A 126,799-nucleotide genomic window follows, 5' to 3' on the forward strand; every position below is an offset into this window, starting at 1 on the left:
AGGCAAGAATCCTGGAGGGGGTTGCCAATCCCTTCTCCAGCAGATCTGCCCGACCCAGCGACTGAACCAAAGTCTCCTGCACTGCAGATTCTTTACTGTCTGAGCCACCAGGGAAGCCCTCTCCGAAGCTTGCTCGAATCTTTGACGCCCACCACTCCACTGAAAGTGCTTGCCAGCGTCATCCGTGATCTCCCTGCCTCTAAGTCCAATGGTCTGTTTCTAGCGGTCGCCTTCCTTAACTTCTCAGCAGCATCTGGCCTGTGCATTCTTTCCACCTCAATATGCTTTCTTCACTTTACTCCTAAGACAGCACATTCCACCGATCGGTTGTTCCCTCCAGTGTCCTTTGCTGAGTTTCCCTCTTCTTCCCAATTTTAAGAGAGCTCAGTCCCTGGTCATCTTCTCTTGTCTGCACACATTTTATGTTTTCTAGTGTCTTAGTTCAGGCAGCTGTAACAAACTACCTTGGATGGGGTGGCTTATAAATGACAGAAATATATGCTCTGGAGGTTCTGGGAGCTGGAAGCCTGAGACCGGGTGGCCAGCATGTCTGGGTCCTGGTGTGGACCTGCTTCTCAGCTGCAATGGCCGGCTTCTCGTTGTGCCCACCCATGGTGGAGATCAGAGCAGAGGGAAGCGAGGTGTCCAGGACTCTCATAAGGACACTAATCCCGTTCATGAGGGCTTCACCCTATGACTTCATCTCATCCTAATTATGGGGCTTGTTGGTCTAAGGGTATGGTTCTTGCAAGAATTGGGCTCATAAAATCGTCTCCCAAGGATATGAACTTGACTGTGTGACTAAGCACACATGGTGGATGAACCCTGAAAACGTGCTAAGTAAAATCCACGCGTGTGCGCAGTCATGTCTGACTATGATCCCATGGACTGTAGAGCCTGCCCGGCTCCTCTGCCCATGGGATTTCCCAGGCAAGAATACTGGAGTGGGTTGCCATTTTCTCCTCCAGGGGATCTTCCAACACAGGGATCCAACCCGTGTCTCCCACGTTTCCTGCAGTGGCGGGCGGATTCTTCATCCACTGAGCCACCTGGGAAGTAGAAGTAGTCAGACACAGAAGTCTACATCGTGCATGACTGCATTTACATTCTGAAACATTCGGAACAGGTAAATTCACGCAGACAGAGAGCAGACTGTTGGCTGCCAGGGGCTGGGGCGGGAGGAAGAGAATGACTGCTTGGCGGCTAAGGAGCTGGATTTGGGGATGATGAACACGTTTGGGAACCAGACAGAGGTGGTCACCAGACCACCGTGAACATAGTAAATGCCACCAAATTTTTCACTGTAAAATGACCAATTTTATGTTATATGAATTTTATTTCAATGAAAAAAAAAGTCTTTAAAAGAATTAAGGAGAGGACAAACATGGTAAAGGCCTCTGTGAACTGCAACCATCTGGTGACTGGGGTTCGGGCTCACTCTGATACCTACTGACTGTGAGGATGACAAGGCACTGCTGTGGGCCTCAGTTTCGCCACCTGTCAAAGGGGTCGCACTGCACCACCAGTTCTCAGAGCAGCCTGTGTGAAGTCACAAGGAGCCCTGCTTCTAAACGCACGGGCCACCCTGCAGATTCCAGTACGCCTGTGAGGCAATCGTGCCTCTTGCCACTGTGCTGAAAACACTTATTTCAGGGTTTGAATCCAACCCCCTTTCTAGAACTAAAGAGCACTGGCAGAGCTAAAGAGCACTGGCAGCCCACGATTCTAGTGCAGTCACCCATGATCGTTCATAAGATGCGTTTCAATTAGAGAAGACAATACCATAAACGAAGTGCATTTATTAGGAGGGTAAACACCACACCATCACAAGTGGGCACTCGGCAACTTCACAGGAAAAAGACACCTTGACAGAGTCCACAGGATTTTGCTTATACCACAGAAGGAGCTTTAAGGCAGATGAATTCGAGGCTACGAAAACTACATCTGTGATACAGGCACAACATTCAGAAATAAGTCAGGCTCCAAATGTCCCCATTCCCAACAAATCTCTGAACGAGTCGGTCAACAGCCACGGTCAGGGACTCAGACGCAGAGTCTCAAAAGCAATTCAATACAACACCAACGCAGAGGGGGTCGTCCTGAGACCTCCCAAATCTCGTGGATAACACTGACCCACGCTGCTGTCTGTGAGCCTCACATGCTTTTATTTCATACAAACTTGGATACCATCCTAGGAGAACAAATGCACATTAGGCGAGAGGAAAACAGGACTTAGAATCACATCCCACAAACAGGATTACAGAAAACAAGGGCCACACTCGGCTGTGCGGATGGACTGATGACTTTTCTGACAGACGGTGAAACGAAGCTTATAGAGATGCTGTGGTAAGCTCTGTCTTCCCCTCCGTGGTCACCACCTGGATTAGGCTTCCTGAGCTTGGTCGATTCTTCTCTGTGATCCAGTCATGGAAGGTTCTAGAACAAAAAGAAGAAAAGCTTTACATTCTAAAAGCAAAACTCTGGACACAGGCTTATCTTCACATCAGGGCCAAGCAGCAGCTTTAAAAAAGCCTCCAAGGCCTCATGGACACACACCCACGTCCCCAGTGACTCTAGGACTTCACTGACTGCAGTTCCCGAGTGGTTAGGATTTGCCAAGGTTTTCACTTGGCTATTTTCCTGCGTTGTTGGAATACAGTGATTTTATGTGATTAAAGACAGATTTTCATGAGTTCATCCTAAGAGACATGGGCACCAGTCTGGCATTCTGTGATGACCAGGAGGGATGGGAAAGGGGGAGGAGAGGGAGAGAGGGGATGATTCGCATTGTTGTTACGGCAGAAACCAACACAACATTGTAAAATTCTTTTTAATATATATTTAAATTAAAAAAACAGAATAAATGGAAAAAGAATTAGAAAAAAAGAGAGAGAGACATGGGGAGAATACTTTATACTTTGTTATATTACCTCCCAGAAAGTTAAAAAGAGAAAAAATTATTATTATTTTCTTAACAAACATTTATGGAGCATCCATGGCTGTGCCATGCAATGGAAAAAGATATTTAAAAAAACACAGTACTGCAATAAAACACATCCGGTGCCAGGATGGGGCATTTAATCACCAGCTCTGTGTGGGGAGGGGTGTGGGTTGCCTGGGGGAGTTGTGTTCGGTGTGTGTGTGTTTGTGTCAGTCACTCAGTCGTGTCCGACTCTTTGTGACCCCAATGGACGGCAGCCTGCCAGGCTCCTCTGTCCGTGGAATTCTCTAGGCAAGAATACTGGAGTGGGTTGCCGTTCCCTTCAACAGAGGATCTTCCCGAGCCAGGGAGGGAACCCAGATCTCCTGCATTGCAGGCAGATTCTTTACTGTCTGAACCACCAGGGAAGCCCTTTCACAATGTATGTGAATATAAAAACTCAAACTCTATACCTTCAATCTATATCATTGTCAGTTATATCTCAATAAAATCTAGCAGTTGCCAAAAAAAAAAAAAAAAACAAGGAAAGAAAAAGGGTACAAGGAATTATTAAGGTTTAATGATGCTGAAGCTGAAAGTCCAGTACTTTGGCCACCTCACGCGAAGAGTTGACTCATTGGAAAAGACTCGGATGCTGGGAGGGATTGGGGGCAGGAGGAGAAGGGGACGGCAGAGGATGAGATGGTTGGATGGCATCACTGACTCGATGGACATGAGTCTGGGTGAACTCCGGGAGTTGGTGATGGACAGGGAGGCCTGGCGTGCTGCGATTCATGGGATCACAAAGAGTAGGACACGACTGAGCTACTGAACTGAACTGAACTGAACAAGAGACTGATAATTTTTTTTTTTAATTTGGCCACACCATACCGCATGCGGGATCTTAGTACCCCTATCAGGAACTGAACCTGTGTCCCCTGCATTGGGAACACATAGTCTTAACCACTAGACTGCCAGGGAAGTCCCCTGGTCATTTTTAAAGCATTAACCCCTGCTGTTGAGAATACTGTCCGCTCTGACATCCCCCATCCCACAGGTGGGACTGTGGCCCCTCCTTCACTAGAAAGTCCTCAGGAGCTCCTGAGGTCTTTAGTGCCTATGAGAAACCTGCTGGACCAGAGCTGACCTTCAGCCGTCCAGTCATTCGAGCTGCCACCGCCCAGGGCTGAGTAGGTACAGGGAAGCTGTTGTTGCTGTTGCTCAGTCACTAAGTCGTGTCTGACGCTTTGTGACCCCACGGACTGTAGCCTGCTAGGCTCCTCTATCCATGGGGTTTTTCCAGGCAAGAATACTGGAATGGGTTGCTATGTCCTCCTCCAGAGGTTCTTCCTGACCCAGGGATTGAACTCCCATCTCCTGAGTCTCCTACATTGGCAGGCAGATTCTTTACCACCGAGCCACTTAAGAGGCCCCTGCTACAAGCATTTAATAAGACCAGGGTTATGAAGTCAAATGGCTTGGCACATAGGTGCTACGTAAGCGCTTGTTCCAAACATAAAAGTTGCAACTATCTCCCAATTCCATCTAAATAAAAGGCAACCTCAGACCAGAAGTACATCGCAAGCCTACAAACATCCCATATGAACACAGCCATCCAGGCAGCTCACCACTCACTCTGCTGGACAAGGTGGTCCCTGCTCCCTCATCATCGTCCCCAGGCGCAGCACAGCCCCCAGCCCCAGTGGGTGCTCAGCGAACATGTGCTCAACACCCCCTTAAATAGAGGGGTCTGAGGGAACTGAGATCCAGGTGAACACAAGCAAGCAGAAAGCGCATCCTCTCCTGACCTTCCAAAGCCACTCATATTCACAAAGGGCCTTGGGGGCCGAATATGATCTGGGGGACAAAGGACGCTTTTCTGAGGTTTGGCACTAATTCAGACACGTGGGCCCAGAGGTCTCACCCAGGTCAGCAGCTCACTCCATGCAGCTGTGCTTGTTAACAGAGAGAGCCAGTGTTCCAGGCGATGGGCTCACACAGCATTTCTGTGGGTCAGACATGGGCTGGGAGCCTGTCCCACTCTACGACGGCTTACCCTCCCAAAGGTCATCACGGACCCCCATTGTACAGACTGAGAGGCTGAGGCCTAGAGGAATTGAACCACTCCTGGTGGAGGCGGAGGCACCATTAACCCCTCCAGCCTGCGAGGTTCACACAGAGTTGCGAGATGCCCTTGGAGGTCAGGACCTCATGGAGCAGCGAGTTGATTGATAAGCCAGGAGAACACGGGCCTGTCCTTTCACCCGCAAGAGGGAGGCACGAGGGCTGTGAGCTGCTGAGTCAGTGACGTGACTTCGATACTCACTCGACCAGGAACTCCAAGGGCGTCCAGGAGCTGAAGTCGGCTTCGGGCATTGACTTCCTGTTCACCGGGGTGTCCAGGGTGACCCTGCAGAGCAGAGACAAGCCTGTCACGTGTGTGTCCCCACTCCCGGGAGACGATGGCACCAAGGGTGACCACGCCGACGTGGACAGACCACTCGAAGCTCACCAGGGAGGCTGGGAAGCTGCCCCCGGTCAGAGACCACAGCCCAGCCCAGCCCTGAGCCAGCAAGGCACTTTGGGTAAGAGCCACGTTTTGCCTTTTTCTAAAACAGTCTTTACTGCAGTAAACTCTTTTTCTGCCTGTGTCTCCATTCCCTCCCTAAAATGCAGCAGACTCATTTCTCAGGATTTTTTTAAGTGTAATAATAATATTTCTTTAAATATGGGGGGAAGACAGCCTCATCCTTCATTGTGTACTGTTTTCCAGGGAATCTTATGACTTTCAATAACAGAATACAGAATTCTGAAATGAATGACTTTCCCAGAACTTTCAGGCCTGGGAAATCACTCAGAATCATAGCCCTGGGACCAGGTCACAGAATCTCAGAATGAAAGGTGAGAGGACCGTCCAGAGCCCCAGCCCACCGACATCATCTTTCAGGACTAAAGCCGAGAGACAAGGTCTTTGGTCTGGAAATCCTTCCAGAAACATCTCCCAGAGTTCCCCAAATTCTCCCCAAATTCTCTTCCCACACCCACAGACCAAACAGGAGTCTTTCTTCCATGCTGACCTTAACATGACTTGAAAGACAGAGCTACAGATATTAAAATTAAATGTGTCCACTATTTCTTAATCAAGAGGGACACAAGGACAGAAAATGAGGAAGACGCAGGCCAGGAAGACCCATCCCATCAGCTAAGCAACCATCCGGGAAAGCCCAGATAATCCAAAAGCCAAACAAGTGTCGTCAGGGCCTTTGACGACTCTCAGGGGCTGAGGTGACAGCACGCGCTCATCCCTGGTGTGGAGTGACTCCAGGACCCACGTTAACCCTGGGTGGGGGTCAGATGTGGAGGGACCCCCAGCCACTTACGGGAGCAGGGCGACGGCTGCAGCCCCGGGCGGCAGGCCACTGCTCTTCCCGGCCAGGCTCTGGCAGAGCTGGTGAACCGCGGCCTTGGCCATGCCGTAGCCGATCATCCCTGGGAAACGGGGAGAAAACATTTCAGGGACCACTGGCCACCACTGGCACATCCAAAGGGCAGCACGCCAGGGTCCCAAGGAGGCTGGGAAGAGAGAACTAGGGACATCTTTGGAAACTGGGAAGGACATAACCTACTATTCACCTGGCATTTAATGGTTATCAGAGAAGCCACGAGGCTAATCCTAGTTCTATTGCTAAGGAAACGGAGGCTTGGACAGGCCCAGGCTCACACACAGACTCGTACCGAGGCCAGCGGAGAGATGAAAAGCCAGGCAAGGGTTCTGAACCCTTGAATCCATAACAGCTTGTGAGCAGCCAGCATTCACCGCTGGGTGCCCTGTGGGTTGGCACAGTGGTTTGAAGTACAGGCTTCAGGGTCAGGCTGCGCAGGTCCAAAGCCCAGCCCTTCCCATTCACCACTGCAGAAATCCTGGACAGCTTCTCAAGACCTTGCTAACCCTCAGTTTTCCCATCTGCAAAAATGGGGATAAAGTACTCAATTCTAGGCCCAGGACAGGGGAGCACCTCCATACATGTTGCCCATCATATTAACACAAGTGCTGTGCCCTGGGGTCCGGCTCCCATTATAGGACACCATTTGAATCATATGAGACTGCTTACACGTGGAATCTAAAACAGTACGGGGTTGGCCAAAAAGGGCCCTCAGGTTTTTCTGTAAAACGTTATGGAAAAACCCGAACGAACTCTTTGGCCAACCCAATACAAATAAACGTATTGACAACACAGAAATAGACACAGATGCAGAAAACAAACTTATGGTTATCAAGGGAGGGGGGTGGGAAATAGACACAGATGCAGAAAACAAACTTATGGTTCTCAAGGGAGGGAGGCGGGGTGGGGTACATTGGGAGACTGGGACTGACACGTACACGCCGCTCTATATGAAACAGAAGGGACAGGAGGAGCCACTGTACAGCACAGAGCACCGGACTCATGACTGTAATGGCCTACATGGGGACAGAATCGAAAAAGGAGTGGCTATATGTGTATATGCGTGTGTGTGTGTATATATATAACTGATTCACTGTGCTGTACAGCAGAAACTAACACACTGAAAATCAACTAGACTCCAAAAAAAGTAATTAAAAAATAAACCACACTATTTGAGCAATCGCAACATATGCGTATACTTGCTTCCCATGGACCTTCCTTTCCCCCACCAGTCAGTGAACGCTTGCTGATAGAAGCGAGGCATGTCTTTCTTTTTTTAACTGAAGTATAGTTGATCCATAATGTGTTAATTTCTGCTGTGCAGCAAAGTGATTCAGTTACACACACACACACAGACATATACATACACATACACACACACACATACACACACATACACACATACACACACACATACACACACAAACATACACACACACATACACACACATATATACACACACATACACACACATACACACACACATATATACACACACATACACACACATACATATACACACATATATACACATACACACACATACACACATATACACACACATACACACACACATATACACACACATACACACACACACATACACACACACATATACACACACATACACACACATACATATATACACACACATACACATACACACACATATACACACACTTACATATACACACACATACACACACACATACACACACACATATATACACACACACATACACACACACACATACACACACATACACACACACATACATACACACACATACACACACACATACACACACACACACATACATGGTGGTGGTTTACTCACTAAGTCATGGCCAACTCCAGTGGCCCCATGGGCTGTAGCCCACCAGGCTCCTCTGTCCATGGGATTTCCCAGGCAAGAATAGTAGAGTGGGTTGCCATTCTCTTATCCATGGATCTTCCCAACCCAAGCCTTGTACCCATGGTGCCTGCACTGCAGGTAGATTCTTTACCAACTGAGCCACCAGGGAAGCCCCATATATATACACACACACACACACACACATATGCATTCTTTTTTAATATCCTCTTCCATTAGGGTTTATTACAGGATATTGACTAGTTCCCTGTGTGATACAGAAGGATCCTGTTGCTTACTCAGTCTATACGTAACAGCTTATCAGGACAGGGCTCCATCTGTCCCACAGACACACGAGGTCTCTCTCGTCTCAGAAGCACCCCACAGCACCCAGCTGTAGATGCACTAAACGCAGCCATCACAGCAACAAAGAACATTGTTGGCTCATTGCTGCCAACGTCCCTCCGCCTTCAGAAAACCACTACTTCCAAAGGTCGGCCGCTCCCTAAAAACCCAGCAGGTCGGCTGTTTCAAGTACAACAGCTCAAGAGGCATCAGAGTCTGGTGGGAGGTGGGACTCACAGCCCAGAGGAGCAGCCAATCACTGAACCGCTTCCACAGTGACTCAAATTGCAAAAGAGGGTCAAGGTCTCAAAATTTTATTTAGAAGCACAAGAAGATTATTTCACCATGCCTGGTTTTCTTGGCTTAATTAGGGGCAGAAGGCCGACCATGGCATGAAGATCTAACAAACTCTGTAGCAATTAAAATAAACCAGTGGAAGGGTTGGGATGAGTTGGGAGGCTGGGATTGACATTGCATATACACTGCTGCTGCTGCTGCTGCTGCTGCTGCTAAGTCGCTTCAGTCGTGTCCGACTCTGTGCGACCCCATAGATGGCAGCCCACCAGGCTCCCCCGTCCCTGGGATTCTCCAGGCAAGAACACTGGAGTGTGTTGCCATTTCCTTCTCCAACGCATGAAAGTGAAAAGTGAAAGTGAAGTCCGTCAGTCGTGTCCGACTGTGTGACCCCATGGACTGCAGCCTGCCAGGCTTCTCCGCCCATGGGATTTTCCAGGCAAGAGTACTGGAGTGGGGTGCCATTGCCTTCTCTGTGTATACACTACTATGTATAAAATAGACAACTAATAGAGAACCCACCGTATAGCTCAGGGCTCCGTGGTGACCTAAATGGGAAGAAGATCCAAAAGAGGGGGATGTATGTGTACCTATAGCTGATTCACTTTGCTGTGCAGTGGCAACCAACACAACATTTTAAAGCAACTATACTCCAATAAAAACTATAACAAATAAATGAGTGAAAAATCACCACTCCAACAGCTTTAAACAAACCAGCGCATGAATTTCATCTGACTCTCTCTTCTCCCAGGACTCTCTCTTCATCCCATTCAAACAGCATGAAAGCAAGGAATCGGATGAGGGGACAACAAGCCAGGAGCAACGAGTAGCCCCAAAGGTTTAAGTCCACAGAATTTTGTACACTGCTGGTGAGGATCATGTGCAAAACATGGGGAAAGAACGCACTTCATCAAGAAGATAAATAAGGATAAAGTCATCAGTGTAGTCCCTAAAGACTGGTTTCTAAACACAGCACAGATCCTTAAATGGTACAGGAGAGAGATCACCATCTCTTGGATACCGTTTATCCTCCAGTGGACTGTCCCCAAATAAACAACCTTGGAAAGAGGAGCTGGGGGCGGGGGGTGGTTCTCAGCGTGTTTCCACATGAAAACCTTTTCATTTTTGAATACCTCTTCTTGGGTTTTCAAGGACTATTAAGCCTGTTCATCGCCTGCTTTCATAGACTTCCCCAGATTTTTCTGGAGTCTGAATAGAAGTGAAAAGATTTCATGACTCAAATAAATTTAAGAACGTCTAACTAAAGAGCTAAAAGAGGAACAAACTTATCAACATCTGAAGAAGTAACTGAGCAAAAAGAAAGCTGGAGTAAATAATAACAGTTCACATTTACCGCTGACTCTCTGCAATACCTGTCTTAAACCATTTACATCCATTAAGATGTGTGCAAGTCCCAACCACCATATAAAGGAGGTATTACTGTTTCTTCTCATTATACAAATGACAAAACTGAGGCTCAGAGAGGTTAAGTAATTAGCCAAATATCACACAGCGACCAAACGGCAAAACCACAATACGAAACCAACCTGTATAGTTCCAGATCCTATAGTCTTAACCAGTATCAGAAACTATAAGCAAAGAATGATACTAATAAACCAAAAGCAAGGCTAGAAAGCTGTTTTGTCCTTCAGAAAAATTAGTGTTTCAGTCCTAGGGTTTTCTCTTTTCAATGTCAAGCTATTACTCATTTCTGTATTTACTCTCTCGAGTCTCTGATTTTAACAAAAATCAGATCTCAGCCAGACTACCAATGAACATTTACACAGTGTTAATTATTGCAAGAGCCATGGATTTATAAGATCACTTTCTCTGTGAAACCTAATAAAATGAGTGGCAAAAAAATGATTAATTTGTAAAAGCCTCACAGTTCAGTTCACTACACAAAAACTCAAAAAGATGCTCAAGGTTTCACCACTTACTAAAGAGGTCCAAAAACACTCCCCTCTTTTTTTATAAGAGTTTAATTTAGGTAGTGGAGACAGTTCCTGGCTCCCTGAACTATGTTCCCCACTCCCTGCTTAAACCCCTTTATCCCAATCCAAAGGGAGAGTAAACTGTCCCCAACCCCTCACTAAATTCAGATGGTGAAGTCTTAACCATCCCCTGCCCGCACTTCAGTACAAGTGTTAGTCACTCAGTATTCGGAGAAGGCAATGGCACCCCACTCCAGAACTCCTGCCGGAGAAATCCCATGGACGGAGGAGCCTGGTAGGCTGCAGTCCATGGGGTCGCTCAGAGTTGGACAGGACTGAGTGACTTCACTTTCACTTTTCACTTTCATGCATTGGAGAAGGAAATGGCAACCCACTCCATGTTCTTGCCTGGAGGATCCCAGGGACGGGGGAGCCTGGTGGGCTGCCATCTATGGGGTCACACAGAGTCGGACACGACTAAAGTGACTTCGCAACTCAGTATTATCTGAATTCTCCAGGCAAGAACTGGAGTGGGTTGCCGTTCCCTTCGCCAGGGAATCTTCCCGATCCAGAGACTGAACCTGGGTCTCCTGCATTGCAGGTGGATTCTTTACCATCTGAGCTACCAGGGAAAAGCCCATATTAATGAGGTGAGAGTCACTGCAACACCACCCATTCCCTGGGTGGGTCCCAGACATACACACACGAGACAAGCCGGTGCCAGAGGACAGTGGTCCTTGGCCAGCATGACCGTGAGGACAATGCCTGTGAAAAGATGAGGGGCGCTGCCCCTAAAAAAATGTGGGCCTAACAGGGAGCAAAAGCCACCCAACTGCAAACAGCCCTGGAGAGTAAAGGGCTCTAATACTCCCCCTCCCACACTCAGCACCCCAGCGAGTGAGAAAGTGTGAGCGTTCCCATTTCACAGACGGGGTAACGGAGGCTCACCGGGCGTCCCGTCCAGGGCGGCCCTGGCCCCTGCCAAGGTCAGGAGGCCTCCTTCCTTGAGGTGCTTGGTGGCCAGGTGGCTGGAGATGGTGGATGTCCACACGCTCTGCTTCCACATCAGGTCACAGTTTTTAAAGAGCGCTGAGCAAAGAGACACACGAGGTCAGCATTCACAAGGAAGAAACTGAAGGGTGAGCTTGACCCCCAGCACCCAACACTCCAGGAAACCCCCATGGCCACTCTGGGTCTGCAGGGAGATCTAACACACACACACACACAGCCCAGGGCTTGTGCTCAGAGATGCAGGTTCAAATCCAGGCCACGTGATCACCCAAGCCTCAACCTCCTCACCTACAAACTGGTTAGTGTTAGTCACTCAGTCATGTCTGACTCTTTGGACCCCATGAACAGTAGCCCACCAGGCTCCTCTGTCCATGGGATTCTCCAGGCAAGAATACTGGAGTGGGGTGCCATTTCCTTCTCCAGGGGATCTTCCCAACACAGGGATTGAACCCAGGTCTCCTGCGTTGCAGGCAGATTCTTTACCATCTGAGCCACCAGGGAAGCCAAACTGGTAAACATCAACCAATAAATGAGGACTGCTAACAGATAGGTGGGACTGGCTTTAATTCAAACACTGCCCTACTTTATAAATGGCATTAGGGGACTCCCCCGGTGGTCCAGCGGTTAGAACTCCATGCTCTCACGGCCAAGGTCTGGGTTCGATCACTGGTCGGGGAACTAAGATCCCACAAGCCACGTGGTAAGGCCAAAAAAATAATTTTTAAAATTACAAAAATACATAAAGGACATCAGATTTTTAAGTAGAACCTATATGTCTAAGTCAAGTTTTATCTGTGATAAAAAGATCTCAGGGACTATGACGACATAAAGAGGGCTTCCATGGAGTGACAGTGTTCTATGGTTGAAAGTTTAATGCCAACTTTGAAGACTCTTTAAAAGAAAGCTGAAATAACAACCATCTCGCATTTGTTTTAACCCTCTGGCCTCGCCAGAGACGTGAGGAGGAACAACTGGTAAGGGAGGTCACATTACCAGCTGAATGACCATCCCTTTCCCCCCTCACAGGATACACAGAACCCAGTGCACCCGTGACCCAGAGACAGAGCCCTCCTGATACAGAAGGAGGGTCTGCAGTGGGTGATGACCAAGGCACTGCATTTCCCCGTTAAGAAGAACTAGGGGAGAAAAGGGTGGACCCACAATTATAACTTCCTGTTCCCAAAATACGCAAAAGGCCAACAGGTGTTCTGCCAAGCCGATCACGGACAAACTGACAATTTCACATTTAGGTGTGGTTCGCAGGGAAGGAGAAGGAAATGGCAACCCACGCCAGTATTCTTGCCTGGAGAATCCCACGGACACAGGAGGCTGGCGGGCTACAGTCCACGGGGTCGCCAAGAGTCGGACGTGACTGAGCACACACACGTGCATGCACACACAGAAAATCAATTCCTTTTTAAATCACTCCGGCTGATAAATGTAGAAGCAATGATAGAACTGGAAAACTCCCATTTTCCAAGCCCCAGTGGAGGGACTGATTATCAGTGGATGTTTACAGCCACTAGTTCTGGGGAATTTGGGTTTCTCAAGGTGTTTGGGAACAGGATACTCATACATGATGCCAAAGCACAATTGCAAATAGAAAAATGGACCTTATGATGGAGATCTATTGCCTTAAGCCTGACCCAGCATCAAAGTCGGCATCACTCTGGATGGACGGCGGAGCAGGCCGTGGGATACGATGAGGACTCACAGGGGTGCAGAGTGAAGCCCACATCACTCAGGAAGCATCCTCACCTCCAGAGTATTTAACCTGAATCTGAGCAACTCTCCAGACCTACCTTCCAGCTCACAGGAAACACCAGGGACAGAGGAACAAGGTAAATGATACCGTAAAGAAACGGTCTGACACATTCAGGGTGGGGGCATTCTACGTGGAAACTGCTTTGGACCTGCCAAGCCTATCACGGGAAAAAAAAAAAATTCTAGATTGAGAGACACAAACAGTAACACAATGCCGTACATAAACCCTGATTAGAATAAATCTAGGGGAAACAGCTATGGAATAGACTGAGGTAGGTGGAACATGGGCTGGTACTATTAATCTCACAGAATTACTGGTAACTGCCTTAGGTATGAGAATGGTATTACACTAACGCGAGAGAATGGCCTAATCCTTGGAGACACATACTGAAATACAGTCAAGTGTCAAAGCACTTTCAAATGATTAACGACAGCAGCAAAAATACACACACAGAGGACACGTGTGCGAGAAAGCACGAGAATGTGAGTATGGCAAACATTAACAAGGACTGAACCTCGACAGGGGCATAAAGGTGTGCACTGAATGGTTCTTTCATCTTTTCTGTATATTTGAAAATGTTCACGAGAAAAAAATAGCAAATAAACTCACAGCTTCAACAAAAGCTCAGTTGTGAACTTCTGAATGATCTCTCCATTCCATTCACTTTCCCAGATCCCAGTAACGAGCCCTGAAAGACTGCGGTGGGGACCATGCTGACTTCGTCCTGTCTCCTTTTTAATCTCAAGGCCCCTCTGCCCTAACTCCTCTGAGCGTCCTCGCGTGCTAAGTCACTTCAGTCGTGTCTGACTCCTTGCCCCCTGTGGACTGCACCCGCCAGGCTCCTCTGTCCATGGGATTCTCCAGGCAGGAGCACTGGAGTGGGTTGCCATTCCCTTCTCCAGGGGATCTTTGTGACCCAGGGATGGAACCCCAGCCTCCTGCAGCTCCTGCACTGCAGGTGGATTCTTTACTGCTGAGCCTCCAGGGAAGCCCCCTGACCCCTTTTATGGGAGGTTTTTTGCTTCCTCTGTAGAACAGGGTGTTGATCCCCACCTTACAGCAACTAGAAAGATTCTGGGCGGCAGACAGGAAAACGTCCGGCCTGGCACATAGGACAGGCCCGACCCGTGCACCTGGACAAAGAGCAGAGCAGGTGAAAGATTAACTCAGAAAAGGACTCACACTTGGACTTGGCATTGCCCCCGGCCCATCCTCCAGCCACACAAAGGATCGCGTCCACCTTCTCTGTGCCCAGGAGCTTCCCCACCTCAGCTGTCACCTGAAACAGAGGACCAGAGAAGACGCACAGGTGGTAGGTAAACCTCGACAGGCTGACGCCTGCCGTTGCTATAGTCACCTCCACTGACCTTTCACTTCTTTGTAAGTCAGCTCACAGTACCTGGCAATTAACACTTTGAAAATCAGGTGCAGGACCAATTTACAATGAACATTTTGGACAGTAAAGCCTGACTGCATTTCAGTGTGATTTTTATAAAGCAACCTAGAGTCTTCTGAATATTCTAAAGGGTGGAGACGTACACATTCCTGGGATAAAACAATAAATAAAGTAGGAAAAGTTTAAAAAAAAAATCACACACAAATTCATGAACCATTCCACATTTTTTAAAAAATCACCTAGGATTTCACTGCCTATAGCTAGATTTCTGGTATATTTCTTTCCAGAATTTCTTTGCCAATCACAGAATCATAATCTGAGATAATCAATTCTACTCTCCCTCCAATACAAACATCCCATTAACTGTAACTCCAAAAAAAAAAACCAAAGCCAAAAAGAAATTTTTTCCTTTAAAAAAAAAAGCAATAAAAAATAATTCACGGCAAAATGTTGGTAAGCAATGAATACATGGGGGTTCATTTTAATTCTCTACTTCTGTTTGATTAAAATGTTTAAGGTGTTAAAAACAAACACATGTCTTTTGTTATAGTTTATTAAAACAAAACCCTGAGTAGACACACAACCCTGGCCATCATGCATGAATCTTTTCCATATTTTCCTGGAATGGCTCAAAGGATCATACCCTGTCAACAACTTTGTTAAGATCAAGCTTCTAAAGAAGCAGCTTAACACAGGACAGTGGAATTCTCGCAGCAGTAACATTTCAGTCTCTGACGGCTTTCCCTAACAATTTCTGAGCCTCAGATCACTCTTTCAGGGGAACTGCCTGGCGGTCTGATGGTTAGGACTCCACGCTTCCACTGCAGGGGCATGAGTTCCATCCCTGGTTTGCGAACTAGGATCCCGCAAGCCACGGGGCATGGCCAGAAATAAATTATTCTTTCATAGAGACCGATTTGGCAATGAAAACCAATCTTTCCTCTCCTCTACATTCTATACCAAAATCTTTCAATTTAAGTAGATTCCTGACCATCCCTTGGCAAGTACCTGACATAACCCTGGTCTAGCTTTTGAGGTCTTCCTCCTGTTACCCCGGTTCCCTGGCTGCCTCCCCTTCATTTCTAAGCCACATCCCATTGCCAACAGCAAGATCTCATCTGCCAGCAGCTGCGTTATCTCCCCTGACCTCTGTACCCGCACACAATCTGTGCTCTACGTTTTAGGGAAGCACAATGCTCCTGCTTGATTCGTCTTTTTCTTTTCATTTACCACCTCTGTGTTCTATTTTTATAATAAAATTAAAATGAGGCATTTTAAAATTCCTCACCCTTAAATTCTTCCTTCTGCCTATCCAACAGTCTTCTATAGGTTTAGTTTTTTTCCCACTTCTTCATCTTCTGTCACTAGTGAATTTTCAGCCTAAGGGAGCCAATTTAAATATGCCTGCATGGGTGCTCATTCGTCGTGTCCAACTCATTGCGACCCCATGGACTATAGCCCGCCAGGCTCCTCTGTCCCTGGGATTCTCTAGGCAAGAGCACTGGAGTGGGTTGCCATGCCCTCCTCCAGCGAATCTTCCCACCCAGGGACTGAAGCTGCACCTCAAGTCTCCCGCACCGCACCGGCAGATGGGTTCTTTCCCATTAGCGCCACCTGGGAAGCCCTAATTTGCATGTCCTAAGGTTGGACTTCCTCTTCTAGAGCTTTAGATTCAAAACCTGGATGTCATGCTGTTTGTCCAGAAATTCCTGATTGAGCAACTAGGGGACGAGAAGGCGCAGGAGGGGTTAAAGATGTTAAAAGCTAAGCTTTTCCCAATCTTCATCCTAAAGATGCACCGTATAGTCAAGTCTTAGATGTGGACAATTTCACATCCGAAATGGGATGCAGACATCAGAGACCTGCAACTAGAGGAGCAAGAGAGACACTGGCTGCAGAGGACCATGGCTGCAGGAGCCGCAGCTGTCCACGCCCAGGGGCTCCCTCACATCTGGTTTAAGTTTTCATTGCTTTATTCACACGAAGCTATTCTGCTGAGAAGCAACTTTAACATGCAGTTAAGAGCACAGGCACCACCCCCTACCAGAGCCCAGGTTCAAATCCCGGCTCTGCTACCTACGACCTGTCTGAGCAAATACTTGGGGCTTCCATACCATTTCTAAAAGGGAGATACGATGAGACACTTGGTTTTGGGGTGTTAAAGAGATTAAGTGGCTTATTGCAAATAAGACACTTCTTACAATGTCTGACACACAACAAAGCCATACTGAGTTTTCCTGCTGCTGCTGCTAAGTCACTTCAGTCATGTCTGACTCTGTGCGACCCCACAGACGGTGGCCCACCAGGCTCCCCTGTCCCTGGGATTCTCCAGGCAAGAACACTGGAGTGGGTTGCCATTTCCTTCTCCAATGCGTGAAAGTGAAAATGAAAGTGAAGTAGCTCAGTCATATCCAACTCTTAGCAACCCCATGGACTGCAGCCTACCAGACTCCTCCATCCATGGGATTTTCCAGGCAAGAGTACTGGAGTGGGGTGCCATTGCCTTCTCCGAGTTTTCCTATTAAGTCCAATAAAACCAATAACATCATTAAGCACAGAAATCATTAGGAGGTTTCCTTGGACTGTGGGCTGCAGGGTTGGCATGAAGACCACAGATAGCACATCCTTCATGCAGCTGGTGGGAAGGGCTCTTCCAGAAATACAGATCTGCTTAAGAGCATCTCAGATACTTATACCAAGACATCCAACGAACTGTCAACAGTTCCTCCTTGGGGACACAGTCACAGGGAGAAAGAGGGATATTTCACAATTTATCTATATAGCTGTAGAGTTTTGCCTGACTTCTTTACAATACGCCTGGTCGGGAAGATTCCCCCGGAGAAGGGAGTGGCTAGCCACTCCAGTACACTTGCCTGGAGAATCCCATGGACAGAAGAGCCTGGTGGGCTACAACAGTCTACGGGGTCGCAAAGAGTCAGACGTGACTCGGAGACTAACATTGTCACTTTCACTTTATAATTGGAAACGACCTAGTTTGTTAGTATTCTTGCTTTTAGGGGGAGCTCCGCTTTCTGGAACGTATCTTCAATAAATAAGAGAGGGAGATGAAGATGTTCACCACAGTATTCTTAACATTAGTAAGTAAAAGAAGTTAGAGTAAAAAAAGAAAAATTGCAAAAAAAGTTTAAATGTACAAGCACAAACCAAAGAAACTGTGACCAATCCATACAAAGAAAAATTACAAGTTGACACAGAGGTGTTATTAAGTGATTTGAGAAAGAATTCAAGCTAAGTTAAATTGAAAAAAGAGAAGCTGACCATAGCTTATAAAATACGAATTTATCTCAACCTGTAAGACTTATAGTATGCAGAGGAAGCACAAGAAAATGGGCCAAAATGTGAACTAACTAGTGAGCTAACTAGACATGGATCATGGGCTACTTGTCTTTTTTTTTTTTTTTTTTCCCACTTTTTCCAAATTTCCCTCCATGAGCACAATGGCTCTCATAATTAGAGAGACACCTGAAAGACGGAAGGACACACCGCCCTGGAGCCCTCTCCCCAGGGCTCCCCACCCCACATGCAGTCCTTCCCTGGAATCACCTGGTCGGCCTGCTCCGTGAACGAGTCCGTCATTTTAACCACGACGTTGGCACTGGCCTCTTCGTTCTCCTGCACGTCGATGCTGGCAACCCACTGGAGGAAGGAGAAAACAGGTTTGGTCAAGAGGCAGTCAGGCATGACAGATTCATGCTGGAGTTGGAGACAGGTTAGAGGCTTAAGCGAAAACCCACTAGAGAAAGGACCTAGCAATTGACCTCTAGCATCCCTTGCAAGGCTTTCCGGCTTTGGCCAGCATACCCCTTCCTGATCCCCAGGCCAGTACACTGTACCTCCAAACACCTCTTCCCCTTCCACTCTCACCTCTGAAAGCTAAACCCTGCTGGTGCAGAGCTGCCCGAGACCAGGGATTTGCAAACCTTTCCTTAAAGAGCCAGAGGCTAAGTCTTTCAGGCTGTGAAGGCCATACGGCCTCTGCTGCAACTACTCAACTCTGCTATCACAGCTAGAGAGCAGCCACAGAAAACAGCCCAGCAATCGATGAAAGAGCCTGGCTGTGTGCTGAGAAGACATCAGTCACTGAATTATGAATTCTATATAATGTTCACATGTGGCTACTCTTCTTTGGATTTCTTTTCACTAATTAAAAATGGGGAACTCCTTTTTAGCTCTTGGGCTCTGTGATAACAGGCGCCAGGCAAGATCCAGCCCGTGGAGAACTGGAATTTTCCAACCCGTGTCCCAGGGCACGAAAGGATGACTATGGGCATGGATATCAGGTCAGAGTTTGAATCCTGGTTCTGCCATACAGCGACTCTCTCATCCACCCACTCGGCAGAGGTTCCTCCCATGCAAAATGTGGGCTGTCAGCAATCAACAGGGTTAGTGACAGAATTAAATGAAATGCAGGATGCTACGGTGGATGAGTGGCATCACAGACTCAATGGATAACGGTTTGAGCAAACTCTGGGAGATAGTGGAGGACAGAGGAGCCTGGCATGCCGCAGTCCATTGGGTCCCAGAGTAGGACACGACCGAGCGACTGAACAACATCGGCTGCTGACGCTTGGTGCTGACTCAGAAAGCTCCAGGGCCCTGCAGTCTGAAGGCCCCAGAGATAAACATCTCCCCTACAAGCTTTGAAGAACACAGCATCCATTCAAAACACTCACTGCTCTGTGTCACAGCGAGGAGGGTACTGAGACAAAGAAAGAGCTCCATCCCAGAGCCCCCAGAGCTCCCAGGAAGGAAGGGAGGGAAAGACAGAGCCACGGGTAGGTCAGCTCTCCAGATTGACCACGTGAAAGGACAGCCACCGTTCACCCCCCGCCCCCGCCCCGAGAGGAAGCACAGCCCCTGCACCTGTAACACACAGATACAGGAGCCCTGTATTTTTAATTGGAGGATAACTGCTTTACAATGTTGTGTTAGCTTCTGCTGCACAACAGCCTGAATCAGCTATTTGCTTTGTTTGTTCAGCTGCTCAGTTGTGTCCTACTCTTTGGAACCCCATGCACTGTGGCACCCCAGGCTTCCCTGTTCTTCACCAACTCTCGGAGCTTGCTCAAACTCGTGTCCACCTAGTCCTCTGTCGCCCCCTTCTCCTCCTGCCCTCAGTCTTTCCCAGCATCAGAGTCTTTTCTAATGAGTCAACTCTTCACATCAGGTGGCCACAGTATTGGAGCTTCAGCTTCAGCATCAGTCCTTCCAATGAATATTAGGATTGATTTCCTTTAGGATTAACTGGTTTGATCTCTAGGGATCTGTACCATTTTTCTAGATTCTCTATATACATGTTTTAACTCTGTATTAACGTTACTGGAAAGACTAAATGGAACTAAGACTATGGAGGGGCTCTGATGTGCAGGAGCTTAGTGCCTGGCCCTGGGCCGGCAGTCCTTAAATGTTCCATGGTCACCACCCACCCCTCCTGCAGACCTGGGAAGACATCTCAAGACAGGTAAATGGTGGGTATTCAGAACCCTTCGAAGCATATTCCTACACTAATACGAGATGAAAACCCTGGCTGCCTTTCTCCTTGGTCCCAGGCTGCTGCTGCTGCGGGCAAGTAAACCCCCAGTAAAGCTCCCGGAGCTACAGCGGGGGGTCTCTGAGCAAGAAGCCGCTGCAACTGAAGATACTGTGGGCGGAGTCTCCACCTGGAATTCGCGGGGCGGGCTAGGGGCAGAGGGCAGGGGGCAGGGTCCCTGGCTCGGTGACAAGCGCCCCTCCTACCCATGATGCCAAGTACTCCAAGTAGACTTTGCCAAACAAAAGGCATTTGCAAGCTTTCAAAATATCACATACAAGGGAAGCTAATGGAACAGGGATATATATCAATAGGGGGTTTCCCACGTGGCGCTCGTGATTTAAAAAAAAAAAACCATGCCAAAACAAGAGATGCGAGTTTGATCCCTGGGTCAGGAAGATCTCCTGGACAAGGAAATGACAACCCACTCCAGTATTCTTGCCTAGAGAAGAATTCCATGGACAGAAGAGCCTGGCGGGCTACAGTCCACTGGGTCGTAAAAAGTCGGACACGACTGAAGCAACTGAGCAGGTATATATCAATAACATATGTATATCAATAGTAGCTAACATTTAAATAGCTTTTACCAGCGTCAGGTAATTTACAACTTATGCGTAATGACACCGATTATTTAATCCTCATAACACCTCTAAGAAATAAATACAATTAGTACCCCCATTTTACAGATGGGGAAAGTGAGGCTCGCTAACATGAAGCGGTCAGTTCAGGGTCACAGGGCTAGTAACCCCAGTGGCCGTGAACAAGGCAGTGATTTCAGATCCTTCCCTCCCGTGACCTCTCCCTCCGGTTCTGGTCTGTCCTGAATCACGCCCGACACTCCGGACCGCGCAGAGGCCGGAGAGCAGAGCCCCCTGCGCCAGCCTCCCGGCAGAGCAAGGCCCTGCACCTCGGCCCGGGTGCGCACGCAGACGTGTCGACCTGTGCGAGCACCTGCGAGCACTCACGTCTCGGGGGGTTCAGCGGCCCCCAGCTCCCTTCCAGACCGCCCTGCATCGCGGCGCCCGAAGGCCCCTCCGCGCCAGCCCGCCGAATTACCCAGTTGCGGGCCCGGAAGGCCTGCACGCATCGCGAGCCCAGCGCGCCCCGGCCGCCGTACACCAGCACCCGGCGCGCCTCGCCCGCGGCCGCCGCCATCCCTCCGCCGCGTTCGGCTGCCGCTGCCGCCGCCGCCCGGATTGCGGACGCGGCGCCCCGCCCCGCCCCGCCCCGACCGCCCTCCGGGCCAAGAGGGACCCGCGCGGCGGCCGCGCCGCAGCCCAGCCCGCTGCTGCCGCCTAGCGCGCGCCACCCGCCAGAGCTCGGCCTGCCCCCGCCCCGAGCGCAGGAGGGCACTCTTTATTCAGTAACGCCCTGGCGTGACACCCACTGGGAAACGTGATCTCCAAGTGCTGTTTCATTTTCCTTTGCACAACAAGCCTGAGACAGGTTGTGTGTGTGTGCGTGAAGAGATCTCCAAGTGGTGTGTGTGTGTGTGTGTGTGAGAGAGAGAGAGACATGATCTCCAAGTGCTGTTTCATTTTACTTTGCACAACAAGCCCGTGACAGCTTGGGTGTGTGTGTGTTGTATGTGTGTTGCTCAGTCGTGTCCGACTGTTGGGATCCCATGGATTGTAGCCCACCAGGCTCCTCTGTCCATGGGATTATCCTGGCAAGAATACTGGAGTGGGTTGCCTTTTCCTACTCTAGGGTAAGAGGAGAAGGGAGTGACGGAGAATGAGATGGTTGGATGACATCACCCACTCAATGGACACGAGTTTGAGCAAACTCAGGGAGATAGTTAAGGACAGGGAAGCCTGGTGTGCTGCAGTTCACGGGGTCACAAAGAATCCGACATGGCTTAGAGACTGAAAAAAGAACAACTCTAGGGGATCTTCCCCACCTGGGGATCAAACCTGTGTCTTGTCTGTCTCCTGCATTAGCCGGTGGATTCTTTACCACTAGCGCCACCTGGGAAGCCCTGTTATATGAATTGTCGACTAAAAAATATTTTCACAACCTGAAATTAGTTATTTTATTTGGTGGTCAAGTTTAGGACTCAGAACCTGGGAGACAGCATCTCAGTAGCTCTGAGAAAACTGCTCCCAGGAAGCAGGAGGGAAAGTCAGGCTACATATAAGTTTGCAACAAAGGGAGCAGGCAATCTGAACATCAAAGATCAGGTATCAAGTTAAGGAACTTGGCTTTCTATGTCTGGGAAGAAGCAAGCCTCTGTACTCACTGAATTCATTCCTTTCATATGCACCTCAGCTATCTGGGGCCAATCCTGTTTCCTTATTCACCTTGCTTCTTGCACTCTCCCAGCTCCTCAGCAGTTGGGGCTGGGGGAAGCCTGGGGAGGAGCCGCTACATCGACTGGATGACATGGGTCACAATTAGTTTTGGGAGCCCTCATTCACCTTTGGAGGCCAGCAATCACTGATGGCTGCTTCATTCCTTGTTTATTGATATGGCAGGACATATTTTCATTTCACAGTATGTTGTTCATTACCAGAAAAAAAAATTGCTATGTCAAGGTCATTGTGATGAAGAAGCATTTCAAAGACCTGATCTCCAGCCCCAACTCAGACCTTCAGTTTCCTCAGGAAAGAAGTGTCTGGAAAGGCCCGTCCCCTGCCCCCCACAATGGGTTGCAGCACCAGCAGGGGTGAGCCTGGTTCCCTGAACTCCTGTTGGTTAACAATGCAACCCCCAGGACCCCCTCCAGAGATCTGAGACCAAAGGAGGAATTTCACTGGGCCATGTCAACCCCACTCTGCCCCCAAACCTATCTGAGTGGCTGTTGCCAGCCTCACGTGACATGAAGTTGACATTCGGCAATTGTCTAAAAATTAAAACTTTAAATGCACCGTGTAAGATAGAAATTAGGGAATATTGCATTCCTTGTGCCTGTAAGTGAAAAGGAAGTGACATACCTTCACTACTCTGTGCTCAGTCTTTCAGTCTTGTCCCACTCCTTGCGACTCCAGGGACTGTAGCCGCCCAGGCTCCTCTGTCCAAGGGATGCTCCAGGGAAGAATACTGGAGTGGGTTGCCATTTCCTCCTCCAGGGGATCTTCACTATCAGAAGAGACAAAGACCCCAGCAGGGTGATGGGAGATTATTTGCTAAAACATTAGAAAAACACTTTCCCATTCAGATGACATGACCTGTGAAGGATAAAGAGGGTGTGTGTGTGTGTGTGTACTTAAGTGTTGGGTCCAGGCTGCCCCAGCCATCTCAAAGCTGCAATTTTACCCACAGTGGATCCACCCAGTGATAAATTCAAGAATCATAAAAGCTTGCTTACGCATTTCAATTAAAAGGGTTGAGAACAGAGGTCATTTCATGGTGTTAATAACACTTCTAGGGGTTCTGACAGCAGTGACATTTCAGAGAAAGCAATGCCCAGGCACGCATCAAAGAGATCAACATCTGATACCACGCATTGTCGGCAACATTCAAAGGCTAGTCTTTCCATCTTTGTTTTCCTTCTACCGTTTGCATTTTGTGAGACTGCTTGTTGTCTCTTTAGACTCAGATCTACCTGATTTTGCCTGCTAATAGCTCCTTCGTCCTTAAGAGAGCCGCAGTAGGGTTATTCAAATACTCGAAATGAAGAACAGTTAAACTGTCTTCTGAAACCTTAGTCTAGTGGAAGATATAGGGTTACTTCCTGGGTAACACACTCCTCCACACTGCAGTCAGGTGAAGACGTCCCTGTAGACACTTCCCCTGTGGTTGTAGTAAACATGGGCTGTGGGGGCAGGTGCTGAGGGAGGACCAGGACACGCACCTGAACTCTTGAGCCGGCGTCTGGGAGAGCCAACCCTGAAGCAGTGGATCACCCAGTGTCTGGAAGATGCTGAGGACCCCGGGTGTTGCTGGGCCCCCTGGAGCATGACCTGCACTCAGCAGCATGCCTGGATGGTTCAAAAAGGCGTGGTACGGGCTGGCTTCTCTGCTCAGCTTCTCCTCCTTCATCCTGATCATCGTTGCCCTGGCACTGCCCCACTGGCTAAGTGGGAAAATCCTCTGTCAGACGGGAGTGGACCTCGTCAACGCCACGGATCCAGAGCTGGTCAAATTCATCGGAGACATTTACTACGGACTCTTCCGCGGTTGTAAGGTGCGGCAGTGCGGGCTGGGGGGCCGCCAGTCCCAGTTCACGAGTGAGTATACTGCGGCCGCAGAGCTGCTGTAGAACGCTTATTTGTAAATACTTGTATGGGGTGCGTGCACGCGCGCTCTGTCAGCCTGTCGAACTCTTTGCGACCCCATGGACTGTGGCCCACCCACCAGGTTCCTCTGCCCATGGGGTTTTCCAGGCAAGAATACTGGAGTAGGCTTGTGTCTAAATGCAGAATTGAAGAGCCGCTTCAGTCGAAGGCATGATGACAAAATCCACAGTAAGCCAAGGACTTACTCTTGTTCAGCATCAAGAAAAGATCTTTTTTTTTTTCTTTCTGCAGAGATTTGTAGATCTTTGTAGTTACCTCTATGAATAATCACTATTAATATACTGAGTGCTTACTTGTGTCAGACATTCTACAGAATGCTTTCCATGGCTTCTCTCTCTTAAGCCTTGTAACAAATTTATAAAGAAGGCATTGTTAACATTTCCATTTTGCAGAGGGTTACACACGGACACTCGGAGATTTCATTACCTAACTTGCATGAGGTCAACCAGCCAGGAAACAGTGTCAGACTTCAGATGCAGGCCATGCAACTGGGGTGCACTCAGCCAGTCTAGCCTGCAAGTGTAGACCAGCTGCTGAAATGAGACTTACACTTCTGTTTATATTAATATAAAAGTTTCAGAGTCTAAGAAAAAGCCAAAGAGCTCTACATCCGAGCACTGGAATCAGACTACCTGGGTTCAAAGCCCGAACCCATTGTTTCCTGGCAGGGAGAGCTCGGGCACAGCTGCTGTCTGTGAACTTGAGCAGGTACCGACCTGGCCAGGCGGACATCCAGGTCACGTCAGAGCCTCTCTGCGTGTAAACAGAGCAGGAATCCAAGCCCAGCGTATGAAGGGTCCTCTGGGAAGGAAAAGCCAACCCCAAAAGGCCAATATTCTGCATGTCTTCAGAATAAAACAGATTACCAGTAAGAACAGTAGCCTACAAATACATAAGTAACCCACATAATGGAAAAACAAGGGAATAAGGAATTTTATTCATTATTTGATTTCTATATGTCAGGATTTTAGTGGAGAAGGAAATGGCAACCCACTCCAGTACTCTTGCCTGGAAAATTCCATGGATGGAAGAGTCTGGTAGGCTACGGTCCATGGGGTCGCAAAGAGTCAGACACAAGTGAGCGACTTCACTTTCTTTCTTTAGCCAGAGTATCTTCTTAAACATATAAAGAGAGAAAACTGGAACCACTGACAAATAATACAAATTGGCTTCACTTATATACATGAAGGACATATATATACTAAAAATTGTTAGGTATAGCAATAAGAAAAATCTTGGGGAATATTTATATTTACCCAGAAATTAAACTGGACAAGGGATACTGAAAAAATAGCTAGGTCTTTTAAGAATATGAGGGGATAAAATATATCAGCAAATCTGATGGTGCTGTACAGTAGAAACTAACCACCACATTGTAAAGCAACTATACTCCCATAAAATGTAATAAAAAATTACATAGAAAGCTGAAAACACATTTAACATGAATAAATAAAAAAATATAACAAAGAAATAGGACAGGCTAAAAGGAAATGATGACAACTGTGTGCAGTACTCGGTTCTGAGCTGGGTCCATTTACTGTAAATGACGTCACTAGGATAATCGATGGAACTTGAACCGGGCATCAGGATTAAACACCAGTCATACACCAGTGTTGACCTAGTGATTTTCATAATTGTATCATGGTTGTCAAAGAGAATGCCCTTTTTGAGGAAACTGCCCCTGAAGTACCCAGGGTTGAAGGAGCAATGTACCCTCAAATGGTTCAGGGGAAAAAAAAAATTATTGGTAGCATTAAGGTTATTTCAAACCACTTATACAAAAAAAAAAAAGTGGGAGATGCACAATTTTTTAAACAGTTGTAGATAATTTGCAAAGTTTTTATTCTGTATTGGATATTCTCATCAGAAGTGAGTCTTGCTACCTTTAGTAAAAGGTGAAAGATTTATATGATTTGAAGAGAAAGCAGAGTATATTTCTACCTTTAGATGTACAGCTCCTAGAGCCAACATCATCTACCTGTGTGAGGTACCTAGGGGGTGCATCAAAGCCCACCACCCCCAATACGGAATCAGGATTTACCTACTACTATTCATAGAAATTTAAAAAAATCCTGCTCCTCGGGCCTGTGTGCAGATCAGGAGAATTGGGGGGTGGGTGTGAAAGTGCTTTGTAAACTGGAGTAGGAGGGTTTGGTTAGGTCTTGTAAGACAAACAGCCTCCATTCCCACCTTCAGAGGGGTCTCCCCTAGAGTCACCCAGGAAGGTCAGTTTCCAAATCAACCAGGGAGAAAAGCAAAGAGCTATATATACAGGATGACTTCCCAGCTAGTTCAGCAGTAAAGAATCTGCCTGCCGATGCAGGAGACTCAAGAGACCTCAGGTTCAATCCCTAGGTAGGGAAAATCCCCTGGAGAAGGAAATGGCAACCCACTGTAGTATTCTTCCTTGGGAAATCCTGTGGACAGAGGAGCCTGGTGGGCTACAGGCCATGAGGTTGCAAAGAGTTGGAACAACTGAGCGACTGAGCACATATATAAGCACTCACATATGCAGCACAATCATGATTAAGATCCTTGTTTATACCCAGACTTTCTGAAATAAAAGCAAAACAACCTAGCCATTTGAGTGGAAAGAAAGAGACAGATGCTTATTTAGCCACGTTCACATATTCACCCGTATTGTAGAGTATTTGTGGGCCTGATATTCGAGGAAAACAGGGATGAACTAAACAGAGGCGTGTCTGCCATTAGAAGCTTTCCATCCGGGAAAGAGAAAGGCAGTAAGTGATCCCTGAGCAGTGACACATGAGTGTTACAAGCTTCCTTCTTTGTTCATTTCCTTCATCCATTTCTGCACTGGAAAGGAGATCTTACTGATGCCCATCTAACTGATGAGGAAACTGAGGATCAGAGAAACCAATAAAGAAAATAATTTCTGTAAAAGCAGCTGATGTAATGCCTGAAAGGTAGTATGTGCTTGATCATTTTCAATTTGCTGGGGCCCTCGTCATCTCTCACCCCAAAACATTCCATCCACAGCCAGACCTGTAACTGACTTCAGCTCTCACACTTTTCTTATTACTGTCTATTTTAGATAACAGTCCTCTCTCAGATGTGTCTTTTGCAAATATTTTCTCCCATTCAGTGACCATGTTGTTGTTTTTTTTGACACTGTCTTTCATAAGGCAGAATTTTTCCACTTTAATGAAATCTAATGTATCAATTTTTTTTAAATTATTTTTTGCCTTGCTGGGGTAAAAAGGACTTCTGGACTTCTCTAGGGTATTACAAATTATGTAATAATAACATAATTATCTAATTTGAGATGCTGATAGGTTGATTAATCACTTCTGGGATTCAAGCAAGGTAGCTTTTATATGTACACAATAAGAATACTTATTCAAATTCAGGACTTGCCTGGTGGTTCAGGAGCTAAGACTCAATACTCCCAATATAGGGAGCAAATAAAGATGGAAGCTCCCACGTGCTGAAATGAAGATCTGACGCAGCCAATAAATAATTTCTTTTTTAAAAAGGAAAATTCAAAGTAAAGCTTCTAGAATTTCAGCTCTGCAAGCACTAAATTTTTACATCTTTGCTTATCCAAGTTATCTGATTTTCCTGCTATGCTGTGTGTGTGTGCTAAATCCCTTCAGTCATGTCTGACTCTTTGTGACCCCATGGACTGCAGCCCAGCCCACCAGGCTCGCCTGTCCATGAGATTCTCCAGGCAAGAATACTGGAGTGGGTCGCCATGCCCTCCTCCAGGGAATCTTCCCAACCCAGGGATCAAACCTGCATCTCTTACATCTCCTGCATTAGCAGGTAGGTTCTTTAGGACCAGTGCCACCTGGGAAGCCCCCATATCACTTCATATGCCCCAAAATGCCCTTGCCCATCATAGTAATGGTTATTTCTCGATTTTTTATTAGATCAAATCTGGAGATGGTTTCATACCAGTACATGGATATGATTAATTCTTTTCAAAAGCTATATTGTGTGAACTGTGCTTTAATTAATTAAATCAGTCTCCTATTGATTCATGGGCTTCCCAGGTGGTTCAATGGTAAAGAATCTGCCTGCCAATGCGGCAGATGCAGGAGACATGGGTTCTATCCCTGTGTTGGAAAGATTCCCCTAGAGGAGGAAATGGCAACCCATTCCAGTATTCTTGCATGGGAAATTTCATGGACAGAGGAGCCTGGGGGGCTACAGTCCATGGGGTTGAAAAGAGTTGGACAGGAATCAGCACAGCACCAATTCATATTTTCGTTTCTCTCCAACCTTTTGCTACTTTAAGGAATATCTGATACACACACACACACACACACACACATACAGCTTTGAGCACATGTGGGAGTGCTTTTCCTAGAAGTGAAATTTCAGTGAGACATGCTGCCAAATTCCTCTCAAAGAAAGTTGTATAAATTAATATCACTACCAGGTTTGACAGCATCTCCTTCCCTATACCTTCGTCAACACCGTGTATTAGTGAACCTTTGGTCTTTGCCAATCACATAGGTGATGATTTTCTATTTTAAGTGTTTGGTGAGGATTATTATGCTGGTCATATGTCCTAAGGATTGCATGAGCAAGTAAGGGGATAAGGAAACAATTAGGTAATCAGGCACAAGCTACCACGTTTGGAATGAAAAAAAAAAAATGCTGAGAGTCTGCAATAAAAAATAAAAATCTAAAGGACACTGAGATATAAGGAATGGAAATGAAAATGAGAAGTCCTACAGGGAAAAGTCCCATGGGAAGGAGTTCATTTTCCAGGGTAAAGTTTCTCAGGCCGAGGAGATAACCACATGAAGATAAATACACATGGAAATACAGAACTAAAAGGAAAATTCGATCAGAACTAAAGATGTAACTGTGCTGTGTCTGGAAACTTCTGAGTGGAAAGGACACTTTAAAGGGAAAAAAATTCTTGTTCTCAGACTTGGCAGACACCAGCCTTCTCTGAATAAAAATGAGCAGGTGAGCCAGCAAAGGAGCGGGGGGACGGGGTCAGGCAGAGAGTGGAGCCAGGAAAGCTTTGAGTCCTGGTTCTCAGTTGGGGTGGGAGACGGGCTGGTCAGTTTGGTGCCAAGCAGTGAAGCAGGGATGCGGGAGTGCACAGGATGGACCCAGGTTAGACCAGGAAGTGTTCAGTGGAAACCTCAGAGTAGTGGCAGAGGAAGGGGCTTGCCCAGGTGTTTTTATTTATTTTTTTAGCTTTCATCGTTTTATTTTTTTAAGTCTTTATTGAATTTGTTACATCATTGCTTCTGTTTTATGCTTTGTTTTTCTGGCCATGAGGCATGTGGGATCTTAGCTCTCCCAGCCAGGCATTAAACCTGCACCCCCTGAACTGGAAGGCCAGGTCTTAACCTACTGGACCACCAGGCAAGTCCCCGCTTTCATTGTTTTAAATCATTCATATATAATAACTGAAGCCAGTGACTCTCAACTCTATATACCATATGGTATATAGGACTATGCAGCTTCCCTGGTGCCTCAGACAGTAAAGAATCCATGTGTAATGAAGGAGACCTAAGTTCGATCCCTGGGTCAGGAAGATCCCCTGGAGAAGGAAATGGCTATCCACTCCAGTCTTCTTGCCTGGAGAATCCCATGCACGGAGGAGCCTGGTGGGCTACAGTTCATGGGGTTGCAAAAGATTTGGACAAATAACACTCTGACCCTGATGAAAGCTTTGTGATCGGCCTTCTTAGACTGCTTCTCGTGCCAGGCTCCTTTGCTAAAGAGACACCCCCTGGGGCTTGTGTGGATCAACTCACACCAGATCCCAGAGCCGCAAGGCTGATGCAGCTTAAACACCCAGCTGGGGAATATTCTGATTTTGCATCCACCCTAAGGAAGCGAAGGTTGTTGGGCAACTGATAAGGGGTAAATTTATCTGGGAAGTCTCTTGCTTTTTGGAAGCCCAGTGCTTGCTGCCTTGCCCTCACTCTGCTGTACTAACGCCTTCATGGTAAGCAGCCTGGGCCATGTACCCTTAAGCTGAGCTCTGAGGCTGATATGTTGGCTGTGTCTTGTTTCTGCAGTCTTCCCACACCTGGTGAAAGAGCTCAACGCAGGCCTCCACGTCACACTTCTGCTGCTCCTCTTCTTGGCCTTGGCGCTGGCTCTGGTCAGCATGGGCTTTGCCATTCTCAACATGATCCAAGTTCCATACCGGGCAGTCAACGGCCCTGGGGGCATCTGTCTATGGAATGTTCTTGCAGGTAAGGGAGGCCCCATGGGGAGAGAGATTCCTGCCCACATCACCAGGAGGCTGAGTTCCAAGCAGGTGGGCAGGTGTGAAGGAGTGAAAATACCCCACCTCAAGCTTCACTTCCCTGGGTTTGTTACCTTCTTGATGGGCACCAATGTCCTTCTTACTAAAAGTTGAAGAATAGGTGTCATCATGAAGAATCAGGTCTTAGTGTGTATGAGTGGCTGAGGACTTGGAGAAGCAAAGAGGTTGGGATGAGAGACAAGGGAAGACAGAAAGATGGGGGTGGAGAGATGGGGACCCTGGGACCAGTGGTAGGGGAGCTGCTGCCATGAAGCTGGAGGAAACTCACAAAGAACAGAGGAGAAGGAACCTGGGGGGCTCACAGTCCTTATTTTCTGTAACCCTCACAACCTCCCTATGTTTGTTGTTGTTATTCAGTAGCTAAGTCGTGTCTGACTCTTTGGGACCCCATGGACTGCAGCCCACCAGGCTCCCCTGTCCTTCGCTATCTTCTGAAGTTTGCTCAAATTCATGCCCATTGAGTCCATAGTGCTATCTAACCATCTCATCCTCTGCCACTTCCTTCTCCTCCTGCCTTCAATCTTTCCCAGCATTAGGGTCTTTTCCAATGAGTCACCTCTGTGCATCAGGTGGACAAAGTATTGGAGCTTCAGCGTCACTCCTTCCAATGAATATTCAGGGCTGATATCCCTTAGAATTGACTAGTTTGATATCCTTGCAATCAAAGGGACTCTGCCATATTATTAGACCCATAGTTACAGATGAAGAACCTGAAGCTCAGAGATGTTAAAAGATGCACTGAAAGTCACATAGTCATGAGCAATAGAGGCAAGATTCCAACCCAGGTATAACTGAGTCTAAGCCTTTTGTTTTTTCATTAATCCATGGTGTCATCTATGACCACCATGACCTATTTTCCAAGACAAAACCCAAGTCAAAAGATGTGCATAAGTGTGTGCAGGTGTGTTAATTTAGGAGAGTATATGGTATATAGAAATTAATTCACCTTTAGTTCAGCATTGAAAAAAAAATCACCTGTAATGAAAGTAACAAAATCGTGAAAATGATTTCAAAAAATCCAGGTCAAATGGTGAAGGTGTCCTGATGTCAATAAACCCTCACTACCTCACTACCTTATACAGGATGACCAGCAAGTATAAAAACAAGTGACGTTGATTTAAAAAAAAAAAAAAAAGAAGAAGAAGGCAAAATTGAAGGCAAAAGGAGGAGACGACAGAGGACGAAATGTTTAGATAGCATCACTGACTCAATGGACCTGAATTTGAGCAAACTTCAGGAGACAGTGAAGGACAGAGGAGCCTAGTGTGCTGCCCTCCACGGGGTTGCAAAGAGCTGGACACGACTTAGGGACTGAACAATGACAACAATGTTACTTAATCATGCATTAGAACCTAACGTCAGTAAATCAGTTATTACATACTTGCCTATATTTGCAGACTGTGACCATCGTGTAGAATTTCTTATAGACATGGCTCACTCCCATCTAGACTTGCATATCTCTGCCTGAATCCTCACAGTGACTGGCATGTAGAAAGTGTTCAATCTCACTCTTTAAATAAATGCTTATCTAGGTCAATTTCCTTCCTTCTTGAGGCAGTACTCTCAAGCTCATAGTATTTTTAAGAAGGCAATTTGACAAAACTTGACTCTTAAAAGGCATAAAAACATGAATAGCCTTTGATTAAACAACCCCAAACAGTAATTTATGCTAAGAAAATAACTGGAAAAGAGCACAAAAATATACATTAAAAGGTGTTTCTGGCAGCACTTTATAATATCAAAAATTGGAAGCAATCTAGAAATCCAGAAATGAAGTTACCCTTAATTAAACTTAATTAAGTGTGTCACTGGAATGAAGCATTATAGATCCATTTAAAGTGGTGCTGTAACAGAATATTTAGCAAAATGGAAAAAAAATATTCAAGTTAGAGAGAAAAAAATCAAGTGTAAAAGAGTAGGAGTACCATAATACTAATTCTGTTAAAAAGAGAGAAATGTAAAGAAATATACTAAAATGTTCCAAATGTTTTCATTTGACTTTTAGGGGAAAAAGCAAATTTGTCTTTTCATCTTTATGATTATCTTGGATGTCCAAGTTTTTTTCAAGGAAAGAATAATAATCTAAAGAAAGAGAATAATAAATGTGTTTTTAAAATATTAATTAAAATCAGGATAGGAGAAAAGTTGAGCAAAAGAGAGACATGGGGAGAGAAAAAGAACCAGAGAGAATCCAGAAGGTCGAAGTCCGAAGCAGCAGATAGGGAAAGACATGAAGTCTGCCCCTCTCTCCTCTCCTTTCCTGCTTCTCTTATCTTTCCTTATCACTAAGCTTGGAAGGAGGATATTAAAGAGGAGAGAACTGTCTAGCCCTCTGTTGATCCTCCAGTCCACCCCATAAGATGCTCTTGCATCTTTCCTTATAGCCTCAGGGTCTGCATACACAGGCTGAATTAGTTAGAGATTGAGCTTATCCAACGTGGGTAAGTGCCCTGCACTGGGTAAAGAAAAAATTAGAGGGCTTGAGGTTCAAAGTTGATCTGATAGGAAGCTGATTCCCACACCTCTTGCCCCTCACACAGTGAACTATCTGCTGCTTTTAAAAGCAAATCAAAATTTGTGTCACTCTCCAAATGTTTTAAGGGGCTTCCCTGGTGGCTCAGTGGTAAAGAACCCACCTGCCAATGCAGGAGACCTGGGTTTAATCCCCAGGTTGGGAAGATCTCCTGGAGGAAGAAATGGCAATCTGCTCCAGCATTCCTGCCTGGAAAAATCCCATGAACAGAGGAGCCAGGAAGGCTACAGTCCATGGGATCCATCGCAAAGAGTCGGACACACAAGCAACTTAAACCTCAAAAGTTTGTTGCTTGTGCCCCAGAAAAGCCACCTCACCTCTAGGAGTTGAACTGCGGAAAAAAGGGCTCTGTACGAGGGTGTACTTTCTGGGTTTCAGGCGGAGTCGTGGCCTTGGCCATCGCCAGCTTCATGACCTCGGTAAAATTCCACGACCTGACAGAACGAATCGCCAACTTCCGGGAGAAGCTGTTTCGCTTCGTGGTGGTGGAGGAGCAGTACGAGGAGTCCTTCTGGATCTGCGTGGCCAGCGCCTCAGCCCACGCCACTAACCTGGTTGTGGTGGCCATCAGTCAGATCCCCCTGCCGGAGGTCCAGGCCAAGATCGAAGAGGCCACGGTCACGGCCGAGGACATCTTGTATTAATAACCTGCACCTAAATCCAGGTTTTGGTGTGAATGGAAACCTCCCTTTTCTTTTTCCAGGGTTCGCAGTCCAGGATGTCTGTGTTACTGGCAGAAAGAATAAGGAAGTGGGAGGAGGGAGGGTGGTACGTGCACCAGAAAAGAAAACTTTCTGAATTTATAGCATCTCTGTGCTTCTTTCTCACTGATCTTGGAGTTAGAGACTGCCATTTGCCACCTGTCTGTGATGCTGGGCGATTCACTTAGTATCTATTAAATGGGAATATTAATGACCTTGCAATGTGGTAATGAGTTTTTTGTTGTTGTTCAGTCACTAAGTCATGTCTGACTGGCATGGACTTCAGCATGCCAGGCTTCCCCGTCCTTCACTGTCTCCTGGAGTTTGCTTAAACTCATGTCCATTGAGTGGGTGATGCATCCACCCATTTCATCCTCTGTTGCCCACTTCTCCTCCTGCCTTCAATCTTTCCCAGCATCAGCATCTTTTCCAATGAGCTGGCTCTTCACATCAGGTGGACAAAGTATTGGAAATTCAACTTCAGCATCAGTCCTTCCAATGAATATTCAGAGTTTATTTCCCTTAGGATTGACTGGTTTGATCTCCTTGTTGTTCAAGGGATTCTCAAGAGTCTTCAACACCACTGTTTGAAAGCGTGAATTCTTTGGTATTCAGCCTTCTTTATGATCCAACACATCTGTACACGACTACTTACCTTTGACTATGTGGACCTTTGTCAACAATGTGATGTTACGTGGATGATAGTCTTGCCAGCCTTTGTATACTGGCTGGCACCCTGTACATATAAGACAGTATACATTCCAAGAAATGTCTAGAGACTCTTGGTATATTTCACTCAATACTAGGAAAGATGCTAAGAGGAAGATGGTAATATGCCTGACCTCCAGAGACACCTAGTCTTTTCATAGGACACAGGAATCAGAGAGCAACAATAACAGTAAGAATGAAAATAACCACCTTTCTTTGGGGGCTTCCCTGGTGACTCAGCTGATAAAGAAACCACCTGCAATGTGGGAGACCTGGTTTTGATCCCTGGGTTGGGAAGATCCCCTGGAGAAGGGTAAGTCTACCCACTCCAGTATTCTGGCCTGGAGAATTCCATGGACTGGCTACAAAGAGTCGGACACGATTGAGCGACTTTCGCTTTCACTTTTCACTCTTCTTTGGAATGGCTACTGCCTGCAGTTCTAAAAGCTTTACATACTGTAAGTCATAGGTCCTCAGCACAAGTTTGTTGGTATAGTACTACTTAAGTCCCATTTCATAGATGGAGAAACTTAGGCATAAGGAGGTTGGATCACTTGCCAAGGTCAGGAATTAAATGGAGGGAAGTCTGAAGCTAAAGGGTACATGTTTAACCACTTGGCTAACCTGATGTTTGGTGTACAAACAATCGCAGAGCAATGAGATCAGTGTTCTAACAGTATATGGAGAAAGGACACAAGAAGGAGTTCATGCTTCGGGAGGGGATGCTGTGTGCGTCCCAGAGTTGACACTCGATCTAAACTCTGACAGAAGAGGAGACTTTTTCCAGTGGTAAAGGAAGCAAGGTTGGAGAAGGATTCCAGGTCAAGTCAGTAATGATAAGGAGGCACGGCATATGACATTACAAGTGTTAAGTGTGTTAGCCGCTCAGTCCTGTCTGACTCTGCAATTCCATGGACTGGATCCCCTCAGGCTCCTCTGTCCATGGGATTCTCCAGACAAGAATACTGGAGTGAGTTGCCATACCCTTACAAAGGGGACTTGAAAGTATGTGAATGCCCAGCAGGGTTAGAATATTGCTCTAACACAGCTGTTGGACAAACCCAGATGCTTGTATTAGGTTTTCCTAAGTGGTGCTATGACGATGGTTAATTTTGTGTCAACTTGGCTAGGACATGGTACAGAGATATTGGAGAAACACTACTCTAAATGTTGTTGTGAAGGTATTTGGCGGGAGGCGGGGAGGGGATGGGGGTTAAACAGTAGATTTTCAGGAAAGCAGATTGCCCTCCATAATATGGGATGGTCTCATCCAATCAGTTGAAGGCCTTAAGAAAGAGACTGACTCCCCCAAGGGAGAGGGAATTCTGCCAGCAAACTTCCACTGGAGCCAAACTACAACTCTTCCCTTGGTCTTCAGACTGCCAGCTTACACTATAGATTCTGAATTTGCCAGTCTCCACAGTTATGTGAGCCAATTTCTTGTAATCTCTCTCTCTCTCTCTCATACACACAGACACACAAACACATACAGACACACATACAAAGACACACACACAAAGACACACACATCCTATTAGTTCTGTTACTTTGGCACATGACTCTAGTACACAACTATTTGTTGTTGTTCAGTCACTAAGTCATGCCTGACTCTTTGTGACCCCATGAACTGCAGCACACCAGTCTCCTCTGTCCTTCACCATCTCACGGAGTTTGCACAAACTCATGTCCATCAAGTCAGTGATGCCATCCAACCATCTCATCCTCTGCCACCCCCTTCTGTTGCCTTCAGTCTGTCCCATCATCAAGGTCTTTCCCATGAGTCAGCTCTTCACATCCAGTGGCCAAAGTGTTGGAGCTTCAGCTACAGCAACAGTCCTTCCAAAGAGTATTCAAGGTTGATTTCCTTAAGGGTTGACTGGTTTGATATCCTTGCAGTGCAAGGGACTCTCAAGAGTCTTCTCCAACACCACAATTCCCAAGCATCAGTTCTTTGGCACTCAGCCTTCTTTATGTTCCAACTCTCACATTGTACATGACTACTGGAAAAACACACTCTGTTAAGCCTATTAATTCATTTTCCCATTATGCCAGCTGGGGTGAATCCTTTCCCAGCCCTCCTGTCTTCATGCCAGGTAAAAGTTATTCCAACCCCACCCCCCACCCCCCCGCAGATTAGCTTCCACTAAAATGACACCTGATATGGACTCACCCTACTTCTCTTAACAATGAACCTCAGAAAGTTTCCATGGAATCTCTTCTAATTGCTTGTGATTCCCTCTATGTCCTGCCCCTTTCAACCCTCTGTCCCCACCCCAGACACAGCTGCAGTCCTACTTAGCAGAGTGTTGTCGCTCATCAAATATGCAGAATGGCACACAATGGAAGGCAGGGAAAATGTGACAGGAGATGCAGCCAAAAGATAGAAGCAGGCTGCAGTGCTGTCTTGAAAACAAGTGGGAAGGTCAATGTTCTATCAAGTTTAACATGAAGTCCTGAGGACAGTTCTTTACAATCAATAACATAACAAAATTTGGGCAACAGTTTATATGATAAACATCTGAGGGTCATGGGACACGTATTCATTCATTCAACAAGTGCTGAAGTTTCTGCAAGTAGAACAATGAACAGACAAAACTTCCCGCCCCTGCAAGATCGGGTGGGTCTTGGTGGTTGGTGACTCATCTCTGACAGCTTGTGAGCTCCTAAAAAATGCCAGCCTAAGCCTTAGCTTTCACCCTGATCAGACTCAGTTCTGTGCAGACTCTCAGGTGGTAGAAGAGTGAATTTGGTTTTGCTTCTAATAGTAGAATGGCCTTATCAAGATGGCAACCTTGATGAAGATCCATCTGCTCCATGGTGTCAAAGGGCAGGCTTTTGTGTGAGTGTGTAGTTTTTCAGTGACAGGATCTACAGCTTTCCAAAAGGTTTCAGAAGTGTCTATAACACCCTAAAATTTTCAAACCCTGGTCCACCAGGCAGCAACCTTCATGCTTCTGGAGATAGTCGGGTTTGGTCTGAAAGGTGTCTGTCACGGATATCACAGGAGAGCTTCCTATATGGAATGTACTGAGTTTTGTTAGGAGTGAGGGGAGGAGGAGAGGAGACAATACACGTCTGGGCCACAGTGCACTCACATGAGACTCAAAGGTACAGAGAAAGTATCGCTCCTTTATTCTGACCGTAGTTAATCTGGTCATTTTATGAGTCAGGAAAAAATAATAAACGCCTAATTCAGTTTATTATTTTTCTTGAAGACTTGAATATTACATTTTATTTTATTTTTAAAATTAAATTTATTTATTTATGTTAACTGGAGGCTAATTACTTTACAATATTCTAGTGGTTTTGCCATACATTGACATGAATCAGCCATGGGTGTACATCTGCTCCCCATCCTGAACCCCCCTCCCCCCTCCCTCCCCATCCCATCCCTCAGGGTCATCCCAGTGCACCAGCCCTGAGCACCCTGTCTCATGCATCGAACCTGGACTGGTGATCTGTTTCACATATAATAATATACATGATTCAGTGCTATTCTCTCAAATCATCCCACCCTCGCCTTCTCCCACAGAGTCCAAAAGACTGTTCTTTACTGTATCTCTTTTGCTGTCTTGCATACGGGATCATCATTACCATCTTTCTAAAATCCACAGATATGCATTAATATACTGTATTGCTGTTTTTCTTTCTGACTTACTTCACTCTGTTAATAAGCTCCAGTTTCATCCATCTCATTAGAACTGATTCAAATGCATTCTTTTTAATAGCTGAGTAATACCCCATTGTGTACATGTACCACAGCTTTCTTATCCACTCATCTGCTGATGGACATCTAGGTTGCTTCCATGTCCTGGCTATTGTAAACACTGCTGTGATGAACATTGGGGTACACATGTCTCTTTCAATCCTGGTTTCCTTGGTGTGTATGCCCAGCAGTGGGATTGCTGGGTCATATGGCAGTTCTATTTCCAGTATTTTAAGGAATCTCCACACTGTTCTCCATAGTGGCTGTACTAGTTTGCATTCCCACCAACAGTATAAGAGGGTTGGTTCCCTTTCTCTGCACCATCTCCAGCATTTATTGTTTGTAGACTTTTTGATAGTAGCCATTATGACCAGCAGGAGATGGTACCTCATTGTGGTTTTCATTTGCATTTTCTTCTTTGGAGAAATGTCTGTTTAGTTCTTTGACCCATTTTTTGATTGGGTCATTTATTTTTCTGGAATTGAACTGTAGGAGCTGCTTGTATATTTTTGAGGTTAATTCTTCATCAGTTGCTTCATTTGCTACTATTTTCTCCCATTCTGAAGGCTGTCTTCACCTTGCTTATAGTTTCCTTCATTGTGCAAAAGCTTTTAAGTTTAATTAGGTCCCATTTGTTTATTTTTGCTTTTATTTCCATTACTCTGGGAGATGGATCACAGAGGATCCTGCTGTGATTTATGTCAGATAGTGTTTTGCCTATGTTTTCCTCTAGGAGTTTTTTAGTTTCTGGTCTTACATTTAGATCTTTAATCCATTTTTAGTTTATTTTTGTGTATGGTGTTAGAAAGTGTTATAGTTCCATTTCTTTACAAGTGGTTGACCAATTTTCCCAGCACCACTTGTTAAAGAGATTGTCTTTTCTCCATTGTATATTCTTGCCTCCCTTGTCAAGGATAAGGTGTCCATAGGTGCGGGGAGCCGGTGTGAGGACTTCCACCCGTGGCAAAGGTCATGAGGAAGGAGGCTCGATACATGCAAAGGCAGGATCCAGCCTCAGGAGTCCCCCTGGAAATTCTCGAGCATCTACCCCCATAACCAGAGCCTGCCTACTTTACTACTTTGTGCTCTCACCTACACCTCTGACTTTATGGGGGGCTGTCCCCCACCACCTCTTTCTGAGAAGGAGTTAACTTAGAGCTCCAGTTAATAAAAATTCCTGGGCACAACAAGGGTGTTTTAACCTACAAACTCCTCTGAAGGTTCTCTAGCCTGCCTGACAGGCTTGTCCGGCCACATGTGATTGCTCACAGCCTCCCAACCGTGAGAGGCACGAGATGCTTTAAACCTTCTAAAAACAGGTTCCTTAGAAAAGTTAGAAAACTATTAGTATAAGTATAGTGGGCTGATTAGAAATTGTATTGGTGAAGGGTTTTCATTTGTTGAGCCAATGTTTACTGCTAAGTCTCCACATCCCCTGCCCTTATACACATTAATGAATATGTAAAAGAAATAAGTATTAACCTTTGATATTAATCACGTTAGACCTTAGGCTAAGTAAATTCTTTCCTTAATTAAAACCCACTACACCCTCGCCCTATAGGAATGTAACTTTATCTGGTACCTTCGGAAGGTGGAGTCTTTTTTAAGAATAATCACCCCTGGAGAAATAAGTGACCTGGTTGACTGACCGCTGTCACAAGGAGAGGGTCATAAATTGTCAGCAGGCCTCCTGGCCAGAAGATGATGTAACACCCCTAAGACCTCTGTATACATTTGTATGAAGCACCTGACTTTGATAAAAGTCAGGACTGCTGACCCCGCGTGACTTTTGCATAACATCTCAGTGTATAAAAGTAGACCATGGAAAATAAAGAATTGGGATCAGTTTCTCAAAATACTGGTCTCCCCATGTCGCTCTCTCTCTCAAACTCTGGCTGAGTCTCCATCTGGAGCGCGGAACCCACCAAGCTTACTAATTATGCCTGGGCTTCTAAGATCCAACCGGGGAGGCCTCAGTGTCTCCTCTCCTTTGGGAGAATGGAAGGACGCCTGTGGCCTACGTAAGTGGTGCAAACTTCTTGTCTTGGAGTTTTATTGGTCTCCTGGTAAACCAAGCTACTCAGCCTCTTTTCTCCACTGAATTTTCCTACTGAGCTATCCTCATTCTATTACTCTTTATATCTCCAATTAATATCTAATTGAAGCTATTGTATCCTGATCCTCGCCGACGCCGTCCCTGCTTCAAACTCCCTGGATCAGCCGGGGCTGGACCTCGGCACATAGGTGCATGGATTTATCTCTAGGCTTTCTATTTTGTTCCATTGAGCTATATTTCTGTCTTTGTGCCAGTACCATACTGTCTTGATGACTATAGCTTTGTAGTATAGTCTGAAGTCAGGCAGGTTGATTCTTCCAGTTTCATTCTTCTTCCTCAAGATTGTTTTGGCTATTCGAGGTTTTTTGTATTTCCATACAAATTGTGATATTATTTGTTCTAGTTCTCTGAAAAATACTGTTGGTAGCTTGATAGGGATTGCATTGAATCTATAGATTGCTTTGAATAATATACTAATTTTCACTATATTGATTCTTCCTATATATGAACATGGTATATTTCTCCATCTATTTGTGTCATCTTTGATTTCCTTCATCAGTGTTTTATAGTTTTCTATATTTAGGTCTTGTGTTTCTTTAGATAGATATATTCCTAAGTATTTTATTCTTTTTGTTGCAATGGTGACTGGAATTGTTTCTTTAATTTCTCTTTCTGTTTTCTCATTGTTAGTGTATAAGAATGCAAGGGATTTCTGTGTGTTGATTTTATATCCTGCAACTTTACTATATTCATTGATTAGCTCTAGTAATTTTCTGATGGAGTCTTTAGGGTTTTCTATGTAGAGGATCATGTCATCTGCAAAGAGTGGAAGTTTTACTTCTCTTTTTCCAATCTGGATTCCTTTTATTTCTTTGTCTGCTCTGATTGCTGTGGCAAAAACTTCCAAAACTATGTTGAACAGTAGTGGTGAGAGTGGGCACCCTTGTCTTATTCCTGACTTTACGGGAAATGCTTTCAATTTTTCACAATTGAGGATAATATTTGCTGTGGGATTATCATATATGGCTTTTATTATGTTGATGTATGTTCCTTCTATGCCTGATTTCTGGAGGGTTTTATCACAAATGGATGTTGATTTTTTTCAAATGCTTTCTCTACATCTATTGAGATAATCATATGGGTTTTATCTTTCAATTTATTAATGTGGTGTATCACAATTATTGATTTGTGAATATTGAAGAATCCTTGCATCCCTGGGATAAAGCCCACTTGGTCATGATGTATGATCTTTTTAATATGTTGTTGGATTCTGTTTGCTTGAATTTTGTTAAGGATTTGTGCATCTATGTTAATCAGTGATATTGGCCTGCAGTTTTCTTTTTTGTGTGGCATCTTTGTCTGGTTTTGGTATTAGGGTGATGGTGGCCTCATAAAATGAGTTTGGCAGTTTACCTTCCTCTGCAATTTTCTGGAAGAGTTTGAGTAGGATAGGTGTTAGCTCTTCTCTAAATTTTTGGTAGAATTCAGCTATGAAGCCGTCTGGTCCTGGGCTTTTGTTTGCTGGAAGATTTCTGATTACAGTTTCAATTTCCATGCTTGTGATGTGTCTGTCAAGATTTTCTCTTTCTTCCTGGTTCAGTTTTGGAAACTTGTACTTTTCTAAGAATTTGTCCATTTCTTACAAGTTGTACATTTTATTGGCATATGCTATGCTAAGTCACTTCAGTCGTGTCCAACTCTGTGTGACCCCATAGACGGCAGCCTACCAGGGTCCCCTGTCCCTGGGATTCTCCAGGCAAGAACACTGGAGTGGGTTGCCATTTCCTTCTCCAATGCATGAAAGTGAAAAGTGAAAGTGAAGTCGCTCAGTCGTGTCCAACTCTTAGCGACCCCATGGACTGCAGCCTACCAGGCTCCTCCATCCATGGGATTTTCCAGGCAAGAGTACTGGAGTGGGGTGCCATTGCCTTCTCCGTATTGGCATATAGTTGCTGATAATAGTCTCTTATGATCCTTTGTATTTCTGTGTTGTCTGTTGTGATCTCTCCATTTTCATTTCTAATTTTGTTGATTTGATTCTTCTCCATTTGTTTCTTAATGAGTCTGGCTAATGGTTTGTCAATTTTATTTATCTTCTCAAAGAACCACCTTTTAGTTTTGTTGATTTTTGCTATGGTATCTTTTCTTTTTCATTTATTTCTGCCCTAATTTTTAAGATTTCTTTCCTTCTACTAACCCTGGGGTTCTTCATTTCTTCCTTTTCTAGTTGCTTTAGGTATAGAGTTAGGTTTTTATTTGACTTTTTTCTTATTTCTTGAGGTATGCCTGTAGTGCTATGAACTTTCCCCTTAGCACTGGTTTTATGGTGTCCCATAGGTTTTGGGTGTTGTGTTTTCATTTTCATTCATTTCTATGCATATTTTGATTTCTTTTTTGATTTCTTCTGTGATTTGTTGGTTATTCAGCAGCGTTATTTAATAGCTTTTTTCCCCCCTGTAATTGACATCTAATTTTACTGCATTGTGATCAGAAAAGATGTTTGGAATGATCTCAGGTTTTTTTAATTTACCAAGACTAGATTTATGGTCCAGAATGTGATCTATCCTGGAGAAGGTTCCATGTACACTTGAGAAAAAGGTAAAATTCATTGTTTTGGGGTGAAATGTCCTATAAATATCAATTGGGTCTAACTCATCCATTGTATCATTTAGGGTTTGTGTTTCCTTGTTAATTGGCAGTTTTAAGTTCAGAGAAATAAGTGAATTGCTCAGGCCACATTATTCATCAGCCATGGAGAAAGGATTCAGTCACCACCTAGGCAATGTCAAGGTCACCATTTTCCCACAGCAGGATTGCACTTCTTGCGAGACTTCTTGGGCTCCTCCCCAAGACTGCTGCAGAAAGCTGTGCAGGTTGAACCTCACCCACAGGAGAACTGCTCACATCTATCCCCTCCCCAACTGATCTGTTGTGCCCTGATCCCTGCAGATGTTTCCACCAGAGAAGATGCTCTTTCTTCCTGTTCACCAAGGTGCCTGGCAGGCTCACAGCACCTCAACCCAGTCCATGCACAATCAAACTATTTCTCATAATATTACTTTATGACATTGGTTATCAGGGTTGCAGTCTGTGATCTACTTCCTGGTAGTCAGTAGTTTTTTTCTAGTGTTGGTGGTGTTGTTCAGTTGCTAAGTCATGTCTAACTCTTTGTGACCCTATCAACTGTAGTACCCCCAGGCTTCCCTGTCCTTCACCATCTCCCTTAGTTTGCTTAAACTCATGCCCATTGAGTTAGTGATGTCATCCGACCATCTCATCCTCTGTCACCCCCTTCTCCCTTTGCCCTCAATCTTTCCCTGCATCAGGGTCTTTATCAGTGAGTTAGCTCTTGGCATCAGGTAGCCAAAGTATTGGAGCTTCAGCTTCAGCATCAGTCCTTCCAATGGATATTCAAGATTGATTTCTTTTCGGATTGACTGATTTAATCTCCTTGCAGTCCAAGGGACTCTCAAGAGTCTTCTCCAACACTGCAGTTCAAAAGCATCAATTCTTCAGTGCTCAGCCTTCTTTACGTTCCAACTCCCACATCCATACATGACTACTGGAAAAACCATAGCTTTGACTAAACAATGCACATCATGAAATACCCTTCCTGCCCTTGTTGTCTGTGCTCCACAAAGGTGGGGATTTTGTGCTATTTCCAAGTTCTTGCACAAGCAGCTGCCTGATAAACACTAAATAAACTATGAAGTAAGTTATTGTACACCTCAGATTTGTCCCTGAATGTCTGTACTGTGATGGGTTAAATTGTGTCCTGTCCCAAATTCAGATATTAAAATTGCAACCCCCAGTGACCATGTTTGAAAATAAAGTCTTTGCAGATTTAATTCTTTAATCAAGGACTTGAGAGTGAGTCCCTAATCCAGTTTGACCGGTGTCCTCACAAGGAGTGGAAATTTGGACACAGGCCTTTGGAAGATGAAGGCACACAACAAGTGATGCTTCTACAACACAATGAAGGGCAAAGATGGCCCGTTCATCTCCAGAAGCTGGGACAGAGGTGTGGGACACAGTATCCCACACAGACTCAGAAGGCAGCTTCCCTACTGACCCTTTGATCTGGCCTTTTCTATGGCTTAACACACCCAGTTTGTGGCTCTCTGTTACTGTAACCACGGGAAACCATTATGTGAATATCTGTTGATGATTGATCACTTTCTAGGTCAGGTATAACTTGCACACAATTCCAAATATTGAATTGTTATCATATGTTTTATCATATTAAACATGTATTGTGTAGGAACCCTGGCAATAAAGAAAAGCCAGTGAAGCACTGATACAAAATTCCATATAGTGGCTACCTTACGTGGTGGGGTGTGTGAGATCCTGATGCAGTGTGATGTGGCATCATAGAAGGCTTCTAATGTACTAGAAAATTTACCAATTCTGGACATTCTTCTAAACATGATTGCACAGAATGCATCTTTCATGTCTGCCTTTCTTCACTATGTACAATGTTGGGAGATTCTTTGTTCTTCTTAGGTGGTGTAACGTTATGACCAACCTGGATAGCATATTAAAAAGCAAAGACATTACTTTGCCAACAAAGGTCTGTCTAGTCAAAGCTTTGGTTTTTCCAGTAGTCATGTATGGATGTGAGAGTTGGACTATAAAGAAAGCTGAGTGCCGAAGAATTGATGCTTTTGAACTGTGGTGTTGGAGAAGACTCTTGAGAGTCCCTTGGACCGCAAGGAAATCCAATCAGTCCATCCTAAAGAAATCAGTCCTGAATATCCATTGGAAGGACTGATGCTGAAGCTGAAACTCCAATACTTTGGCCACCTGATGAAAGAACCTACTCATTTGAAAAGACCCTGATGCTGGAAAAGATTGAAGGCAGGAGGAGAAGGGAATGACAGAGGATGAAATAGTTGGATGGCATCACCGACTTGATGGACATGAGTTTATGTAAGCTCCGGGAGTTGGTGATGGACAGGGAAGCCTGGCGTGCTGCAGTCCATGGGTTTACAAAGAGTCAGACATGACTGAGTGACTGAACTGAACTGTGGTGTCTACCTACATATCCAGACTATGCTGTGTGCAGTAGATAAAGAAAAGATAAACAAGTCAGAGCCAATTGACAAGGAAGGAGGAGCAGAGGAGGCACCTGACCCAGCCATGAACCTGAGGGAGCCTGACTAGGAGCTGGTCCAGATGAAGATCAAAGGCAAACCAGGTGGAGAGGGAAGCACTGGTAAACGCTGGGAGGCAAGAAGTAGCCTGGGGTTCACAGGAGTAAATGGGTGTGCAGTGTAATGCACACCATGGAGGGTATCACAACCCCTCGGGGTACACATGCAAATCTTGGGTTCATCTAGACCTGGGTGACGTGTGTGGTCTTGAACACACATGTGCACAAACATTCACACAGCCATGCACACATAGGTGTGGAGGTGTGGAGCCCTGGCAGATGGAAACTGAACTGGAACTTAGAGTCTACAACCTTCTTTGGTTGATTCAGGAAGACTGAGACCCAGAGAAGGAGGATGGTCAGCTCCAGGTAAGGAGGATGGTCAGCTCCAGGTCACACAGGCCTTAGGGGCAGAGCTGGGGTCTGGCTGAGGGTTAGGATGGGGACCCAGAGCATGGTCAGGACCAGGGCGTCTGAACCTCTGTGGCCGTGAGGGTCCCGCGTGAGGAAGATACACAGGTCCAGCGGTGCATCTTCCTCACGTCTCAGGTCCCTGTGAGCGAGTGCTCCTCCACAGACACCACAGAGCCCAGTCCCCGCAGCACAGACTGCAGGACAGAGCACAGGGAGGGGTGAGCACCCGGACCGCAGATCTGAGCAGAGAACCCAACAGCAACACGGCAGCCGCACCAGGGCCCAGGGCCCAGCATCCCCCACATTCATTGTAGTGCAAGTCCCTTCGGGAGGCGGGGCAGTCCCATTTTACAGATGAGGAACTGAGGCTGGAAGGAGCTGCTCCCAAGTGCCGAGCTGGATCAGCACTCCCAGCAGGTTACAGGCACGTCGAGCCATTCCAACACTGAATGCCTGTCTCTCCGCAATGCTCTCTGGAGCCCTGCATGGTCCTGGGATGATGTCAGTTGTGTTCTGCATCCCCTTTTCCCGAATAAGCATTAAACCAGCCTCCATGCTGAGAGGGGAGGTGGGTGAACACTCCTCCTGGGAAGGAAGGACAGGCAGCTGCCCTAAGGGTGGGGGTTGTCCTGCAGGAGCTTTCCTGAGCGGGGGAAGGGGAGGCGAGGAGGGCAGGCTCCCCGTGCTGCTACCATCTGCCCTCTGCCTTTACATCTGCTCCTGAGGGCCGTGCTTGCTTGAGACGACAGAAATCGGGGTCTGGGACACTGACACCCATCAGGTGTGCCAGGTGCCAGGCACCTGTGTGCACACAGTCCCACCCCAGCCTCTCAGCATCCCTGTGGGCAAAGACTCTCTCCTCCCCATCTACAGGTTAGGAGACAGGCCCAGAGCTCAGGGGCCCATGAAGCCCAGAGGAGGCACCCAGACTCGCCCCTGGACTGTGTGACTCTGATCACCCACTAGGGAATCTGTGCAAGAATCTGTTCACTTTCTTATTAAGCATGTAACTTCTGTGTTGTGTAAGAAGTACTACAAGAAAAAATGATAAACAAAATACATGTGTGCTACATGACGGTAAATTCAGAAGACCACCGTGAGGCAGGGTGAGGGACCCCCAGGTTCCTTTGTGAGACCACCCTGATGCGGTGTTTGCCAGGTGCCATCTGAGTCTGGGTAGTCACACCAGGGTTTGTTTCCTGAGGGTGCCTCCTCCTGGGGCCTGATTCAGTGTGTTGGAGCAGGACACGGGAGGGGCAGGTGACCTGCAGTTTCACCGTCACAGGCCGAGACAGCACGGGGTCCTGGTCCACCTCATACAGGTGCTGGAGCTGCAGCAGGATGCAGCGGAGGTCTGCCTTGGCCTCGTGCTTTTGGTCTTGGGGACAGAAGGAAGGTGGCATGAGGACAGTCTCGGCCTGGCACTTTACACTCTCACCTCCATTTCACATCTTCCCCCTCCCTTGCAGGCAGCTAACACAGCCCCACTTCACAGATGAGAAAAACAAGGCTCAGAGAGGGGTGGGCACTTGCCCAGACACACAGCTGAAGTGCATAAAGAAGAAGCAGGGAGGATTCCAATCCAAGTGCAGCCAAAGTGGTCACCTCCCACCACCCACACTGAGGCTGGCGCTGAAGTCTGGAAAGTCTTCATTCTTATTCACTGGTGAGGTCCTCATTGGGCCTGTCCCTCCAGCCTCCTGTTCTCTGGAAGATTCTCTCTGCTCCAGCCCCTGTGAAGGGGGGTGTGGCCTTGTAACCCTGAAGATGAGGCACCATCACAAATGTGACTGTACAAAGTACAGTAACTGAACACAGTCACTGCGGTGTTATTTCTGCCACCGAGACATAGGAAACATGTTATAATACAGCCTCCATCTGCTGGTCCTTTGAGACCAGATGAGAAGGGCCATCCTGCCGATCCCACAGAACACGGGGACAAAATGACCTGTGCTGTGGGAGGACAGTGATGCTGTGGGCTCCTTGTTACTGCAGCCTAAGAGGCCTGCAAATTCTCTTCTCTCCATTCGTAGAGCCGAGGTTAGGGACTGGAGCTCTAGAATCAGGGAAGGACTTCTCGGTGCAGAACATGAAGTTGACAAGGAGAATGGTGATGAAGATGGTGGTGACGATAATGATGGCAATGATCATGCTGGTGGTGGTTCCTTGAGGTTTCAAGCAACAGGAGAGGCAGCAGGCCTCACGGCATCCCTTGTGTGGCTGTGGCTCCCCTGGTTCAGTCTATACCAATCTCTCTCTAACGGGATGGACTTGACCAGCCCAGCCACTTTCGTCTACACTTTCGTCTCACTTTCGTGAGAGTTGAGCCACACTCAGCATCATCCCTCTATCAGGGACAAAGATGACCTTTGGCCTCTGCCTCCTTTTCCTCCTCCTCATTCCACAGACACTTACACTGGACGGTGACAGCCCTTGGTGGGTCTCTGAGAGCAGAACGGTGGCTGAGGCAAAGTGAGCCATGCCGTTGAGACACATGCAGTGTAACAGAGCAGGTACGGTGGAGCAAACGCCTTGGTGATATGAATAATGGATACCTGGCAGTTGTTTCCTCCTCCAGGAAGCCGTCCCTGATCACCTGCTAGGGGCTTCCCTCTGTACACAGTCACTGCATCTGATGTTATCCAGACCCACCTTGTTCCTGCTTGCTGAATGACCTGCCTCCCTGTGGGCCTCAGACCCCTCATTGGGCAGATAAGGAAACCGTGTGACCTCACAGAGCCTGGATGACTCTGAGGAGGGTCCTTTGTCTGGTGAAGGGTTGGGGGACCGGGGTTGACATGTGGAGGCAGGAGTGAGTCTGGACACCTGAACACCTGCAGCACCTTTCTGGAGAGTCCACAGGTGCTCTATGTGGCTTGAGCTGTACTTCCAGCCGGGGATGCTGAGGATCTGTAAGTGGACGCTTGGGGGCAGCGTCACAGCCTCTTGCTTCCAGGGACCTGAGCCATGCTGGGCAGTCTCTGCAAAGCAGATGGACAACAAGGAGAGGCTTTGGGCCAAACTCTCCTCCTGATACTCACAGCTTGCCACACTAAGTCCCCCACTTCATCTGATCTCACTCGCTCCCACCTGTGGCCCACACAGCAGGCAGCCTGAAGCACCTGTTGGTGCAAAATCCCCAGCCTGCCTTGAATCGAACATCCTCATGTGTAGAATGAGGTTGGACCACTGCCTGACACTGTACTCAAAGAGTAACCCAAGTTAAGCAAAGACTTGATTGTAACTCCTGGAACTATAAGGGCTTCCCTGGTAGCTCAGCTGGTAAAGAATCCACTTGAAATGCAGGAGACTCCAGTTCAATTCCTGGGTTGGGAAGATCCACTGGATAAGGAATAGGCTACCCACTCCACTATTCTTGGTCTTCCCTGGTGGTTCAGCTGGTAATCTGCCCGCAATGCAGAAGACCTGGGTTCAATCCCTGTGTTGGGAAGATCCCATGCAGAAGGGAACAGCTACCCACTCCAGTATTCTGGCCTGGAGAATTTCATGGACTGTATAGTCCAAGTGTTCACAAAGAGTAGGACATGTGAAACTATAAAACCTCCAGAAGAAAATGTGTGCAGTAAATTCTTCATCATTGGTATTGATGATGAGTTTTTGGATTGGCACCACGTGGAAAGGGATAAACAAGAACAATCAAGAAGCAGACTACATCAAACTAAAAGCTTCTGCACAGCCAAGAAATACCATAAATAAAGACAACCTATGAAAGGAGAGAAAATATTTGCAAGCCATAAATCTGAAAAGGGTTAATATCCAAAATATATAAAGAACACATACAAATCAGTAGTAATAATGCAAACAAGTCAGGTAAAAAATGGACAGAGGTCTTGAAAAGACATTTGTCCAAGGAAGACATGGAGATGCCAACAGACGGACAAAGATGCTGAACAAATCAAACCAGACAGAGGTACACCCTCACAACTATTAGAACAGCTATTGTTTATGAGAAAAGAAACAACTAACGTACATCAGGATAAGGAGAAAAGGAGACATTCATGCACTGTTGGCTTGAATGTAAATTGGCCCAGCCATGATGAAAACAGTATGGAGATTCCCCCCCAAATTAATAATAGAGCTGATTCAGCCATCCCCTCTCTTCATATTCAAAGGCAACAAAAATGCTATTTTGAAAAGACTTTTGTATCCTCATGTTCACTGCAGCATTATTTATAATAGTCAAGGCGTGGAATCAACCAATCATCAATGGATGATCAGATCAATAAAACATGGTATACGTACACAGTGTTATTCACCATCCAAAGAGAAAATCCTGCCATTTGCAGCAACATGGGTGGAACTTGAGGGCATTATGCTCAGGGAAACAGTCAGACAGAGGAAGATGAAATACAGTATGGTGTCATGCGTACATGAATTAACAGAAGAGAAAATATGTGAAAAATGGGTTCATGTACAGAGAGAACAGATTGGTGGGTGCCAAAAACAGGAGAGTAGGGTGGATGCATGATGGAGGCTGTAAGGTACAAATTGCCATCTACAAAGTTAGAAGGTTGTAAGGTTACAGTGTACAGAATGGCAGCTGTTGTGAGCAATACTCTATTGTTGATTTGAAAGTTGTTAAAGGCTATGGTTTTTCCAGTGGTCATGTATGGATATGAGAGTTGGACTATAAAGAAAGCTGAGTGCCGAAAAATTGATGTGGTTTTTTTTTTTTTATTTTAATTGGAGGCTAATTACTTTACAATATCTTATTGGTTTTACCATACATCAACATGAATCTGCCACTGGTGTACACGTGTTCCCAATCCTGAACCCCACCTCCCAGTCCCCCCTCCCACCTCCCTCCCCATACCATCCCTCTGGGTCATACCAGTGTACCAGCCCCAAGCATCCTGTATCCTGCATCGAACCTGGACTGGCAATTCGTTTCTTATATAATATTATACATGTTTCAATGCCATTCTCCCAAGTCATCCCCACCCCCTCCCACAGAGTCCAAAAGACTGTTCTATACATCTGTGTCTCTTTTGCTGTCTCACATACAGGGTTATCATTACCATCTTTCTAAATTCCATATATATGTGTTAGTATACTGTATTGGTGTTTTTCTTTCTGGCTTACTTCACTCCTTATAATTGGCTCCAGTTTCATCCACCTGATTAGAACTGATTCAAATGTATTCTTTTTAATGGCTGAGTAATACTCCATTGTGTATATGTACCACAGCTTTCTTATCCATTCATCTGCTGGTGGACATCTAGGTTGCTTCCATGTCCTGGCTATTATAAACAGTGCTGTGATGAACATTGGGGTACAGGTGTCTCTTTTGATTCTGGTTTCCTCAGTGTGTATGCCCAGCGGTGGGATTGCTGGGTAGTATGGCAGTTCTATTTCCAGTTTTTTAAGGAATCTCCACACTGTTCTCCATAGTGGCTGTACTAGTTTGCATTCCCACCAACAGTGTAAGAGGGTTCCCTTTTCTCCACATCCTCTCCAGCATTTATCGCTTGTAGACTTTTGGATTGCAGCCATTCTGACTAGTGTGAAATGGTACCTCATTGTGGTTTTGATTTGCATTTCTCTGATAATGAGTGATGTTGAGTATCTTTTCATGTGTTTGTTAGCCATCTGTATGTCTTCTTTGGAGAAATGTTTATTTAGTTCTTTGGTCCATTTTTTGATTGGGTCGTTTATTTTTCTGGAATTGAGCTGCAGGAGTTGCTTGTATATTTTTGAGATTAGTTGTTTGTCCGTTGCTTCATTTGCTATTATTTTCTCCCATTCTGAAGGCTGTCTTTTCACCTTGCTTATAGTTTTCCTTTGTTGTGCAGAAGCTTTTAATTTTAATTAGATCCCATTTGTTTATTTTTGCTTTTATTTCCAATATTCTGGGAGGTGGGTCCTAGAGGATCCTGCTGTGATTTATGTCGGAGAGCGTTTTGTCCATGTTCTCCTCTAAGAGTTTTATAGTTTCTGGTCTTACATTTAGATCTTTAATCCATTTTGAGTTTATTTCTGTGTATGGTGTTAGAAAGTGTTCTAGTTTCATTCTTTTACAAGTGGTTTACCAGTTTTCCCAGCACCCCTTGTTAAAGAGATTGTCTTTTCTCCATTGTATATTCTTGCCTCCTTTGTCAAAGATAAGGTGTCCATAGGTGTGTGGGTTTATCTCTGGGCTTTCTATTTTGTTCCATTTATCTATATTTCTGTCTTTGTGCCAGTACCATGCTGTCTTGATGACTGTGGCTTTGTAGTAGAGCTCTCTCAGGATTGCTTTGGCTATTTGAGGTTTTTTGTATTTCCATACAAATTGTGAAATTATTTGTTCTAGCTCTGTGAAAAATACCGTTGGTAGCTTGATAGGGATTGCATTGAATCTATAAATTGCTTTGGGTAGTATACTCATTTTCACTATATTGATTCTTCCAATCCATGAACATGGTATATTTCTCCATCTATTAGTGTCCTCTTTGATTTCTTTCACCAGTGTTTTATAGTTTTCTATATATAGATCTTTTGTTTCTTTAGGTAGATATATTCCTAAGTATTTTATGCTTTTCATTGCAATAGTGAATGGGATTGTTTCCTTAATTTCTCTTTCTATTTTCTCATTATTAGTGTATAGGAATGCAAGGGATTTCTGTGTGTTGATTTTATATCCTGCAACTTTACTATATTCATTGATTAGCTCTAGTAATTTTCTGGTGGAGTCTTTAGGGTTTTCTATGTAGAGGATCATGTCATCTGCAAACAGTGAGAGTTTTACTTCTTCTTTTCCAATTTGGATTCCTTTTATTATTAACAGTTTTTTCTGCTCTGATTGCTGTGGCCTAAACTATGTTGAATAGTAGTGGTGAGAGTGGGCACCCTTGTCTTGTTCCTGACTTTAGGGGAAATGCTTTCAGTTTTTCACCATTGAGGATAATGTTTGCTGTGGGCTTGTCACATATAGCTTTTATTATGTTGAGGTATGTTCCTTCTATTCCTGCTTTCTGGAGAGTTTTTATCATAAGCCTTTGATAAAATCAATGTTTTTGAACTGTGGTGTTGGAGAAGACTCTTGAGAGTCCCTTGGACTGCAAGGAGATCCAACCAGTCCATTCTGAAGGAGATCAGCCCTGGGTGTTCTTTGGAAGGAATGATGCTAAAGATGAAACTCCAATACTTTGGCCACCTCATGTGAAGAGTTGACTCATTGGAAAAGACTCTGATGCTGGGAGGGATTGGGAGCAGGAGGAAAAGGGGACAACAGAGGATGAGATGGCTGGATGGTATCACCAACTCAATGGGCGTGAGTTTGAGTGGACTCCAGGAGATAGTGATGGACAGGGAGGCCTGGTGTGCTGCGATTCATGGGGTTGCAAAGAGTCGGACACGACTGAGTGACTGAATTGAACTGAAAGGGTAAATCTTAAAATTTGCATCACAGGAAAAAATTGTGTATTCGTGGTGACAAATATTAATGAGATTTTTGTAGTGATCATATTAAAATATATATATATATATATATATATATATATATATGCATACATGAAAATGAAAGTGAAGTTGCTCAGTCATGTCCAACTCTTTGCGATCCCATGGACTGTAGCCTACCAGGCTCCTCAGTCCATGTAATTTTCCAGGCAAGAGTACTGGAGTGGGTTGCCATTGCCTTCTCCAGGGGATCTTCCCAACCCAGGGATTGAACCTGGGTCTCCCGCATTGCAGGCTGACGCTTTACCATCTGAGCCACGAGGGAAGCCTCATATGCATACATGAAAGTGAAAGTTAAGTCGCTCAGTCGTGTCCAACTCTTTGCGACCCCATGGACTGTAGCCTACCAGGCTCCTCAGTCCATGTAATTTTCCAGGCAAGAATACTGGAGTGGGCTGCCATTTCCTTCTCCAGGGGATCTTCCCAACCCAGGGATCGAACCCGAGTCTCCTGCATTGCAGACAGACGCTTTACTGTCTGAGCCACTAAGGAAGCCCAGATGCATACATACATAAATATAATTCTTGAGACAGTAAACATTTCATTGTTTTTTTTTTTTTTACTACCTACATATATGCCTGTCAAGCTGCCATAAATTGGTATATTTTGATTTAACTTGTCATACCAGTTTGCCTGTTTACCTAATATATACAAATTTGGTTAAAATTTTATTAATATTTGCTCATATATACTGGAGTAGGAAATGGCAAACCACTACACTATTCTTGCCTACAGAATCCCATGGACAGAGGAGCTTAGAGGGTTACAGTACACAGGATCACAAAGAATTGGGCACGACTGAGTGACTAACACATACACACACACAAACTCATATATTAAAAATAATTTAACCCCCCCCCCCCACAAAGAGACAGTTGTATGCAAAGAAAGCAGGCTGTATAGCTTTTCTGAGAGCTCTGAGCACAAATTCCACTTTCCTAGCTGCCCTGCTAAGTACCTGTGTGGTGTCAGGAAGATTCCCTAACCTCTCTGGCTCTCGGTTCCTTATGAGTAGACAGGACACCATAGGGCCTGCCCCTATGCCCACTTGGGCAGAGAAAATGGGAGAGACACATGCATCCCATAGAAGAGTACCAGGCACACAGTGGGTGCTCCATACAGTTTAGCTGTGATGACAATGGTGACTGGGTGTTGGGCACTGTCCCCCTGGGGTGTCTTTCCCACTTGACCTCAGATCCAGCCCACGGAGCACGTCCTGTCATCATCCCCATTTCACAGTTGACAAAAGTGAGGCCCAGAGGGTCCCAAATCTCACAGCCCCTGAGTTGGGGGCCAGGATTCAGGCCCAGGCCTCTGCTCCCAGCATTGAGAAGGGAAAAGGAGGGGAGAGCTGGGGAGAGGCTGGAGCCTGCGTTGGGGAGGGGAGGCATTGGAGGCGGAGGTGGTGGGGATGATCCAGGGTGGGAGGAGGAGCTGGCAGACTGGGTGAGGACTTGGGAAGGAGGATGAGCCGGGGATGGCATGGCCCACTGCCTAGATGGACACTAGCCTGGCTAATGCTGAGCACCAGTCCCGGGTGGACCCAGGTGCTGAGGTTGGACCTGTGACTGCACTCCCTGGGCAGAGTTGAGGAACCAGGGCCTGGTTGAGTCCCCAGCTTACCCAGGGCCAGAGGAGGTGTGGTGTCCAGAATCAGATGGCTCGTTCCCCCACACTGTACAACATGGCCTCAACAAAGGATTGGAGTGTTTTCTGAGTGACAGGTAATTGCATGTTGGGGTACCAGCCATCCGCAGGTGGATCTGGGAAGATGGATTCACCATCCCAGTAAAATCCTTCACTGAGAGAGGGAGAGGAGTGTGAGGGGGCCCAGCCCTGAGAAGGACAGCAGTCCGAGGTCTGGGAGGCAGGCAGAGCTCAGCAAGGTCAGAGCATCAGGGCTTCTATTGCAGACAGGGTGGTGGTGGGCAGATGAGAGCTATGTGGACAGAAGGTGTCACATTTCAGTCCTGCAGACCTTGGCCATGTTACCCTGAAAGGCCCATAATTTTTCAGCTGTTCTATGGAGCACACACCCTCTGGGCCCCAGTTCCTCCACATGGATCAGATGCGATTCATGTGATCATTCATTCTTTAGCTGACCTCTGGGCCCATCAAATCTTATTCCAAGGACCCAGAGCAGGGCTGGGACCTAAACGACGCAAGTGAGATACTCGTCTTCACATAAAACTTCATGCTTGCAAAAATCTTAGTATCACCATGATGAGATTTTCACATTTTGAAATAAAATATAATGCAAAAAACATCATGATGAACAGAATCACTAAATTCTACACAAAGATAGAGCAGTAGCACAAAATCCTCAGACTCCAATATAGCTTGGGAGGCTCTGACCCCAGGAAGGAACCTCAGGGCTCTGGACAGCCCCTGGTGAGGGTCTCGCCATTCATGCTGGGCAGCAAGGAGTCACGTAGGAGGGCCCATGGACCAGCCCACAGGAATGACCACTTTGAAACACTGGGAACCTCAGTCTCCTGACCATAAAATGTACGAAGATCACTAAGAGGACTGAGCAAAAGTACTGGTGGAAAAGATGAGAAGCAGTTCCAGGTGCAAAGTGGAGCCCAATGTCAGTAACGTGCTAGTGAGTCCCCCCAGGTTCTTCTCCAAGCTGCCCCTTCATCCCACCTCCCCTGTTCATGAGGGCTCAGCCCCTGCCCGCAGCCTCGCAGGCACAGAGGGCAGAGGGGACTGGATGTAGAGCTGCCCACAAGACAGCCCATAACGGGGCTTAGGACACAGAGGCCTTGGTAATGCCTCCAGAGCCCAGTGCAGCTGCCCCATGGCTGCTACCGCAAGACCTTGGCTGGGTGTCCAGGCCTCAGTTGTTCTTTCTGTAAGATGGGTACTCAGTGTGTGTCCTCAGGGCTGACCATGAGGGCCATGCCTGAGGTGGTCCAGGGAGGGAGCTGGGACAGGGGCTGGCCCAAGGCAGGTGCTCATGAGCAGTAGCCAAACTGGTCCAGGACGTGTGTGAAGATTTCCTGCTGTGCTGACAGGGATCTGGACCCTCGCCACACGAACTGCAGCTGCTGCAAACCCGGAGGGAAGGGAGTGAGGGCACAGGGGCGACACGGCTGCCGGCTCCCAACCCACCCAGGCCCCGCCTGAGTCTCCTCGCCGCCCCTGCTGCTCTCAGGGGTTCAGGTCAAGATCCCCCTCTGCTGCCCCCTCCTCACGGTTCCCCCTGACCTCCCAAAGCCACAGGAGGCGGAGGAATCGGCCCTCCAGATGGTGCCTGTCTGCACCTTCATCTGACCCTCCTCAGGGCAGGACTCTCTGTCAGGACCTGCCAGCCAGGCTGTCTCTAACTCAGCTTGAATGGCTCCAGACACAGGGAGCTCATCACCATCACTAAAGGTACAGCAGTGTTTTTAGATCTGATGGTTAGAACATGGATGAGTAGATGCAGCTCACGACTCACCTGGTTATCTTGCATGGCCTCCTTCAGGTCATAGTCAATCCTGGAGATGACATGGGCATTGAAGCCCTCCAGGGCAAAGAGGATGGGGGTCGTGGCAGACGCACCACATGGATCCACCTGCCAGGAGAATTGTGGTCGAATCCCAAATGTTTCATAGAGAAAGCCGTGTCCTTCTGCAAAGCTCCTCAGTGACTGAATGGTGGCCCTTCACCCCCTCACTCTTTCAGGCCTCATGCCCTTCTCCAAGGCTCAAATTCTATTCCAGACCAAGCAGGGTCTTGCTGAAACAGATACGAAGTCAAATAGCCCATTCCAGAATTACCTAAATATTCATCTATTTATTCATGATTTTCATGCCATTCCTATGTACAGAGATCAAGGTGACTGCAGAAGTCCCCAGATTTGAGAGCCATTGGTTAAACTTCCCAAAGATGCTCCTGAAATATAATATCAGAATACTCTGAGCTGAGGCTAAAGTCTGCATTTTACAATGAGAGAACAAAGACTCAGAGAATTCAAGTGCCTGGTGTCAAGTCAAACTGCCCTTCACTGATGAGCTCACCAGTCTGGGACACTGGCTCTGGCCCAGAAGATTCCAGGGTTCTGGGGGCAGAAATGAGATCAGATCCATAAACAAGGCCCAACCAGGAGGTGGGTGACTGCTGGGAGGCTGGGGGGAGCCTGGAGTACATTTAGGGTCTGGTGCAGAGGAGGTGACAAAGTCCACCAGGTGGCTGGACTTGGGGTGGGCTCTGAGAACTCAGGGGCCAATGGGAGCAGCAGATGGAGTGTATGAAACAGAGACCAAGAAGGAGCAGCTGGAGAGGAGGGGGAAGACCTGGGGATGGTGGGTCTGAGACGGGGGGTCAGTAAACTGTGCAGAGCTCACCCAGACCCCAGATCGTGTCTGAGGAGGGCAGGCCCAATGCGTGTTGAAATTGTGGCCCCTAATTCCGCATTCAGAGTCTTTACTTCATTCAGGGGATACAGACCCAGTCTAAAGGGATGACTTATCACTAGTCTTATAGGTCATGCAAGATCATTCACATCTGCCAGACTTTAAACACAAAGAACAAATATTAAAAGCAGCAAGGGAAAAGCAACAAATAACACACAAGGTGTTTCTCATAAGGCTAACTGCACAGCTTTCAACAGAAACTCTGCAGACCTGAAGGAAGTGGTGGGATAGACTTAAAGTGATTAAAGGAAAAAACCTGCAACCAAGATTACTCTACCCAGCAAGGACTGCATTCTGGAAAAATCAAAAGCTTTCCAAACAAGCAAAAGTTAACAGAATTCAGCAGCACCGAAGCAGCTTTACAACAAACATTAAATGAGCTTATCTAGAGAGAAAACACAAGAGAGAATAGACCTAAAAGAAACCCAAAACAAGAAAGTAAATGGTAATAGGATCACACATATCAATAATTACCTTAAATGTAAATGGACTAAACGTTCCAACAAAAAGACAGGGACTGGTTGAAGTGATACAAAAACAAGACCCCTGAGCATGCTATCTACAAGAGACCCACCTCAGACCTAGGGACACACACAGACTGAAAGTGAGGAGCTGGAAAAAGATACTCCACGCAAATGGAAATCAAAAGAAAGTGAGAGTAGCAAAACTCATATACGATAAAATAGACTTTAAAATAAAGCACTTTACAAGAGACATTGAAAGATCCCACATAATGATCAAGGGACCAATCCAAGAAGAAGCTACAGCAATTATATGTATATATTCACCCAACAGAGGAGCACATCAATACATAAGGCAAATGCTAAAAACTGTTAAAGGGGAAATCAACAGTAACACAGTAACAGTGGGTGACTTTAATACACTACTCACATGATCATCCAGACAAAAAATTAACAAGGAAACAGAAGCTTTAAATGATACATTGGACCCATTGGACCGTTTCATCCAAAAGCAGTAGATTTCACATTTGTCTCAAGTGCGCATGGAATATGCACAAGACAGACCATGTCCTAGGTAACGAATCAAACCATGGTAAAGTGTAAAAATTGAAATCATTTCAAGCATCTTTTCTGACCACAAGCTATAAGAGTAGATATCAACTACAGGAAAAAAATCTATAAAAACACAAACACGTGGCGGCTAAACCATATGCTTCTGAATAACTAAGAGATCACTGAAGAAATCAGGGAAAAATAAAAAATACCTAGAGGCAAATGACAATGAAATCACGACAACTCAAAGCCTATGGGTTTCAGTAAATGCAGTGCTAAGAGGGGAGTTTACAGCAAAACAAGAAACAAGAGAAGAAAAAACCAAGAAACAAGAGAACCATCAAATAAACAACCAAACCTGACATATAAAGCGAATAGAAAAAGAATAAAAAAAATACTCAAACTTAGTAGAAGGGAAGAAATCATAAATATCAAAGCAGAAACAAATTAAAAAAGAAATGAAGGTGATAATAAGAAAGATAAAAAAAAAAACAAAACTAAAAGCTGATTCTTTAAGAAGATAAACAAAACTGACCATCCATTAGAGAGACTCATCAGGGGAAAAAGTGAGACACATGTACCCCAGTTTTCACTGCAGCACTATTTACAGTAAGTAGGACATGTAAGCAACCTAGATGTCTGTCAACAGATGAAGGATAAAGAAGCTGTGGTACATATATACAATGGACTATTACTCAGTCATAAAAAGTGCACTCGAGTCAGTTCTGATGAGGTGGATGAACACAGAGCCTATTATTCAGAGTGAAGTGAGTCAGAAAGAGAAAACCAAATATTGTATATTAACACACATATATATGGCATCCAGGAGTTGGTGATGGACAGGGAGGCCTGGTGTGCTGCGATTCATGGGTCGCAAAGAGTCAGACACGACTGAGCGACTGAACTGAACTGATCTGATATGGCATCTAGAAAGATGGTACTGATGAGCCTGTTTCCAGAGCAGCAGCGGAGATGCAGACATAGAGAACATACCTGTGAACACAGCAGGGGAAGGAGAAGGGGGGACGAATTGAGAGAACAGCACTGAAACATATACATCACCACATGTAAAATTAGATAGCCAGTGGGGCTTTGCTGTATAATGCAGGGAGCTCAAATTCAGTGTTCTGTGACAACCTAGAAGGGTGGGATGGGGTGGGTGGGAGGGAGTTTCAAGAGGGGCCAGACATACGTATACTGATTAATGTTGACATAAGGCAGAAACCAACACAATATTATAAATCAATTAACCTCTAATTAAAATTAAATAAAAAATTTTAAAAAGACATGTCTGAGAAGCCGTGCTACAGCAGCAGAAGGTCAGAGGCCTGTCCTCTCCCAACAAGATCCTGCCCATTCTGACCCTTACCTGAGAAATCATCTTGACCTTAGACTGAGCCCATGGTGACCTCCTTGCTTCCTTCTTCCTGTCCAGGGCCTGGCACTCAGCAGGGGCTCAACAAAGGTGACGAGGAGGGAATGGATCCAGGACCAGTGAGGGGTGCTCCAGCATGACCCGCCCAACACACCAGAGAAACACGGCACGCTGGATACAACCTCAAGTGCTGGTCCAGGAAACCAGGGATGATGGTGTGAAAGGGCCCACTGAAAGTAAGTTGTACACCCTGCCCCTACACACACACGCACACACACACACACGCACACACACACACACACACGCATGTGCGCACACACACACACGCACGCACACACACGCGCGCGCACACACACGTGCACACACACATGCGTGCACGCACACACACGCATGCACGCACACACACACGCGCGCACACACACGCACACACATACCTGGGGGCACAAGTTACAGACAGAGTAGGGCCAGATGGACCCGCTGGAGTCGTTTGACTGCTGGCTGCATGGACGTCCTTGCAGCTCTCTGTGCCTCAGTTTCCTCATCTTGAAAACGGGGCTTGAACAACACCACCTGCCACCAGGCTGTTCAGAGGCCCCCAGGAGAGCACAGATGGCCAAGCACTTGCTTCATCCTCCTGGGAGAGGGGCTGAGCTCTCAAGCATCTTACTGACTGTGCCAGGCTTGGTCAGAATGAAACCCTCACCTGCTGGCTTCAGGACTCGGGTAAGACTCAGCAACTTTGAGCCTCAAATTCGACCTCAATGAGTGGGAGTTTGTAAGACTCCTCTTCTCTAGGACTGCCTCTTGGACTGAAGGACCGAAGGAATTTATTGAATGCCTTGTTCTTAGAACAGGAGGTCATCATGAGATGAAGTCAGAGCCATCATCTAGGGTCCCAGCAGCCTGGCTGATGTTGGAAATGGAGCCCCAAAGAACCCCCTGGGGATGATCCAGGGGTCCACATCCCTTCTTGTCCCAGTCATGGGAACCTGACTTTGCCTGGATTCTGGCTGCTGTGGTTAGGCCAGCAGGGTCAGCTCTGGGATGTTCAAGACAGTGGGCATCAAAGGCTGAGACCAGAGGTGAGGGATGCCTCTGTGTGGGCACCTGAAGGAAGACGGGTCAGTGCTTACTCCCTCCCTCTGTGCCCACCATCCCTGGTCAGCCCTGGACTAAGTCCTAGGGACCCAGAGAAGAATCAGACACTGGTCACTGTGGAAACAACCTGTAGTTCATGGTGAAGACGGGAGGTGCTCGAGTATTGTGGCCCCTAGGGGAGAGTGCCTGGACCATGAGACTCATCAGCTGAGCATGAGTGGAAGCAACAGGAAATCTTGTTCTGAAAGCACAGGAGATTCTGTTATGGGAGTAGGTCGAGGGAAGCAGGAGGCAGAAGGAGCAGGTGGTCAGAAAGTGAGGCCTGAGGCTACATTTTGCAGGCTGGAGGGTTTATATGATAAAACTTAAAGCTTCTATTGGAAGAAAAGCTATGGCAAACTTGGACATTGTATTAAAAAGCAGAAACATCACTTTGTCATCAATGTGCCACAGAGTCAAAGCTGTGGTTTTACCAGTAGTTATATACAGATGTGAGACTTGGAGCATAAAGAAGGCTGAGCATCAAAGAACTGATGCTTACAAATCGTGGTGCTGGAGAAGACTCTTGAAAATCTTGGAAAGCAAGATCAAATTAGTCAATCCTAAAGGAAATTAACCCCGAATGTGTGGATATGAGAGTTTGGGCCATAAAGAGGACTGAGCACTGAAGAATTGATGCTTTTGAACTGTGGTGTTGGAGAAGACTCTGAGAGTCCCTTGGACTGCTAGGTGATCAAACTAGTCAATCCTAAAGGAAATCAGTCCTGTATATTCATTGGAAGGACTGATGCTGAAGCTGAAGCTCCAATACTTTGGTCACCTGATATAAAGAGCAGACTCATTGGAAAAGATCCTGATTCTGGGTAAGATTGAGGGCAGGAGGAGAAGGGGGAGACAGGATGAGATGGTTGGATGGCATCAATGACTCAATGGACTCAATGAGTTGAGGCAACTCCGGGAGATGGTCAAGGACAGGGAAACCTGGTATACTATGGTCCATGTGGTCACAGAGTCAGACATGACTGAGAGGCCGAACAGCAACATACAGACTCTACTCAGTATGCTCTGTTTGAATTATCCCAGTTTAATCTCATAACACCACTTCGAGGTAGACCTTCCATCACTACCAAGCACTCTCACAGAGGAGTGAACCGAGCCCTAATGAGGCTGCATCATGTGCCAGGGTCACAGGGTTGGGAGTTAGCAGAGTCAGGAGTCAGCCAGGCTGGCTCATCTAGAATCCACACCCTCATCCCCTGCACTCAGGCACACATGAACACGGTGCAGCAGTCATAGCGTTGACGGGTCACAGTCTCCTGCTGAGACGGGAAGATGGAGCCCAGGACCAGGGCTCAGACACCCAGTCCCAGCCCTACAGGAGGCCACAGGGACCCTGATCTGGGGAAGGGTAATCAAACCTGTGAGCTGGAGGATCTGGCCATCAATGCGGGTCATGGCCTCATCGTGCATGACCTGGCCTCCGAGGATAAACTCCAGGCACACTTCAGCTACGAACTGGCAGACCTTGGCAGAAAAAAAAGGGCCAGGTTACACCTCCCAGGCTGAGCCAGTTGTATTTTCTGGGCACATGCCTATAGCATCTCATGGTCCTTCCTTCAAACTCCACAGCCTCATTTATTCTGCAAAAGCAGAACACTGTCTATCCTGGTCATCACTGCTTCCAGCTCCGAGAACAGCACCTGTCCCTGGCTGCCGCTTCATTAGGCATATACACAGATACATATGTTCACAGCTTTTGCTTTTGAATGATGCCAAGATTATGGAAAACTTGCAGGAACTGTACCAAAAAACTCCCATAAATCCTTCTCCAGATTATCTCATTGCTAATATTTTTTACCTCTTTCTGTTAACACTCTCCCATGTCATTACACACAGTATGTTGTTTCTAAACCATTTGGAAGTACAAGTTAGCAACTATATGCCTTTATCTGAATAGTTTAGGTCAATTTTGAAAGAAAAAGATAATTACAACTGCTATATAATGATCAAAACTCAGGCTATTATTTCACATTAATAACATGTGCATGCATTCATGCTCAGTTTCTCAGTAATGTCCAACTTTTTGTGACTCTATGGGCTGTGCCCCACTGGGCTCCTCTGTCCATGGGATTCTCCAAGCAAGAATACTGGAGTTTATCCTCTAATTTCCAACACTTCCTGAGTATTTCCGTTTCATAATTTTTATGGTTTCAGGCTGGTACGTTTGTAGAATGCTCTTCCAATTGCATTTGTCACATGTCTGTCTAACAGATATTTTAGAACACAGGAATGAAGGGAATTTCCTGGGGCTTCAGTGTGTAGGATGTACTTTCAGTGCTGAGGATGTGACTCTGATCCCTTCTTGGGCTTCCCTGGTGTCTCAGATGGTGGGGAATCTGCCTACAGTGCAGGAGACTCAGGTTTGATCCCAGTGCTGGGAAGACCCCCTGGAGAAGTGAATGGCTATCCACTCCAGTTGGCGGATTCATATTGATACATGGCAAAACCAATACAATATTGTAAAGTTAAAAAATAAAATTAAATAAAAAAAATTATACACCATGTAGAGAGAAGACTGGCAGGGTGCAGTCCATGGGATTGGAAGGAGTTGGACACGACTGAGTTACTTTCCTTTTTACTTTAACTAGGGAGCTAACAACCCACAGACCTCATGGTGCAAACAATAAAGTATATCCATGAAAGAAGGGAAGAATGGAAGCATAAATACAGTCAGAGACCGTGACACTGAGCTCTTGGTAGACTGTGGCTCTTGGTAGACATGCTCTTGGTAGACTGTGGCTTGGATCTGATCTGAAAGTACTGTCTTTGCAGATCGTTCATTTGAGAAATGTGGAACAACACCTACTGTGTACTGTTTCAAATGCGCACCTGCTTCATGTTGGGCCCCATCCAGGAACTGGGATTCAGCCCACACAACTCATGGAAAATTGCTAGTTTCCAGGGACATATTATTGAATTTCCTGTCTAGGTCTTAGCCAGCACACCTAACTGTGAGAGTAAGAGTAAGAGTAAGTGATTTGGCTCTGGGCGTGTCCGTGTAAAGAAGGAAAAACTGCCCAGTGGACACCAGAGAGCAAGGCTCTGATTCACAATACTGACCCAGAACCCATCTGTCAGGTATAAGCTGTGTGACCTTGAGCCAGATGCCTGCCCTCTCTGAACCTGGACCAGCTCTGTGCGGTAGGATAAGGGTCCTCACCGTGCAGGCTGTGGGGAGGAGTCAGTAGAGTAACCTGTACAAACCTGAGCCCAGCACCTGGCCCGCGGCAGAGCCCATCAGATGGGAGGCTCGTTCTCTCGGCTCCACAGGCTGCAGGGTCACATCCCCTCTGTGGATCTGGTGGACACCGGCTTCACCGTCTGAGCTCTCTGCCTTGAGCAGGTGGCTGAGCCTCTGACTTCCACCGTCAGCGACTGCTCTGAGGGCAGGTGATGACTGGAGGGGACCACGCCCCAAGCACCCTAGGTGCTTACATCCTGGGCACATTCTGGGCACAGCCTCTCTGAAGAGGGAGGTCACTCCTGCTTCCAGATGTGGGACCTGCAGCTGCAGAGCCAGCCCCACCTGTGACTATACGGGGATCGGGGGGAGGACATGGCCCCAGGCTGCCCCTCCAAGGAGCAGGGCCTCTGACCCCCTGTGACACGGAGTTAATCAGCCCCAGAGGTTAATCCACAGGGATTCCTGCACCCCTGGCTGGTCCTGGGCTCTGGTGCCCATGAGGGCCATGCAGATCCACAAATGAAGTCAGAAGGTGTGCACACAGGTCACTCCAGAGTGCCCAGTGTCAGAGGTGACCCCATTCACACCAGCTGAGTGCCTGGCTGGGCTGCCAGAGCTTCAATTATTCAGGAGAAACCAGAAAGGCAGGATCAAACACAAACCTGTCCCCTGGGTGTGGGACTGACCGCAAACCTGTACTAAACGGGCCCTGGGCACACCTCAGCCGGGTTGTGGCCTCCTGGTTTATGCAGCCCTGTCCTGGCCTCATGGAGCGCAACCCAGGAGCTTCCTGAAGGGTCGTCCCTGGGACCCCAAGGGCATCTGCTCTCATCTGCCTGGTGAGGACTTCCTGAGGGCAGTGTTACCTGGCCTTTCTGTCCGTCCGAGGAGACACCATCCCATCACAGCCGGAAATACTCCTGTTCCACAGCGATGAACCTGCGCTTCTTCTCAAGGGTCACTTCCTCCACCATGGAGTTGTAGACATTGGTGACATAAGCCTGCATGCTCTCCTAGGGTGGAGAGGGGGAGAGACCATAACTCCAGACCCATGCGGGAAACCAGAGGGCGTGGACCAGGGACCGAGGAGGAACGTCCAGGGAGACACGGTGTCCAGGGGCGCTCCCATGAAGCCTGTCCAGGCCCTGCATTCAGCTCCCCCTGCTCCTCAAACAAGCGAGCCCAGTGTCTCCTCTGTGATGGACACATGGTGAGCCCTGCACTGAGAGAAGGACCCGGGCAGACCCCCTTAGATGAGAGCCTTCCCCTGAGGAGAGTCATGAGGAGGCAGACACTCCATGTGACAGAGGGTCATGCCAGTCCAGCCAAGGCCCCGGGCCAGCCCAGAGGGGCGTGCTGACCACTCCTGCCTTGGAGGACAGGCCAGTCGACAACAGGGCCCTGGAGTGAGGTCTAGGGACCCTGACTGGCCTTCCTGGGATGAAATGATGGGGAAGTGTGTGTCAAGAGCTGAGGCTGAGATGAGCTGACAGCTCGAACATCTCTCTGGATCTATCTCCCCCATAACCTGAGGCTGGGAGTCCCCAGGATGGAGCTCTGTCTGCTCCCATCCGGGTCAGGCTGGCTCACCATGGTTCCCAGAGATGCTGATAAAGGAATGCAAGGAGCCTTGGGCAGGGGGTGAGCAGGCAAGGTAGCGATGTATGCTGACTTGGGCAGCACCACACCCTGGGCCTCAGTGTCCCTTTTCTAAACTAGGGGTGATGAGCATGCTTCCCCACACATCAGCAGTTCCACGCACACGTGGGTGACCACCCACAGAGGCTTACCAGTGACCCGGGACCAGACTCAATCCCCAGCCTCAGGGCCTGTTGCTGCCCAACTCCCTTTAAAATGAGTGACTCGATTATTAACGTTTCACGGAAAGTATTGTATCCATGATGACAGAGTGGTCCTATTCATTTATTTCCTTCCTTCTTCCAGAAAAGAGCTTGTGCAGGCCTGGGTAATCATTTCAGTTACCTGCCCCAGAAACTTATGGAAATCAGTCCTGACCTCTTTCCCTCTGCCCTGGTTCATTCATTCACTCAAGGAATATTTGAGAACACCTTCCACCCACTGCAGCCGGGGACGCATTCTCACCCCTACCCAGAGCAGCCCATGTGTGTTGCTCATCGTGTCCGACTCTTTGGGGCCCCATCGACTGTATCCCGCCAGGCTCCTCTGTCCATGGAATTCTCCAGGCAAGAATACTGGTGTGAGTTGCCATTGCATGCTCCAGGAGAACTTCCTGACCCAGGGATCAAAGCTGGGTCTCCGTCACTGTAGGCAGATTCTTTACCATCTGAGCCACCAGGGAAGCCCTCAGCCAGTCCATAGCTGAGTAGTGATGGCGTCCAGGCTGAGACTCCTTATGGCACAAACCCATTACATGAACCCACTCTGGAGTCCAGATGGAAAAAGGACCGCAGCTTCAAGAGGTGTGTGGGGTCACTTGGGGCACCTACCTGTATGGTGTGCAGCCAGCCCAAGTCCATGTGGCTGTGGGGAACCACGAAGACCCTCATCGGGGCTCAGGCTGAGCCCACAGGGGTCACATCAGGCCCAACCGCAGGAGCAGAGGCGGCTCCATCTCCTCGGCCAGCTCAGGGGCAGGAGGACATCTGCCTGCCTGCAGGGCCCGGCCTCCAGCCAGCTGACTGGGCCACCACCCTTTGGTGGATAGAGTGGGAAGGAAACCAGAGTGACACCCACACAGATGCTGTCACCTGAGCAGTGCAGGCAGATGGCACTCGCTCACTCCCCAGCAGCACTCTGCTCCCATCTGCGGTGTCCTGACCATCCACCTTTAGACAAACCCCAAATACCACCTCCCCTGGGGGGACTGCCAGCTTCCCTCTGGCCAGGCCTGGCTCTCCTCACCCCAGTCCTCATGCCCCTTCTTAGGCCTCTCCCAGTGGTATTTCCCACTGGGCATCTTACCCATCCCTGCCCCCAACCCACTGGTCTGGCTCCTTGACCTACCTGCAAAACGTAACACTCAGTGTGGGGCGTGCCACCACCAGGAGGCCCACCGTGATACACTCTCCTTCACATGAAACCCCAGACTGAGCCTGGCAATAGCAATTGTAATCTCTCTTTTAAGGAGAAAAGTGGGCTCTCACAAATAGGACCTGACTACCCGAGGTTTTAATGCCAAAGAATACTCAAACTACGGCACAATTGCACTCATCTCACACTCTAGTAAAGTAATGCTCAAAATTCTCCAAGCCAGGCTTCAGCAATACGTGAACCGTGAACTTCCAGATGTTCAAGCTGGTTTTAGAAAAGGCAGAGGAACAAGAGATCAAATTGGCAACATACTCTGGATCATGGAAAAAGCAAGAGAGTTCCAGAAAAACATCTACTTCTGCTTTATTGACTATGCCAAAGTCTTTGACTGTGTGGATCACAATAAACTATGGAAAATTCTGAAAGAGATGGGAATACCAGACCACCTGACCTGCCTCTTGAGAAACCTATATGCAGGTCAGGAAGCAAGAGTTAGAACTGCACATGGAACAACAGACTGGTTCTAAATAGGAAAAGGAGTACATCAAGGCTGGATATTGTCACCCTGCTTATTTAACTTCTATGCAGAGTACATCAAGAGAAACGCTGGGCTGGAAGAAGCACAAGCTGGAATCAGGATTGCCAGGAGAAATATCAATAACCTTAGATATGCAGATGACACCACCCTTATGGCAGAAAGTGAAGAGGAACTCAAAAGCCTCTTGATGAAAGTGAAAGAGGAGAACGAAAAAGTTGGCTTAAAGCTCAACATTCAGAAAACTAATATCATGGCATCTGATCCCATCACTTCATGGGAAATAGATGGGGAAACAGTGGAAACAGTGTCAGACTTTATTTTTCTGGGCTCCAAAATCACTGCAGATGGTGACTGCAACCATGAAATTGAAAGACACTTACTCCTTGGAAGGAAAGTTATGACCAACCTAGATAGCATATTCAAAAGCAGAGACATTACTTTGCCAACAAAGGTCCGTCTAGTCAAGGCTATGGTTTTTCCAGTGGTCATGTGTGGATATGAGAGTTGGACTGAGAAGAACGCTGAGCGCCGAAGAATTGATGCTTTTGAACTGTGGTGTTGGAGAAGACTCTTGAGTGTCCCTTGGACTGCAAGGAGAGCCAACCAGTCCATTCTGAAGGAGATCTGTCCTGGGTGTTCTTTGGAAGGACTGATGCTAAATCTGAAACTTCAGTACTTTGGCCACCTCATGCAAAGAGTTGACTCACTGGAAAAAACTCTGATGCTGGGAGGGATTGGGGGCAGAAGGAGAAGGGGATGACAGAGGATGAGATGGCTGGATGGCATCACTGACTCAATGGACATGAGTTTGGGTGAACTCCGGGAGTTGGTGATGGACAGGGAGGCCTGGCGTGCTGCAATTCATGGGGTCGCAAAGAGTTGGACATGACTGAGCGACTGAACTGAACTGAACCCCAGGTTGCACAACTAGTGGAGGAGCAAGAAGGCCTGAAACTCAAAAGTAAGTCTGGATCAGGGCTAGTGACCTTGGCAAGAAGACTAAGCTCTCTGGGTCTCGGCAGCCCACCTGTAAAATGGGACGCCCTTAGAGGAGCTGGGCCCTGAGGGAATGCACGCGAGATGACAACCACAGGGCCTCCTTCCCGGAGGACGGCGGGCACAGTGATGCACCTGCAGGAGCCAGAGTGTTGCCGGGGGGTCTCCGTACCCTCGCTCAGGAGCAAGGGAGTGGGCTCTTCTGTCTGATGCCCAAATGCCTGAGTGGCTCTTCATATCGCTGCCAGACCTGAGACTCACTTTCCCTTCTGGCCATCTTTTCCTCTCCTCCAGCATACACATCTGGAGAACACGGTCTCCAAGCAGGTCTCCATCCTCTCTCTCCCATCCCCTCCCTGGTACCCACCTGACCTGACCTGACCTGACCTGCACCTTCCTTCCATTGAGGGTCTTAAACAGCAGACATGTATTATCTCACAGATCTGGAGACCAGAAGACTCCCAGAGAGTTAGGGCAGCTTCTGTAAGAGCCTCGAGGCTGGCTGTCCTTCACTGGTGGCTTACTAAATCGCTTTAGTCAAGTCCAATTCTTGGGGACCCTATAGACTCCAGTCCTCTGTCCATGGGACTCTCCAGACAAGAATACTGGAGTGTGTTGCCATGCCCTCTTTAGGGTATCTATCCAACCCAGGGATCTAACTTGAATCGTTTATATCCCTGGCATTGGCAGGCAGGTTCTTAACCAGTAGGTGGCTCAGATGGTAAAGAATCCGCCTGCAAGCCAGGAGACCTGGGTTCAATCCCTGGATAGGGAAGATCCCCTCGAGAAGGGAATGGCTACTCACTCCAGTATTCTTGTCTTGAGAATTCCATGGACAGGGGAGCCTGGTGGGCTACCATCCTTTGGATCACAAAGAGTCAGACATGACTGAGTGACTAACACACTTCAAGAGAAGGTAGCATTTCCTTGCAGGGACAGGCTACAGCACAGGAGCGGCTCTTTCTGGTCAGGCTCTGTCATGCCCAGTGGTCCAGCGGAAGAGGCTACTTGCGGTTCTGGGACACGTGACCTTGGTTCCTGGCAGCAAAGTGTTGTCACGTAAAAGGGCCCTTGCACATGTGTTCAGCTCCAACGAGATGCACCATGACCTGCACGCTGAGCCCGGGCACCATGAGAACACATGGTCCTGGCAGGACCCCGCAGCAGTGCCAGCTTGTCCCCAGTGTCACACGTGGGCACGTGGCCTGTGACCTCTTCCTGATCTGGGCCATAGTGAATCGTGAGAGCGTGAAGCGTGCCTTGTGCTGGGTGTTCCAGAGAAGGAACAGCCCGACCTTACCCTGTGCTGCGTGGGAGTCCACACGATGGACCCACCAGCACCACTTCTGTGTGTTCTTGGGGACATGTCGCTGTCTGTCCTCTAGGGCGTGTGACCAGCCTGGGGCTCAGGATGCCCTCATGGGCAGACTGCCTGGGCTGCACCCAGTGCCAAGCGCTCCCCACAGCAGCAGGGCCTGGCATCCTCTAGCTCCAGCCTTCCTTAGCTCCCGTGTCTGCCCTCTGGGAGCCTGACCTGAAGCCTGCACCTGGGCCCTCCAGCACATGTCCCCCCCTGCCTTTCTGGCCTCACCTCCCACCCACTCTTCTGCTCAGTCCACCCTGAAGCTGCTGGAAGGCCCACTGCCCCCCATACTCACGACCCTTTTCCTCTGCTGAGTCCTGGCCTCTGCTCCTGGCCTGAAAGGAGCGCTGTCCACCCATCACCACAGCTGCAGGGTCAGGGCCTCCCTACAGGTCGAGCCCTTTCCCAGGTCAGGGCCTTTGAGGTGCTGCTCCTTCTGCTGGGAAGCATCTTCCCCCACTTCCTGTCTGGCAGGGTGCTATTCCTCCTTTATGTCTTTTCATCTGTGAGAGATTTTCTCTGGGCCTCCCATCCCACCTCCATAGCATTTACTGAAGAATATTATTCTGTATTAAGCTGTGTGCTTCGTCCACACCCTCCTCACCCACCAGACAGGCTTCATGTCCATTATGTCCCTTGCGGGATCAGCTCCAGGAACAAAGCAGGACCTCCTGATCTTTTGAGGGAAAGAACTCAGGGATGTAACTGTCATGGACATGGCTGTCCCCCTTCTACCATGGACGACATGGGTGATACCCACAGCACAGCATATAAAGCTCAGCTCAGCAGCTCCTCCCAACTCCACCTCCACCTACTGTGTGGGCGAGTCCCTCCCCCCTGGAGCAGGACCCTGCACACCTCCTGACAGCCTGACTCAGAACCCCGGGCCCTGACCTGGACAGTGGGCACTCGTAGGTCTGTCCATAGGGTGGTTTGGATACTAAGCTGTTGGAGATGTAAGTGCCCCCCCCAGTGCCTGACCACAGAGATAACTCTCCTCATACACAGCAGGTGCACCCCACCCCAGGCTGCAGGGCTGTCCTGCACCCCATTCTCAAGTTTCCATCAGTTAACAGCCACTGAACCCTGACTCTGTGCCAGGCTCTGTGCTGAAGGTGAGGGGCAAGACTTGTGCTGCCCCCAGGATGTCCTTGTGGGGAGACAGGACTTGGCCGTGGTGGCTCTGCCCACAGAAGAATCTGCTCTGGTGGTTTGGATGTGCTTGGAGGACCCTGGAGGGCTTCCTCCGGGAGGGGTGGAGGGCACAGGGTGCTGGGGAGATGGCTGGTCCTGGGCCATGTTGTGGGAGGAAAGCCAGGGCAAGGCTGGGTCTTGCAGGCTCTTTCTCTCTCTCTGCTCTGGCTTCCTCTCTTATAACTCCACCTGTTCCCTCTCCCTGGCCAAGTCTCCTCTAATCTCGCTCTGGGGCTGGGAGATGGGTAGGCAGGGTATTCAAGTCCATCCACTCCTGCAGTTTAGGGTCTTTAGTGTCCAGAGGGCAGGTTATTGTTCCGCATTGGGTGAGGCAGCTGGAATCAGGTCAGTCCTCCATTCATGTCAGGATCACACGGGGAGCAGCTCTATTTTCCTTCTTGGAGCTGGCTTCCAGGGCTTTGTCCAGCTCTATAGGGCATCCCTGGGGAGCAGGGGAGTTCAGACAGCTCTGCCCCCAGCAGAGGGCATTTGGGGGCTGGGGAGAAGGAAAAGTTTCTCAGGGCAGAGTCAAACATCCACAGTTTGAGAACCTTCCTCTCTACCCATTCCCGTTCAGCTTGTCTTGCATAAAATGGGCTTCATACCAAGGCAGGCAACCCCAGTGCAGAACCCGGGCACAGAGGACACAGCTGCACGGCATTGACACACTTTCATATGGTCATCTGCTCCTGCCATCTCTTCTTCTCCCCTTCCTGTGCCAACCTTTCTGAGGGTACCCACCAGCTCCAGACCCCCTCCGTGTCCTGCTCTGTCTCATAATGGTCACCAGAAGCACAGAGTCCTGAGGCGGCTGCTGTTCGTGGTCCTGAAATTATGACACCAGTGGGATCTTTAATATTAATAACCCTTACACTGGGTTTTCTGTGTTTCACTTGCTACATGATTTCCTTCCATCTTTCAGTGGCCTGAGCTGTAGGAACTTCCTGTAGGGCAGGTGTGCCCAGGGGCCAGGGCAAGAGTATGAGATTGGAAACAGAGCTTGACATCACACATCCAGGTCAGTAGGCCAGTGCTGTAGCTCCCTCCCGTATATCTTAGGCATATCCCTCCACAGCAGGGGCGTCTCCACCCTGCGATGAGCCCATGAAGGTGCCCAGGACACAGCAGGGCCAGTGTTAACACTGGGGGACTTACTGAGATCTGGCAGGATGCAGGCAGATGCATCTTGGTATCCCTGTGGATTATTCCTTCTATCTTTGTGAGAACTTTGTGGCTTTGACTCTTGCAAGTGAAGCCTGAGTGTGAGCATGTGTGAAGCTACTGTCTGTGATAGGAGAGGAGAGAGAGGGCTGGCTCCAGTGGGCAGGGGAAGACACAGGTCCTTAATGCAGTTTTATTTAAGAAGTCAGAACACCCCCCATCCATCCATTTCCTGCCGTTAGCCCTCCAGATTGGCAGCTTTCCACTCATCCCTGTAGGCTGCTTTCCTGTGTCCTGGGACCAAGAATCTGCCAAGGGCTCACTACTCTTGAAAGTGAATGAAGAACGTCCGGATCTCCTTCGGGTAGATGGTGACCTCAGGGCCTCCTGGCGGTGGCGAGGGCCGACTGGAGTTGCCTGGGAGCAGAGAGGGTCAGTCCACCATGGCCTCTGGACCACCTGCTTCCCCAGGTCCCCTCCTCCCAGCATCCCCCTGGCAACACGGCTCCTGTTGCATCTGTGGCTCCCACTGTGGATGCAGCCCTCAGCTGACCCCTCTTGACAGGACTGCACTGCCGGAGGGCCTCTCATTTCTGGCCTCCCCTGAGGACACAGCACATTCAAGGCATGTACTGGGGGCTCTGGGCCTGCTTGGTCTTGTTTCTCCATGGGTTGTGGCCCTGTATGTGTGCATAAGAGCCTTCTCACTGAGGCCATGAGGGGGCCCTGCCCTTGATCTCAATAGGCTGTCCTTAGACACACCCTGGGGTTTAGGCTTCCTCCTTGGGATGAAACTTGCTCCTGCATCCATCCCTCTATCCATCCATCCATCCACCATCCACCACACACTCTTCCATCCTTTCATACGGCCCTCCATCCTGCATCCTCCTATCCATCTGTTCAACCTCCATCTACACAACAGTCCATGTTCCATCCATTTTCCCTCCTTTCATTCATCCTTCACGCATTCTCTTTCCTTCCTTCCTTCCTTCCTTCCTTCCTCTTTCCATCCATCCATCACTCAACCATTGACCTGTCCATCATCCATCTACTTTTTTTCCTTCCTTCCATCTTTTTTTCTATCAAACCACCCCTTTATCCATCTGTCTATCATACATTGACTAAGTGCCTACCTACACAGCCAGACTATGCTGTGTACAGTAGACAAAAAAGGAGATAAATGGGACAGAGCAAAGTGAGGGAGAGGGGAGAGCAAGGGAGGCTCCTGACTCAGCCCTGGACCTGGGGCACGAGTCAGGGGAGGCCCAGATAAAGGGGCAATGGCTTTCCAGGCAGAAGGAACAGCAGAGGCAAACATTCCCAGGCAAGAAGCAGTCTGTGTGTGTGCACATAATGCACAGCAGGGCAACCGTCAGAACACCTGGGGGTGCACCTAAAGTTTGGGGCTCACTCAAGGCCCTAGAGGGTTGTGGTCTTGAACACACAAGTGCATGCACACACACACACACAACCTGTCTGGAGCTCTGGCACGTGGAGACTGACCTGAAGCCTAGAGTATAACCTTCTGTGGCTGATTCAGGAAGACTGAGACCCAGAGAAGGACGGCCAGCTCCAGGTCACACAGGCCTTAGGGGAAGAGCTGGAGTCTGTCTGGGGGTCAGCCTGGTTACCCGAGGCGGGGTCAGGACCAGGGTGCCCGAACCTCTGTGGCCGTGAGGGTCCTGTGAGCTCCAGGTCCAGCGGCGCATCTCGCTCACGTCCCAGGTCCCTGTGAGTGAGCGCTCCTCCACGGACACCACGGAGCCCAGTCCCCGCAGCACAGACTGCAGGACAGAGCACAGGGAGGGCTGAGCACCCGGACCGCAGATCTGAGCAGAGAACCCGACGAAGAAGGGCGGCCACACCAGGGCCCAGGGACAGGATCCCCCACATTCATTGTAGTGCAAGTCCCTGCGGGAGGAGGGGCAGTCCCATTTTACAGATGAGGAACTGAGGCTGGGAGGAGCTGACCCCCCAGGGCTGGCTGGATCAGCACTCCCAGCAGGTGGCAGGCAGGTGGGGCAGCCCCAGCAAACACCCAGGCACCAGGGTTTGTCTCCCAAGGGTGCCTCCTCCTGGGGCCTGACTCAGTGATGTCAGAGCGGGACACGGGAGGGGCAGGTGACCTGCAGGTTCACCGTCACAGGCCGAGACAGCACGGGGTCCTGGTCCACCTCATACAGGTGCTGGAGCCGCAGCAGGACACGGCGGAGGTCTGCCTTGGCCTCGTGCTCTCGGTCTAGGGACAGAAGGAAGGTGGAATGAGGACACAGTCTTGGCCTGGCTCTTCACACTCTCACCTCGCTTTCACATCTTCACCCTCCCTCAGAGGCAGCTAACACAGCCCCACTTCGCAGATGAGCCAAACAAGGCTCAGAGAGGGGCAGGCACTTGCCCAGACACACAGCTGGTGTGCATAAAGAAGGAGGGGGAGGATCCACCCCAGGTGCAGCCAAGGCTACTGCCCCCCACCGCCCACACTGGGGCCGTTGCTGAAGTCTGGAAAGTCTTCCTTCTTATTCACTGGTGAGGTCCTCATTGGGCCTGTCCCTCCAGCCTCCTGTTCTCTGGAAGATTCTCCCTGCCCTTCCCCTGTGAAGGGGAGTGTGGCCTTGTAACCCTGAAGATGAGTCACCATTGCAAAGGTAATGTGTCAGGTCATGCCACCAGGACCTAGGAAACGTGTCGTAATAGAGCCTCCATCTCTGGACGTTGGAGAACGAATGAGAAGGGCCACCCTGCTGATCCCACAGAGCAAGGGGTCGAAATGAACCGTGCTGTGTGAGGACAGAGAGCGTGTGGGCTCCTTGTTACTGCAGCGTAAGAGGTCTTGCAAAGTCTCTTGTCTCCATTCAGGTGATGGGTTTAGGGACTGGAGCTCGAGAATCAGGGAAGGATTTCTGCCACTGGAAAATGATGCTGGAGATGATGGCAATGGTGATGCAGGTGATGATGATACGGGGGTTGTTTGTTCCTGGGGAGGCAGGCGGCCCTCCTGCCATCCCCAATGCTCCCCTCGCTCAGCTTCTTACTCACTCCCTGGGAAGAGGGTCTTGCTTGGCCCAGCCCGTGTCTCCCTTACTTCAGTACAAGCAGCCTCCAGGAAGTGCTTTCTCAGTAGCTTGGCCATACACACACACACACACACACACACGTTGGAGCCAAATGACTCTACTGCTGCTGGGAACCCCGTCCACCCCATCAGATGTGTCAGGTGGGCAGTGGTGCAGGGATGCTGGAGGTCAGGGTCAGGAAGCCACGTGGCTGCAGGCGTGAGCCATTCTTTCAAAGATCCAGTTTATCAGGCATAAAGATAACATCTGACCTTGACTTCTTTCTGTTCTGGGCTGTCGGGCTGTCTGTCTGGGCTGACACTTATATGAGAACATCCTAAGCCCTGAGTGCGGCTTTGGGGACACAGCAGTAGCTGGGGCACGGAACTGCTCAGAGCCTAAAGGGGCAGGTAAGGGGTACAGCACCTATTCATTTCTAGAAGGTGTTGCCTCCACCAGGAAGCCCTCAGTGATGCCCAGCTGGGACCTTCTTCACATCACTGTCATTGCTCTCCGATGAACTGCCTGCTTCCCTCTGTAGACAGAGGCCCCCCAAGCCCAGGGATGTTTCCTGTGTCATCCATGGCTCTATCCACAGTGCCTGACATTAGAATCATTTTTCAAGGTATGAACAGAACCTCATCAAAGTCATGCCTGAGCCCAAAATACAGGCAGGACAACGGTGTCTGAGGCTCCAGGAGAAGACCCTGGAAGAAGCAGGACCTCACAGAGCCTGGACGACTCTGAGGAGAGCCCCTCTGTTCAGTGATGGGCTGGAGGACCGGGCTGACATGTGGAGGCAGGAGTGAGTCTGGACACCTGAACACCTGCCACACCTTTCTGGAGAGTCTGCAGGTGCTCTGTGTGGTTTGAGCTGTACTTCCAGCCGGGGATGCTGAGGATCTGCAGGTGGACACTTGGGGGCAACGTCACAGCCTCTTGCTGCCTGGAGCCTGAGCCACGCGGGGTGATCTCTGAAAGGCAGACGGACAACAAGGAGAGGCTTTGGGCCCAACTCTCCTCCTGACACTCACAGCTTGCCACACTAAGTCCCCCACTTCATCTGATCTCATTCCCTCCCACCTGTGGCCCACATGGCAGGCAGCCTGAAGGACTTGCTGGTGCAAAAGCCCCAGCCTGCCTTGAATCTCTGGTCCAATCAGTTCAAACTGCAGACTGGGAGATGGGCCAAGAGAGAAGACTCCATTTCTTCCAGAACTTGCAGGGAGTTCACACAGAGACCTGCTCTGTGAACAAGGTCTCAGACGCCAGGTCCCGTGCTGTCATCTATTGCTGCCTCTGCCCAGAGGGACTCAGCCCTTCTCTCCCAGGAGATGCTTTGTTCAACTCTGGACTCCAGCTGGAGCCGCCATCTCTTTACAGTTCCCAGGCCTCAGTGATTGGTCAGGCTTGGGTCACGTGATTCGATCAGGGCCAATCAGAGCCTTTCCTGGGATTTCGGCCCTTGACACAGGCGTCTCAGTTCCTTTGGTCCCAGAGCTGTTCACAGTCACCTCCCAGACAAGAGGAGAAACAAGGTCTGCAGACAGTGAAGCTCAGGTGACGGAAAGAGAGGGTGGACAGTGCATGAAGGGCCCAGCACCCGAGGAAGCAATACACGCTACCCTTCCCTCAGGTGCGTCTGCCCCAGAATAAAGGCTCCTCTGGCTCCGTCTCACACCTTTGGTTTCTCTCTGTGCAGGTGGAAGAGCCCAGGGCTGAACCTGGGATGGAGCTGACCACAGCCATGGATGGGACCGTGGATGGAGCTGGCGACAGCCATGGACGGGACCGTGGATGGAGCTGGCCACAGCCATGGACGGGACCGTGGATGGAGCTGGCGACAGCCATGGACGGGACCGTGGATGGAGCTGGCCACAGCCATGGAGCTTTCTCACCACGGCAACATCCTCTTTGCTACCAGGAAGGAACCACTGACTGCCACAGGAGCAGTCCCAGCCCAGCTGGCCAAACCCGTCCCTCTCCTCGGAATCTGCCCCTGGACATAGGCATGGCTGGGCAGGCAGCTCCTGACAGTCCCCAAAAGAGATGGACATGACCACCTGCTCCCAAGAGGCCCAGAGCTACCCTGTCTCCTTCCTGCCCCAGCCTCTTGTCCAGCTCATCCTTCCATTCCACTTGCTTCCCCACGTCCGGCTCAAGTACCTGCCGCTTCAGTCTCTTTACTTCCAAACAAGAGAACATCAACTGTTATCTCTTAAAGTTGATCACTGTACACCACCTGGTCTGGGGTTGCAAACTCCACCAAACATACAGACATCAGGTCTCTCGTGGCCTCTAATTCCCCGTCACCCTGAAGTTGGATCCCGTGACTCGTTCCGCAGCAGAGCCCCTGAGAAGTCCTTCAGGACGAGAGCTGGGTCAAGCGCAGGAGCAGTCTGCAGCGTGTCAGGCACTCAGCAAATGCTCAGTGAGCGCGTCAGCTACCACCCGCCTTCTTCTAATGCCTTGTGGAAGTCTAGCCTAAATCTCAAACAGGGAAAACCTAAAATCACGCCCTCATCAGAACTTCTGCAAGTGATGAGAAATAGGAAACAGGTTAAGGATTACAGGCAACATTTGGAATTAATGTGGGTTTGACTCCATCCACTGAAATAAGTCAAATATTGTCATAAAGCCAGACAGGAGTATCTTGGTTTCATAGTGCATATAAAATTTATGTTTACACTTTACTATAATCTATTGTGTGCAGTAGCATTATGTCTAAGAGAAACAGTTTATATATACATTAGATTTTAAAAGCTTTCTTGTTAAAAAAAAAAGTTACCTCAGGTGAGACTTCAGTGATTAGCAATCTTTCTGCAAGAACAATGACAAAGATCACTAATCCTATGGCAATTATAGTAGTAATGAAAAATATTTGAATACTGTGGGAAATAGCAAAATGTGATACATTGGTGTGAACTGAGCAAATGCTGTTGAATGAGCAGTGCAGATGAACGTGCTGCATGCAAGATGCAGCAAACCTTCAATTTGTAAACAATGCAGTATCTTCAGTGCTCAAAAAAAAAAAAAAAAGAAAAGAAATGCATATATGTTGAGGTATGCCTGTAAAGAGAATGACAAATACACACTTTGTGTTTATGTCTCTAAAATTTGAAAGATTCTCTAACTGTAGCATCTTCAAATACTTTCAAATGCACTCATTGTTTAAACTATTTCATGTTCAACTATTTAGCTATGCTACCCAGCTGTAGTGAAGGAAATTTATAGAAGCCTCAGGAGAGGCAACTCATAAAACTTGCAGATCAGGACATAGAATAGAATCACCCTCACCTGGTGACAATGCACTTAATTCAGATAAAGCCGGTCTCTTAAATGCTGAGCAACCAGACCTGAATGGTGACATATATCATAGGAAGAAGTAGAAAGTGTCCTCAGAGAAGGAAATAGAGGAGATTGAGGGAACAGAGGTAAGGAGGGCATTGCAGTAAGTCCCAGCTGTGAACCTACTAGCTGTATGACCTTGAACGAGTCACTGAACCTCTGTGCACCTCAGGTTGCCCACATTTAAAATGAGGGGCCTGGATGTGAGGACTCTGGTCCCTTCCTACCCCGAAGTAGCCCAGATCCTAGCAGGTACTGAGAGATAAGCGGTCCAGGGTCCTGGAGGAGAAGAAATGGACAAACTTTTTTTTTTCTACATTTCTTTGTCTTAGACCCAAAAGATGTTTTTACTTAAACTGTGAGGTGTTATGACAGCAATCTTTAAGACTAACTTTCTTTAAGCCCAGAGCTAATGATTACACAACAAAACAACTCATCTTGCTCAAGAGTATGTTTTTCCTTAAACTCTATACTCATGATTATACAATAAAAAAGTATCATGCTCCAGGACATGTTTCTCCTTCTTAAGAAGTACCTTCTGACTAATCTTATCTTAAGACTTACTTGTGGCAGTCAGTCTGGTAAGACCTGTCTCTTGTTGGTTCTAACCTTGTTCATTTAAGATGTCACTTGTGGGAGTGGGTCTGGTAAAAATGTATAAAGGCTTGATATGACTACCAGGTGGGGTTCTCCCCCTCCGCCTTCTGACGTCTACGTCAGAGGCTTTCTCTGTCATTTTTCAGTGTAATGAAGCTTCAGCTACACAAAAGGTCTGAGTGATCAAGCCTGGGCCCTGATCCCAAAGCTAAATCTTCTTCTTCAGAGATCACAAATCAACATCATTCACCATTGGCTACCAATATGAGCTCAGCCCCATCCCTGGGAAGGTGGGCTCCCCTGGGGGCAGTGATGGCGGGTGAAGTGAAAGGACCCCTTCCTCACCGTTCATCTTTCTGAGCATCACGATGGGCCGGTGCTGCAGCGCCAGCCCGCTCCTCTGGCGCAGGCCACTGATGAGGGCCCTGGAGCCCAGCAGGAGCCAGAACACTGGGTGGGCGACCGAGGTGTCATTCAGTGTGAGGTCAACAGCGATGTTTCCCGGATTGTTGTTCACCAGCCGGCGGTGGAGCATGACCTGCAGGGGACAACTGTCTGACTGGCCTGCCTGGGCCCTGGGGTCCCCAAGAGTGACCAGCGGGGCCTCCTCCTACCTCCACCTGCCCGTTCCTTTGGCTGGAGACACCGTGCGCCTGATCGGACAGCAGCACCAGCCTGCTTCGTCTGTCCTGGATGAAGGCTGATTGCACCATGGGGTAGTAATTCTGTGGACAGAAACATTGGCAGGCTGGTGGTGGGGGCAGTGGGCCAGGTCAGCCAGCAGGTCGGGGGTCTCCCTCTGGCCCCAGGCGGCCTCCTGCATGGGCACAGCAGCAGCCCAGGGTGGCACAGTACTGATGGGAGGGGCTCTGACTGTGAGATGAACACACTGGGATTCAATCCAGCTCCACTGCTTCCTGACCTTTGCCCTGGGGGCCCAGCCTGCCCAAGCCTCAGTTTCCCCATATGTGAAATGTGCCCAAAAGGTCCCCCTGGTGCAGGGAGACAATGAGGCATCTGTGCCAGTCCAGCCTGAGATGGCCCCCAGCCAGGGGTTCCCAAATAGAGAGAGGTTGCTGTCTGGGTTGGAAAATACTCGCACAGCCCTGCCCTTTCCTGTTTTGGAGGAAGATGCCCGGGGCTGGTAGCCCTGGACCCTCTGGAGCCCAGGGCACAGTGTGTGAAGACCAGCTGTAGAGATGAACTGACAGAAACTCAAGGAAGACAGAGCAGGGAGGAGCCACACCCCCTTCTCCGGGTCCGTCTGGAAGAAGAGACAACTGACTAGAGGAAGGCTCAGGAGGCGCCCAGCGCTGTGCTGCCCCTGGTCATCCCAGGCCTCAGCACAGCTCAGGGGGAGGTCGCTCTGTTCCCAGGAGAGCACCGAGGCCCAGGGACACCCAGGGACTCGCCCAAGGTCATGCCTCCGGAGGGTGAGACCCTGGGAGCTGATTGATTTTGGAGTTCAGCCCCTAATCCGCTCTCCCTGGAAGACAGGCTGAGGCACTGCTCTGAGTAGCCAAGGAGGGTCACACCCCGTTCAGGCCTAGACAGGCACCATGTGCTTAATCCTCAAGCAACCTCCAGTCGGTCATCCATCTGACCGAGCAGGACCTGTGGTGCACATAAGGGACCTCAGGGACACAGCTCATCCATGGTGGCCCCAGAGCTCTGACACCTGGTCTGAACAAGCCTGGCCACAGGCCCTAGGGGCAGACTCAGGGCAGCGGGGCTCTGGAGACGCTCTGGACCTAAGGGAACTCTCCTGCTTTCTGGAAAATGGCCATCAAGATTGGGTCTGCAGCAGCCACACTCCAGGACAGCTCAGGGCATACCCGAGCGATGGTGTTGTTCTTGTAGTTCCTGTACGGCCTGCGCTGCATCTGGTAGCCGTTGTCCGAGTAGAGGACCCGCCCTGTGTTCAGCTTGGTGCTTGTCCTCAGGATGGCCTCGCGGTTCAGCTCCAAGGGGCCCACCCGGTACTCCTGCTCTATGTGATGGCAGAGCAGCACCCCGTCAGAGCCCTGGGATCCACGGGCCAGCCGGGAGTAGATGGTGAACGTGGGCTCACTGTCGTTCACCTCCCTGGAGGAGAAGCAGGAGAGGTAGGTCAAGCCTGGGAAGCCTTCTGGATGCCCCGCCCTTCTCGTTTCTTCCTTCCTCTCCTTCTGTTTCCCTCCCTCTATCCTTCCTGCAGCCAGCGGGGTGGGGAGACTGCTTGGGCAATAGAACAGGAGGGACCCGGTTCCCTGAAGGTTCTGGGCACCCAGCGATGCCTGGGGGCTCTGTCTGTCCTGCTAATGAAAACACAAGAACTGCTCTCCTGCGTTTTCACTGTCACCATGGGCTCCTGTCCCACCTCTGGACTTAGGTACCACCAAGGTGACAGCGCAGGCAAGCAGAGCAGGACTGCAGAGACTGGACTGTAGAGTGGAGCAGCTCATGACTTCATCGAACTTCCGTGGAGGAAGGACTGTGTGCCAAGCCCAGGTCCAGGAGCTGGGTGTCTGAAGCATGACAGGCCCTCATTTCCCCATTCATCTGCCTGTGAGCACCTCCATGTGCTGAGCACAACCAGGGGGCCGCCCTCACCTGTAGAAGTACTGCTGGATCTCAGTCACCAGCGGACCCTCCACGATCTCCATCCTCACAGCCTCCCACGCTGGCTCTGCTCTACCACTGGGTGTGAACACATAATTGTCTGAAACGGGGCCTTGCCAGACATCACTGTTTGCGTGATACTCCATGAACTGCTGGGTCATGTATACCTTTCGGTTACTCTGCCTGCAAACAGAGGAAAGAGAAAGCCATGTCATCATGACAGAAAACATGTCATCCTCATGCTGGAACCAGGCTCACAGAGGCTCCATGGAGATGCCAGCCAGGAGCCAGGGATGAACAGAGACCCTTCAACAGGACTAAAGTGGTCTATCTGTACAACAGAATGTTATTGAGTCTGCAAGAAGAATGAGGGGTCTCATTGACCCTTCAACATGCCTGAAAGTTGGAAACATGACAAGAATTGAAAGAAGGGAGCCTGCCAAGGACCCCATATGGTATAATCTCATTGCATGATACGTCAGTGTAGGCCAGTCCCAAGAGACAGAAAGGAGGTTCGAGTCACCAGGGCTTGATCTAGGTGAAAGATGTGTGGGTCCTGAGCCATGATGGAGCCTAAGTCCACAGTGCTGACTGCACCTTTCCCAGCCTGATCAGGGAGACTCAGAACGTTCTGGGGCTGCACCCCATTTCTGCTGCTCCCCACACTCTCCCCCTGACCACCTCTGCTGGATCCTGTAGGTCCTGGCTGCTTCTGTGTCCTGGCCTAGACTCACACACTTAGGAATAGAGCTCGATGCACTACAGGGAGCTTCACCATCACACCCTCGGCCTTGGCTGAGGAAATGGAGATCCAAGTAGAGCATTACATGCCCAGGTCCCAGGGTCCTCCTGGCCTCAGAGGCAGCAATGACTGCACCTCACCTCTCCCAGACGCTGTGCATTAGGTTGGTGTCCAGGTCCATGAAGACGATGTAGCAGCCATTTTCCACAGGCACCAGGCTCCCGCCCACCTGCCCACCGTATCTCCTGAGTCGGCCTCCGAACTGCGTGGTTATGGCCACAAAGGGCTCAGGCTCCCCCGTTTCCTCCTGGGAACTCCTGCTGGGCCGGATGCTGTAGTGCCGGTAACTGAGTCCTGGGATCGTGGTCAGCACGTGCAGGTCATAGGCAGAGGGCATCTCCTTCGAGCGCTGGGCCTGCAAGACCCGAAGGGCGGGATGAATGATGGATGTCAGGGATGGGAGGTGCCTCAGTCTCCTCGGAAATCCTGGGCTTACACACCTGGTGGATGGAGTGCTTGCTTGACACAGAGACAGCTGGTCATCCAACACTGGGCTGAGCTGGGCTCCCCTCCTGCACCCTCCCTGCTCAACTGGGTCCAATCTGCTCTCCCTTCTTCCTCCTTCTCTACTGGGGCTGCAAACCACCTGCCCTCCTCCCACACTCCCTCCTGTTCCTGCCTCTGAGACTGCTCACAGTGTTCCACCTCTTTAAAGGGGGCTCCCTTGTCTCTTAATCCTCTGATTTTTCCAAGGAGGGAGGTTTCCAGGTCACCCTGCAAGCCTTTCTCTAGCTCCACGTCATCTGATTCAGGGAAGGGAATTGAATGAGGACACTGGGTCCATGCAGGAGGTTCTTCAGTCTCTAGGGAGCAAGTGTCATTTCTGGGTCTTGTGGGAGGGTTTGGGGGGCTATGAGCAAGCCCATGTGGCTCCTTGCAGGCTCCAGCCTGGCCTTTCTCTGAACTAAAAGAGATACCCATCCGCACCCCACACCCCTAACCTGTCCTGATCTTTTCCTCCAGCACAATTGTCATCTGTCACTCCTATACTTTCTGATTTTCTTCTTGCCTGGATCCCCCACTGGAATAGGAGCCCCCCGAGTGCAGGAACTTTTGTCTACTTGGTTATTAAAGTTCCTCCAGTGCCTAGAGTAACGCCTGACACATACTAGGTGTTCAGTAGTATTTAAGACAGAGCATTTCGGCTTGGTGGGTGGTGCCTTTGGGTGGGGAAGGGAGATGTTCCATGTTGGGTCTACTCCACCCAACACCCTTCCCTCCCCTGACCCTGACATAGAGGAATCTTCCTCATCTGTCTCAGCTAAGGATCACTGCCCTGGCTGCCTGGTCATTACCCCAGGCCTTAACTGTCCATTACTGTGTCTGCTCCTTGAATCCCAGGATGGCTCCCGAGTCCAGGGATGAGCACTCATCTGGGACCAAGCCCAGCACAGGCTTTCAGGAGTGTTTGCTGAATGGCTGAGTAATGGCATTACTCGATCCATCTCCCCAAGGAAGGGCTGGCTTGGTAACAGGAGGGTCACCTCTATAATCAAGTCTAGCTCCAGGTCTGGGAAGGAGATGAGCAGGGACCACACAGGATGTGGGTGTCATAGCTGGGGCCTGCGCCTACGACAGCACCTCCATAAAGATGAACAGTGAAGACTATTGCTGGCTTCCCCATGGGAAGTAGAAATTTATACACGGTTATAGGGAACATTTCATGCAAAGATGGGCTCGATAAAGGACAGAAATGGTATGGACCTAACAGAAGCAGAAGATATTAATAAGAGGTGTCAGGAATACACAGAAGAACTATACAAAAAAGTTCTACACAACCAAGATAATCACGATGGTGTGATCACTCACCTAGAGCCAGACATCCTGGAATGTGAAGTCAAGTGGGCCTTAGAAAGCATCACTACGAACAAAGCTAGTGGAGGTGATGGAATTCCAGTGGAGCTATTTCAAATCCTGAAAGATGATGCTATGAAAGTGCTGCACTCAATATGCCAGCAAATTTGGAAAACTCAGCAGTGGCCACAGGACTGGAAAAGGTCAGTTTTCATTCCAATCCCAAAGAAAGGCAATGCCAAACAATGCTCTAACTACCACACCATTGCACTCATCTCACACACTAGTAAAGTAATGCTCAAAATTCTCCAAGCCAGGCTTCAGCAATACGTGAACCGTGAACTTCCAGATGTTCAAGCTGGTTTTAGAAAAGGCTGAGGAACCAGAAATCAAATTGCCAACATCCGCTGGATCATGGAAAAAGCAAGAGAGTTCCAGAAAAACATCAATTTCTGCTTTATTGACTATGCCAAAGCCTTTGACTGTGTGGATCACAAGAAACTGTGGGAAATTCTGAAAGAAATGGGAATACCAGCCCACCTGACCTGCCTCTTGAGAAACCTGTATGCAGGTCAGGAAGCAAGAGTTAGAACTGGACATGGAACAACAGACTGGTTCCAAATAAGAAAAGGAGTACGTCAAGGCTGTATATTGTCACCCTGCTTATTTAACTTCTATGCAGAGTACATCATGAGAAACGCTGGGCTGGAGGAAGCACAAGCTGGAATCAAGATTGCTGGGAGAAATATCAATAACCTCGGATAAGCAGATGATACCACCCTTATGGCAGAAAGTGAAGAGGAACTCAAAAGCCTCTTGATGAAAGTGAAAGTGGAGAGTGAAAAAGTTGGCTTAAAGCTCAACATTCAGAAAACGAAGATCATGGCATCTGGTCCCATCACTTCATGGGAAATAGATGGGGAAACAGTGGAAACAGTGTCAGTTTTTGGGGGCTCCAAAATCACTGCAGATGGTGACTGCAGCCATGAAATTAAAAGACACTTACTCCTTGGAAGGAAATTTATGACCAACCTAGATAGCATATTCAAAAGCAGAGACATTACTTTGCCAACAAAGGTCCGTCTAGTCAAGGCTATGGTTTTTCCTGTGGTCATGTATGGATGTGAGAGTTGGACTGTGAAGAAGGCTGAGTGCAAAGAATTGATGCTTTGGAACTGTGGTGTTGGAGAAGACTCTTGAGAGTCCCTTGGACTGCAAGGAGATCCTACCAGTCCATTCTGAAGGAGATCAGTCCTAGGTGTTCATTGGAAGGAATGATGCTAAAGCTGAAACTCCAGTACTTTGGCCACCTCATGCGAAGAGTTGACTCATTGGAAAAGACTCTGATGCTGGGAAGGATTGTGGGCAGTAGGAGAAGGGGACAACGGAGGATGAGATGGCTGAATGGCATCACTGACTGGATGGACGTGAGTCTGAGTGAACTCAGGGAGTTGGTGATGGACAGGGAGACCTGGCGTGCTGCGATTCATGGGGTCGCAAAGAGTCGGACACGACTGAGCGACTGAACTGAACTGAACTGATACATACTTATACACCAAGTCACCTCAGTGTTGTCTGACTCTTGGTGACCCCATGGACTGTAGCCCGCCAGGCTCTCTGCCAATGGGATTCTCCAGTCAAGAGTACTGGAGTGGGTTACCATGCGCTCATGCAGTGGATATTCCCGACCAGGTATCGAACCCATGTTTCTTGTGGCTCTGCATTACAGGCAGATTCTGGTCAACTCAGATACGCAAAGGGAAGGGTCAGTCCACTGGGTGGATCCACTGACCCTGAAGGCAACTCACCCTTAGGACACTCCTCACAGTCAGGGCAGCATGTCACATCTTCCCCTTAGATGCCCACTTCTGGGGGCCCGTGCAGAGCAGGGTCAGCAACAGGGCATGCACCACAGATGGGATGTGCCCCTTACCTGTGCAGGCACAGGGAGGCCTGACTCGTCTGTGATGCTGACTTTGGGGAATTCCACAGTCAGGGTGATGATGGTGGTGACCGTCCAGGCCAGCGGGTTGTAGACCACTGCAAAGTGTCCCCCAGGCTCTGGGCCTGCATACAGAGAACAGGATCTACTGCTGTACCTGACCCAACCTTCACCCCTGGTGCCCCTCGGAGCAAGAGAATCTGAGGCAGGTGAGACCAGCTCTGCAGAGGCCCAGGGGAAGGACAGACAGACACATGGGCTCTGATGTCCAACCCCTCCTCATCTGTTCAAGCTGGGTCCTGATTCCCAGGCGGGATGGGGGAGCATGCCCTAGAGATGAGGGTCCTTGAGCTCCTCACTCACCTCTACTTTTCAGCCAGTGTTACTGGTGAGAAGACTGAGGCCTAGAGCCAAGGTTTAGGTGTCCAAGGTTACCCACGTCCTACGGCCTGGCGCCAAAGCTGGAGAGCTTGGCAATGTACAGACAATTCTCTGGAGATTGGAGGGTCAACGTCAATCACCAAGGTCAGCAGTGGAGCCCTCTTTGGTATGAACCTGGACTCTCTTTCTGCTCTACCCCCAACCCCAGGTGACCATCTATGACCACGTCCAATGACTCCCAGATCCGTGAACACTGCACACACTGTCCAGTCCCCGGCCTCTGCCCATGCAGTTCCCATGGCTGGATGTCTTTCTGGGGTCTCCACCTGCCCCTTCCTTGGGGAGCTGCCCCCGTGAGCTCATGGGAATGGCTGGACTCACCAGACACTGGAAGGACCCCGTTCTACTTCCCTTTCTATGTCCGTCATCCCCTCCCGACCCCATTCCCTGTGGACAGGATTCCAGTCTGCTGCACTCCTGACCCCGGCCCCTTCCAGTGTCTGAAGGTAAGATGAGAATGTACTCAGACACAGAGAAGAGGGCAGAGCTGGGCAGGTGAGGGGTGAGGCAGAGTGGGGAGAGCACAGTGAGAGAGAGCAGGGTGAGTGTGGATCCTGGGAGGGTGGGCGGGCCACATGCTCCTGCAGAGAAGACATCTATCTCTGATTGCCCAGGATTTGCAGGGGTGAATCCCCTCAGCTCTAGGCAAACGGGGTGACCACTCATCCTCTACCTGTGAAGCCCACAATGTCAAAAGAACGCATACATCCTGTCTGCAGAGGTGGGCAGCACAGGGGTTATGGGGACCGTCCTCCCTGTGTGACCCTGGGCAGCTCAGGGGTATGGGGACCATTCCTCCCTGTGTGACCCTGGGCAGCTCAGGGGTATGGGGACCGTCCTCCCTGTGTGACCCTGGGCAGCTCAGGGGTATGGGGACCGTCCTCCCTGTGTGACCCTGGGCAGCTCAGGGGTATGGGGACCATTCCTCCCTGTGTGACCCTGGGCAGCTCAGGGGTGTGGGGACCGTCCTCCCTATGTGACCCTGGGCTGCTCAGGGGTATGGGGACCGTCCTCCCTGTGTGACCCTGGGCAGCTCCACGATCTCTGTTCCATGTGTGCCCTAAGCTATGAAGGGAGGACAGTAACACTCCAGCTTTCATGATGTGTGAGGTTTTACACTGAATTGTGCAAGCAGTGTGCTTGGCAACATCCACACTGCATTACCATTTTTTCCTGCCTCTAGTTGGAGGCAGGAATTAGGCCTTCCTCAGTCACAGAGAGGAAACAGCTCAGTGAAGTGAAGTCACCTGCCCAGATCAGATCAGATCAGATCAGTCGCTCAGTCGTGTCCGACTCTTTGCGGCCCCATGAATTGCAGCACGCCAGGCCTCCCTGTCCATCACCAACTCCCGGAGTTCACTCAAACTCACGTCCATCGAGTCAATGATGCCATCCAGCCATCTCAGCCTCTGTCGTCCCCTTCTCCTCTTGCCCCCAATCCCTCCCAGCATCAGAGTCTTTTCCAATGAGTCAACTCTTCGCATGAGGTGGCCAAAGTACTGGAGTTTCAGCTTTAGCATCATTACTTCCAAAGAAATCCCAGGGCTGATCTCCTTCAGAATGGACTGGTTGGATCTCCTTACAGTCCAAGGGACTCTCAAGAGTCTTCTCCAACACCACAGTTCAAAAGCATCAATTCTTCAGTGCTCAGCCTTCTTCACAGTCCAACTCTCACAGCCATACATGACCACAGGAAAAATCATAGCCTTGACTAGACGAACCTTTGTTGGCAAAGTAATGTCTCTGCTTTTGAATATGCTATCCAGATTGGTCATAAGTTTCCTTCCAAGGAGTAAGCATCTTTTAATTTCATGGCTGCAGTCACCATCTGCCGTGATTTTGGAGCCCAGAAAAATAAAGTCTGATACTGTTTCCACTGTTTCCCTATCTATTTCCCATGAAGTGATGGGACCGGATGCCATGATCTTTGTTTTCTGAATGTTGAGCTTTAAGCCAACTGCCCAGCTTATGCCAAAATGAGAGCCTCCCCTGGACGGGACTCGAGTCTGAAGCTCAGGTGTCCCAGCCCATCCCCTGACCCTCAGGCTCTCTTCCCAGACTGGGGCGGACACCTGCCATGGCCCACTGTGCCCCCAAGGGCCTCGCTTACCTGAGTGAGCTGGAGACCTGTCCTGGATGATGGAGGCCATCAGCTTGTGCACCCCTTGCATCCCGGTGCTCAGATGCTCCACAAACATGTCACCCACATTTGGGACATGAGTTCCGGTGATGGCATCATGGTGCTGGACCTGGATCCCCACAGGAGCAGGACAAGAGTGGGGTCAGGCCAGCCTCTGCTCAGCACCTGCTGTCCTGATGCCCACAGGGGCCTGACTCCGCTTCCCTCTCAGTAGGTGCTGCTGGAGAATTGGGGATTCCTCCCTCTTTGCTGCTGCTGCATCTCGTTAGTCGTGTCTGACTCTGTGCGACCCCATAAACGGCAGCCCACCAGGCTCCCCCGTCCCTGGGATTCTCCAGGCAAGGACACTGGAGTGGGTTGCCATTTCCTTCTCCAGTGCATGAAAGTGAAAAGTGAAAGTGAAGTCGCTCAGTCGTGTCCGACTGTAGCGACCCCATAGGCTGCAGCCTACCAGGCTCCTCCATCCATGGGATTGTCTAGGCAAAAGTACTGGAGTGGGGTGCCATTGCCTTCTCCGTCCTCCCTCTTTACAGAAGAGGAATCTGAGGCTAGAGCGGCTGATGATCTTGTCCAAGTGTTGTTGACCTTGGGAAAACACATAGCTGTGTCCCTGATGCTGGACAGAAACAGACTTCTGGAAAGGACCCTGCCCAGCTACCCTCTGTGACCCTGTCATCCCATAAGTGCTGATAACCTGCTTCAGACAAGCCCCACACATGGCCTGGTACTCATCTGTACCATGTAGGATGGATGGTCTCCTCTTCCCAGAAGGGAAACTTGAGTCCCCATGAGGTGAAGCCACGTGTCTGCCCACCCTGATGGATGCTAAAATCAATCCCATCACACCCCGCACAATGACTGGTCCTGCCAACAATTCCCTTTAGTGAGTATGAATCTCATGGGCCGTGTGGCCCATTTTTGACTGGAGAGGAGACAAGTTATAGGAGATCTTGGGTCTCAGTTTCCCTCCTGCACAGTGGGGAAAAAGAAAGATGGAGATTTATGAACAACTTCCTTTGTGTCGGCCACAGAGCCCACCAGCATATGTGTATTATCACATTCAACTGTCCCATTAGTGTCCTGAGTGAGCATGTAGTTCTCATTTTTCAAGGAGGAAATTAGAGCTCAGAGAGGGAAATCCTGAGCTCATAGAGCTGAGCTGAGATTTGAATCCAGCCAGGATTGTTGGATACCAATGCTGCTCCACTTTGCCCTTCCTGCTCTGGGACAGTCTGGCTTTAAATCTTACTGAACCACAGCTGGACCCTGGCAGGCCATGGTCCTAGCCTTGGGGCAGCTTCATCATGCATGGTCTTGTGACCAAAGGCGACCTCAGTGTTCTCATCTGTAAAAGAGTCCTGTAGTGACGAGGGACAGGGAGGTGTGCTGACCTACGGAGGGAGAAGCACACAGCCCCGGAATAGCCAATCCTGTCCTGTCTCTGGGAGGCATTGTGTTACCTCGGAGACTGCCCAGCGGAGCTGCTGGAGCTGCTGCAGGCCCCAGGCCAGGTCCAGGTATGGGTGGGGAGCCAACAGCACGTAGCGTGTGAACATGGACTCCCCAGCATACAGCAGACTGCTGGCTCGCCTCGCCAGTGCCTTGAGCCCACTTCGGGAGGCATAGAATCCAGTCCAGGCGTGATGCATGTCTAGGAGGAAAAGGCCAGGAGTCGGTGGGAGGGCCTGCCCTTAGAGGCCCCTGAACCCCACTTGGGAAATGCTGAGGAAGAATAGATCAGCATGGATCTGCCTGGGTCCCCAGGGACACAGCCTAGGTCAGCGGGTGATCTCAGGGTTCCTGGTCCAGCCAGATCAGCAATGGTATGAGATCCCTGGAAGGCCTGGGCAGCTGGCAGGGTCAGGCTGGGCTGGGGCAGGACTGGAGAGGCCCGGGTGCTGAAGGACTGTGACGAGGAAAGAATCCCAGTGAGCACCTGGGCCCCTGGGATGGCCTGTGGGAGGGGCCCTGGAGAACTTCAGAGGAGGATGTAGAGGGACGAGGGCCCAGAAGTCAGGACACAGAATGGAAGGGCTGGAGTGCTGGCTGCCCCGTGTGCCTCTGAGGAAAATCAGGGTCTGGAGAGGCATGCCTTCCACCAGGTCCCTCTGGTTGTCCATGGGAGCAGACTGGCAGGGCCGTTGGGAGCTGAGATCCCTGAAACCACTCTCCTCACCCTGGACACCAAGGTGATGGCGTGACGAAGTCCCCAAGGGGCATGACCAACCCCTGCCAGTGCCCCGCTGGGAACCATGGCTGCCTCTGGACATCACTCAAGCCTCTCTTGTGAAAGAAAGGAACCGGCAAAGGAACAGTGGACAGCACTGAGCTCGCCTGTATCTGTCCCCACCCTAGGCAATCCACGTTAGGCAGGTGGGTGAGGTAGGGCTGTCTGTGCACCAGTGGCCCTGTGGGCTCCACTGGCAGAGCTGAGGAAGCTGGGAAACCACATGCCACTGCTTTGGTGACATCTCCCTTGCACCGAATCCCCCTCTACCCCCAGAGGCTCCTACCCGACGAATAGGGCAGGAAGTCGCGGTGGTCTCGGACCTGCCAGGCGACTTGGTCAGAGTGCACAGCCCGGAAGTAGTCGCCGAGCGTGGCATACTCCATTGACAAATTGAACTCCAATGTGTGACTATTGATGTAATCCATTAAAATGTCCATATTGGCGAATTGCAGCGAGGCGTTGAAGAACTGCCTGTCACATCCCTGCAGCCAGGGGACAGAAGCAATGCCCAGCCCTTCTGGGTGCAGAGCCCAGCCTGCACAGGGATAGCATCTCTTCATCTGCACGACCGCCCCGCTCTCCCCATGGTGGACTGAAGCCTCCGCGGGGCTCACTAGCTCTCTCCTCTGGGAGCACAGCAGGTGCTCCGCCCAGTTTAGCTGCGACAACTGTGTTGACTGGTGTCCCGCACTGTCCCGTGAGGGTGCCTTTCATGATAAGACAGATTCAGCCAATGCAGCAGGTCCTGTCATCACGCCCATTTCACAATACAGGAAAGTGAGGCTCAGAGGGTCCCAAGTCTCACAGCCCCTGAGTAGGGAGCCAGGATTCAGGCCGAGGGCTCTGCTCCCAGCATTGAGAAGGGGAAAGGAGGGGAGAGCTGGGGAGAAGCTGGAGCCTGTGTAAAGGAGGGGCTGCCTTGGAGGCGGAGACTGTGGGGATGATCCAGGGAGGGGGAAGAAGCTGGTAGACTGGGTGAGGGTGCAGGGAAGGAGGACTGAGCCAGGGCTGGGTGACCCATTGCCTGGATGGACACTGGAATGGTTAGAGGTGGACACACAATCCTGGCTGGAGCCAAGTGCTGGGGTCAGACCGAAGAGAGCAGTACCTGCACAGAGTTGAGGAACCAGGGCCAGGGACCCTAACTTACCCAGGGCCAGAGGACGTGTGGTGTCCGGAACCAGGTGGCTCGAGTAAACACATTATTCACCAGGAGAATGGTAAAGTTTGTGATGCTATCCTCCGTGACAGGGGTTTGCATTTGGAGGTACATGTCTTCCAGGGATGTACCTGGGAAGATGGCTTCGCCATCCCAGTTAAATCCCTCACTAAGAGAGAGAGGAGCATTAGGGGGTCCTGCCCTGAACATGGCAGCAGCACCAGGTCGGGGAGGCGGGCAGGGCTCAGGCAGGCCAGAGCATCGAGGCCGCTGTCTCCCGTCAGGGGGTGGACAGTGCGGTGGTGGGTAGATGAGAGCTTTGTGGACAGAAGATGCCCCGTATGAGCCCTGTGGGCACTTGGGCACCTCACCCTGATCCTACAGAGCACCCAGAACTTGCTAGTGAGTCCCCCTTCCTTCATCTCTCAGCTGCTACTTCATCCCACCTCCCCTACTCATGGGGGCTCAGCCCCCACCCATGGCCTCCCAAGAACAGAGGGCAGAGGGGACTGGACCCACGGCCTCCCTCCAGACAACCCACAGGAGGGCTGGTGCCAGAACTTGGAAGTCTTGACTCAATCGCCTGAGCCACTCCAGCTGCCCTACAGCTGCTACCGCGGGACCTTGGCTGGGGATCCAGGCCTCAGTTGTTCTTTCTGTAAGATAGGTGCTCAGTGCGTGTCCTCAGGGCCAGCCATGAGGGGCGTGGCTGAGGTGGTCCAGGGAGGGTTCTGGGACGGGGACTGGCCCGAGGCAGGTGCTCACGAGCAGTAGCCGAACTGATCTAGGACGTGTGTGAAGATTTCCCGCTGTGCCGACAGGGATCTGGACCCTCGCCACACGAACTGCAGCTGCTGCAAACCCAGAGGGAAGGGAGTGAAGGCACAGGGGCGACACGGCTGCCGGCTCCCCAACCCACCCAGGCCCCGCCTGAGTCTCCTCGCCGCCCCCGCTGCTCTCAGGGGTTCAGGTCAAGATCCCCCTCTGCTGCCTCCTCCTCATGGTCCCCCCTGACTTCCCAAAGCCACAAGAGGTGGAGGAATCAGCCCTCCAGACGCTGCCTGTCTGCACCTTCATCTGACCCTCTTTAGGGCAGGACTCTTTGCCAGGACCTGCCAGCCAGACTGTCTGTAACTCGGCTTGAATGTCCCCAGACACGGGGAGCTCATCTCCATCCCTAAAGGCACAGCTGCTTTTTTCAGTTCTGATGGTGAGAAAGTGGATGAGTAGATGCGGCTCACCACTCACCCGGTTATCCTGCATGGCCTCCTTCAGGTCGTAGTCGATCCTGGAGATGACGTGGGCATTGAAGCCCGCCAGGGCAAAGAGGGTGGGGGTCGTGGAGGATGCACCAAACGGGTCCACCTGCCAGGAGATCTGCGGCCGGACCCCAAATGTTTCATAGAGAAAGCCGTGTCCTTCTGCAAAGAGATAAGTTTCTGCACTCCCTCAGGGCCCCGTGCCCTTCTCCAGGGCTGGGATGCCACCTAATAGGCAAGGAGGGGTTGTGAAGTAGATGCTAATATTAGGACTTCTTCCCAGAATCATTGGTCTATTCACATCTTAATGCATGATTTAAAAGCCACCCCATAGGAGCAGAAATCAGGGTGACTGCAGAAAGTCCCATATTTGATATGCCATTGATTCCAGTTCCCCAAGGGTTTTCCCCCAATATAATCTAATCTCTGGCCAACCCCCCACCACCTCCTGGGTATACATATACTGGCCTGGTTACACTCAGATAGGATATCTTGGCTGACGTTTGCCCTTTATGACTCACTGCTTCTACTGCAGACAGGACTGTGCTCTGGAATGCACACAGGCATGTGAACGCTGGATGCTCCCCTGCAGCCCTGGCTTGGGGAACATTCTGGGAAAACTCCTCTGCTCCACCCCGGGTGGCATCGGAGAAGAGGGCCCATAAACACAGGCTTTGGTGGTGTGGGACCACAGCAGCCTGGGGTGTTATCAGGTCTGCCCCTTCTGCATCTCCACCCCGCCTCAGTGGTAGAACCGAGAGGGATGAGGGAGATGCCTGCGTCGGTGAGGGACTGACAAAGTCTGACCAGGGAAGGAATGGTTTGGTGGAGAGTCTGTGTACAGCCCCATCTAGAGCAGGGAAGGACGCATCTGGTGGAAAAACCATGGTTGTGGTTGTCGCTTTTTCTCTCTAACAGATGGGAGCCAGCAGTTCCAGAACGACTCCTTTAAAATGTTTTTTTTTTTTTTTAATGCCGGGAGAAGTTTGATCCTCAGAGGTTAAGAAGACATGCCTGATCTTCTTCTGGGATACTGAATGGTCATGGTATCCTGTGAAAGATGGGGAATCCTGGCCATTTGAAGGGTCTCTTAACTATGATACTGTTTTACAAGTAGACCGGTTCTGAAGAAAACAAGAGAAACGGGTACAAGTGCCATCTGTCTTGCTCTTTATCTCTCTGTGAGACATTCCAGACTTGTGTCCCAAGGGTACAGATTTGGGTGTGAAACCTACAGCTCCCTCCTGTTCTCTTCCTTTGCCTCTGTATCTGAGGCTCCCAAATGAACAGGCTGAGAATCAGGGCAGGGTTCTAGGAGGGCTTGCCTCAGTCTCAGTAGACTATTTAGAGGATCCAAAAGGTCCGTGGAAGGCTTTATGGGACTAACTTTACCTTATGACCTTATTTGGCGAGATGTAGCACGTGTTTTGGGACAGACACTGACTCCTGACTCAAGAGCTTGAGTTTTGGGGGAAGCAACTACCTTTGGCAAAGAATGGCTTAAGTAAGGAGAAAGTGGGGACTCGAAATAGCCCTCCTCCCTACTTGGAGCCAAGCAGTTCCCATAACAGACTCCCTCTGCTGGATGCATTCTTGCAGGACTCAAGCGAGTGCTCACTGACTTTTAAATATGGTAAGTTGGCTGAGATAGAACAGGGAGAGAAGGAAACTCCTGGTAAATTCCTAGATAATTATGGGAGGCTCTCTACATGTTCACTGATGTTGACCCTGAAAGTTCAGATGGAGAAATTATCTTAAAAAATGGATTCCTCACTCAATCAGCTCCAGATACCTGCCATAAGTTACTAAAACAGGCGTTCGGACCAAATCAGTCTTTAGAAAAACTGTTGCAGCTGGCTCAGACAGTATGTTATGGCAGAGAAGATGAGGAGGAAAATAGGAAAAAATAACCAGTCAGAAGACTGATGCCCCAACAATGGCTGTTAGACCTGCTCTGAAACAGCCTGAGCAAAATGCCCGGAGGGACCCAGGTAAAAAGGGATGGGCTTGCTATTACTGTGGAAAGGACAGACATCTCAAGCGGGATTGCCCTCAGGCATCTACGCTGCCTTTGGCTCCCTGTCTAGTCTGCAAAGGAATATACTGGAGAAGAGACTTCCCTCTGAGTTGTAGGCCCCAGGGGTCATACTCTCAAGATAATTGTGACTGAAGGTGCCTTGGGTCCCCACACAAGCTCCCCTCCTAATTATACCTGAGGAACTCCAGGTATTAATAACTGTGAAGGGCCAATCCATCCATTTCTTTTGGAAACTGAGGGAAATTTCTCTGTGGTCACTGAAGACCTTGGTCCGCTTTCCTCCCAGTCCACTTCTGTAATGGGACTGTCAGGACGAGACATATGCTGTAATTTCAGTCATCCTTTAAGCTGTGACTGGGACTCTGTGCTGTTTTCTCACAAGTTTCTGATGGTGCTGAAGTCTCCCTCACCCCTTCTGGGGAGGGAAATACTGAACAACTATAGGCCTCTGTTTTCATGCATATGGAGCTTTCTCTTTCTCTCCCATTGGTTGAACAAAATGTAAATCTCAAAGTGTGGGCTGATGCAAAAACTGTGTGTTGAGCACGAAATGCTATTCCTGTCTTTATCAAGCTCAAAGACCCTCACCCATTTCCACATCAAAAACAGTGCCCATCAAAACCCAAATTTAAGGAAGGTTAAAGCCAATCATTAAAAATGTAAAGGAATAAGGACTATTAATTCTCTGTAACAGTCCATACAACACTCCTATTTTAGGAGTAAAAAACTCAAATGATAAATGGAGACTTCTTTAGTTCAATTCAGTCGCTCAGTCATGTCCAACTCTTTGCGACACCATGAACCACAGCACGCCAGGCCTCCCTGTCCATTACCAACTCCCAGAGTCCACTCAAACCCATGTCCATCGAGTCGGTGATGCTATCCAACCATCTCATCCTCTGTTGACCCCTTCTCCTCCTGCCCTCAATCTTTCCCAGCATCAGGGTCTTTTCAAATGAGTCAGCTCTTCACATCAGGCCACCAAAGGACTGGAGTTTCAGCTTTAGCATCAGTCCTTCCAATGAACACCCAGGACTGATCTCCTTTAGGATGGACTGGTTGGCTCTCCTTGAGTCCAAGGGACATTCAAGAGTCTTCTCCAACACCACAGTTCAAAAGCATCCATTCTTCCATGCTCAGCTTTCTTTATAGTCCAACTCTCACATCTATACATGACTACTGGAAAAACCATAGCCTTGACTAGACGGACCTTTGTTGGCAAAGTAATGTCTCTGCTTTTGAATATGCTATCTAGGTTGGTCATAACTCTCCTTCCAAGGAGTAAGCATCTTTTAATTTCATGGCTGCAATCACCATCTGCAGTGATTTTGGAGCCCCCAAACATGAAGTCTGACACTGTCTCCACTGTTTCCCCATCTATTTCCCATGAAGTGATGGGACCGGATGCCATGATCTTCGTTTTCTTAATGTTGAGCTTTAAGCCAACTTTTTCACTCTCCTTTTTCACTTTAATCAAGAGACTCTTTAGTTCTTCTTCAGTTTCTGCCATAAAGGTGGTGTCATCTGCACATCTGAGGTTATTGATATTTCTCCCGGCAATCTTGATTCCAGCTTGTGCTTCTTCCAGCCCAGCATTTCTCCTGATGTACTCTGCGTAGAAGTTAAATAAGCAGGGTGACAATATACAGCCTTGATGTACTCCTTTTCCTATTTGACTTCTTCAAGATATACAAATAATAAGTGCCTAATCCTTATACTTTATTGTCTAAAACTGCTGAAAGAGAAAATATTTTTCAGTCACTGATTTGAATGATACTTTCTAGAGTTAAACCTATATTAATCATCCCCTACCTATGACTTTAAGACAAGAGAGGGTTTTTAGGAATCACAGGTTACTACCCCATTTCGATTCTGGGTTTTGCAGAACTTGACTGGCCTTTATATTAACTTATAACTGAGACTCAGCAGGTCCAAACTGACAAGCTGGTTTGGTCCCCAGAAACTCAAAAGGCTTTTAAGACTCTAAACTGCTCTCTGGCAGGCTCCCGCTTTGAGCTTACCCACAGGATCAGAGTTTAGTTTGTTTGTTACTGAAAAAAAGGCTACGGCTACATTGCTTAAAGGATAATTGATGCTATTGTTTTGCTAATGCCTAAAGCTCCTAAGCTTATTAGTAGACAAAATCTTATTGTACTGATTTCTCATGATGTAAGTGAGATCTTAAACTCAAACTCAGAGTGACAATGGCTCCATCTTTAAAACTGCTGTAACTCAAGGTGTGTCAAAAGCTCTAGGAATAGAATATCACTTACACTGTTCCTGGAGACCCCAATCTTCAGAAAAAGTTGGAAAGGCTAATGACATTATTAAGAGGCATCTGTGTAGGAAACTCAGGAAACATGAGACAGTTGGTTTAATGTTCTCCCTGTAGCTTTAACGATGGCTTGAACTCCCCCTAAGAAGAAGGACCTGTCTCTATGACAGACTGTTTTTGTGCACAGATATTGTCATAGATCCTGAAGCCTTAAAATTAACTATGTGACTCAGCTTTCAACTTTTCAACCTCCTCATTAATTGAGGGCTTCCCATGGTGGGTTTCTCTGCTTCAAGGAAAAGACTTTCTTCAACTCTTCTTCATCTGATGACATCAAAAAATTCTAAGAAGGACTGATATAACATATTGTACCTTAACTGTGGACATAATGTAACTTTTCATTTTGATTATGTTTTAACTTGGTTTAACGCCTATTTTGCCTTATTTCTGTAACTGTCAAACGGGGGTTGTTTCTAAGTGTCTGAAAGCTTAGGGGGGTCCAACTTTTTGCATTCCCTTGGACTGCTCATATCGGGCTTCTCTGTCTCTCACTGTCTCCCAGAGTTTGCTCAAACTCATGTCCATTGAGCTGGTGGTGCTGTCCAATATCACATCCTCTGTTGCCCTCTTCTCCTCCTGCCCTCAATCTTTCCCAGCACCAGGGTCTTTTCCAATGAGTTGGCTCTTTGCATCAGGTGGCCAAAGCACTGGAGTTTCAGCTTCAGCATCAGTCCTCCCAAAGAACATTCAGGGTTGATTTCCTTTAGGCTTGACTGGTTTCATCTTGCTGTCCAAGGGACTCGCAAGAGTCTTCTCCAAAGCCACAGTTTGAAAGCACAAATTCTTCAGCCTTCAGCCCTTTTTAATTCCCTCAGCCATACATGACTACTGGAAAACCATAGCTTTGGCTATATGGACTTTTGTCGGCAATGTGATGTCTCTGATTCTTAATATTCTGTCTACTTGTCATAGCTTTTATTCCAAGAAGCAAGTGTCTTTTAATTTCATGGTTGCAGTCACCTTCAGCAGTGATTTTGGAGCCGAAGAAAATAATCTGTCACTCTTTTCCATTGTTTCCCCATCTATTTGCCATGAAGTGTTGGGACTAAATGCCATGATCTTAATTTTTGGTATGTTGAGTTTTAGGCCAGCTTTTTCACTCTCCTCTTTCATTTTCATCAAGAGGCTCTTTAGTTCCTCTTCACTTTCTGCCCTAAGGGTGGTGTCATCTGTATATCAAGGTTACTGATATTTCTCCCTGCAATCTTGATTCCAGCCTGTGCTTCTCCAGTCTGGTATTTTTCATGATGCATTCTGCATATGAATTAAATAAGCAGGGTGTCAATATACAGCCTTGGTGTACTCCTTTGTCAGTTTGAAACCAATTTGTTGTTCCATGTCTGGTTCTAACGGTTGCTTCTTGACCTACATAGAGGTTTCTCAGGAGGCAGGTAAGGTGATCTGGTATTCCCATCTCTTGAAGAGTTTTCTATTTCCTATGATCCATACAGTCAAAAGACTTAGCATAATCCGTGAGGCAGATGTAGGTGTTTTTCTGGAATTCTCTTGCTGTTTGTATGATCCAATGGATGTTGGCAATTTGATCTCCAGTTCCTCTGCCTTTTCTAAATCCAGGTTGAATACCTGGAAGTTATCGGTTCATGTACTATTGAAGTCTAGCTTGAAGGATATTGAACGTTATATTGCTAGCATGTGGAATTAGAGCAACTGATGGTAGTTTCAACTTTCTTTGGCATTACCCTTATTTGGGATTGGAATAAAAGCTGACCCTTTCCAGTCTTGTGGCCATTGCTGTATTTTCCAAATGTGCTGGTCTATTGAGTCAGCACTTTAACAGCATCATCTTCTAGGATTTTAAATAGATCAGCCAGAATTCCACCACCTCTACTAGCTTTGTTTATACTATGTTTCCTAAGGCCCATTTGACTTCACAATGCAGGCTGTCTGGCTTTAGGTGAGTGACCACACCATCGTGATTATCCAGGCCATCAAGACTTTTTTTCTCCAGTTCCTTTGTGTATTCTTGCCACATCTTCTTTAATCTCCTCTATACCCCTGTTAGTTCCTTATCATTTCTTTCCTTTATGTGCCCATCTTTTTGCATGAAATGTTCCCTTGGTATCTCCAATTTTCCTGAAGAGACCTCTAGTCTTTTCGATTCTGCGGTTTTCCTCTATTTCTTTGCTTAAGAAACCTTTCTTGTATCTCTCCTTGCTATACTTTGGAACTCTGCATTCAGAAGGACATATCTTTCCATGACCTCTGCATTCAGATGGGCATATTTTTCCATTTCTCTTTTGCCTTTCACTTCTCTTCTTTCCTAATCTATTTGTAAGACCTCCTCAGGCAACCATTTTCTGTGGTGCATCTCTTTTTCTTGAGGATGGTTTTTGTAACTACCACCTGTACAATGCTATATATTGAGCCTGAAGGATGGGTACAATCACAATATAATGAAATGCCATCCCTGTGGGGTAAGGTTCTCCACAAACTGGGGAACAGTAATACCAAAGAAGTCCTCCCACTTCTGTGAAGGTTCTCAAACACATGTCATGCTTCTCAGCCTGGGGAACCAACAAAGGGCCTGGGAATCCCCAGGAAATCTGACCTTGAAGGCCAGCGGCATCTGATTATCAGACTTCCACAGAAATAGGGGGAACAGATACTCCAGTCTTGGAGGACAGAAACAAAATCTTGCACACACCAAGACCTCCAAGAAAGGAGCAGTAACCCTCCAGGATGCTGAACCAAACTACCTTCTAATGTTGGAGGGTCTGCTGAGGAGGCCTGGGTCAGCCAGGGTTCACCTTGGAGACAGAAGCACTGAGAGCCACAGTCCTGGAAGGTCCCCCTTGCTGTAAATGCTCTTGGAGGTCGCCATTAACCCTACCATAGACCCTGTAGACCGCAGTGCTTGTTCACCTCAGGCCAAACAACTATCAGGAAGGGAGTGCAACCCCACTCATCAGCAAATAATTGGATTAAAGCTTTACTGAGCAATGATCTGCCCCCCGGAGCAAGATCCAGTTTTCCCCACTGTCAGTCCCTGCCATCGGGCACCTTACCCAAGCCTCTTGGCCTCTTTAATCAGAGGACAGACAGAAAAAGCAAAAAGAGCCACAATTCCACAGTGGCTAGAACAAAAACCACATTACATAAAGTTAATTAGGATGAAAAGTCAGAAAGATATGTCCCAGAATAAGGGACAAGATAAAACCCCAGAAAGACAACTAAATGAAGTGGAGATAGGCATCCTTCCAGAAAAAGAATTCAGAATAACGATAGTGAAGATGATGCAGGATCTTGGGGGAATAATGGAGAAGAGGGAAGAAATGTTTTCCAAAGACCTGGAAGAACTAAAGAACAAACAGCAATGAATAATACACTAGAATAATCGCAGAATAACTGAGGAAAAAGAATGGAAAAATGACCTGGAGGATGGGATGGTGGAAATAACTGCCACAGAACAGAATATAGAAAAATGAATGAAAAGAAATGAAGGCAAACTAAGACACCTCTGGGACATCATTAAATGCACCAAAATTTGCATTATAGGGGTCCCAGAAAGAGATAAGAGAGAGTCCCAGGAAGGATAAACCCAAAGAGGAGCACCAAGATACACAGTAATCAAACTGACAAAAATTAAAGACAAATATAAAATATTAAAAGCAACAAGGGAAAAACGACAAACAACATGCCAGGGAACTCCCATGAGGCTATCTGCTGATTTCTCAACAGAAACTCTGCAAGCCAGAAGGGAATGGAATGATACATTTAAAGTGGTGAACGGGAAGAAACTACAACCAAGACTACTCTACCAGCAAGACTCTCATTCAGATTTGATGGAGAAATCGAAAGCTTTCCAGACAAGCAAAAGTGAAGAGAATTCAGCACCATCAAACCAGCTGTTTTGTGTGTGTGTGTGTGTGTGTGTGTGTTTTAATTGGAGGCTAATTACTTTACAATATTGCAGTGGTTTTGCCATACATTCATATGAATCAGCCATAGGTGTACATGTGTTCCCCATCCTGAGCCCCCCCACCACCTCCCTCCCTATCCCATTCCTCTGGGTCATCCCGGTGCACCAGCCCTGAGCACCCTGTCTCATGCATCAAACCTGGACTGGCGATCTGTTTCACACATGATAATATACATGTTTCAGTGCTATTCTCTCAAATCATCCCAGCCTTGCCTTCTCGTACAGAGTCCAAAAGAGTGTTCTATACACCTGCATCTCTTTTGTTGTCTCGCATATAGGGTTGTCGTTACCATCTTTCTAAATTCCATATATAAGTGTTAGTATATGGTATTATTGTTTTTCTTTCTAACTAATTTCATTCTGTATAATAGGCTCGTTTCATCCACCTCATTAGAACTAATTCAAATGTATTCTTTATAATGGCTGAGTACTACTCCATTGTGTATATGTACCACAGCTTTCTTATCCATTTGTCTGTTGATGGACATCTAGGTTGCTTCCATGTTCTGGCTATTATAAACAGTGCTGCGATGAACATTGGGGTACACATGTCTCTTTCAATTCTGGTTTTCTCGGTGTGTATGCCCAGCAGTGGGATTGCTGGGTCGTATGGCAGTTCTATTTCCAGTTTTTTTCTTGTACAAGTGGTTGACCAGTTTTCCCAACACCACTTGTTAAAGAGATTGTCTTTTCTCCATTGTATATTTTTGCTTCCTTTGTCGAAGATAAGGTGTCCATAGGTGCATGGATTTATCTCTGGGCTTTCTATTTTGTTCCATTGATCTATGTTTCTGTCTTTGTACCAGTACCATACTGTCTTGGTGACTGTAGCTTTGTAGTTTAGCCTGAAGTTAGGCAGGTTGTTTCCTCCAGTTCTATTCTTCTTTCTCAAGATTGCTTCGGCTATTCGAGCTTTTTTGTATTTCCATACATATTGTGAAATTTATTGTTCTAGTTCTCTGAAAAATACTGTTGGTAGCTTGATAGAGATTGCATTTAATCTATAGATTGCTTTGGGTAGTATGCTCATTTTCACTATATTGATTCTTCCAATCCATGAACATGGTATATTTCATCATCTATTTGTGCCATCTTTGATTTCTTTCACCAGTGTTTTATAGTTTTCTATATATAGATCTTTTGTTTGTTTAGGTAGATATATTCCTAAGTATTTTATTCTTTTCACTGCAATGGTGAATGGAGTACTTTCCTTAATTTCTCATTCTGTTTTCTCATTGTTAGTGAATAGGAATGCAAGGGATTTCTGTGTGTTGATTTTATATCCTGCAACTTTACAATATTCATTGATTAACTCTAGTAATTTTCTGGTGGAGTCTTTTGGGTTTTCTATGTAGAGGATCATGTCATCTGTAAACAGTGAGAGGTTTACTTCTTCTTTTCCAATTTGGATTCTTTTTATTTCTTTGTCTGCTCTGATTGCTGTGGCCAAAACTTCCAAAACTATGTTGAATAGTAGTGGTGAGAGTGGGCACCCTTGTCTTGTTCCTGATTTTAAGGGAAATGCTTTCAATTTTTCACCATTGAGGATAATGTTTGCTGTGGGTTTGTCATATATAGCTCTTATTATGTTGAGGTATGTTCCTTCTATTCCTGCTTTCTGGAGGGTTTTCAAGCATAAGTGGATGTTGAATTTTGTCAAAGGCTTTCTCTGCATCTATTGAGATAATCATATGGGTTTTATCTTTCAATTTGTTAATGTGGTGTATTACGTTGATTTATTTGTGGATATTGAGGAATCCTTGCATCCCTGGGATAAAGCTCACTTGGTCATGATGTATGATCTTTTTAATGTGTTGTTGGATTCTGTTTGCTAGAATTTTGTTAAGGATTTTTGCATCTATGTTCATCGGTGATATTGGCCTGTAGTTTTCTTTTTTTGTGGCATCGTTGTCTGGTTTTGGTATTAGGGTGATGGTGGCCTCAAAGAATGAGTTTGGAAGTTTACCTTCCTCTGCAATTTTCTGGAAGAGTTTCAGTAGGATAGGTGTTAGCTCTTCTCTAAATGTTTGATAGAATTCAGCTGTGAAGCCGTCTGGTCCTGGGCTTTGGTTTGCTGGACGATTTCTGATTACAGTTTCGATTTCTATGCTTGTGACGGGTCTGTTAAGATTTTCTCTTTCTTCCTGGTTCAGTTTTGGAAAGTTGTACTTTTCTAAGAATTTGTCCATTTCTTCCACGTTGTCCATTTTATTGTCATATAGTTGCTGATAGTAGTCTCTTAGGATCCTTTGTATTTCTGTGTTGTCTGTTGTGATCTCTCCATTTTCATTTCTAATTTTGTTGATTTGATTCTTCTCCCTTTGTTTCGTGATGAGTCTGGCTAATGGTTTGTCAATTTTATTTATCCTCTCAAAAGCCAGCTTTTGGCTTTGTTGATTTTTGCTATGGTCTCTTTTGTTTCTTTTGCATTTATTTCTGCCCTAATTTTTAAGATTTCTTTGCCTCTACTAACCCTGGGGTTTTTCATTTCTTCCTTTTCTAGTTGCTTTAGGCATAGAGTTATTTACACCTAAAGCAACTTTTGCCTAGGTTATTTATTTGATTTTTTTCTTGTTTCTTGAGGTAAGCTTGTATTGCTTTGAACCTTCCCCATAGCACTGCTTTTACAGTGTCCCATAGGTTTTGGGTTGTTGTGTTTTCATTTTCCTTCGTTTCTATGCATATTTTGATTTCTTTTTTATTTCTTCTGTGATTTGTTGGTTATTCAGCAGCGTGTTGTTCAGCCTCCATATGTTGTAATTTTAATAGTTTTTCTCCTGTAATTGACATCTAATCTTACTGCATTGTGGTCAGAAAAGATGCTTGGAATGATTTCAATTTTTTTGAATTTACCAAGACTAGATTTATGGCCCAGGATGTGATCTATCCTGCAGAAGGTTCCATGTGCACTTGAGAAAAAGGTAAAATTTGTTGTTTTGGGGTGAAATGTCCTATAGATATCAATTAAGTCTAACTGATTCATTGTATCATTTAAAGTTTTTGTTTCCTTGTTAATTTTCTGTTTAGTTGATCTATGCATAGGCATGAGTGAGGTCTTAAAGTCTCCCACTCCTGTTGTGTTATTGTTAATTTCCCCCTTCATACTTGTTAGCATTTGCCTTACATATTGCAGTGCTCCTATGTTGGGTGCATATATATTTATAATTGTTATAAATTCTTCTTGGATTAATCCTTTGATCATTATGTAGTGTCCTTTGTCTCTTTTCACAGCCTTTATTTTAAAGTCTATTTTATCTGATATGAGTATTGCTACTCCTCCTTTCTTTTAGTCTCTGTTTGCATGGAATATCTTTTTCCAGCCCTTCACTTTCCATCTGTATGTGTCCTTTGTTTTGAGGTGGGTCTCTTCTGGACAACATATATAGGGGTCTTCTTTTTGTATCCATTCAGCCAGTCTTTGTCTTTTGGTTGGGTCATTCAACCCATTTACATTTAAGGTAATTATTGATAAGTATGATCCCATTGCCATTTACTTTGTTGTTTTGGGTTCGAATTAAACACCCTTTCTGTGTTTCCTGTCTAGAGAAGATCCTTTAGCATTTGTTGGAGAGCTCAACAAAACCAGCTTTACAGCAAATGCCAAAGGAACTTCTCTAGCCAAGAAACACAAGAGAAGAAAAAGATCTACAGAAAATAATCCCAAAACAATTAAGAAAATGGTAATTGGATCAAACATATTGATAATCACCTCAAATGTAAATGCATGAAAACCTCCACTTACAAGGTCAGTCTGCTTAACCCACGCAAATAATTTGTTCCTATTTTATATTGTTAGGTTAAACATGTTCCCATAATCGTTTGTAATTGTAATTATCTTTTATTTTCTCTCTGGCTATTGATTGTGAAAACTGATAAGATCTTTTACCTTTGTGATTATGTAACTATTACTCAATACCATTGTGTCATGATTACTCAACAGAAAAATTATAGAACTCTATATCACCAAAACTACCATTTAATAGAAAAACCTGTAATCACTTTTTAAACTGCAGATATGTATCAGAATTTCCTGGAATCTCTTTTTTAAATACAAACGACCAGGTATTGCTTTTTTTCCTCCAGAGCTCCAGATACGTTTCTAATGAACCACAATAGTTAAAAAACAACTAGACTATATGATAATCTTTTAGTTTTTTGTGTGGTTTTTTTTTGCAGAATCTTTTTTATTTTTTTTTTAATTTAAATTTATTTATTTTAATTGGAGGCTAATTACTTTACAATATTGTATTGGTTTTCCCACACATCAACATGAATCCGCCATGGGTGTACACGTGCTCCCCATCCTGAACCCCCCTCCCACCTCCTTCCCTGTACCATCCCTCTGGGTCATCCCAGTGCACCAGCCCCAAGCATCCTGTATCCTGCATCGAACCTGGACTGGTGATCTTTTAGTTTTATCTAGTTTGTTTCACTTTTGCTATTTAATATTCAGTGCTTTCACTTCGTTTAGTTTTTGTTTTCCAATTTCTGCATCTCTTTTTTTGTTCTTTTTCACCCCTTCTTCAATTGTAGTAGCAATGCTTTTGTGTGTGTGTGTATATATATATATATAATATGCATAACATATACTTATATATCTTAGAATATTTATGAATTTCTGCCTAAATAAAAAATGCATGACATTTTGATTTCAGTTGTTTGACTAAGGATGAATAGAATGCTAGATTTTTAATTAAAAAACAGGTATGCAACAAACAAGAAAGGTGTACTGTACAGCACAGGGAAGTTTATTTAATGCCTCATAATAACCTATAATAGAAAACATTTCAAAAATAATATGTGTGTATGTACACCTGCATCAATTGCTCTGCACCTAAAACCCTGTAAGTCACCCGCACCTCAATAATATACATAATAAGAAACAGTAAGGAACTTTTTAAAAAGAATGCGACCATCACCTACTGGCAGCGTGATTCATATAAGTTTCAGCAGCATTTCTGCCTCATATTCAACTTCCAAGAATGGGTTTTGTAAGTCTCCCCATCTCCAGGACTGCGACCAGGACTGAAGGAAGGAAGTGTATGCCTTGTTCTTAGAACAGGAGGTCATCATGAGATGAAGTCAGGGCCCATCCTCTGAGGGTCCCAGGAGCCTGATGGTGTTGGAAATGGAGCCTCAGAGAATATCCTGGGGAGGATCAAGAGGTCCACAGCCCTTCCTGCCCCAGTGACGGGAACCTATCTTAGCTTAGATTCTGGCTTCTCTGGTCTGCCTTTCAAGGTCAGCTGTGCGGTGTTTAAGAAGGTGAGCATGGTGGTCTGAGGCCAGAGATGAGGAATGATGATTCTGTAGGTACCCGGAGGAAGACAGCTCAGTGCCCTTTCCCTCCCTCTATGCCCACCAGCCCTGGCTGGTCAAATCCTGGACTGAGCCCTGGGGACCCAGATAAGAATCAGACACCGGTCACTGCCAGAAGCAAACTGTAGGTCACAGTGAAGAGGGGAGGTACTCGAGCACTGTGGCCCCAGTGGAAGGTTCCTGGACATGAGACTCCCTAGGTGAGTCTGACTGGAAACAACAGGAAACCTTGTTCTGAACCACAGGAGGCCTTGTCTTAGGGGCAGATCTGGGAAGCAGGAAGCAGAAGGAACAGGAGGAAAGCAGGAGGTGAGGCCTGAGGCTGCATTTTGCAGACAGGGGAGTTTCTATGGTAAAACATAAAGATTCCCATGAGCTTATCACTTCCATCTAGAAATAAGGCAGTAGAAACTCAGAAGGAAGGAAGCACCGATTAAAGAGTTGAGAGGAGAGACGAGGTAAGAAGATCCAAAGAGAGAGCCCAGTGCCATCGTGATGTCCTGCACAGGGTCCGACTTCAGTGGAGTGACAGTGGGCTAGCGCCCAGCCCACACTGCAGTCAACCGGGCTCTCCCACTGACACTCTGCCCTCCTGTAGCTTCAGTCTTAGTGTCTCTTCTGCGAAAGAGACTGCGAGCCTGATGCCCTCTGGACACCCTGCCTTCCGGGGTGAGTGAAGTGATGCCTGTGAAAAACACCTGTTAAGTAGAGGAGAATGTGCCCTTCGTGGCAGTATGTGTGGTGATGGAGGTTGTGAAGGTGATGGTGGTGCGACCGTGGTGGTGTTAGTAATGCATATGGAAGAGGCGATGGTGGTGATATGGTGGTATTGATGAGAGCTATGTTGGTGTGATGGCTGTGATGCCAGTGGTTGTGGTGTTGACAGGGATAATGATGATGCAAATGGAGTTGGTGGTGATGATGGTGGTAGTGAGGATGGTAGAGGTGGTGGTAACGTTTGTCAGTTTCCTGTTAGGCTGTTGGCATGGATGATGGCGGTTGTGCAGTAGGTGGTAGAGTTAGCCCTGGAGGTTTTGGTGGTGGTGCTGGAAGTGGTGGTGCGGGAAGCGGTTGGGGTGTTAGAGGTCACCATGAAGGTGATAGTGCTAAAATAGAAATCATTCCAAGCATCTTTTCTGACCACAATGCAATAAGATTAGATCTCAATTACAGGAGAAAAACTATTAAAAATTCCAACATATGGAGGCTGAACAACACGCTGCTGAATAACCAACAAATCACAGAAGAAATAAAAAAAGAAATCAAAATTTGCATAGAAATGAATGAAAATGAAAACACAACAACCCAAAACCTGTGGGACACTGTAAAAGCAGTCCTAAGGGGAAAGTTCATAGCAACACAGGCACACCTCAAGAAACAAGAAAAAAGTCAAATAAATAACCTAACTCAACACCTAAAGCAACTAGAAAAGGAAGAAATGAAGAACCCCAGGGTTAGTAGAAGGAAAGAAATCTTAAAAATTAGAGCAGAAATAAATGCAAAAGAAACAAAAGAGACCATAGCAAAAATCAACAAAGCCAAAAGCTGGTTCTTTGAAAGGATAAATAAAACTGACAAACCATTAGCCAGACTCATCAAGAAACAAAGGGAGAAAAATCAAATCAATAAAATTAGAAATGAAAATGGAGAGATCACAACAGACAACATAGAAATACAAAGGATCATAAGAGACTACTATCAACAATTATATGCCAATAAAATGGACAACGTGGAAGAAATGGACAATTCTTAGAAAAGTACAACTTTCCAAAACTGGACCAGGAAGAAATAGAAAATCCTAACAGACCCATCACAAGCACAGAAATTGAAACTGTAATCAAAAATCTTCCAGCAAACAAAAGCCCAGGTCCAGATGGCTTCACAGCTGAATTCTACCAAAAATTTAGAGAAGAGCTAACACCTATCCTGCTCAACCTCTTCCAGAAAATTGCAGAGGAAGGTAAACTTCCAAACTCATTCTATGAGGCCACCATCACCCTAATACCAAAACCTGACAAAGATCCCACAAAAAAAGAAAACTACAGGCCAATATCACTGATGAACATAGATGCAAAAATCCTTAACAAAATTCTAGCAATCAGAATCCAACAACACATTACAAAGATCATACACCATGACCAAGTGGGCTTTATCCCAGGGATGCAAGGATTCTTCAATATCTGCAAATCAATCAATGTAATACACCACATTAACAAATTGAAAGATAAAACCCATATGATTATCTCAATAGATGCAGAGAAAGCCTTTGACAAAATTCAACATCCATTTATGATAAAAAAAACTCTCCAGAAAGCAGGAATAGAAGGAACATACCTCAACATAATAAAAGCTATATATGACACCCACAGCAAACATTATCCTCAGTGGTGAAAAATTGAAAGCATTTCCTCTAAAGTCAGGAACAAGACAAGGGTGCCCACTTTCACCAGTACTATTCAACATAGTTTTGGAAGTTTTGGCCACAGCAATCAGAGCAGAAAAAGAAATAAAAGGAATCCGAATTGGAAAAGAAGAAGTAAACCTCTCACTGTTTACAGATGACATGATCCTCTACATAGAAAACCCTAAAGACTCCACCAGAAAACTACTAGAACTAATCAATGACTATAGTAAAGTTGCAGGATATAAAATCAACACACAGAAATCCCTTGCATTCCTATACACTAATAATGAGAAAACAGAAAGAGAAATTAAGGAAACAATTCCATTCACGATTGCAATGGAAAGAATAAAACACTTAGGAATATATCTACCTAAAGAAACTAAAGATCTATATATAGAAAACTATAAAACACTGGTGAAAGAAATCAAAGAGGACACTAATAGATGGAGAAATATACCATGTTCATGGATTGGAAGAATCAATATAGTGAAAATGAGTATACTACCCAAAGCAATTTATAGATTCAATGCAATCCCTGTCAAGCTACCAACGGTATTCTTTACAGAGCTAGAACAAATAATTTCACAATTTGTATGGAAAAACAAAAAACCTCAAATAGCCAAAGCGATCTTGAGAAAGAAGAATGGAACTGGAGGAATCAACCTACCTGACTTCAGGCTCTAGTACAAAGCCACAGTTATCAAGACAGTATGGTACTGGCACAAAGACAGAAATATAGATCAATGGAACAAAATAGAAAGCCCAGAGATAAATCCACGCACATATGGACACCTTATCTTTGACAAAGGAGGCAAGAATATACGATGGATTAAAGACAATCTCTTTAACAAGTGGTGCTGGGAAATCTGGTCAACCACTTGTAAAAGAATGAAACTAGAACACTTTCTAACACCATACACAAAAATAAACTCAAAATGGATTAAAGATCTAAACATAAGACCAGAAACTATAAAACTCCTAGAGGAGAACATAGGCAAAACACTCTCTGACATACATCACAGCGGGATCCTCTATGACCCACCTCCCAGAATATTGGAAATAAAAAAAAATAAACAAATGGGACCTAATTAACCTTAAAAGCTTCTGCACATCAAAGGAAACTATTAGCAAGGTGAAAAGACAGCCTTCAGAATGGGAGAAAATAATAGCAAATGAAGCAACTGACAAACAACTAATCTCAAAAATATATAAGCAACTCCTACAGCTCAACTCCAGAAAAATAAATGACCCAATCAAAAAATGGGCCAAAGAACTAAATAGACATTTCTCCAAAGAAGACATACAGATGGCTAACAAACACATGAAAAGATGCTCAACATCACTCATTATCAGAGAAATGCAAATCAAAACCACTATGAGGTACCATTTCACACCAGTCAGAATGGCTGCGATCCAAAAGTCTACAAGTAATAAATGCTGGAGAGGGTGTGGAGAAAAGGGAACCCTCTTACACTGTTGGTGGGAATGCAAACTAGTACAGCCACTATGGAGAACAGTGTGGAGATTCCTTAAAAAACTGGAAATAGAAATGCCTTATGATCCAGCAATCCCACTGCTGGGCATACACACTGAGGAAACCAGAAGGGAAAGAGACACATGTACCCCAATGTTCATCGCAGCACTGTTTATAATAGCCAGGACATGGAAGCAACCTAGATGTCCATCAGCAGATGAATGGATAAGAAAGCTATGGTACATATACACAATGGAGTATTACTCAGCCATTAAAAAGAATACATTTGAATCAGTTCTAATGAGGTGGATGAAACTGGAGCCTATTATACAGAGTAAAGTAAGCCAGAAAGAAAAACACCAATACAGTATACTAATGCATATATATGGAATTTAGAAAGATGGTAACAATAACCCTGTGTATGAGACAGCAAAAGAGACACTGATGTATAGAACAATCTTATGGACTCTGTGGGAGAGGGAGAGGGTGGGAAGATTTGGGAGAATGGCATTGAAACATGTAAAATATCATGTATGAAACGAGGTGACAGTCCAGGTTCAATGCATGATACTGCATGCTTGGGGCTAGTGCACGGGGACGACCCAGAGGGATGGTATGGGGAGGGAGGAGGGAGGAGGGTTCAGGATGGGGAACACATGTATACCTGTGGCGAATTCATTTTGATATTTGGCAAAACTAATACAATTTTGTAAAGTTTAAAAATTAAAAAAAAAAAATGAAGGTGACAGTGCTGGTGATCCAGGTGCTGCTTGTGGTGGTGGAGACGGTGCTGCTGGTGGCAGGGGGCTAAGGTTAGCGGTAGACGAGCGGCTGTTGGTTTTTGGGGTGGTGAAGGTGATGAGATCTGGATGGTAGTAGAGGTGTTGGTGTTGTGATGGTGTGGATGTAACAGTTGAGAGAGTGGTTGTATGCACTGGTGTTAGAAGGGGTATTGAATTGGAGGTGAAATGAGAAATGGGGAAATGGGAAATGAATACATTTTCAATAGATTTCCCATATTTTTCTACATTTGCTTCCTTTTGTCCCCTTCTCTACAAGAATGGTGTTTAAAATAATTAACACACTTTTAATTTTGATGGTGGTCGGAATGCGAATAGTGGTGGGGAATGTGGTGGTTTTGGAAGAGGTGCATGATGGGTAGGTTGTGGTAATGGTAATTTTGGTGTTGGTTGGGGGTGTTGGTGTTAGAAGCGATGCAGTGATGGGCTGAGGTGTTAGTGGTGATGGTGGTGGTGCTGGAGGATTCACTACGACTTGGAGGCGGTGGTACTGCAGGTGGTACAGGCACAGATACAGGTGACATTGGTGATGGTGGTGATGGTGATGGCGCTCATGTTGGAGGTGCTGGTGTTATAAATTACGCAGTGATGCGCCAAGATGTTAGTGGTGGTGATGGTGGTGTTGGGCATTCATGACAGACTTGGAAGTGGTGTTGTTGGAGGTGGTACAGGTGCGGGTATGGATGGTGGCAGTTGTAATGGTGGTGATGGCGGTGGTGCTGGAGGTGTTGGTATGGTTGAACAGTTGGTGGGTGAGGTGATGGCAGAGATGGCATCTGACCCTTATTGATCATTGACTAGAGACCCACATGCTGTACTCAATGTGATCTATTTGAATTATTTCTATTTAAACTTTATAACACCCCTTTGAGATAGATCATACATCATTATCAAATATTTTTATACAGGAGGCAACTGAGGCTTATTGAGGCTGCATCCTTGCCCAGGGTCACAGGGTTGGGAGTTAGCAGAGTCAGGAACCAGCCAGGCTGGCTCGTCTAGAATCCACACCCTTATCCTCTGTACTCGGGCACACATGGACACGGCGCCAGTAATCAGTGTTGACTGGGCACAGTCTCCTGCTGAAAGGGGAAGACAGAGCTCAGGACCAGGGCTCAGACACCCAGTCCCAGACTCGCAGGAGGCCACAGGGACTCTGGTCTGGAGAAGAATAATCAAACCTGTGAGCTGGAGGATCTGGTCATCAATGTGGGTCACGGCCTCGTCGTGCATGACCTGGCCTCCGAGGACAAACTCTAGGCGACCTTCAGCCACAAGCTGGTGGACCTTGGCGTGATGGGCAGAGAGAAACGCCACGTTACACCTCCCAGGCTAAACCGTTTTTGTTTGCTGGTCTCATGTCTACTGCATCCTTCAGACTCCTGAAGGATGAAGGTCCTTCCTTCAGGCTCCTCAGCCTCACTTCTGCAAATATCAGGACACTGTCTGTCCTGGTCAGCCCTGTGTCCAGCTATCAGAACAGCACCTGGCCATGGCTAATGCTTCATCAGGCATATATACAGGTACATATGTTCACAACTTTTGTTTTGAAATAATTTCAAGGTTATGAAAGTGTTGCAAGGATTGTAAAAAACACTCCCCTCCCATAAATCTTTCCACCGATTGTTGTTTTTCAGTTGATCAGTCATCTCTGACCCTTTGTAACCCCATGGACTGAAGCACTCCAGGCTTCCCTGTCATTCACTATCTCCCAGAATTGGCTCAATTGGATGTCCACTGAGTTGGTGATGCCATCTAAGCTCCTTATCCTCTGTCATCCCCTTCTCCTCCTGCCTTCAATCTTACCCCGCATGAAGGTCTTTTCCAATGAGTTGGCTCTTCTTATCAGGTAGCCAAAGAACTAGAGTTTCAGCTTCCCCCAGTTATCTCTCTGTTAATATTGTTTACCCATTTCCTTAACACTATTTATTTATTTTAATCCAAGATATGGTTTACTTAAACCAATTGAAAATAAATGTTAGCAGCTTCATGTATTTTTTTTTTTTACTTTACAATATTGTATTGGTTTTGCCATGGGTGTACACGTGTTCCCAATCCTGAACCCTCTCCCACCTCCCTCCCCATAGTTCACTAACTGTTGAGCAAGAAGATCATTATAGCTCTTATATAACTAACTAAATTGGGAATTTAACATTAATCATGCTACCAATGAATTCACATGCAGCTGAAGAGGCTAGCCCCATCCTGTGATGACATGGAGATGGGGAGAGGACCTGGCCCCAGACTGCCCCTCCAAGGACCATGGCCTCTGACCCCCTGTGATACAGAATTAATCAGAAAGTAAATCCACAGGGACTCCTGCAACCCTGGATGTTCACTGGCTCCAGTGTCCATGGGAGCCACGCAGATTCATAATGGAAGTCAGAGGGTGTGGACACAGGCTCACCCTGATGTGCCCAGGGTCAAAGGTGACCCCATTCACACCAGCTGAGTGTCCAGCTGGGCTGCCAGAGCTGCAACTTTTCAGGAGGAACCAGAAAGGCAGGATCAAACACAAACCTGTCCCCTGGGCATGGGGCTGACCACAAACCTGTACTAAATGGGCCCTGGGCACAGCTCAGCGCAGTTGGGGCCTCCTGGTCTATGCAGCCTAGACCTGGTCACACAGAGCACAACCCAGGAGCTTCCTGAAGGGTCATCCCCGGGACCCCCAGGGCATCTGCTCTCAGCTGCCTGGTGAGGACACCCTGAGGGCACCATTACCTGGCCTTTCTGCCTGTCCGAGGCGACGCCGTCCCACCACAGCCTGAAATATTCCTGCTCCACGGCGATGAACCTGCGTTTCTTCTCAAGGGTCAGCTCCTCCACCACGGAGTTGTAGACGCTGGTGACATAAGCCTGCATGTTCTCCTGGGGTGGGGAGGGGGAGAGACCGTCACTCCACACCCGTGGGGGAAACCAGAGAGCGTGGACCAGGAACCGAGGAGGAACTTCCAGGGAGACATGGTGTCCAGGGGCCACTGGCGCTCCCACCAAGCCTGTCCAGGCCCTGCAATCGGCTCTCCCTGATCCTCAAACAAGGGATCCCAGCATCCACTCTGTGATGGACACACAGTGAGCCTTGCACTGAGAGAAGGACCCCTTAGATGGGAGCCTGCCCCTGAGGAGTCATGAGGAGACAGACACTGTACGTGACAGAGGGATGTGCCAGCCCAGCCAAGGCCTGGGCTAGCCCAGTGGGGTGTGCTAACCACTCCTGCCTTAGATCAGAGACCAATTGACAACAGGGCCCAAGGAGTGAGGTCCAGGGACCCTGATGGGCCTTCTTGGGATGAAATGGTGGGGAAGTGTGTGTCAAGGGCAGAGTCATCTTCTGGATCTATCTCCTCCCCAGAGGCTGGGAGCCCCCAGAATGGAGCTGAGCATGCTCCCATCTGGGTCAGGCTGGCTCACCGTGGTGCCCAGAGATACTGATAAAGGAACGCAAGGAGCCCTGGGAGGGGGTTAGCTAGCAAGATGGCAATGTCTGCTGACTTGGGCAGCACCCCACCCCGGGCCTCAGTGTCCCTTCTCTAAACTGGAGTGACGAGCATGCCTCCCCACATGTCAGCAGTTCCACACGCAGGCGGGTGACCACCCACAGAGGCTGCCCAGTGAGCTAGGACCAGACTCAACACTCAGCCTCAGGGCCTCTTGCTGCCCAACTCCCTTTAAAATGAGCGACTCAGTTATTAACATCTCATGGAAATTATTGTATCCACGATCACAGAGTGGTCCTATTCATTTATTTCCTTCCTCCTTCCAGAAAGAGCTTGTGCAGGCCTGGGTAATCATTTCAGTTACCTGCACCAGAAACTTATGGAAATCAGTCTTTCCCTCTTTTCCTCTGCCCTGGTTCATTCGTTCACTCAATGGAATTTCGAAGAACACCTTCCACACATTGCGGCTGGGGACACATTCTCACCCCTGCCCACAGCCAGTCTACCTTAGTTGCTCTGTCGTGTCCAAATCTTTGTGACCCCGTGGACTATAGCCCACCACACTCCTCTGTCCTTGGGATTCTCCAGGCAAGAATACTGATGTGGGTTACCATTTCCTTCTCCAGGGGATCTTCCTGACCCAGGGGATCTGGGTCTCCTGTATTGTAGGCAGATTCTTTACTATTTTAGCCACCAGGGCAGCCGACATCCAGTCCATAGCCAAGTACAGGTGGGCCCAAGGCCAAGTTCCCTGATGGCAGAGACCCAGGACACAAACCCACTCTGGAGTCCAGATGGAAAAAGGACCGCAGCTTCAAGAGGTGTGTGGGGTCACTCGGGCCACCTACCTGTACGGTGTGCAGCCAGCCCACGTCCATGTGGCTGTGGGGAACCACGAATATCGTTAGTCGGGGCTCAGGCTGAGCCCGCGGGGGCCACATCAGGCCCAACTGCAGGAGAAGAGGCAGCCAGTTCTGCGGCTCCATCTCCTCGGCCAGCTCAGGGGCTGGAGGACGTCTGCCTGCCTGCAGGGCCCAGCCTCCTGCCAGATGACTGGGCCACCACCCTTTGGTGGATGCAGTGGGAAGGAAACCAGAGTGACACCCACACAGATGCTGTCACCTGAGCAGTGCAGGCAGGTGGCACTCGCTCACTGCCCAGCAGCACTCTGCTCCCATCTGCGGTGTCCTGACCATCCACCTTTAGACAAACCCCAAATACGCCTCCCCTGGGGGACTGCCAGCTTCCCTCTGGCCAGGCCTGGCTCTCCTCACCCCAGTCCTCATGCCTTTCCCTTAGGCCTCTCCCAGTGTTTCCCACTGGGCATCTTGCCCATCCCTTTCCCCAGCCCACTGGACTGACTCCTTTACACCGCTCTGCAAATCATAACTCTCAGGGTGGGGTCTGCCACCACCAGGAAGCCTGCCCTGATACATTCTCCTTCACATGAAGCCCCAGTCTGAGCCTTGCAATAGGAATTGTAGTTGCTCTTTTAAGGAGGAAAGTTGGCTTTCACAAATAGGACCTGACAACCCGAGTTTGCACAGCTAGTGTAGGAGCAGAAGGCCTGAAATTTTCAGAATTAGGTCTGGATCAGGGATAGCGACCGTGGTAAGATGCCTAAGCTGTCTGCATCTCAGCAGTCCATCTGTAAAATGGGGCGCCCATAGATGTGCTGGGGACCCGAGAGGGAATGCACAGGAGATGACAACAGCGGTGTCTCCTTCCTGGAGGATGCCTGGCACATGGTGCAGCCTGCAGGGGTCAGAGTGTTGCCTGGGGATCTCTAACCCTGACTCAGGAGCAGGGGTCTTGGAGTGGGCTCCTCTCTCTGACCTCCAAATGCCTGAGTGGCTCTTTCTATTGCTGCCAGACCTGTGACTCACTCTCCCTTCGGGCCATCTTGTCCACTCCCCCAGCAAATACAACTGGAGAGCACGGTCTCCAAGCAGGTCTCCATCCTCTCTCTCCCATCCCGTCCCTGGTATGCACCTGACCTGACTTGATCTTGACTTCCTCCTACTGAGTACAGGACCTGCGTCTTCTCCCTTTGTAGCTGGTGAACTTGTGACTGTCTAGGAACCAACAGAATGGAGAAAAGATGGCCTGTGTGACTTGGAGGCTGTCAGAAGTGGCAAGACACAGTTTGCCTTGGTCCCTGGTGTGCTCGTGTGTGGATCCCGGTGCGCCCGGCTATGGGGAGCCCTAACCAGGCCCTGTGGAAGGAGACGAGCAGCAGCCCTAGGAGCCCTGCAGAGAGAGGGGCAGGCCAGCCCTGCTGCTCCAGCCCCTGCCCCGTGCGCCTGTGCCCACGTGGAGATGTCCTCCATGTCCCACAGGTGTGTACTCTCATCCCTCCACCAGGCCTGTGCATTAGCTCTTCTTGTCATAGATGATGGGGGATGTGGAAGATGCTCATGTCCCTCCCTGCCATCCATCTCCTTTCACCTCCAGTGGGCACCTGTGCTGGTATGATGCTGACCTGGTGCTGCCCAGAGCCTCTTTCCTGAGGGCCTGACCCTTGGTCAGCATCCCTTCCTGAGCCACAGCGCCTGCCTGTCCATTCAGCATCCAGATGAGGCAGAGAAGACCAGAGATGCCCATGTGAGCTCCAAACCAAGTCTTCTTGGCCTCCTTGTGCTCAGCTGGCCTGATCTACCTCCTCACATGGTCTGGGTCAGTTTTCCTCGCTACACTGCTGAATCTTTTCTACTGGCCTTTTGGCAGGAATAACCCATAGTGACCAGGCCAGCAGGAACTTCTCCCATGGTGGAAGCACCCCCACTTTGAATGCCCAGACCTCTGAACTGGCAGTGTCCAGAGTCGTGTATATGAGGTTCCAGTTCCGAAGTAGGTCCCTGGGAGTGATGACAATGGGCCCCACCTGTTTCCTTCCCACATATTCTACCCCCTCAGATCACCAGGCTCTGGTCACTGGTTTGGGGTGTACATGCCTCCTAGAGGGCGGTGCCCCAGCCTCACAGGTGCCATCTCCAAGCTCCTGCTCAGCAGAACCTCCAACTGGTTGCTCCATTCCTCTCTCAGGTCGGCAGTTCACAATTGGAGTGTAGTCACCATGGTTGTGTACCCACTGCCACACCTCCTTACTCGATGGCATGCCTTGACCCGCGGTCACTATGTCCTCTCCTGGATTGCTAGCCCTGGAGGAACCAGCCATCACATCAGGATACTCAAGCAGCCTTGGAAGAGGTCACTTTGTTGTTCAGTTGCTCAGTCATGTCCAACTCTTTGTGACCCCATGGACTGCAGCACACCAGGCTTTCCTGTCCTTCTCTATCTCCCCCAGTTTGCTCAAACTGATGTCCATTGACTCAGTGATGCCATCCATCCATCTCAGCCTCTATTGTCCCCTTCTCCTTCCACCTTCAATCTTTCCCAGCATCAGCATCTTTTCCAATGAGTCAGCTCTTCGCATCAGGTGGCCAAAGTACTGGAGCTTCAGCTTCATCATCAGTCCTTCCAGTGAGTATTCAGGACTGATTTCCTTTAGGATTGACTGCTTTGATCTCCTCCGGCACCACAGTTCAGAAGCATCCATTTTTTGGCACTCAGCCAATTTTATGGTCCAACTGTCACATCTGGTCATGCCTCCAGGTAAAACCATGGCTTTAACTATATGGACGTTTATTGGCAAAAGTGATGTCTCTGCTTTTTGTTACGCTGTCTAAGTTTATTATAGCTTTATTTTCAAAGGAGCGAGGGCCTTCTAATTTTGTGGCTATAGTCACTGTCCACAGTGGTTCTGGAGCCCAAGAAAATGAAATTGGTCACTGTTTGCATTGTTTCCCCATCTTTTTGCCATGAAGTGAAGGGGCCAGATATGATAATCTTAGTTTTTTGAATGTTGAGTTTTAAGCCAGCTTTTTCACTCTTCTCTTTCATCTTCGTCAAGAGACTCTTTGGTTCCTCTTCTCTTCCTGCCATTATAGTGGTATCACCTGCATACCTGAGATTGTTTACATGTCTCCTGGTGCTCTTGATTCCAGCTTGTGCTTCATCCAGCCTGGTATTTTGTAAGAGGCTACTAGAGAGCAATATGGGGTCCTCCCAACAGCCTGCACTGATCTGCCCCCAGCTGCAGGCACCTGGTCTCCCCTTTCTGCATCTTATCACTTTGAATGCCACCAGGGACCCGCAATGGCACCCCTCCATCCGCCCTAACCTGAAGGGCCAGCCCCATCTCTGAGCTTGTTGGTGGTACTAGTGTTTGGGTTAAGGACGTCCTCTGGGCCTCCTGACCTTACCAGAAAGCTCCATCCAGCCCATTCCTACATCTCTGCATCTTTACTCTTTCCTCCTCCATGTGCCATGGCAGAGCTGGCATCTCAGTGTGGGTCAACACTGCACACCTTCAGAGCATCTCTGCAGCCTGTTAGTCTGTCTCCTGCTGTTAAATCCTTTGTGAGTGGCACATAGTCTGTTTAAACTGCCATAACAGTGTTCCAGAGATGGGACATAAACAGCAGACATGTATTTTCTCACAGCTCTGGAGGATGGAAGGGCCCTGGGGAGGTGGGGGATTAGAGCAGATTTTGTGACAGCCTCAGGGACTTTCTGTCCTTCATGGGCAGGTGTCATTTCCCTGCAGGGACAGGCTATAGGGCAGGAGCCCTATCTTTGGGACTGGCTCTATTATGCCCAGTAGCCTAGCAGAAGAGACTACTTGAGGTTCTAGGACCCGTGACCTTGGTTCCTGGCAGCAAATTGTTGTTAAGCAAAAGAGCCGATGCACATGTGTTCAGGTCCAATGAGATGCACCATGAACTCCACGCTGAACCCGAGCACCGTGAGAAGAATGCAGGGTGCTGGCAGTGCCATCTTGTCCCCTGTGTCAAAGGTGGGCATGCAGCCTGTGACCGCTTCCTGATCTGGGCCATAGCAGCTCATGAGAGCATGAAGCATGACTTGTGCTGGGTGTTCCAGAGAAGGAACAGCCCAACCCTACTCTGTGCTGCGTGGGAGTCTGCACGATGGACCCTCCAGCACCACTTCCATGTGTTCTTGGGGACATGTCGCTGTCTGTCCTCTAGGGCATGTGACCAGCCTGGGGGCTCAGGATGCCCTGATGGGCAGACTGCCTGGGCTGCACCCAGTGCCAAGATCCACCCCACAGCAGCAGGGCCCGGCATCCTCTAGCTTCAGCCTTCCTTAGCTCCCGTGTCTGCCCTCAGGGAGCCTGACCCGAAGCCTGAACCTGGGCCCTCCAGCACATGTCTCCCCTGCCTTTCTGGCCTCACCTCCCACCCACTCTTCTGCTCAGTCCACCCTGAAGCTGCTGGACGCTCCACTGCCTCACAACCCTTTTCCTCTGCTGTGTCCTGGCCTCTGTGCTCTTGGCCTGGAAGGAGCCCTGTCCTCCCAGCACCATAGCTGCAGGGTCAGGGCTTGAGCCCTTTCCCAGCTCAGGCCCTTTGACGTGCTGCTCCCTCTGCTGGGAAGCATCTTCCCCCACTTCTTGTCTGTTCCTCCTTTATGTCTTTTCACGTGTGAGAGACTTTCTCTGGGCCTCCCATCTCACCTCCATGGCATTTACTGAAGAATATTATTCTGTATTAACCTGTGTGCTTCGTCCACACCCTCCTCACCCACCAGACAGGCTCATGGGTCCATTATATCCTTTGCTGGATCAGCTCCAGGAACAAAGCAGGACCTCTTGATCTTTTGAGGGAAAGAACTCAGGGATGTAACTGTCATGGACATGGCTGTCCCCCTTCTACCATGGACGACATGGGTGATGCCCACAGCACAGCATATAACGCTCAGCTCAGCAGCTCCTCCCAACTCCGCCTCCACCTGCTGTGTGGGCGAGTCCCGACCCCCTGCAGCAGGACCGTGCACACCTCCTGACAGCCTGACTCAGAGCCCCGGGCCCTGACCTGGACAGTGGGCACTCGTAGGTCTGTCCATAGGGTGGTTTGGATACTAAGCTGTTGGAGATGTAAGTGCCCCCCCCAGTGCCTGACCACAGAGATAACTCTCCTCATACACAGCAGGTGCACCCCACCCCAGGCTGCAGGGCTGTCCTGCACCCCATTCTCAAGTTTCCATCAGTTAACAGCCACTGAACCCTGACTCTGTGCCAGGCTCTGTGCTAGAGGCGAGGGGCAGGAGTTGTGCTGCCCCCAGGATGTCCTTGTGGGGAGACAGGACTTGGCCATGGTGGCTCTGCCCACAGGAGAGTCTGCTCTGGTGGTTTGGATGTGCTTGGAGGACCCTGGAGGGCTTCCTGGAGGAGGTTTGGAGGGCACAGGGTGCTGGGGAGATGGCTGGTCCTGAGCCATGGTGTGGGAGGAGAGCCGGGGCGAGGCTGGGTCTTGCAGGCTCTTTCTGTCCCTGTGCTCCTCCTTCCTCGCTTTTCATAGCTGAAGCTGGCCAACTGCTTTGCCCATCTCCTCTTCACTTCTTTACTGAGGCTGGAGGAGGGGCAGGAAAGGTATTCAAGTCCATCCACTCCTGCGCTTTAGGTACATTTGTGTCTTGAATGATAGACTTTTGCTGTCATGTTAAATGAAGTAGCTGGGAACAGGCGGGGTTCAGTCCACCACGTGGTCTTCAGGATCACTCTCAGGTACCTCTATTTTCCCTCCTCTTACTTGCCTTCATAATCCTTGCTGCACTTTATAGATTATGCCAAAATTATGGTGGGGAGAACTGTAACCCCATCCCCAGCAGGCCTTATGTTTGGATGGGAACAGTCAGTTTGAGTTCTGGTTTGGCCAGCTACTCTGTCTTTCTCTCTCCTCACCTCAGTGACTTCTCCATGAGATGGGAATAATAAATAGGCAGGTGATACAGTAACTGAGTGTTGGAGAGGTGGCCACAGTGACTACTTGGCAGAGCACTGTCATCTGGGACCCAAGGCTCCATCCTCCCCATCATCTTGTGACCAAACCCTGGGGTTGTCCTCTGACGGGTGCCCCGTGTTCCCCATCCCCTACTTGGAGCAGAGTCACAGGCAGGAGATGGAGTTCAAAGGAGGGGGGCATGCCACGTGGGTGGGGGAGGAGATACAGGAGTAGGTTGGGAAGAGCTTTCTCCACCCTTCAAAGTTTCTTTCCGCTGGTCTAGTAGTCAAATAGAGATGAGACAGATTAAGAGGAGGAAAATAATTTTAGACATCAGGAACCCCACATACTTCAGAAGTTCAATGACAGTAGGTAAAATAAGGTATACATGTTCCTCTGAGCCAGGGGACTGGAAAGAGGCCTGGGGCTTCGAAGGGAGATATTCAAGACAATTGGAAGAAGAACAAGTGTTTGTTAATGAGATGTGTGACGTGCCATACAGATGGGTCACTCAGATAAAATTTATCTCTGGCAGTGATTCTCATTCTGAGAAACACCACCCGCCACCACCCACCACTCCACCCCATCCCACAATTTCAATTCTTCCAGGTAGTTAAGTGAGGGGTATAAGTGTCTCTTGCCTACAGGGTCTTGATAGCTTTTAGCTCAAAATAATCCACATGCAAAGTGGCACATCTTGTGGAGGCTTGTTCTGATCACCTTCAGTCTAGCCTTTGAAAATTCTCCAAGAAATTCACAGTCCAGAAGTTGAGTTGGTAGATGCTTCATCTTATTGAGCCAGTCTCTTAGTCCCCAGAATAGTTCAGTTCAGTCAAATGGCTGTGACATTTCAAGAGATGGTGATGAAGGCAGGCTCCCAAAGTTAGAACTGTGGTACAAGTAATCAGGTACTTAATAAGAGGCATTTCTGTGGAAGGGCTTCCCCGATGGCTCAGTGGGCAAGTAATCGATCTGCATTTCTGTAGACACAGGAGATGTGGGATTGGTCCCTGGGTAGGGAAGATCCCCTAGAAGAGGAAATGGCAACCCAATCCAGTATTTTTGCCTGAAAAATCCCATGGACAGAGGAGCTCGGCAGGCTACAGTCCATGGGGTAGCAAAGAGTCATAACGACTGAGCAACTAAGCATTTCTGTGGAAACAAAAGGGAAACAATACTGACTGGAGCTAATTATAATCCTGTTTTCTGACTTTTGAAGAAAACCAGCCAAGATTTCTAGATGTCCAGCTCAAAGGACATTCAGATGGAGTGAAGACATGGAGACAATGACATATTGATAGGCTTTGTTAATTTGTAATTGGAATGTCTCCAGTCATCTTTCTGAGCAGCCACACAGCAGCAGGCAAAAAGATTGTCCACACATGAACCACTATGCTGATCTCTAGGAAGTTTACATCAATTTGTCCAACAGTACCTTGGACCGCTTTTAAAAAGGTCAGTTTTAGTTCTCAGTGATTCTACATCAGAAAAGTGGGGGAAAAAATTCAAAATGTTAGTTTGGAGTGTTTGTGCTCAGTCACCCAGTCATGTCTGACACTTTGTGACCTTATGAAAACTAAGATCATGGCATCTGGTCCCATCACTTCATGGGAAATAGATGGGGAAACAGTGGCTGACTTTATTTTGGGGGGCTCCAAAATCACTGCAGGTGGTGATTGCAGCCATGAAATTAAGACGCTTATTCCTTGGAAGGAAAGTTATGACCAACCTAGACAGCATATTCAAAAGCAGAGACATTACTTTGCCAACAAAGGTCCGTCTAGCCAAGGCTATGGTTTTTCCAGTGGTCATGTATGGATGTGAGAGTTGGACTGTGAAGAAAGCTGAGCATTGAATAATTGATGCTTTTGAACTGTGGTGTTGGAGAAGACTCTTGAGAGTCCCTTGGACTGCAAGGAGAGCCAACCAGTCCATCCTAAAGGAGATCAGTCCTGGGTGTTCATTGGAAGGATTGATGCTAAAGCTGAAACTCCAATACTTTGGCCACCTGATGCGAAGAGCTGACTCATTTGAAAAGACCCTGATGCTGGGAAAGATTGAAGGCAGGAGGAGAAGAGGACGACAGAGGATGAGATGGCTGGATGGCATCACTGACTCGTTGGACATGGGTTTGGGTGGACTCTGGGAGTTGGTGATGGACAGGGAGGCCTAGCGTGCTGTGGTTCATGGGGTTGCAAAGAGTCGGACACGACTGAGCGACTGAACCGAACTAAACTGTAGCATACCAGGCTCCTCTGTCCATTGAATTCTCCAGGCAAGAGTACTGGAGTGGATTGCAACCTCCTACTCCAGGGGATCTTCCTGAAGCAGGGATCAAACTTCCATCTCTTGCATCTCCTGTATTGACAAGAGGATTCTATACCACTAGAGCCACCTGGGAATCCTAGTTCTTAATGACTCCATGTCAGAAAGGTGGGAGAAGAATTCAAAATTTTAGTTTGAAGAGTTGTCTCCAAATAGGAGGAAACTAGAATTCATGATCCAGTCGAGTTTAGTGGTGGAAAACAAAATGTTAAAAGACTGTGCACAGCATTTAAATGTAATAGCCACAAATGTTTATTACTAAAATGTAATTTTTCTCTCTAGAAGCAGCCCCTTTTAACCAAAGATAGCCAAATTAAGACTAATTTGTTGGCAAGATAAGTCTAAATTCAGTAAATTTGTCCTCTTTATTTACATAATTTCGGCAAGAAAGGGCTTCACAAGTGGCTCAGTGGTAAAAGAATCTGCATGCAATGCCACAGCCACAGGAGATGTGGGTTTGATCCATGGGTTGGGAAGATCCGCTGGAGGAGAGCATGGCCACCCACTCCAGTATTCTTGCCTGGAGAATCCTATGGACAGAGGAGCCTGGTGGGCTACAGTTCATGGGGTCGAAAAGAGTTGGATGCAACTCAAGTGACTTACACACAACAGGAATAGTGAAAGATCATATATATGTATGTGGGTGCTCAGTTCAGTTCAGTTGCTCAGTCGTGTCTGACTCTTTGAGACCCCATGAATTGCAGCACGCCAGGCCTCCCTGTCTATCACCAACTCCCGGAGTTCACTCAAACTCACGTCCATCGAGTCAGTGATGCCATGCAGCCATCTCATCCTCTATCGTCCCCTTCTCCTCCTGCCCCCAATCCCTCTCATCATCAGAGTCTTTTCCAGTGAGTCAACTCTTTGCATGAGGTGGCCAAAGTATAGGAGTTTCAGCTTCAGCATGAGTCCTTCCAAAGAACACCCAGGATTGATCTCCTTTAGAATGGACTGGTTGGATCTCCTTGCAGTCCAAGGGACTCTCAAGAGTCTTCTCCAACATCACAGTTCAAAAGCATCAATTCTTTGGTGCTCAGCTTTCTTCACAGTCCAACTCTCGCATCCATACATGACCACTGGAAAAACCATAGCCTTGACTAGACGGACCTTTGTTGGCAAAGTAATGTCTCTGCATTTGAATATGTTATCTAGGTTGGTCATAACTTTCCTTCCAAGGAGTAAGCGTCTTTTAATTTCATGGCTGCAATCACCATCTGCAGTGATTTTGGAGCCCCCAAAATAAAGTCTGACACTGTTTCCACTGTTTCCCCATCTATGTCCAATTCTTTGTGACCCCATGGACTATAGCATACAAGGCTCCTTGTTCCACGGATTTTTACAGGCAAGAATACTGGAGTGGGTTGCCATTTACTCCTCCAGGGGATTTTTCCCATTCAGGGATTAGACCC

General features: G+C 47.9%; 3 protein-coding genes across 4 annotated transcripts; 1 reads left to right on the forward strand and 2 right to left on the reverse strand.

Moving 5' to 3' along the window:
* Positions 1 to 1,779: 1,779 nt before the first annotated feature.
* Positions 1,780 to 21,724, reverse strand: QDPR (quinoid dihydropteridine reductase). 2 transcript variants are annotated; one of them, XM_070791843.1, is made up of 7 exons: positions 21,569 to 21,724; positions 18,526 to 18,618; positions 14,748 to 14,844; positions 11,738 to 11,878; positions 6,301 to 6,409; positions 5,247 to 5,330; positions 1,780 to 2,436 (listed from the first exon to the last, which is right to left on the reverse strand). In XM_070791843.1, the coding sequence occupies exons 1-7, from the start codon at positions 21,665 to 21,667 to the stop codon at positions 2,331 to 2,333; spliced, it is 729 nt and encodes a 242-aa protein (XP_070647944.1). In that variant the 5' UTR covers positions 21,668 to 21,724; the 3' UTR covers positions 1,780 to 2,330. The 2 variants fall into 2 exon arrangements, with proteins under 2 accessions (XP_070647944.1, XP_070647945.1); XM_070791844.1 differs by lacking the exon at positions 11,738 to 11,878.
* Positions 21,725 to 21,907: 183 nt separating this feature from the next.
* Positions 21,908 to 34,474, forward strand: CLRN2 (clarin 2). Its single transcript, XM_070791845.1, has 3 exons — positions 21,908 to 24,681; positions 30,765 to 30,944; positions 33,930 to 34,474. The coding sequence occupies exons 1-3, from the start codon at positions 24,429 to 24,431 to the stop codon at positions 34,193 to 34,195; spliced, it is 699 nt and encodes a 232-aa protein (XP_070647946.1). The 5' UTR covers positions 21,908 to 24,428; the 3' UTR covers positions 34,196 to 34,474.
* A 38,843-nt stretch (positions 34,475 to 73,317) lies between these two features.
* Positions 73,318 to 117,312, reverse strand: LOC139183686 (epididymis-specific alpha-mannosidase-like). Its single transcript, XM_070791846.1, has 19 exons — positions 117,108 to 117,312; positions 115,544 to 115,690; positions 114,001 to 114,106; positions 94,499 to 94,671; positions 94,016 to 94,104; positions 93,242 to 93,419; positions 92,375 to 92,573; positions 91,322 to 91,512; positions 89,832 to 89,970; positions 87,272 to 87,405; positions 83,625 to 83,899; positions 82,734 to 82,925; positions 81,977 to 82,226; positions 80,756 to 80,866; positions 80,487 to 80,679; positions 77,033 to 77,170; positions 75,270 to 75,382; positions 74,807 to 74,927; positions 73,318 to 73,560 (listed from the first exon to the last, which is right to left on the reverse strand). Exons 1-19 carry the CDS (start codon positions 117,243 to 117,245, stop codon positions 73,466 to 73,468), a joined length of 2,982 nt encoding a protein of 993 aa, XP_070647947.1. The 5' UTR covers positions 117,246 to 117,312; the 3' UTR covers positions 73,318 to 73,465.
* Between the last annotated feature and the right edge of the window lie 9,487 nt (positions 117,313 to 126,799).

Source organism: Bos indicus, chromosome 6 (genome assembly GCF_029378745.1).
Source record: "Bos indicus isolate NIAB-ARS_2022 breed Sahiwal x Tharparkar chromosome 6, NIAB-ARS_B.indTharparkar_mat_pri_1.0, whole genome shotgun sequence".
NCBI lineage: Eukaryota > Metazoa > Chordata > Mammalia > Artiodactyla > Bovidae > Bos > Bos indicus.

What these genes read in the sequence shown, in the direction of transcription:
- CLRN2 (XM_070791845.1), top strand. Translation starts at nt 24,429, where the DNA reads ATGCCTGGATGGTTCAAAAAGGCGTGGTACGGGCTGGCTTCTCTGCTC. An exon ending in CCGCCAGTCCCAGTTCACGA is followed by an intron (nt 24,682 to 30,764) that starts GTGAGTATACTG and finishes TTGTTTCTGCAG; the next exon opens with TCTTCCCACACCTGGTGAAA. An exon ending in TCTATGGAATGTTCTTGCAG is followed by an intron (nt 30,945 to 33,929) that starts GTAAGGGAGGCC and finishes TCTGGGTTTCAG; the next exon opens with GCGGAGTCGTGGCCTTGGCC.
- QDPR (XM_070791843.1), bottom strand. Translation starts at nt 21,667, where the DNA reads ATGGCGGCGGCCGCGGGCGAGGCGCGCCGGGTGCTGGTGTACGGCGGC. An exon ending in CCTTCCGGGCCCGCAACTGG is followed by an intron (nt 18,619 to 21,568) that starts GTAATTCGGCGG and finishes TCCTTCCTCCAG; the next exon opens with TGGGTTGCCAGCATCGACGT. An exon ending in GCAGCCGTCGCCCTGCTCCC is followed by an intron (nt 5,331 to 6,300) that starts GTAAGTGGCTGG and finishes TCTGCTCTGCAG; the next exon opens with GGTCACCCTGGACACCCCGG.
- LOC139183686 (XM_070791846.1), bottom strand. Translation starts at nt 117,245, where the DNA reads ATGGAGCCGCAGAACTGGCTGCCTCTTCTCCTGCAGTTGGGCCTGATG. An exon ending in AGAACAACACCATCGCTCGG is followed by an intron (nt 80,867 to 81,976) that starts GTATGCCCTGAG and finishes TTCTGTCCACAG; the next exon opens with AATTACTACCCCATGGTGCA. An exon ending in CTGTGACGGTGAACCTGCAG is followed by an intron (nt 74,928 to 75,269) that starts GTCACCTGCCCC and finishes TCTGTCCTGCAG; the next exon opens with TCTGTGCTGCGGGGACTGGG.